This window comes from Aquila chrysaetos, chromosome 4, assembly GCF_900496995.4.
Source record: "Aquila chrysaetos chrysaetos chromosome 4, bAquChr1.4, whole genome shotgun sequence".
NCBI lineage: Eukaryota > Metazoa > Chordata > Aves > Accipitriformes > Accipitridae > Aquila > Aquila chrysaetos.
The window spans coordinates 3,938,367-4,082,039 of record NC_044007.1 but is presented as its reverse complement, the minus strand read 5'-3'; the positions used below and the strand labels follow the sequence as shown (position 1 = coordinate 4,082,039).

The window sequence follows — 143,673 nt, the reverse complement described above, 5'->3', positions numbered from 1 at the left end:
TTTGCGCCACGGCTTAAGTGATGGGGACACGACAGGAGAGAACCCACCACCCTGTGCATTGAGTTTGGAAGCTATAAATAAGAGCACCCCACACTTTGGGGGACCCAGTGCTGACCCTGCACCCCGGCAAAGCTGGGTGCCTCAAAGCCCCGCCACGGTCCCCGAGCTTCCCAGCACCCCTGCCTTGGCTGCAGCGAGCCCCCAGCGAGCCCCAGCTGCAGCATCCCGGCTGGCATCAAGGCAACGGGGAGATGACGAAGTGGGAGAGGAAGCCATAAGAAAGGAACCGGTGCTGGGGAGAATTAGCTCAGCCCTTCCCGTGGCCACAGGGCCAGCACCAAGCTACAAGCCCCCTTCACCTCTCCCTGCTGTCACCGTCTTCCCCCGTAGAGGCCATTGCGCCGTTCCCACCTCCGTCCCCGCTGCTGCAGCCCTTATTTATAGGGAAGAGGTGGGAAAGGGTTTTTCTGGGGGTGCTCTGGCCCTCCTGCTCCCCGTCCCTTCTCAGCTGGCACAGCCCTGCCTGCGTTACTCCAAACCAAGCACCCTTCACCCCATCCCTCTCAGTGCAACGGGAGGGGAAAGGGAGGAGGAGGAGGAGGAGGATGAAGAACCGTCACGTGAGCTCATTGCCGGCTAACACCGAGAGTCAAAGGGCAGCGCTGCCTTCCCTCCTCGGGGCTGCAGCTGGAGAGAGCAACCTTTTTCGGGGGTTCGGCAAGACGACGGTGCCGTGGGTGCTGGAACACGGTGGTGGTGCTCCACGTCCCCCCACCCCAGCCCTGGCAGTGGGGTGGCGCGTGGGGTGTGCGGGGCTGGGCGAGGAGGTGAGGGGGTGGGATGTGTGCGAGTGCCCGGGTGTCTGTGTGCACGGATTTTGGCAAGAGGTCGTTGAGGTTACATGATGCAGCATTTGTTCTTGTGGTTATGAGGGTCCTTAAATCGGAGTCTCTGCTTTGGTCGGTATTTTTCCAAGTACGTCAGCTGCTTGCTGTTGATGGCTCCTCTGCGCTTCCTGCGGGGACAGAGGAGGGTCGGCACAGTCAGTGGTGTGGCAGGAGAAGACCCCCCCCCTCCCCGCACCCCGAACCCAGCCCTGTCAGGGTGCTGAACCCCCCTGCCTGGAACAGAAAGGGATTTTGGGGGCTGCGGCCGTGTGCATCCTCCAGGGATGGAGATGAGCACCGACCCCAGCAGCTTTTCTCGCTCGTCTGCCCTGGGAGTCTCAGGACACGGAGAGCTGGGGAAGAAACACGTGGGCAGCTGGCAGAAGCAGGGTGCCTGCCAAAAGCCCCCCAGGGATGCTCCCAGCTGCTGCCCCAGCCTCCTGCAGCCCTGATGCAAAGTCACAGGGTGCTCGATGCCAGCACCTCCCTTTTCCTCTCCCAAAGGAGAGAAAAAGCAACCCCGGCACCCTGAAAAAACTCTGGGACGGCCCAGATCTCTCCGTTCCCTCGGAGAGGGGCTGCTTTCTCCCCCGACACCAAAAACGCCACTCGACTTACTGTCGGATGAACTGGATGGCGTCTTCGTACTTCATCCCACTCTCGATCAAGGCCAGCGCGACGAGGACGGGAGCGCTGAAAGGGAACGGCAGTGGCGGTCACTCCCCAGCCGTGTGGCCCAGAGGCTGTCATCCCGTCCTGGGGCGGAGGGGACACACCGCAGGGCTGTAATGGTAGCGTTGTGGGCAATCATCGCCACCGCTGGCTTTTAGTTTGTAATTTCTTGCCATTTGGCTGCAAGTGCTGCCTGAAAGAATGGCTGATTTTAGGGGTAAAACCCTCAGGACAGGGCTGGCAGCTGTTTGCTGCTCTTCTAATGAGCACGAGGATTTTGGAGGCAAATCTATCGTAAAAGTGGATGTAAATACACACGCAAAACCTGACCTGCAGTGGGGGGGGAGCAGCAAAACACAGCAGCTCGTGAAACGCGATGGCTCCCAGTTGTAGTGGGAAGCATACTGCGATATTTCCAAGACGAGCTCTTAGCAAAAGCAAAATCACCGCAGGGCACTGGCAGGACAGCACCGAGCAACCCGGGTCCCCCCCGGTGCCCAGGATTTGGCTGTGAGAAGTGCAAGGAGGAGCTCAGGCAGCAGCCCCCCCGCCCCGTCTATTCCCGCTAAGGTCTCCACCACATGCAAAAAACCCTGCTGTAAGGTGGAAGGAGGAGAGCTGGCACGGTCTTCCCTCTTTCCCCTTCATGGGTGGGGGGACAGGCTCTGACTTACCGCCCCAGGCCGGCCACGCAGTGCACGGCCACGCAGCAGCCGGGGTCTTCGCAGAACTTGGTCTTCAGCAAGTTGAGCCAATCTTCCACTATCTTGCTGGGAGGAGGCGCTCCGTCATCGAACGGCCAATCCTGCAAGGTGGGGGCAAGGTCAGGGGAAGAGAGAAATACTGTCAGACCCCGGGGAAAAAAACTCAGGGGATTGCTTTTTACTCAGGGCGATGGCGTTTGGGATCTCGGCAGCGGGGATGCGGATGCACGTGCCGGGAACTGGGCTCACAGTGCAGCTCCGCGGGGAACGTAGCAGGTTTTGCGGCACCGTCTGGCACGCAGGAATCCCCTGGCTGCTTCGGCTCAGGGTTTGCAGTCATACGAGTCTAGGTCTGGGGTCCTCCCATCTTCTACGGACAGGTTCAGCCTTCAGGAGCATCTACAGGACCTGCGACACGGTCCCCGTGTCCTGCCTCTGCAGAACCAGGGTGGCCGTCGCCTGCCTCCTCCCCATTCGGATGACTGCACCGAGCTTCGGGGAGCTGCAAGTCCCATCCTTCCCCCTGCCAGCTCCTGTCTAAATCCAGCATTTGGAAGCGCAAAGCCACTTTGTAGGAAGTTTGAGCCAAGGTGTCTTGGACATGGTTGAAATCTCAGGGCCTGCTGCGGTGCCGAAATTCAGCTTGCTGCAACACATGGAGGGGAAGGTGAACGCACAAGCCCCAAAAGGATGCTCTGGGCACCCCTTCCACAGCCCTAGGGAGAGCCGAAGGGCTCCATCCTTCCAGAGGGACACCCCTCCAAATGGGGCCATTTAAATAGCATCCTTCAGGAAAGGCTCTTCAGGGGGGAAAAAAAAAGTGCCCATCTTCTTCTGAGCTTCATCCTTGAGCTGCACGGACTCAACATTGAGGCTCAATGGTGAAGTGGGGAAAACAGGTGCTGCATTAAACATCCTCCGTCCCTGGGCTCTGCTATGGGGGAAAAGTGTCCCCCCCCCCGCTTGCCTGTGACTGCTCCAGCATTTTGGGGAAGGGACGGTCTCTCCCCAGCCAGTCGAGGCTGCATGTCTCTCCCCAAAAGTGGAATTCTCTCCCAAAATGGATTTGGCAGGAGGAACGTGGCCACTGGCCAAACGGCAGTGGGAGAAGGGGGCAGGCAGGTGAGCAATGCTCGGAGGTGATGTGGCACATTGATCCCCGGTGAGTGGGAAGCATGGGGCTGTAATCCTCATGTTTGGGGAGTGAGTCACTAAGCTGCTGCGCTGGAGTCATCCTTGGCGTAAGACGGCAAAAGAAGCCGCTGAGCTGAGCTTCCCTTCAGTGTATGAACAGGTAATGTGATTTCAGTTGGGCTTTGCTAGGAAAGGAGCGTGTTGGGCTTCGGGATATCCTAATGCTTGAGCCAGCCCACCCTGCACAGCCTACACCGCTTCAGCCATGAGTGCAGGTCACCAGGCTCACACTGGGGAAGACACACCATATCAAAAAATCACTGAATCATAGAACAGTTTGGGGTGGAAGAGACCTTCAGATATCATCTAGTCCATCTCCCCAGCCATGGGCAGGGACTTCTGTCACTAGATCCTGTTGCTCAGAGCCCTGTCCAACCTGACTGGGAACACTTCCAATGGTGGGGCATCCACAACTTCTCTGGGCAACCTGTTCCGGTGTCTCACCACCTTCATCATAAAAAATTTCTTCCTTACATCCAATTTAAACCTACCTTCTTTCAGTTTAAAACCGTTGCCCCTTGTCCTATTGCAACAGACCCTGGTAAAAAGTCTTTATCTTTCTTATAAGCCTCCTTTCTATACCGAAAGGCTGCAATAAGGTCTCCTTGGAACCTTCTCATCTCCAGGCTGAACAACCCCGACTCTCTCAGCCTTTCTCCACAGCAGACCTGTTCCAACCCTCTGAACATTTCTGTGGCCCTCCTCTGGACCTGCTCCAACAGGTCGGTGGCTTTCTTATGCTGGGGTCCCCACAGCTGGACACAGTACTCCAGGTGGGATCTCATCAGAGTGGAGCAGAGGGGAAGAATCACCTCCCTTGACCTCCTGGTCACTCTTCTTTTGATGCAGCCCAAGAGATGATTGGCTTTCTGGGCTGCAAACGAACATTGCCAGCTCATGTCCAGTCTTCCATCCACCAGTGCCCCCCAGTCCTTCTCTGCAGGGCTGCTGGTCTCAATCCACTCATTGCCCAGCCTCTATCCACATTTGGGATTGCCCCGACCCAGGTGCAGGACCTTGCCCTTGTTGAACTTCGTGAGGTTTGCAGGGGCCCACTCCCCAAGCCTCTCGAGGTCCCTCTGGATGGCATCCCTTCCCTCGAGCGTATCAACGGCACCACTCAGCTTGGTGTCACCTGCAAACTTGATGAGGGTGCACTCAACCCCACTACCAACATCACTGATGAAGATATTAAACAGTATTGGCATATCCAATACCGTATATCCATCCTGCACCATTAACCTTCCTACAGTGAAACCTGCACAGCACTGGTTCTCCGGCAGGATTTCTGCTCCATCTCCAACCTGCTGGAAGAGCTGCCAAGCAGACGTCCATGGCACAACTTGGGAACTGCCGTCAGCTCTAGAGATTGCTCGGGATCCCCTGTGGCACACAGAGGAGCTGAAAGCAGAGGAGGTGTCCGAAACGCCTGGGGAGCGTGTCCGGGACAGGACAACTGTACGTACGGGCACCGTGGCTGCAGACGCTGGCACCCAGGCACACCGCACCGGAGTCAGACCTCAACTAGCTTGTGCCTATTCCCCAAAGAAAGGGATTAGGATATATAGGTATAGTCTATACATAGATATATTTGATATAGGTGTATTTAGAGATATCTCTGTACCTGCATAGATATATCTATCCATAGATACATAGGACACAGATATCTCTCCATATGATATACCTTACATAGTTTCTATACAGTTATACAAACTTATATATAGAAGCTATACAGTTTCTATACAGTGTCATATAGCTTCTGTATCTAGGATATTGATATCTCCCTACGTAAAACAAATCCTAGATATAGATATCTCTCTATATAAGATAGGTAGAGAGGTATGTACATCCTAGATATATAAACTCAGACTGGAGGACTCCAGTCAGAAACAGGGTAAAAGGCAGAATTTGGTGTGTAAGCGAGCAGATATGATATCCTAGATACAGATTCTATATGTGGCATACAGCTATCTTCCTCTATAGAATAAGATATATCCTACAGAGACATAGCATCTCTATCCAGTGAGATCTGCATCTGGAGAATCTGTATCCAGAGACATAGGATCTATTATCTACCTATATCCCACAGGATCTAGGATACAGCTACTCTCTCTATAGGGTATACATTATACAGAGAGAGCTACACAGAGAGGACCACCCCAGGAGGCACGAGGCACTTCCAAACCCTTTCCTAAATAACAAGCAGAGCTTCACTTTCCAGCTGGAGCTGAACTCCCTGGCAGGGCAATCGCGCCTGACATCATCTCCAACTACTTATCAGCCAAGATGCAGCCCAGGCAGCTGCCTGCTCTGCCTCCTTGCCTTTTCCTTCTTGCTGCCTGCTCCCTTTCATCCCCCAGAGCTGCACCAGCCGGCTGCTGGAAGAGCAAAAAACCCGCACCCCCAGTTAAGATAACGCCGGGGGTAAAGGGAACCATGCGCGTCTTCCACGTGGGATCAGGCGCTCCCATCCCCTGGATGCTTTAAAGCCCGAGCGACAGGCAGGGAAGGCAGCTGCCGACTCAACCGTATGAGTCACAGTTTCGGGTGCGTGGGCAGCACTTTCTTTTTTTAAAGCACCAGCCCCATCTCAGCTCGGGGAGCGGGGAGCTCGCCCGCCTCACCCGGAGGATGAAGTTGGGCTTCAAACCCCGCTCCCAGGCAAGTGTGATGCCACTTCGGTCTATCTGAAACGCAGAGGTTTTAGCAGACCCGAGGGCTGGGGGTATTTAAGCGCGGGGGGGTGGAGGGGGGCAGCCCCCCTGGTGCCCATCCTGCTGCCCACCTACCATGACAGTGATGCCATCCTTCTCCAGGGGGGTCTTGTCATAGGTCACTTCGCACACTCGCACAACCGTGGTGGCACCGTATTTCTTCAGGTCCTGGAAAGGCAAGGAGAAGGAGGAGTCTGAAAAAGCCCTGCCAGTTGCAGCCCAGTTAACCCCAACACGTCTGAGCCCTGCTATGACCACATGGACCACTACGGACCCTAAACCAGTGCCGTGCCCCATCTCTGGACCCTCGAGCAAACCCCCTGTGGTCCATCCAGCCTGGGAAGCACAAGGAAACATGAAATCCCAGGGCACCAAGCCGTGCGGCCACGGTAGGATTTTTACCCAGCACGTTCATGACTCCTCGGAGTCACGAGCGACGACGGGGCTGTTTATTTTTAAGCCCTGACGGCCACACCAGCAGGGAATTTACACCCCAGGCAAAAAAACAACCCCAACATGGGCGCAAGTCCCCCAAAGGAGAAATTATTTGTGCCCAGCAAAGTCACAACTCCCGCTGCAGAAATGCATAGGCTGGGGGCGGGGGGGGTCGTAGCACACCCCGCCGACCGCGCTCGCGTCTTGCAGATTGCTCAGGGGCTCCTTCTTGACCTCCTTGCCGTATCCCATCATCATTCCAACGCGCTGCAGGCTTGGGCGTGGGACTTGGGCTGTTTCCAGCGTGGCTTATCACCCGCCGCAAGGATTGCTCCCGGATTACGTGCCAGCGTACCGGCCTCGCCGGGCACCGTGTGAGATCATCCCCTTCAATGATTTATCATCTCCTTCGTTCCCCATGTGCGCTTGCCAGACCGCGGCAAACCCCCGCACGCTCAGCAGCTTGGCCAAAAACCTAAGAGGCTGGAGGAAAAGGGGAATTTTTCCCCGTTCCCACTGGTGCCATCCCCATCGCCTTGTGCACAGCGTGCAGGGTATGGGGTGGCTGTCCCCATATCGCAACCACCTTCCTGCGGCGTTCCGAGCCGGTAGCGCTCACGTGTTTTTTTTTTTTTCAGGTGTGCATTGGGGGGGGGTTTCCTCGAGCTCGGAGGATGCCTCTGGTGCCAGCACATCAGACCTCAATGCGGTTTAAGTCTAAGGCAAAAACTCTTCACCAGGCTCACGTGCAAGCCCAGGTCCCCCCCACGAGTGCAGTAACATCCCAAAATGACTCCTCGTCAGCAGAAGCTGCTTGTGCCAGCTCGACTGAACCTGCAGGACATGGTGTTTCCCCCAGGCATTGATAAAAGAGCAAGTCGAAGCCTTTCGTCCCGGACCGCAGACATGCATCCATTAATCCCCCCGCTAACTCCCAGCTGCTCCCAGGCAGGGCACTGTCGCTGGCTCACGCAACACCGAGCCCTCCAGCATCTTGGGCACTGCCCAAAACACTCTGGGCATTGGAAAGACGCTGGGATATTTGGGATGAAAAGTCCTTATTGAGGTGCTGGGAGACGCAGGGGAGGTTGCGTGCGTCCGTGTGCATCACTGCAAAGCCCCTTGACGTGATGTGCCGGTGGAGCTGGCAGGGGATGCAACAGGAACGGGGAAACTCTGCTCCACCTCCACCGTGCTCAGACATCACGCCTGGGGTCCTCCAAAACATCCAACCCCAAAAAGCTGGCGGGGATTGGACCCACCGCCCTGGGATGCCACTGGGGGCTGTGGTACCAAAGGGGATGTGCTGCTGCCTCATCCTACACAGGACCGATCCCTGTTGCATCTCAATATTGGCTTTCAGCCCCAAAACGTGCAGCTGGACCCTGGTCCCCAACTTCCAGCCTCCCCTCCTTACCTCCAAGAAGGTGCTGAGCGTGGCATTGGTAGGGTTGTGGGTGATCAGGAACCTCATGTTTTTGTAGCAGACCTCCACCGGCGCAGGGCGGTTCATCCGGGCCATGGTGGGATGGAAGGAGGGTGAGGCGGTGCTGACGGCAGTGGGGGAAAAACCCAAGAAAAGCGTGGCGTGGAGGGGAGAAAAAAAAAACCAACCGCCCCTCTGCGCTTAAAAAATAAAAATAAAACAGGATCGAGAACTCAATATACAGACGTTGTGCAAATAATCCCAGCTCCTGGGAGCGCGCCGGCTTCCTCGACACACTGCAAGCCCCCCGGGGTAAAAAGCCAGATGGGAAAAAATAATATTAATGATAATAATAATAATAATAATAATTAAAAAAAAAAAAAAATTATCCCTTTGCTGTAGTGTCGGTGTCCTCGGCGTGTGCGCGACGGCGAGCGGCTGCCGCCTCCGGTGCCGCGCGCTCCCCGGCGCTCTAGAAAGGCCTCTGCATATGGGGGGGGGGGGCGGGAGGGGGACCCCCGTCACGTTACCCCATCGGGGTATGTGGAGTACTTGGGGGCGGCACGGGGGGCCGGGAGCCTACGGGGCGGTGTCGGCGGCGTCCGGCAGCGGTCCCTCGCTGGGGCGATCCATGCACGGGAGCCTTGAATGGTTGAGTCGGAGGGTCGGGATGCCGGGCGAGACGAGGAGAGGCGGCCGGGCGCTGCTTTATGGGGCGGGCTGACGGGGTCCGCGGGGCTCAGAGCTGCTCCTCAGCACCTCCATAAATCCCAGCAGAGAGCGAGGCTGGAGGGGAAGGAAAGGGAAAGGCGGGGGTGAGGGTCCTCCTCCCCCAGGCTGGCTCCCGTACGCGCATCCCCCTGACCACGCTCGTCGTTTGCGGGAGGCCGTAGATGAGAAAGCCGGGTGGCATTTCAAGAAATAACTGGAATATCACCTGAAAAGCTGAAATGGCACCGGAAAGCTAGGGGGACAACTCTCGTTTCCCCGCAAAAGGGAAAACCCACAAGGCAGGGAAGGGGCTTGCTCTCACGCCACCCGCCGTCAGCACCCGGCTGGCGTTTTCGAGCACCCGCGCCATGCAAACTGACCCCCCCGGCACCCATCCTGTCCCCCCAGGACCTCACCTTTGAGCCCCCGAAACGCACAGCGAATATTTCTGCCCCACATACGGCGCTCTGCCCGAAACCAGCCACCGCCGCCCCTAATCAGCCACATGCTCCTGGTGCTGCTCGAGCGGCTAATGTCCACCAAATGCACCTCTAATGCTCTTAAGGCAAACTAAGCCGCCCGCAAATGAGCTTTCTTGGGGAGGAGGGGGGTCGCAGCTGCGCCGTTCCGCCAGCGCTAGTGATGGACGCGTCTGCCCGCTCGCACATCTGCATCCCCACCGCTGCCAGCGCGTCGCTCCCCATAAAGTCCGCCGGCCTCGCAACCTGCGGCGCCTTCGCCTTCGAGGATGGCAATGGGAAAAATTAAAACCAATCCCCGCCTTGGAAATGCCAAAACCCAAGAGAGGATCGGCCCAGCGGGGAAGCGAGGGTGCTGCCAGCCCTGCTCGGAGCAAAGGGAAACCTGGCGCTTCCCCGGGTTGTCACCCACCAGACTCTTGTTTTGAAGCTGGTCCCTTCCCTGGGTCAGCGGCTGCTTAGCGCCACGTGGCTGGAGCCTCAAAATAGACCATAAGCACATAAGTAACCCGAGCCAGGCCAGTATGCACCCACTCGCCTCTTCCCCTAATGCCCCAGCGCCAAGAAACTTTCCCCTCCGGGTTGTTTTATCCTGATGCGACAAGACGAAGTGGGAGCAGGGAGGTGCACTGAGCACCGACCAGCTCATCACACCACCTGGGTGCTGTCGCCGGGATCCTCCGTGCCTCAGCATCATTTACAACCCGCTCGCTGCCTCCTGCTTCACCGGTGGTCCCCAGGAATGAAAAAAAAAAAAAAAAAACAAATAGCAAAAGGAAAAGGCGGCAAGGGGAAGCACGTTGCTCTCCTAAACGTGCCCAGCTTGGCTGCTAAAATAGTGGACTTTGCTGCTGGCAGGGCACTAATTTATTATTGGCAGCACGTGCGAGCCCTGGCACTGTCCCGGCGCATCTCCGTGCCCATGGGTTTGTAGCTGGGATTTTGGAAAGGAGCTTAGAGGGGGCTAGGAGCTGGGAAAGGGCCAAAACTCAAAGGGATATCAGCACTGAGCCATCCCCAGCTCCTCTGCCGACCCTCGTATGTCCCCATCCTCCTTAATTGCCCCAAACCCCCTTGTCAATCATGTCCCATCACTCCTGACTCATTTTTTTTTTTGCCCACAAAAAGATCAGGGAAGATGGGACAGAACCAGCGGTGTGGTTTGCGATGGTGACTCGTGGCTCAGCAGCGTCGAGCCGTGGGCTCCTTTAGTTGGGGTGTGTTATTTTGGGGTTTTTTTTTTTGAAGGATGCTGAAGAACAGTAATAATCCGCCCTCCGAGGATGCTCCGTGAAGTTCAAACCCTGCCTGGGCTGCAGGGGATGAGTGGGACATCCTGGGGGGGGGATTTTCCAGTCTCCATTGAGAAAATCAGATTTTAGCAGCTGATGGAGGCTGGAAGCTCAGCTGAAGGATGGGAGCAAGGCGAGAGCTGCCTCCCAGGAGCTTTTTGGGTCTGATTCAGAGCAGCTCAGGCCCCAGGTCATGTTGACCCCCCCCAAGGGCAGCTCACCCTCCCCAGCTGGACCACAGCAGCCGGGATCTTTGCTCAAAGCTTGCAATGCTCCTGCCAGATGAGATGGGAAACCTCCTCTCCCCCTGGGCTCGATATGCTTTTCCCATCCATCTCTTTGCTTGCGGGGTCTCCTCCCCCCCCGAGATGAGCTTACCATGGCCGGGTAAGAAATGGTATTTCTGGAAGGTAATTTTGGGCTGGTTTTGGCTATGTGGCTCCTAGAGGTCCAGCTGCTGAGCTGCAGGCCAGCATGGCCACGAAAAGAGCCAGCAACCCAGCGAGTGAATGTTTTCCAAGAAAAACACGCTGGCAACCCCCTCAGCAAGCTTCTTCCTTCCTTCTCCATTTGCTTCAAGGAAAAAGAAGAGGTTAAAACCCTCCAAAGGGATGGGAGGCAGAAGGGACGGGTAGCCACAGATGCTTGCTCAAAGGGAAGAGCTGCTGGAACGCAGGTATTGCCCCAAATCATCCCCTTGCAAACCCAATTTCTCTGAAGCAAAGGACCCAGGGATCTTCTGCTTTTAACACCTTCAGCTCTTGGCTCTTTCAGCTTCCAACACATTTAATGACATCTTGCCTTCTGCCCCCTGGGGCTCGATGCACCAGCACGAGAGATGCTTGCACCGCACAAGGAAAAGCAGCAAAACCCAACTTTTTCCCTACCCCAAACAACCTTACGTCCCGTTTTAACCGGCTGCGGGGTCATGTTAATACAAACCATGCCCCGGATTAAACCCCCCCGCTGAGCAACGCTGTGGGACTGGGAGCTGCTGTGAGCCCCAACGCCAGCATCGCACGCCAGGAGCGGTAGCTTGCTCCCCATCGTCATCCAACACATGGTTCGTGCTCCATCGGCACTCTGGATCCCATATAATTTTTTATTGGCTTGGGTGTGCTTGCTGCCAGTAACGGAGGTTCACTGGGAACCGCTTGTATACGAGAACAGCGAGTGCTCCTTTCCCACAAGGTCTCCTCTCCAGTGGAAGCGTTTCAAGTATTTTGGCAATTGCATGTCCCGGCAATTCAGCCCCAAAGTCTCTAAATCCCTAATGGCTATTCAATTACAAATCATCCCCAGTGCTACAGGCTGCGATGCTGATCACCATATTAAGCGTGGCAGAATAATGTGGAAAAGGGTTTTTCAGCTAATATTAATAACCTGCCAAGTGAATAAATATCCTTCTGACTTGAGCACTATGGGTGATCTAGATGAAGCACGTGAGGACACAGTAAGCAAGACCTGGATGAGGATGCTCAGCAGCGCAGCACTGGCCTTTCAGGCTCAAACCCATCAGGGTGAAGCTCAATGAAGGAAATTCAACACGGATAATCGGAGGAGCCAGGTACCCAGCTGCCACCATCCCCCTGCTGTGCCCAAGGCCAGGGGGGGACGGGGACCACCTCCCCACAATGTACCCATCACTGCCACCCCAACATCTGCAAGCTCATCTCAAAGCTTCGCCGGCAACACTTGCCTTTGAATTTCCACAAGTATTAATGCGACGTGGTGGCCTTCTTCCTTGCAAAGCCCCCAAAAAGACACACGTACCGCGCGAGCCGCAACGACGCTTTGTGCCATGATTGTGGAAGCTTCTGGTTCTTCCACACGAAGTTTTGCACCCAAGAGCCCAGCGAGGATCCAGGGCGAATGCACCCCACTGTGGCAAGAGAGCAATGGGGGATGCTGCTCTGGAGGATGGGGACCACCGAGCCATCACGTCCCTCTCCTAATTATTCCTTTGCAGCGTGGCAGCTCCATTCCGCCTATCTCGGCCTCGTCCCAGCCATCCAGGCACAGAGCCTGCAACAGCAGGGATGAGGCTGCTCTTCCTCCTGGCACCTTGATGCAAAATAAAGGCCAGGTCTTCTTCGCTGCCGTTAATGAAAGGGCTTGGCTGGAGCCGTGACCTGACGGCTTTGCCGCTGGTACTCGGGCTAGCGGGATGCAGCCGGGGAAGTCAGGTTCTCCTGAACACAGCAACTCCCCAAGCAAAGGAAAAGGAAACTTTGCAGAGCCAAACAGTCGCTCCACGTGGGCTTTAGCAGCGGGACTTGGAACAAAGGCTCTTTCTCACCCAAACAATCTGTATCTTACCCGTGTATAAATATAGCTATCTCCCGAGTGAGCACATCTCACGTTCAAAGTTCACCTTCAGAAAAATCTAATAAAACACCCATCTGTGTTACATTTGCTCGACCTCTCTCCTGCTTTCAACCCATGTAGCAAGACACCGACCAGCCCTTTCCCCTTATGGCTGATCAATTCCTACTCTCCCCCACTTCCAATCCTAGCTCCGCAACCAGCATTTCCATCACCCTGAAAATGGAATGCAAGTTTCTGAGCAGTCCCAGTTATTACCACGTAGCAGTTCTGCACACATCTGCCACGTGTGACCACAGTAAGCAGGTCTACGAGGCTTGGTTGCACACACGAGGAGACCCACCAGCTCCACCACCACTGCCACCAGCACCAGCAGCTCCACCACTGTCACCACCACCACCACCAGTAGCAACCACCACTGTCACCACTGCCACCACTACCACCAGCACCACCACCACCACCACTGTCACCACCACCACCACCACCAGTAGCACTACCACTGTCACCACTGCCACCACCACCAGCAGCACCAGCAGCACCACCACTGTCACCACCACCACCACCAGTAGCACCACCACTGTCACCACCACCACCAGCACCAGCAGCACCACCACTACCACCACCACCACCACCAGTAGCACCACCGTCACCACTGCCACCACCACCGTCACCACTGCCACCACCACCACCAGCACCAGCAGCACCACCACTACCACCACCACCACCACCAGTAGCACCACCGTCACCACTGCCACCACCACCGTCACCACTGCCACCACCACCACCAGCACCAGCAGCTCCACCACTGTCACCACCACCACCACCAGTAGCAACCACCACTGTCACCACTGCCACCACTGCCACCAGCACCACCATTGCCACCAGCACCACCACTGTCACCACCGCCACCACTACCACCAGCACCACCACTGCCACCAACGTGAGCAGCCCCACCACCGCCACCATTGCCACCAGCACCACCACCAGCACCACCGCCAGGAAGGATAGATCCCAGGACACAGACAGCCACAGTGCTGTCCCCAGCCTACGACCGCAGCCGGGACCCAGCCAGAGGAAAGCCAACGTGCTGAGATTTCCTCTGGCCGCATCCGCGCGGAAGGAAACAGGGAAGATCCGGGAGGAGAGCAACGGAAACAAAACACCCCGCAGGAGCCGGCATCGGAGGGCAGAGGTATAAGCGACCACTGGCACGTTCTGCTCCAGGTGCAGAACTGGAAAGAGCCGATGGGGATGTCCTGGAAAAGCCATGCCGGGTACCGTGGGGAGGCAGCGGCGGCTGCGGGGTATCTGCTGCTGGGAGCGGAGCAGTGCCTGGCACCATCTGCCTGGGAAGCATCATGGGGTTTTTCCTCCAAGGGGTTATTGTTTTGTTTGTTTCTTTCGCCGCAGGGCATGTTTCCTGAGCAAAACAGCAAGGAGGATTAAAATTGCACGGGTGCAGAGGGAGAGGGACGGGGAGCTCTCGGCAGCCCACCAAAACACACCTGCAAGATAAACTAGGTCATGCATCTTCCTCCACATCCTTTTTGGCATGCGGTAAACGCGGACTAACATGTAAATTTGCAGAAAAGAGCCGTATGGCCTCTGATTTTATAGCTCCTGTCAGATTTAAAGGAGTTTGGTGGTATTTAGGCAGCGGGGAAAGACGCCGGCATGATGTCGGTATGGAGATTCGCAAGCAGGAGGCACTTAGGAGACTGGGAAAGAGGGAGGAATGGGGAAGATGAGACAGTGAGCCAGCCAGCCAGATAAAAAGAAGAGCACAGTCTTCCCAGCACTGTGCAAGCTGGGAATGCACCGGAGGCCCTGGTAACATAATTGACCCCTTTTTATCTTTTATTTGCACCTTTTTTCTTTGAAGAGAGGCTGAGGCAGTGTGGAAAGAGCCTAAATCAGCCCTTTGGAAGTTGTTTTTCCCCCTCGCCTGCTTTGGTGCTGGTCCACAACCCTGATGGGACACGGACCCCGTGCTGATGTAAGGATGCCTGTGATGGCCACTGGTGCTGGGCTTGCCTCTCCTGTCCGCTGCTCGTGGGGCAATGCCCCGGAGGAAACACAAGATGCTCCAGGCACCCCTTGAACAGCCCTTTAGCTGCAATTCCATGTTTTCTCCCCACACGCAACCCCCAAGCAGCTCGAATTTGAGGCGTATGAACGGATGGCATTTTTTAACCTAAGTCCTTCTTGCACAGTAAGAGATTCAGCCACCAGAAGCAGCTCATAAAAACCACAAAAAGGTACCAAATGTTCAGCACTGGGGGGATAAGGACCCTTCCCCAGCCAAAAGCAGTCCCCTGCCCATCCCTCCCATCCTGTCCCCGGCAGCGGACGACTCACAGGCAGCCCGCGGCGGCCCCGCTCGCAGCAAAATCCTGGTTTTATGATCCGGGATATCCCCTCCGCCGCCTTCCCCCAGCAGCCACGAGGAGCTCGCAGCCGCGGTGCCGACGTCAGAGGCTTTTCCTGGCTTGGATTTGAAGGGAAAGGAGGAAAAAAATAAAAAAGGGGGCGGAAGAGAGGCCAGCTCCACGGGGAAAAGTAATAGCAGGCTTTGGGCTGGCTGCCTCCCAAATCTGTAGAGGGTGCGCCCCAGAGGGGTTTTTTTGGGGGGGTGAAAGGCTCGGCTGGTCCCCACGCTCCAGTGCCCGATGCAGAGGGAAGTCAGGCACCCCAAATACTGGGGGACAGCTCCCCCCCCATCCTTCAGGAATTTCTTTTGGCCAGAGGAGTCAGGAAAATAAAGCAGTTCTGCATCTGATGGGGCATTTCCAGGCTTCCTGCCTTGCCCAAGAGCATCCTTGGAAACAAAAAAATCCCAAAGCAGCATCCTCGCCCCAAAACACAAATAGGGGGGCAAAGCCGACCCCAGTGGTCCCCCCCGACAACTGCCACCGCCACGTGCTTCTCCCACCCCGAATCTTTGGCACGGCTGAACATCTGCTCATCTTTTCTTGTGGTTTCTCGCAGCGTTTTGAGCAAATTTAATACTCGCGGCAGGTGTCTGAACGGCAAAATGCTGGTGGGGTGCGATGCCTCTTATGGGGGAAGCACCAGGAGCGTGGGCAACGGCAGCTCCCTGGGAAGGGCACGGGGGGGGGGGTCTGTTGTGACGTCCCTTTCGAAGTACAGCTTAAGCCTGTGCCAGGGAGGCTATTTTTGGGAGAGGTGCAGCCTGCGTTTAGTTTTTCCACTGCCTTCCCCAGCACTGATGTTTTGGCCTCTGTTCTTCGACTGTCTCGTTTTCCGCCGGACCTGAACTTTGCTATTTCGCATGTCCCCACTCAGTGGTGGCATCCCGATGTGAAGATGTCCCTATGCCGCCCAGTCCTACCTCCTCGTCAAGCCAACAGCAGCCCTGACCAAAGGGCACCGGCAGCCTTCTCTGCGTCATCGGTGTGTCTTGCACAACTCCCAACGCCGACCCGCCGCGGTGGCTTTGATGGACGTTTGTTGACGAAGAAGGGGGCTCCAGGGGCCTCAGTCTACCCAACGGGTGGATTTTGACCTGCAGATAGTGTTGAAAGTACACCCTGCTCCATGACACGCTGGGGATGGCAGCACAGGAGAGAAGAAAACGTGCTCTGCCTGTGATGAGCTCCATGGAAAAGTCTTCTCTGGTGGCATCAAGCTATAGCCAGCATTGAGCAGAGAAGCCAAGCTCTGGAGAAAGGCAGCTCTTCAAGTCAATGGCACCAGGTTGAGATGGGGTTTGTGGGTCCTTGAGCTTCCTCGACCATCCACACCCTGTGCTCTCAGGGACTGTCCTCCCAAACCATCTCACCCTTGCTCCCCAGTATTGGGTCTACACATTTCACTCCACGGGGACAGAGCCACACATATCGTGACAGGCTGCTGGCGGGCGGCAACACCACCAGCCCTCTCCCTTGTAGTGGGCACCGAAGCACTTTTGAAGGCAGCCACCAGCCCATGAGGACAGTGCTGCATGGAAAACTCTGGGATGGTTCCTCCTTGTCCTCACCAGCGCTGACCACTGTCATCCCCCAGCAGAAACCACCCCTTGCAACAGCTCTTCCAGGGCTTCCCCTGGAAAAAGCCCTTCCCCTTTCCAGCAGGATGGGACAGAGACGCTGCATGCAGGTTATAAGTGCTCCCCCAGGGCTACTAATAATATGGAGAGACACTGGGGGAAACATGATGAGTGTCAGCCAGGATAATTAAAAGCCACGGAGCAAGCGAAGGGAGATGGGAAGATGCCCTGCTCCTGTGTGGGATGCTGCAAGGTACGACGGTGCCCAGGCATGCTGCAGACCCCCGGCATGCCAAGCTCCTGGCTCACCCCACCAAGCCCACACCCTGCAGAGAAGGTTTTCCCTGCAATCCCCTTCCAGAAACCTCCTTAGCTCCAGCAAAAAGTCATGGCAGAGCCCCCCGGTCACTGCGGGACCATTGCTCTCCAAAGGCAACACGTCGGCAAAGCTCTGGGGATAAAAGCGGGTACCTCCGAGCTACCGGTTTTGGATGCACGGCTGTGGGCATGGCCTGATCCTGTACCCTCTCCTACCCCCTGCACCTGGCCACCGCCAGGAACAGGGACAAAACCCTTTGGTCTGAGCCGCCGCCGCTCTTGCGCAAAAAAACCCAGCGTCAAGGGACACTGTGGTGGCAGGTGCCAAGAGGTGTCCCCTGCCTGCAAGAGCTTGCAGAGCAAATAAAGGTGGTTTTTCTTTCAAAGAAATGATCAAAGGGGACGAAATGCCAAAAGTTGCAGCTGTTCTTGCTGGCGGGACATCGGTGTCTCTGCTTGCTGTGCAGAGCCTGCCCGTTGCCGAGCCCAGGTGTGTAAAGCTTTGCCCCTCATCCTCAGCCCAATTTACACCCCGTCAACATGGGAGATGGAGGAACAAACTGGAAGGAGGAGGAGACGGGAAGACTGAGCATCACTTTGGAGGAAGAAGGTTAAGCCAGTGCAGAGACTTTTTACCATGGCCTGTAGTAACAGGACAAGGGGCAATGGTTTTAAACTAAGCAGGCAAATTTAGATTGGACATAAGGAAGAAATTCTTTACGATGAAGGTGATGAAACACTGGAAGAGATTGCCCAAGGAAGTTGTGGCTGCCCCATCCCTGGAAGTGTTCAAGGTCAGGTTGGACGGGGCTTTGGGCAACCTGATCTAGTGGAAGGTGTCCCTGCCCATGGTCCCTTCCATCCCAAACCATTCTCTGATTCTATGACAGCCCGGTGGCCAGGTGACCTGAGGCTCTCCATGCCAGCATCCTCCCAGCTCACCTCTTCAACAAGCGGGTCCCAAACTGGATTCAAGATTTTCCAAGGGATTAAAAATCCTTGCTGGAATAGGACTCCCTGAGCTTTAGGAAAATGTGCTGAAAACCCCTTCTGCAAGGGGACCAGACTCCTACAGCACTGCAGCTCAGGACATGGTCTTGGGCTGTAAAAATGGGCTCCCCCATTATAATCTAGTTGGTCTCCCTCCAGGCTGTGAACCAGAAGTGGAAAGCAGGCTACCGGCACTCCAGACGAGCACATTTTAAATCACATCCTCACTTGCAATGCAGTGGTGCTCTGGCATGCCAAGGCTGCTCCCGGCCGCTGTTTGAGGCAAAACAGCCTAAAAAAGGAATTGATGGCAAACTATAGAGATCCCGGTGCTTCTTGTCACTTAAATAACTGTCCTTCGATACATAAGATGAACAGAGTCATCTAATCATATTCCTGTCATTCACAGGAAGGATTTCCAGCAGTGGCTTTATAAAAGCCAGCAAGCACCCTGGCATCTCAGAAAGAGAAATTGCAATGATCCGCATGACCAAAAAGCCTGCTCCAAACAGATGTCAGAGCCACAATGGGATGCTGCTACTCACTCCTCTCCCCATCCCAGCAGGGAAAGCAAGGAGAAGGTCGTGCAGCTGCGATGGACCGTGCCCAGGTGATTTTGGAAAGCACTTTGGAAGGAGAAGGACCATGTCCTCAGGGGAATGGCAGGAAGAGGAGGAAACCCATCCTGCCTACAGTGCTGCTGTGCAACATTGTGTGAACACCGCAACAAGCGGGGATGCCACGTCCCATGGAACGGTGCACCCAGGAAAAGCAAATTCGACCACAGGACATTGCAACCTCAAAGCACCTTTCCAGACTGTTACTGCTCTTGGGACAACATGGAGGTGAAGTGGTCGTCGCACAGCGCTTTTCAGGCTGGAGGACCCCGCAGTCGGCAACGCCACACTGCTTCTCCCCGAAACACCGAAAGGTTTGCAAGAGAGTGTTTGACTGCTGAAGAAATGCCCAAGAATGCTTACTCATGAGCACGCTTTGGCTTTGACTTTCTTTCATTGGGCTATTTGCATAAAACTGGTGCTGCCTTTAGGGAAATGCAAATTCCCTGCAGAAGGGGAAGCGTTTGAACGTGCTGGCTGCTCAGACGCGCCGGGCAGGGAAGCAACACTTTTATCACCTGAAAATTAAATAAAGGCTGAGATGTGAAGCCTCCCTACCCTGCTCAGCAGGAAAACTTCCTCAGCTCCTATGGCCGGATCCAGCAGGGACAGGACAGGCAGGACGCGGTGTTTCATCTGTGTTCTGCACATCCTCCCTGGCCCCAGGGGTAAGCTTTAATAGCCTGGAGACACGCAAGCTGCTCGGCTCTGCTAGGCTCCTGGATGGTTTCAGAGGCATTTTGACACCCCGGTGTGGGTGGCATTTCCCGGCCACCCTTGCTGCGCTGGAGCAGGCTCTAATCAAGCTGAAAGCAAACGAGCTTCCCTGGGTAAATTAAGCTGCAACCCCAAATCCATTATTATGATGAAGCCAGGGAGCCTCGTTCCAACCCAGCGATGCTCCAACCATCTCAACAGAGGCTCCCGGAGACCGAGCTGCCGCGCTGGGCTCCGAAAAGCTTCACCACGGGGCATCGCAGACGCTGGCGAGAGTACGGGGCAGCAAGCCTTCGACTTTGTCAGCTGCATGGGCCACGAGCAAAATAGGACGGCGCCTAAAACCCAGGCTGCCCCACCACCAGCCCTTCTCCCCTCTGCCCCCACCGCGCTTACTGGGCATCGCCGATCCCTGCCCTGGGCTCCTCGCTCAGCAGCACCAGCGCACGTACGGGCTCTGTCGGGGAGCCATGGGACCTACCCTGGGTGTTCCCCGTCTGCCAGAAACAGAAGTCATCAGGAGCAGCTCGGCCACCCGGGTTGAAGACTTACTTTGAGATCCGGCCACGGTGGTCCCTGCCCCTCTGCTCCCAGGGGCACACAAGATGGTTTCAGCCTGAGGAGGAAGGCAGACAGCCATACTGCCTGCCAACCGGTGCACCCCGGGAGGGTTTTTCTCCATCTCTTTTTCATGCTGCTTCCTAAAGAGCCAGGCTGCAGCAAACAGAAAACGCCAACGTTGAGGAAAATCTACGGAGACCTTGCAGAAGTGCAGAAACACCTAGCGCTGACTTAGGGATCGATCAATTCCCCCTTTATAAGCTCCTGTGGTATGGAGAAGCAGCCAAATGAGGGCATTCCTATTAATATACCTGGCTCCATGCTGAAATCCATACTATTTTAATTATCTTAGCAGATAAACAATACTATGGACTCTATATAGCATAGAGTACTCGCAGCAGCCAGCACAAAGGATGTTCTGCTGTTTCACAAATCATTTAAATTTGGCATCGCGCGTGACAACCAACAGCAAAACCAACCCAGGGACAGGCTGTCCCACTGCGGTCCAGCCCATGGGAGCAGAGAGATGAGGGCCACCAAAGATGTCCCCTCCAGCCACAGGGCATGGGGCTCATCCGCTCCAGTGCAAAATCAGCCACCACCCAGCTTGGCTCAGCCCTGCTGGCACGAGGGCATTGAGACGTCGACAGCCGCCTTGGTGAAGGCACCCAGGAGCTGATCTTGCCTTGGGAGAATTATATTAAAAAAAAAAAAAAAGAGTTTATTTTCAGTTTGGTCCATTCCCAGCCCATCTCCTTGCAAAGAGGCAGCTGTACTGGCATGGCACCGTGGCCAGCATGGGGACTGGGACAGGTAGCCAAGGGCTACTAAATGACCGCTGTTATTAAACACCGAGGCATGGTGTAAAACCCTGCTGCACGTTCCCAGGTGGGAATTTCCCTGGTATTTTCTCTTATCAGCTGGACAATAAAACACTCCCCACGCCGTTTCCAGATCGATACTATAAGTGTCGTTCGTCAAACAGATGGAGCACATCCTCCCCGCTGTCATTAGCACACCCTGGACGGGTATTTACTAGAAACACAGCAGAAGGACTTCCCTCGAGCGCTACTCGTGTGCTGCATTTGTTCCACCCGATGGTGGCACCTGCAGGACTTCGGGGACCTCGCCAAGACGCTTCCCTGCAGGGTCTGGAAACACCTACCGACCTCTCCCATGAAGCTGGACCCACAGCCTCCCTGGCTGAGCCTCCATGACCCTGCAGGACCACGGTGACCTGCTTTTGGATGGATGCACCCATGAAGCCTTCACCTAACTCAACTGCAGAGGGGCACCTGCCCCAAATCTGCTCCCAGGAGACCGGCGCAGCGCACGAGTCTTGCACAGGGGTAGGAATAGGAGATTTTGGTTAATGCCAAGGGATTAACTCTGAGCAAACCCACTTCGCTGGCACAACCGCAGGCAGGAGCTGGGCAGGAGCATTGTCACGGGCACTGCTGCCTCCAAACCTGGTCACAGGGTCACCAAGTCCTCATCAGCAGCACGCCCCGGCCATCCTCCCGGCTTGCAGCCACAGCCCCAAGGACGAAGACGATTCCCAGCAGCTGGGACCACGGGTGCATCCCTTTGATGCCAGGGCGCTGATAAAACCCCAGTCCTTGACCCGTCCACTTCAATAAAAAAAACAAGAGCTCAGTGAAATCTCTGCTAACTTTAGCAGATGCCAATTTTAGCAGCTCGCAGGAGGAACTGCTTCCCAGCTGTGTGCATGACGCCTCTTCTGCGTTTTTATCCCTAGCAGAGCTTGAGGCATGTATTCTGATTTTCTTAATGCCTGAAGATGGTTTTGGGGAATATACAGCCATTTTTGAAGTAACAGAGAAAAGAAATCAGTAGTTTAAAGGGAAACAGAGGAAAAAAAGCCTTATGCTGGAACAGCATCTGCAAAAACCCCCGCAGTACTAAGATTTGCTGACAAAAACTGCACCCACATGTGGAACATCCCTATTCTAACCCCCACCCCAAAGCTGTGCCATGAAATAGCAAAGCCAGGCCATGGGCTACCCCATTGCCCTCACTTGTCCATAGTTCACTGCCAGCCTGGGCTTGTTATCTCAGGGGGAAAGGAGTAAGTTTACGTGGCTGTCCCGTGCAAAAGCTTTTTGCACATTTGCCATCATTCAGATAGGCTTAAAATGTGGTATTTTTTTCAACTTTCATTTTTGGAAGTGATTTATCATGCCCCTACATCTTAGCAAAGAGTAGTAAAGGGATGGAGGATGCTCAAGAGCAGCTCTGGGATCCACAGCAAGATTATCTTCATGCCAAATTAAACCAGCTTTTTAAAATACAGGATTTTGAATCAAACTTTTAGTTTCCAAATTACTCCTTTTTCAATGAGTTCATTTTCAGGAAGCTGTCCCATACACTCGCCTCGAATGATGTTTGTCTCTGGCTTGTGTCCATTAAACCAGATAATTGGGAGTTTATAAGTTCATAACTTGAACTGAAGTCAGAAAGTTTCGTCTTTCATTTTCCAGAGCTGATTCACAGCCAGCCTGGCCCAAAATGTGGGCTTGCTTCAAGTTCACTGTCATTTCAGAGTTCATTTGCAGTTTAAAGCGATGCTCCGCTCCTGCCTGACATCTCCTGTGCTCTCGTCCCAGCTCAGTGCTGGTGCGTACTGGCACAGCTTGTATCTGCACTCCCCAATGCCTGTGTGGATCCACCTTATTGACCTTCATCAAGAGAAATGCCCCTGGATTTGCTTCTTTGCTAGAAATTCAGAGGGGTGTCAAGCAAAGATTTTGGTCCTGGGGCGAGATATTGTGGGCTGCCCCGTGCCCGAGCGATCATCCTTGATGCTGAGTTCAGGCAGAGAGCAGGCAGCAGAGCCAGAGCACACCACCTTGGACTTTCATTTTTATCTCTAAGGCAGACATTTGAGCTTTTCCAAATTGAGCTTTTTCCTTCTATGCTACACCAATACAAGAATTTGAGCTTCCTTATTTCACTGAACCTGGCTGTATTTCTGGTCTGCAAAGTCAACAAGAAGAGCAGCCAGCTTTTTGGCTCCCTTGGAAACTTTGCAGTCCAAGAAAATCAGACGATACATTTGAATACACTCAAGCTTGTTCGTCAACAGTCTGATTTCTTAGGGACCTGACCCTGCGTTCAGGCTGACCGATGCTGCACCGACAGCAATATTTTTGGGTCCTGTGTGAAATACTCCTGCAATGTCCCTGCTGCCAAGTCTTGCAAAAGTTCCCAGGCTGAGGGGCTGCCACTGGATGTGAGGAAGGAGCATCCATCACAGGGTTCATGTGAGTTGCTGAAACATCTCAGGTCACCAGGGAAGGGTCAGAAGTGGGGAGAGACATGCACCACGTTAAATACAACTCAATAAAAGCACCACAATATGTACAGGCAAGCGCCTGACATTTCACATCAACTGTCACAGAAGGGCTGAGGTTGGAAGGAACCACCTCCAACCTCCCCAACCAGTGAAGCATCTCCATGGGCATCTCACCATTGATGCCTTGGCACCTTCATGGACATCCTGCAGATGAGACGGTCACCGCACTCACCCGTCCCCAAAATGCCTTAATGGACAGACAAGATTTCTGGTCCTGGCTACTTGGATTGTGCTCCTCTCAGGAAATTTAGCATCTAAAGTACATGTCTAGCATTAAAGGATATAATTTCCTCTCTCTTTGCCCTGTCTAAGGTCACTGAAGGACACGGAATCACACATTGGGCATCCCATCCCATTCTGGAGACACAGATCTCCCCTCCCAGATGCCCCGTCTCAGCTCCAAGCAGCACCAAACTCTTCCCTTGGGGTCTTTCATGCGACAGGAAAAGCACCCTTCAGCCCCAAACCGTCACCATCACCCCAAATCCTCCAAGGAGGTTTGTCCGCGAAGCCTGTCCGAGGCACGGCACCCGGTCGTGGCCCGGGGACGAGGCATCTGACCGAGCCCACAAGGTGGAAAGTTCAAGTGGCTGCTGTTTATTTGGCTTTGCAGAGAGCAGTCGCCCAGCCTGAACGTAGGCCAAGCACCTTCCCATCGCAGGAAGCGCCGCGGGAGTCTTTAAATAACCACCAGCGGTCAGGGCTTTGGTTTACAACTTTGCTGGATGGAAAACCATCCCTCACACCCTGTCTGCTTCAGCTCTTTCCTGGGTATAAATGGCATCTGCCCACCCCCCTACCTCCTAGGTCTTCGTGTTCGTACCCACCAGGCCCACGTGCTTCATGGAAGCTTGTTAGAAGAAGAAAAACATCCCCGAGCATAGGCATAAAAACACATACGGCTTTTTGTCCCTTGTGCAAGATGAATTGCATGTCCTACAGTCAAAGCTTCACTTTGCTTTCGTGTAAATTAGCGGCTCCGTGGGGGTCTCCTCACGCTCCCCATCCTGCCGTTAAGGTCCATATGTAACATCTCATCATACTTCAACATCAACCTGCAGCCTTTCAGCACCACCATAAGGTGCTCCTCACCCTCCTGCCGCTGGGCTGGTGCGTTGCCAGTTCATATGGTTAAAACCAAGAATAAGGAATAAAATCCTTCCCCCAGGGGAAGCAGAAAATGCCAAGATCCCCCCTCAAAAGGCTTTCTCATGGATTTCCATGGGGGACTTGAAGCCAGAAACCTTGTCAAGAACCTGGACTGAATGGGTCACCCAGCAAATCCTGCTTTACCGATGGAAAGTTCCCAAACCCTGTTTGCTGGGAAGCCTGGCTAGTTTGGGATTTTGGCAATGCAGGCTTGCCAGGACTCTGGGGGATAGAAATGAGGTTTTTTTACCTATAGCTGTCATTAACAGATTAACCTAAAATGACGGCTGGCAAGAGGAAGCTCCATAAACAAGCAAAATAGCTTTTTACAGTTGGAAAACAAGACCTTGCCCTGACCTCCTCTTGGGCAGATTCACTGGCGCACAGCAAACCAGTATTTTATTTTAAACTGCACTTGTAAAAAGTAAAAAAAAGCTGCTTCCTTGACACTTAAGTCAGGTAAGGACACAGCAGGCTATTCTGCCTTATAAATAAGCCTGCTCTTGTATACACATGTGTTTTAAAATAAGCTTATGAAATGTAAACACACAGGCTTTTACAAAAAATAATTCAGCCTCACTGAAACCATTTAATCAGGGCTGAGCCAGGCTTCCTTCGCTGCTTCAGAGATCTGCACAGGGGATGCTAACTTAGACCCCCAAAATGCCTTAGAGACAGATATAACACCCTCACAAACAAGCAATTCCATTTTCAATTTTTGCAGTCCTCCTGCCCCTTGAAGGGGCATCTAAAGAAATGCAGAAAGGAGCAAAATCCACTATTTTTCCTAAGGACCATCCCTGGACCCGCATTTCTGCCTTGGTTTCAAAGCATGAGGTTATAGGAAGGAGAGCTTAGGTTGGGAAGGATTTCTTCCAACCCATGTGTATTGTGAGCAATTTCCATGCTGCCTATCTTCTTTGCACTGTTGAGATGGATAATTTTTCTATTTGTCCCTGTCCTCTATGCCCCAGAGAGTAGACAACCACCAGGAAATCTGGGCTGTAAAAATAAAACACAGTCTTGGCTTCGGAGGAGCAGGTGCAAGGGGAGGAACTATTTTTAACCTTTATTCTGCAAGAGGGGAATGCCGGGACCCCTCTGAATAGGGCTTGCCTGAGTTTAGGAGATTTATCTGGAGGCGGTGGAGGGGCCTGACTGGTGTTTAATCCTGGTGCTGGGTACTCGGGGCCAGCGGAACGGACATCAAAGCATTCCTGCATCTGCTGGGGAAATGGGAGAGGCGGCTCTGTCTCCTCCCTGCGCGGCTGCTGGGGCGACAGGCGGCACGGACCTGATGCTTGTGGCTCTCCATGACCCAAGAAAGCTGTTGAGATGTCTGAGCAAATTCCTGGGGCTGGATCTTCCTGCTTGATTTGTTGGGTTTCCATCCTGCTGCAAGCACAAGCCAGGTAAACCATGAGAGGAGCTGGGGATGCTCAATGGGAAATAATATGACCTCAATGGAGACCCATCGCTGCCACCAGCCAGAGAAGGTGTGGGTGACTTTCTTCCACGCCAGCTAGACCCAGACAAGCACCCTGGCACTTGCCATGTCTATGGAGCAAACCAACTTCTGGAGGTATCTCCCCATCCCTTACTCTAACTATGGTGGGAGCACTGGGCAGTCACCTCCCTAATTTAAGAGGTATGGTAGGATAACTGCCAGCCTTGGTGTGCATACGTTAATTGCACTGGAAATGGGTTATTGTAACCTGCTTCTGCCGAGACCGTTCTTATGCCCTAGGACCTTTCCAATCACCCCTCGGCACCATGGTGTTAACCAAAGTCCTAGCCATGAGGATGGAGGACAGCAACCTTGAAGAACCAGGGTTTGGTAGGATCCGACTGGCTGAAGGAGACAGGCACAAGGAGCACACCCCAATAATGGAGATGGTGGAGCACTGCATGGGTAGTTTCACTTCAAGTTTGACTGAATATTGGTTTGGGGGGATACTGCAAGGCAAATACTCTAATTTGAATAAAAGCTAGAAAATCGGTTTGCACTGAGGGCAGCTTAAAGTCTTCTGCCATTTGTTGGGGACTCTTTGCTCCCCTGTGGCAGGAACACACTGGTAAATGCAATGGTCTGGCCATCAGAGAACAACCACCCAGGAGTCAAACAGCAGCTCTATAAGTCCCAGGGAAGATTCAGGAAGGACCAGCTTCCTTGACGGAGGAGGCAAAAAGAAAATTTGAAGCATTTGCCCACCATGAGAAGAATACCAAGTGCTGATGAGCCAGGGAAGCTGCAAGATGAGCTCCCAGCAAGCTCACAAGACCAGTGGCTGGTGTCCCTGTGTCCATCCCGGGATCCGTGGTAGAAGCTTTTCCTACTGCAGATAGAGGATGGTTCAAACCTCTCGTGAGTGGGTTCTGTAGCAATCCAAGAGTTAACATCTGGCCTCTGAGATGAAGAGCATGTGAAGGATTTAGCAGGATCTGACATCTGATAAAGGGTGGCTAAGGTAACTTTGTCAAAGGCTGGCATTCAAGACTTCCCCATCCAAGGAGCCAAATGGCCCCAGGCAGGCTGCCCCAGGGGACTTCTGGGTATACGGCATGATCTCCAACCTCATTAAAGCACAGAAGACCACAGAATCCAGCTCCTGACCTTCTCTGGAGCAGAAAATGACAAAACATTTCCTGTTATTTATAGCAGCTGGAGAGTCTGACGGGAAAACCCCACTTGTGAAACATGGGCCGCTTGCCACGGTTGCTCTGCAGAGAATGGTCAAGCTGCTCCGAACTCCTGCCCGATGGACTGCTCTACCCCTGCAGCCACATCACCCCGGGCAAGATTGTGCCGAAAGGCTGTGCAAGAGGAAGAGGCGTATATATCTTGCTCCCGTTGGCTCTCCCAGGTCACATTCGCACGGCACAACGTGAATTAGGCAAGGCTGAGCATCCCAGGACAGGGTGCTTCACCTGTGGAGCTACAGGAACCTGGCAGCCCTTGAGGAGCACCTTTCACCCGTATGAGGCTCCACCTAAATGTGGCTGACCTTACCTTGGAGGTGATTGTCAGTTTTTTAGGGAAACTGAGGAGAGGGCATAGACCTTTTGCCCGCCTCCACTAGATGCTACCCACCTCCTCAAAGCATGGCCGGACATGCGCTGGCACGTTTCTTTGCTGGCAGCCAAATTTCCACCACCCTGGCATGCACCAAAGGTGCTTTCCAGCGTGCTTAGTCACGCAGGTGCAGGAAACCTCGCAGCCCAAGGCAAGCTCCTCCTGCAATGGGATGGGCTTTGCTGCAGGCTCATTGCGTGAGAGCCTCCCAGCACCGGCCCCACTCAAGACGAACGTTTGCTGTCACGCTGTCAAGGATTCCTATAGCTTCTGGCTTGGGCCGGTGCCAGCGTGGGTTTTCTGCTCAATTCCAGGCCGAGGGAAGCAAGCTGTTCCTCACGTGCTGCCGTGAGATGCTGTGAACGAACTTGCCAGTCGTGATAGCAGCGGCCAGCTCCGGAGCTTGCTGGGCTCGGCTGCCACGATGGTGGCTCTTCTCTGGTTGAAATGGTGTGATGGCACCCCGGGCCATGTACCAACCACTGCCCTTGCCACAGTCTAAAATAAGCCGCTGGGCTGGGGGAATGGCAGGGCAACGGTGAGCATCTCCCACGCCAACGCAGCGGTCAGCAGCTGCTGGGATTTAGGACCACACTGGGAGCAGCATAGGTCACACTCCTGAACTTCACCTTCACCATGAAGCTGTTGCTCCTGCCCAGGCAATGATATGGCAGGATTCAGCTTGAGAGCAGAAACCTGAATTTAGGGACCCAGGAGGCTCATTATAGTCATCATAGAATCACAGAATGGTTTGGGTTGGAAGGGACCTTTAAAGGTCATCTAGTCCAACCCCCTGCAATGAGCATGGATGTCTTCAACTACGTCAACAGAGACCATTTCAGCTTGCTCTAAAGGAGTCACCTGGTGCCTGGCTTCTTGGTGGGCACCTCCCATCCTTCTCTGCTGCAGCTCCACTGTCGGTGAATCCCCACGCTCCCGTGGCCACTGTGGGAGACTGAGAACCCTACAGACGTCATCCTCAGCAGCAAAATCCCAAAACAGAGCCGTGGCCAAGACCCTAAGTGCATCTCTGAAGAGCGCAGCCAGATCTTCTCCCAGGGAGATCTCAGCCCTTGTGATGGACAAGCTCCTTCTAAATATCCCCAGGAGGTTTGCCTGCAACTCCAATTAATAACACCGTATTTTGTCAACAAAGTCGGGTCAGGAGCAATTCATAGATTTCACGATGGTTAACCTTTTTCCACCAAACAAGCCCAGGGGTATTTTGACTCCCTGCCCTTGAGAAGTTTATTTGTGTAGGACCCGTCCACTTACCAAGCTTCTGGCAATGAAAAGACATGCAAGGAGCATAACCGCTTTCTAATAGCTGGGGAAAGACTTTATGGTTGTGGCCGGGGCTCCCCGGCACTGAGCTAGGAAAGCAGAGCACCTGCCAAAGCCACCTGAGAGAGTCCAAGAGGCTTGTAATTAGCCTGGGAGAGAAACGAGGGCGAGTGCAACAGCCCAGTCATCACCCCCAGAGGCAACGAGACCTTCTGCGGAGAACTTGTAGGTGTTCTTCTTGCTGGAGGCAAAACGTGCGGACCAGGGTTGTGGAGCTCCGAAAGAAGACCCAACAGAGACGACACATCAGAGAAAGCCATCCCCACTTTCAGCCTTTTCCATGTCCCATCACCCAGGAGGAGATGACCCAACACCAAACCGGTTCAAGCTTCCCCAGTGCCCTCCACTGCCCAGGACACATCTCACCATCTGATGCTCCCAGCATTTTGAAACAACAGGAGATGCAAAGAGTGGGATCAAGAAAACGGACTACCTTATCCTTTGCCTGGCAAGGATTTCACACCTTTCAGAAGCAGAAGGACCAAGGAGAAAGATTTCTCCACCTTCCTCCCGAGATGTGTGGGATGCATCCTTCACCCCAGGACCACGGGCAGATGTTTCCCCTCCGGGTAGCCCAGAAACCTTCACCGTGATTTGAAAGGGTTGGCCAAAAGCTATTCGACCAAGACTCCCGTGCTGCCTGGGCTCTCCTGGCGAATGATTTACAGATGCTGCAACTGGCTGGCGTGCTCTTCACCCAGACAGAACAAGCATCTGGCAGGCCCATTATTTAAGAGGCATGACTGCTTTGCGTGGAGGGTGTGTCCTGGAGAGCCTGGAGATTTATTGTCCAGATATAAAGTGACTGAGCTCTGTCCCAGGAGTACCGCGAGGGAAAAGCAAAGAGTTTCTTCATAAAAGAGCCTACTTATCACAATTGCAATTATTTGCACACGAACGGGAGGCCAGGAGGGCAAAGGCACCCCAGGGTGACACGGGGCTGGCTCCAGCGGGCGCTGCCAGCTAGAGGAGGGTGTCTGGTGCGGTGGAGGAATGGCTGTCCCGGTCAGGGACAGAGAAAGCTGTGCCTTTTAACAGCAGTTGGGATATTTTCTCCAGTACATTCCTCTCCCTCCAGTAATCTTGTGGGAGCCTGGAAAGATGGGTTGTGAAACCCAAGTCCTCCCTGTCGGCAGCTCTGTGGGGATGCCAGCAGCCAGAGCAGCCTTGCATAGGGGCAGGACCAGTGTCCATCACATTGCAAACGCCAAGACACCGATAATTAAACTGGGTGGCGAGGAGAAAGCCTTTCCCACCATACAACTCCTCCCTGGCCTGGCTTGTCCCTGCAGCAGGGTGGACTCAGGCAGAGCTTCTCAGACTGGGGCAAAGGATTCAGCACGCTCAGCATGATGCAATATTTACCTCTCCTTGAGATTTGGGTGAGGGCATGCATTTGCATCACTTGGGGCTGTATTTGCTCAGGGATAGAAAGTGAAATCCTCTGGGTTTCTGAGTAAATCCCAGTTCAGAGCAGTAGCTGGAAGAAAAGCCCGGTGGGATGCACTGGCTCCCGGGTGGCTCCTCCAAGCCAAGCAGGACCTTGCGTGGTGCCTGACATCTCCATCCATCCCACCGACGGGCAGGACATCAGGTTGCATCTGGCAGCGGTTCGCAAGGACGCCGATTACAGCCACGCGCCGGGCTGAGCCGTGCACGCCTGCCGGCGGTGTGCGGCCGCATGATGTGCCTTCGCCCGCTTCTGGTTTCAATTAAAGCTGCTGATAATTTTAGCACGAAAACCCTGAACCAAGCGCATCCCACAGCAGGCTTGCTAACGCTGGCCAGATGTGTTGCTCCTGGCAGGTGCCGTGGTGGCCACAAAGCAGGTGGCTTTGCAGGGGGAAACTAAGAAAAGAAAAAGTTATGGGTCATTGCCATCAAACCAAGTCTTCCGGGCTCAGGAAAACTGAACCGAGCCGGTCCTGGATGCTTTGGGGACTGGGCTTGGGTGAGGCCCTGGGGCTGTAATGGTTTTATTTAGGGTGTGCAATAACCTTTGGCTCCTATTGTATTTGTGTTTGCCAGAAAGACAGTTGGTCTGGCTGGATTAAAGCCGGCGGTAATTACATGCCAATGCCTCCTCTGTAGCGAGGAGAGGCAAAACGGAAAAAGAAAACCGCATGCATGTCCCCCTGCTCGCCACTTCGTTTGGAGATGGCCCCTTGCCCTCCTGCGAGCAGAAATCCGGCTCGTGCCCAGCATTAGCGCTTTGGAAAATTATTGACAACGCAGTGTGAAAAGGAGGAGAGATGTGGAAATCGCTCCTGGTGTCAAAATGCATTTCGTAAGCAACCAGCCATATCCTCTGAAGGACACCCTCTGCCTTGCCCGGCCATCAACCCGGTGAGCAGCCTTCCCCGCTTCCCCAAATGAACGCGCAAAATTCAAAACAGATGCTCCAAAACGCCTGGCCGAAGACGTTCCCTTTCATCTGGTAATTGCTGCTTCCGAGGAAGAAGATCTTAAGTGGTCCTCAAACACTCTTAAATGATCCAGACACCTATTTTTGTCCTTTTTGGGCTTCAGAGCATCTTTGGCTTTGGCATCCGAGCCACCCTGCCGCTCCTCATCCCCTCTCCCCAGCAGTTAATGGTTGGCCTCAGTCTCCTTGCCAGCATTTGCACCCCTGGGGCTGGTTTACAGCCACCCACTTGCCACCAGCCGCGTGCAATCCCACTGCGAGGGTGCCGCGACACCGCTGAGATGGGCACCGCTGCTCCCCCAGCACTAGCCAGGCACGGCGCAGGAAAGCCAGCCTGGGGGGGGGGGGGGGGCAAAAATGAGGTGCAAAAGGCAAAACTAAGACGTTATTTGCAGTAATGGCAGTGGTAACACCTCCATCTAAAACTGCAGCAGGAGGAAATCCCACCCCCGCCAGCTGCTACGGCTATGGCCCCCCCTTTTGACTTACGCAAGCCTGAATTTAATTGAGGTACATTTGCACCAAGGATTTCCTCTTGTCCTCTTCAGTCACTGCATTTCTAGCTTTGACAAATAAACAGCCAGTCCTCAAACCTCGGGCTCTTTATTGCTTGCGGTTCCTTCCCCCTCGTTTCTAAGAAATGAATAACAGGAGCAGAAGGTTGCAAAACACACGCTGACCACCCCTGGCTTTAAATACAGCAAGAAATCAAATAAACGGGGAGAGAGGAACAAGGGAGATTGACTGCAGGGAGAAAATGCCCAGCTGCACCCACCATAAGTGCTGGAAGCCATGGATGCTGATTTAGGTGGCGAGAAAACACCATGCAGAAAGCAAAACCAGCGATACCACCGATGAGCAAGGATGCAACGCACTCCCGCGCTGGAGCTGCGGCTGTGAAGGAGCCCACGGGCTGCTCAGAAAAGATTCAGGGTGGAAAGTTAATGCCCGACGTGATGTACTAAATAACCATGGCCTGGAGAAGAGAAGCTCAGGGTCAAAAATCACTTAACATGGAAAGATGCGATGGGGTCTGCTGGTTTCCTCCCAGGAATCTGACGCCAATCCTCAGTGCTGGATTAGCATCGCTCTCCCTGACAGCAGAGACGAGCATTAGGGAGAATTGTGTTATACCAGCCGAGCAGCTTTGCTGGAAACTGTGGGAGATGAGAATAATCCTGCTAATAAACCGCAGAGCCCAGCTCCTCCTCGATGATGCCAATTTACACGTCGTTTAATGAGGGCGCGGCACGATGGAAGGACACTGCAGGGGAATATAAAATCCTGCCTCAAATGGACACACAGTGATGCAGTTTAGATTAGGCAGGATGAAAAAAAAAAAAAACAAACCAGAAATAGGTTCTTAACTAAAGGAAAACTTGGACAAAGTAAGGAGCTGGTGAATGATGGCACCTGGAGCATCTTTCTTTCCATCAAAGGTACCAGCTGAGCTCTGCCTGCCAAGGAGAAGGCAGGGGTCCAAATTGGGACGGGCAAACCAGCGTCTCGGCATCACCAGGAATAAGCACAGAGCTTCCAAAGTGCAAAAAGGCAACAACGTGCAAGGAAAACCCACGGCAAAGATGTGGCAGGGAAAAGTACAGGTCGGGGAAATGAGATGCCAAGGTGAGAAGTTACCACCCCTGCAGGGAAAGCAAACACCTCGCAGCTCTTCCTATATCTGAGCAGGCTCCCAGCCATCGCCCCGAGTGCAGAGTTTTGCAAGGTCTCGTGCACAAAGCCTCAAGCCCCCTTGGTAGGGTTTTAATCAAAATTTATTGCATCCTGGATGGTCCAACACACCCAAAGGGGGACCGGTGGTAAGGAGCCGCGTGCGTATTTTGCTCTGATGAACGTAAGTGTTGTAAATCCACTTCAGCCTTTGAGCAAAGTGCCTGGCACAGCCGTGCACAGGAAACTTCTGCTTCAGAAGACCAGGGCTGAGATTAGCACGAGATTAGCACGACCGGGAGCACGAGCGGTCGTGCCGCTACCTAAGGTTGCCAACCGAAAGGAGAGGGGAAGGGTATGACTGAAGGCTGCGTTAGGAAAAAAAAAAAAAATCTCATCCTCCACCAAAATGGCTTTTGCATTGCAAAAGAGGAGCACGCTAATAATATCAGAGGAGGGCTTTGAATCAGAGAGCCTTTGTCAGCAGGGAGGATGGCCGGGGTGTCCTTCTGCAGGTTGGGACCATCCGTGGTGAGGATTTCCTCCGTCAGCGGGAGGACGAGGGGCACACGCGAGTCGCTGGGGCTGTCTCCACCGCAGCGATGGGGAAACCTCGACGCCCTTATGCCTCCTCCATCCCTTCTCAACCAGGAGCACTGGACTTATTTAGGTTGGCAGACCCACGGCGCTTGGGACAGCTCACCAGAGGATAAATACCAGAGCAGGGAAACGAGCCATCGGAGCTAAAAGCCAGTGTGGGTACAAGAACAAGGCCAAACGGGTACGAGTCATCCACAAATAAATTTAAGCTGGAAACGAGAGCAGTTTGTATCCGTGCGAGCGGCAAGGCTCCGGCAGCGGCTTTCCCGGAGGACTTGCCGGGGTCAAACGGCTCATTAGTTTTAAGAAGGAAGCCGGCAGGGGGTTTGCATCGCGGCTGCCTGTAACGGCGGCGGGGGGGACACCGGCCTCCAGACCGGCCAAAAATCAGTGGTGGCCCTGGGGCCGGCTTTGATGGGATGTGGGTCTTCCATCTCAGCCCGCATCCTGCCCGGCAGCTGTACCTGCGCTGGTAGGGTACGGAGGGATGCAAACTGCATCCGTTTGCTCTTGGAGAGAGGGAAGCTGCATGGGGAGAAAAATAAAAAGGCACGGCTCTGTTTTTCCAGCTGACGGGAGTTTAAATGCCGGCTGGGATTTGGGCTCAGGGCCCTCCGTGAAACTCGGCTTGGCTTGTCTTAAGACAGTGGTTCTACTCCCTAAGCACCCTACGAGTATTTCAGTAATAGCAGGGGGAATCAGACCTACTTGTCAAGCATGTTGCTATTTGTGCAAATGCTGTGTACCGGAGGGAAGCTTGAAGAACAAGTCCCCTTTTTATAGCGCGTTGTATGCTGGCAGCGAGCCTGCAAATTAGAAGGAATTCAGAGAAGAGCAACAACAACAACAAAAAAGCCTAAGGGGCTGGAGGGATTAGTTTTGGAGGAAAAAAAAAAAAAAGAGAGAGAACTAAGTGTGTGGTCCAGTGGATGCGACTTTGGGCTGAGACTGCACCCACTGCTGTCCCATCCCCGGCAAACCTCCCTGTGCAACTTGCACGTTTCCCTACCTGTCCTTAAGAAGCCAGATGGGTTTTCTCCCACCTCAGGAGACGGCTCCGCCATGTGCACGCAGAAAAAAAAATATTATAAAAAATTACATACGTGATAGAAAGTTAATTAAGTAGCTGCCAGAGCAAACGGCAGCCCGCAAACAAAATCGCTTTGAGCTGGGAGCGGCTGAGCCACGGCAATGAAGGGTGCATGGGGAGGAAACCCCCGCTGCAATGGGGTTTCTAGGGTGGTTTTACCCCAAACCGGCTCAGTTCATCCCCAACCCCTTTGAACACGCACGCAGAAGCGCAAGATCCCTGCCTGGATGCGGCCCTGCTATCAGCATCCCTATTGTTTCAGGATACAGAGAGGGGCAGGAGGTGACCTGGATCATCGGTTTAATCACCAGCCTTCAGCCTGGCTGTGCTTGCACTGGTCGCAGGGCCCCAGAGAAGGGACTTTGGCAGGAGCCCAGCACTGTCCCTGCAGGAAAAACCTTGGCTGTCCCCAGCTTGGGGTACCCGGCCTCATGGGGACATCCCCGTGACCAGCAGGTTGGACCCCCCAGGGATGCATCACCCCGGGGAACACCAGCACAGGGACATCCAGAGCCTTTCAGGGTGTGGAAGTAGGGACGAGATGAATTTTCCTGTTTGTTGACCAAAAACCCCTGTTTTTCTGCCTGCCACACAAGCAAGCACGGAGCTGTAATTTGCCGCTGAGGGGGTGAAGGAGAGGAGGGGACGCAGAAGCTGGGACAAGCCTTCTCTTACATGTCCCCTAATGCCACCTTAAAAAATAATGAACCGGGGGCAGCGGAGGTTACTGGTTTGGTATGAGAATTTTCATGAGCATGAGAAAAAAAAAAAAAAAAAAAAAAAAAAAAAAAGACCACATTGCTCCAAAGTATTTTGTTTTTTGTTTTTTTTTTTTTTTTAAAAGCAAGCTTCAGGGGCTCTGGGAGAGCAAGGCTCGCTGCAAAGTTTGTTTTCTGTTGTGCCCACGTTACCAAGCAAAGCCGGCCGAGGAATGCGCGGCGAGGGGCACCCGGTCGGGCTGCACCCCTGGGTAAGCGCTGGCGGCCAGGTACGACAGGACGGCACGGTGACAGTTGCCAAGCCTGGGCATTGCCTGCAGCCCAGGACCCCGCTCAGCAACCCGTCTTCCCAGTTTAATGCAAGCTTTGCTTTGAGCGGTGCTCCGTTTCTGACCGTCGTGTTGCAAACGCAGCTAGTAAATAAACATAATATATACATTAAGAAAGTGTTTTCTAGAAGTTGGGACAACCACGGCAATTCCCCCAGCGCCTTTCCCCAGCGTGCCAGGGTGCAGTGCGGTAGCCGGCAGCTCCCAAACCCTTCCCCGGAAAAGTTCAAACCCTCAAATACTTGGAATTGCTCTTTGAGGGAATTTATTTTAAAGCTGCTTTAACGGCAGCTGGGAATTACCAGGGAGGCCCTTTGCTCTGCAATTTCCCAGCTGCTGACCCCGTTCGCATGAAGGGGGCCCCGGGCGGTCGCCCAACTCGGGAACGTGTGCCGAGCCGCCACCACCCAGGGTTGCACCCGAATTTCCCCTCACCCCGGGTTGCAGGAGCAGCACGGAGAGGGCTGTTGTGCATGGCAGAAGCAAGAAAAATTAACTCCCACACCCAGCAACGAGGGCGTGAGCTTGCTCAGCTCGGATGCGGTGGGGTTATTTAAGACCCCGTTCCCATGAGGGCTGAAAATTGCACCCAACCGCGTCGCTTCTTTCCTGGTGCAGGAGCAGAGCAGAGAAGCTGCGACCCTCCAAAAAACCAAGCCAACGTCCCAACGTGCTGGTGGCACGTTGCTTTTTAAGAAGCGTTTTGTTCTTAAGGAAAAAATAAAAAGGGGGGTTATTGAGCAAAATCACCGGTGGAAGTCTGCAGCTGAGCGCTGGCAGGACTGCGAGCGACAGGTCTTTCTTGAAGACTGGAAGATGGACAGGGTACTTCAGGACATGGTTTAGTGGGCATGGTTAATGGTTGGACTCGATGATCTTGAAGGTCTTTTCCAACCTAAATGATTCTATGATTCTATGCCACCACTGGAGCTATGGTTGTTCCTCTTGCAAAACCTCCGTGTCCCCCTGCCCACCCTGTTGCCCTGAGAAGGTTATGGAGCCCTTCTCCACTCCACACCTACATGGGGACATCTTGGTCAACCTGGCCGGGATTTCTGACTCAAACCCGAGATGAGGTGGTAGCCCTGGAAGATGCGGGCAGGTGGGATGGATCTGGTGGCACGTAGAGGCAGCCCCACGCCCAACTGCTGCTGGATGCGAACCCACCTGCGCCGCGCGGCAGCCACCGAGTCACCCGGAGCAAAGGAGGCCCCCAAAACCACAGGCATGGGTTGGGCTGATAGGCATCAGCCCCCCGCGTCGCCCGTGGCCCCGCGCCAGCTTTCTTCTCCCTGCTGTCATGCTCGACAGACACTTGTGGAAAAACACAGCAGAAAGGAGAGGGTTTGAGTGGCAGGTTGGAGAAGGAGGCGGGGAAGAAAACAACTTGGCAAGGAGGGAAGGGCTGAAGGACACAGGCATTTCCATTTCGGTGCAAAACTCCCAAGGGTGCCGCTCAGAGCGTTTATTGACCAACTCGCCCGCTCTTGACAAGCTGGCCTTGCAAACTGTGGCAGGGAGGGACGCTATTTCTGGTCAAGGCGCGTACAACGGCAACGCTTTATTAACTCTATAATCAACCGGTGACATGCACGGGACTCAAAACACACAGTCAACAACCTTCCTGGCGAGGGCTCTGGCTCTGCAGGCACCGCACCTGCGTTGTCACCCCAACCTTACCACAAAAAAGCCATCAAGTGGCCTCGTGCAATGCTTCAGGGGATGAAAAAAACAAAAAAGGGGAAAAAAAAAAAAGGGAAAAAAAAAGTCAAAGTCCAGCCAGGCAGGTACAATCTGCTTAAAAAAAATCAAGGGGTGCGCCCTTGACTCCGGCAATGCAGCAGATATAGAGGATTGAGTTGCTTCTCTCAGTATCAAAAGGGAAAATAATCATTGTCATAATAAAATTTAAAAATTAGGTGCAGCCAGGCCAGGTTCATTAAGGGTGAAAGGCAATGGTTTGACTCCAAACCCAGCTGTTCTCCCCAGCGTGAAATCTTGCATCGATACAATCTTCCCCAGCACAAGTCTATGCGGGAACTTGTCATCCCCCCCCTTCCTTGCAACATGATAACACACCACATCGCCCCCAGGTCTCAAGTTAAACATCTTATTAACTGCACTGACGTAAAAGAGGAAATCTCCGAGAACTATCGCAGAGATGAGAGGGAACACATTTACCATCCATCAGCTACGATACCGCTGCAGAGATCTGCACGTAAAAAAGCATTCAGCCCCTCCTTTCCCCCTCTCCTCTAATCGCTCATTGTCATGGGAAACTAAACCTGACATCCAAACAGCCCAGATACAAGAGACTCGCAGTAAAAATATTTTTAAGATTAAAAAAAAAACAACAAAAAAACTTGCCTTCCAGGAAACCATTTGGATACAGACCCTGCGCAGCTGCAGCCACCCTCCGTGTCGTATTCATCCCTCCTGCTTTGGCTTGGAAATCAGGCAGGGTGGGGAAGAGAAAGGGGAAAAAAAAAAAAAAAAAAAAAAAGAAAAAAAGGGGGAAAAAAAGAAGCGATACTGCAGCTGATGAGCCGCGAGAGGCTGTTGGCAAAGTGGTCCAGCAATCATCTGAAATTCAGACGGTCACGTGAGGAGCCTGTCTGCAGCTCCCGCGCAGCGAAGGCTCAGCGCTTCGCCGAACTGCACACGCAGCAATTCGCCGCCCCGAGATCTCCCTCCCGGCTCTCGCCCGTTTTCCACCCAGTGCCCCAGCCCAAACCCCCCCCGCCAGGTTTTTCGCACCGCAAGGCGACCCAAGGCTTCACGCCGAAGCCGCTCCGACCGCAAAAGTGGATTTCCGCCACGCCGAGAGCGCAGGGCGCGCTGAAAAGCATCGCTAAGCTGCAAACCCACCCTCCTTTTTAGGTTTTCCACCTAAATCCCAGCCCGGCAGGCAGCGGCGTCTTCTCCCCGGTGGCCGTGACCCCACTGCATCGTGTGGGGCTGATGGGGGGGTCCCATCAGCGCGGCGGAGTGCCCAGAAGAACATTCCGTACCTGCTCCCGGGGCCAGCCTGTCCCTGGGCAACCCCGGGCATGCCCAAAACCAGCCCCCAAAACTCCCCGGGCAGTCGCGGTTGCATCAGAGAACAGCCGGGTGAGCCCAGACACCTCCGGGGCGAGGTGGCAGCTGGCTTTTTTCCTTATTTATTTGATTTTTTTTTTTTTTTTTTTTTGCTTTAATTTTCACCCGGGACGTTGCTTCGCACCCAAGGGATGCTTTCAGGTTCCTTCTTCCCCCGTCCTGCATCGCCACGTGGTGCAGCAGCTCCTGGGGACCCATCGGGACCAAGCGATCAACAAAGGTCCCTCTGCGCGGAGCCAGCCTCACCATCCCACCCCCCTAAAATCTTCAGGACAATGAAAATGAATTTTTTTTCCCCCCCTGCTCGCACCCATTCTTCACGTAACTTAGCAAGAGGAATTAAGAGACTTAATGCTCTACGCTGCCTCGCCTTCACCGCCCGGACGGAGATGCGTTGCGTTGCGCTAAAGTCAGGCAGATACAGTGGGACTAAAAAAAGAGCGTGTGTTGGTTTTTTTCTTTTTTTTTTTTTTTTGAAGCCGGATTGCCTTTCACGGCGACTATATTTATAGGTAGAGCTGTTGAAATTTTAAGGGCTCCTTGCCACAGGAATCTGGTGGCGTCTCATGTTCACGAAGTGGCGTAACATGGCAAAAATGAACATTTAACTGACTGATGGGTGCTGCTTCCCGCCCTTAATTTTGGATAAAATCAGAGGGAAAAAAGAAAAGCTGTGAAATATGCGGGCGAGCTGTGTACAGCCCTGCCACGTGCCGCAATCCATATTTTCCAGGTTCAGAGCGCAGCAAACACGGGACCGGCACTTTCCTTTTCTGTCAATGACAAAAAAAACCCCAAAACTTTCGTGGGTGTTTATTTTTGCTTTCAGTTTGGTTATCAGTGGCACACACAAAGCCTCCTCTGCACTTTGTTTTATGGTTGAAAAACCCCAGCGGGGTTCAGCTCCGGAGTGGTAAAACTCGCTCTCCTCGTCCGAAGCCGCCCGGGAACGCCATCCGCCAACACGCCGCGGCACACGATGCCCAGAAACCACGCAGTCTCAGCCCAAAAGTTTGCAATTTTCTTACACAACAGCACGCTATGCTGCTAAAACCCTATTTTATTTTAATTTATGCTATAAAAGCACGTTACGTCACGTCCAAAGACGCTACCACCCTGCTGAGCACGTCTGGATGCTAAACTTTTATTTCCCTATGGCAACGCGCGCTTATTTAAGACAAAACCCAAACCATAATTAAAGTTATTGATAGGAGCCAATGTTTACTGTTTGCTATTTTAATATCAAGTGCTGTTGGCTTTCAAGCCACTGATTTCCATCGCTTGCAGGGGATGATTAAGCTGGAAACGTGCCTAAATGCCGGGGTTTTTTTGACGTTTCTACGGGCACTTCGGCTGTCAAATCAAAGAAATGCACTTAAGAGGCCGATCCCAGTGGCTGCTTCTCATCGGGGACCGCCTTGACTGGAAGCCGGCGAGTGATTTTTGAGCTATCAAGACACACATAAAAATAAAACTAAAATAGCTGTAACGAAAGCTTTTTGCTTCTGCAAGCAGCCCTCTCCGTAAGCAGAGCCAACGGGGTGAAGGCTCATGGGGCTCCGGTAACGCGACTATTTTCAGCGTCGTGAAAGTTAACAGAAGTATCGCTTTCCCAAAGGAATGAATTTCAGGTTGGAGCACTTACCAAAGGTTAAAAGTCTCTTCCTTCACTTGCCCACGTGTCATATTTGGCGGCCGCTACTAGCATCTGACATCCCCAAAAAGCGGCTGTGTTGGGGACTGTGCTGCAACAGCCCCTGCTAGCCGGCTCCTGGATGGTTAACTCTGAAGCCTAGTGACAACACACTACTAAGTTCCTGGATGTATACAAATATTGGTGCAGAATATCGGTGGGTGTACAAAGCCCCCAGCTTTAAATCCACCTGCAGCATTTTCAACATACGCTATTAGCATCAATATGACCAAAAAATTAGCAATCATCGTAACAGTGGCATTTAAATCCAGCTCACAACAGGGGAGGGAAGTTCAGGATATTTCGTATACGAACGAGTCACCAGCTCCACTTATCCACACTACTCTTTTGCCGCTGCCATCAATAAATACACGACTTCACTAAGGATCTGTTTTCTTGCCGATTCTCCTTTAGCGAGAAGGATGCATGTAAAACCAACCCAGCGGTTCCAGGCGCTCAGTCACCCCATTTACGTTTCAGCTCCTTTGAGCAGCAAGAAGAAGCCGTAACCGAATTAACTGGAAATTGGCAGCAGCGCAAACTTGCCAGATTCCAGCTAATTGCTCGGATTAGTAACTCCAGTCGCCCGCAAAATCCACCTTACCTACGGCAGAGAAAGGCGTCGCGTGGGGTGTCCTCCTGCTACGCGACCCACCCGCTCGTGCAACGGGGCCCACCGGCCTCCCAAACCCCCCGAGCCACGGCCAGGCCAGCGAAAGGCTCGTTAGCCTAATGGAAACACGCTCGAATACGGCCCGGGGAGAGGCCGCGACCGCCGCGGCGAGCGCAGCCCCGCGTATTTGACGCCGTTTCCTCGCCGAGAGGTGGGAAACGTCCACCGGGATGGCAAGACCGGACGGCGCGGAGTATGCGCTTCCCTCCCCCGCACCCACCCACCCACCCACCCACCCGTGGGCCCCTTGGAACACCGAAACTCTGGCCTCCGGAGGATGGTGAAGCCCCTCGGAACCCTGAAAGCCTTCGTGTCGATTCGCACCCCGGCATCCCACCCGAGGCGAGGCGTGCGCCCCGCCGGGGTCCTCTGCTGCCGGGGAAGCCGCCCCCGGTCACGGCGTGCAGCTCCGCGCACCATCCCCACCGGTGTCTGCGTGCGCGCGTGGGCTGACCGCAGCGTGCAACACCGTGCACGGCCCCCCCGCCGGGCTTACTGCGTGCTGCAACGCCCTGCGTGACCCCCCCCCCACGCTGCTACCAGGGTGGGTGGGTGCACGGGGGCAATGCCCTGCTTGAGCTCCACTGCCGTTACCGGGATCACAGCACCGTGCGAGGCTCTGCGTGGATATATCTCGCCCCCCCCCCCCCCAACCTTACTGCTACCGGCATTATTGAACCAGCCACCACGCTCACGGGTGGTCCCGTGTGTCCCCCCCGCGTGTCCCCCCTCCTTGCAGCTTATCGCACCGTGTAGCCCCACGCACGGCCCCCCCCCCCGAACCCCCCCACGCTCTTCCGGGAACGTTGCATCGCGCGGCGCCCACCCCCGCCGCGATCGCGATTCTCCCCCCCCCCCCGCCACGCACCGCGATCGCCCCGCGTGTGGCCTCCCCCGCACGCCGCGATCGCCCTCCCCTCGCCGGGGGGGGGGGGGGTCGTCGGCGTGGGGGGGGGGGGGATCGCGATCGCCTCACGCCCGGCTTCCCCCACGCGATGCGGCGCCGGCCCCACGGCCGGCAGCACACGCTCGTTTCCCCCCCCCCCCCCCGCCCCGTTCCCCGCCGCCCCGGCCGCATTGTTACGCGGGCAGCCACACGTGCCGCCGCCTCCCTGCCCCCCCCCCCCCCCTCCGCCCCGTCCCACGCAACTGACCTGCTCGCCGGCTCCGGCCGTGCCGCCCCACTCCGTTCCGCTCCGCTCGGCTCCGCTCCACGCCGCCCACCCGGCCCCGTTCGCCTCCCCGCGTCCGCACATGCAGCCGCCGCCGCCGCCGCCGGCCCGCGTCCCCCCCCCCCCCCCCGCCCGCCCGCCCCGGCCCCGGCCCCGGCCCCGCCCCCGCCAGGCCCCGCCCCCGCGTCACGTGGCGCCCCGGGGGGAAGCCAATGGGGAGGAATCTGCCCAGCGGGGAAGGGAGGGGAGAGAGAGTAAAGGGATGGCGAAAGGGGGCGGGGGCTAGGGAAGGGGCGTGGTTAAAGAAGGGTGGGGGGGTGGGCGGGGCTAGGTGAGGGGGAGCGGTGAGGCGCGGGGCGGTGAGGTGAGCGCGCAGGGGATGGGGAGAGTGTGACGGGAGGAGGAAAAAGATGAAGAAAAGGAGGAAAAAGATGAAGGAGGCAAGGAGGAGGACGATGAGGAAAGACAAAGAGGAACGCGAGGAGGCAGGGGCAGGCTTGGCGCGGCGGTGTCACCCCCTTCCTCACAGGCAGCACAGGCCTGGTGGAGGCCCGTCAGGGCCAGGCTGGGCGCGGGGAGGAGGCCGCCCGTTCCTGAAGCGCCTCAAAAGACGTATTTAACATCTCGCCGTTACTGGTGCTGGGTACGTGCGAGGCACGGCGGTGTCGCCCAGCGGGTCGCCGTGCCCGGGGACTGGTGCGATTCAGGAGCTGCCGTCGTTCGGCCTTCCCGGCCGAGGGCCTCGCCGGAGGTTGTCGACCTTCCCGGCTATAAATCCCTGCCTAGATCTGTGGTGTGAAGAACAGCCATAAATTCAAAGGAATAGGAAGGGAGCACCTGACGTCAGCGCGCGTTGTCTTGTTTCATTCATTTCTGATTTATTGAGGACTCTAAGCGGAAGTCACCGCAGAGTCGGTCAGGGGCTTCGCAGACATTAAAGGAGTAGTAGGATAGGGCTTTTTGTGGTGACAGACAGGCATGGAGGGATGAGGTGATTCCTCGGGAGTCATACACAAATACGTGGAGATGAAGGGACAGCAGCTGAATATCGGGAGATCCTCAGACGTGTTTTCATTTCAGGGATGTTTTTTCCTCTTCCCAGAAAGGCACTAAACCGGTACCCTCTAAACCAGAACTGCCTGACAGTGCTTTATGTTTCTGAGAACATGCTTTGTTAAAAGGACCGGGAGGCCTCCTCATGGTTAAGGGCAGACCTGTCAAGATCTGCAAGAAGTCCTCCAGCAGAACTTGAGAAAGGCTGGTTTGGCATACTGAGTGTTTCCAACAGAAAAAAAAAATAAAGAAAGAGGAAAGAAAAGATTCGGGGTTTCTTAATGCATCATACAAAGAGAATCAGTAAAGGGAATAAGTCAGTTACCGAGGTTTCTTAATGCAGTGAATCTTATGCAACTGCAGTGTATATCTTTAAATATATAAACCGGATCCTTTGCTAAAACTTTTGCATCTGTTGATCAATTTCAAAGGATATTAGAGACATTAAATTTCTGCAATTTTGGAAGCAGGCAGCTGGATAAAAGGGATATCCATCGGCATGCCTAGCTCTCCCCTTCCCCTCCCCCCTCTTGAGGGAGAGGCATAGCATAAACTTAACCTTGGTTAGACATCAGCAAATTCACACCTTGCAATAGGCGTCTGCTGAAAACAGAAAGAAAACTGTTACTTCCCTTGCTATTGACATTTAGATTTTGCTGTTTGACTCCCTGCTACTTTTTCTAAGTGAGAAAATTATCTGTTATTCACATCAACATTTTTAATGAAATACTCAGAGCGTGACTTTCGGTGGTGCTAGAATCAGTCTGGCAAAGCTTAGCAAAAGCTCTGGAGGGCAGAAGTCCTCCTGCTATTGCTGGTGATGGTAGGACCGACTGAGAAACCCGCCCGCGAATGCTTTCTTTAAAAGCAAAAAATTGAAAACTGAAACAAACAAAAAATCCAGCACAAAGAAAAACAACTTTGCAGCTGCTCTAGTTCGTTGGGTATTTTTGGTCAAATCCTGTCTTGTTAAAACAGCATGACCCCTTTTCCTTCCATGGGGATTCCCAGGCATGATGGGGAGCTGCATTTGGCTCTGAGGGAATACGTTTGTTTTTCTGTATCCTTTACTGTTTGTGAATATGATAGACCCGCCTTTCTTTCAGATGCAGCAAATGCCAGTAATCTGTTTTTATTTAGTTGAGAACCTGAGAGTGGTGGTTGGCAAGCTGTTCTTTGCTTACCATTTGAAATGTCACATGGCAAATTCTAGCGCTCAAGCACAATCTCAGCTTGACAGCTCTGGCAAAAGAAAAAGGGGCAACAGCATGAGCCTCCACCACATGGCCTCAGAAGTGCTGTCAAACCCAGCTTGATCCCTCTTGCATGGGTGAGGCTGAAGGCTTGCTGCGCCTGAGAGCGTAGCTTCTCGGCTGAGGGTGTAAATTCATACCAGTTTTGCTGCTGCTCTTTGGTAGGGGAGCTTTTGTCCATTGTAAGCTGGAGGGAGAATGGAGGCATTAAAAATTGATATGCGATGCAACTGAGGAACACCTTCAGGTCTCCTGGCGAGTCTGAATCCATCTTCAGTCAAGCCCTGCCTCACTTCTCTGTATTTTAGATAAACAGCCAGAGAGAAATGTTTCCACAATCGGGTCACTGCCTTAAGAGGATCAAATAAGCTTCATGTTAGCTGTAATTTCCTGAATTTGAATGGATTTTCAGCACAAATATCAACACTCTCCTGTGCATGTTAGCATCCTTGAGCGTGTTTTTCAGCGTAATGCAGTGAAAAGCAATGTGGAAGGATTGTAACCCCTGTGCAGATATTAATCCCAGAGGGCTGTATTTGCCTTAGTGTTAGTGGAAAGCCTGGCCATATTTTAATGTGTGCTTGTCAAAGTGCTTGTATTACAGCTAGGACACTTTCCTGGATCAAGCCCATGCAGCCTCCATGTTTGCAGAAAAGGATGGAAATGCAATCCATACACCTGCTTTGTCTGAGTTTCTGTAATCTTTTTTTCCATGGTCCTTCCCTACCCCTTCTGTCATTTCCATTTCAGCCGAATGCAGCTTTCTTCAAGCCGGGACACCATTAACACTGAACTGATGGAAAAAATTACTCTCCTTCTCGCCACCTGCAGACAACACTTCTCACAGCTGCTGTGTTAGAGAGGGAAGCAGCAGAAAAGTGATAATTCTGGGCTGGAAAGGTTGCAGGGGGAACTACTCCTCCTCCAGGGTAGGAAGTGAAACATGGATGCTTGATATGTTGGTGTTAATGTTTCAGCACTGATGCCTCCTTCACATACACTGTTTAAACTCAACAAGCCCTCCACTGAGTTTCTCAGCCACTGGAGCTTGTGTTTTGACTCCCTACACCTCTTCTTTTGGTGAAGCAGTTATCACATCATGTTCCTCTGGGACTTCAACATCTGGATGAGGTTTCCAGTCACAAGTCCTGACACAGACATCATGTTCACCTGCACTACAAGCAACCTGGGTTTCTCCAGCTTGCAGAGGTCCCAGAAGGTGCTGTGCATTGGCTAGTGAATACTTTCTCTTTCTGGGAGAGATAAGAAAGTAAAAATAAAAAAAAAAAAGAGAGAGAGAAAACCTATGCAATAATTCTGGTTCATATTTTATTTTATTTTATTTCTTAAGTTAGCTTTTCCTCCAGGAGAGGCTCAAAATGGAGCACTTACCTCTTCAAGAAGAGTCATTTAGTAGCTGGACCAGCACTTGGAATTCACTTGAAGGCACTGACTAATTCAGCACATGAGCGAAACTGAAATTCACTCATACGTGGTAACGCCTTTCTTTTTCCCACACTCATCAAAACCTTGTTTGCCTACTTCACAGATTCCCCAGGTATTAATAGCCAGCAAAGGCTTCAGAACAGAAGGAGCTGGGCCCAGAGACTAAGAGGTTGCATTGACATGTAAGAGAGTTGGGGGAGGCTGCAAAGGGATCACTACCGGGCTGCAGATAGCCTGGCTTCTTGCAGCTGCCCTCCTACACAGCTGAAGCTCAGTCCTGCTTTCTCAGGCACATGGCATAGTCCAGGGCTTTCGTCTGGGCTGAGAACGTGGTTAAATCCTTGCAGGCACCACAACATGGAATGGCATTTTAACCACATCAGGGAAGGCAGGATGGGTCTCCTAGGGCAGGGCTTCTTCACATGCGGTCCCTGCACTACTGGTGGTCCCTAGCATGCCTGAAGGTGGTCTGCAAAATGATTGCAATTAAAAAAACAAAACCATACACATTGCATTCCCACGCCTGCAAGCCAGCAATCAGAAAGGAGTTGAAGTAACAGATAACAGTAACAGTAGCAGATAAAGATTTTGAGTTTTAGGTCCCAGTGACGGTTCTTGCAGTGATGCTATGGTCCTCAAGTTTTGTCCTTTTTTATGAAAGACGGTGAGTTGTTCATTGGGTTTAAGGAAGTTGGTGAGGGGCGGCTGGTTGCCCCGCTTATCTGGCACTGGAAACGTGGGCTGGTACATGCTGCAAGAACCTTGCTCTCTGCCAGAAGTTACCTGCAGCCAACCCCACATACCTATTCAAAGAGCCTTCGTTTTCCTCATTAAAGGACATACTTGCATAATCTTACTTGTATGATAAGGAGCAGTGCCTACTTTCTATCTCACACCCAGGCCTCCAGACTTAGCCAGGCCTAAGGAAAGGATTATTCCGTGTAACCAGCTCTACCTGGGAGTGTAGACACTTCCTAAGGACATGATACTATCAGTGGGGGGGGGGCAGGGTGTGCCTCAGGCGTGCAGCAAAGACAAGCACTGCGACTGACAGGCCGGCAATTGGAAAAGGGTGAGAAACACGGAACTCGGAAATGTCTCTGTGCCTCAGAGGAGTTTCCTCCTTGGACCTGTGAGAAAAAAACAAACCAGTACTTCATTCCTTTTGGTTGGGGTGACTTTGCTGTTTACTCTGGGAAGGATTTTCAAAAGGTGCTGCTGAAAACCAACAGAGAGAAGGGAGCTTGGCCACCTTCATCTTAACATTGATAATGAAGTGTCTAGATTACCAGCTGAACCTCAAATAACTTGACCCAGCACCATTCAAAACTAGCAGAGTCCTGAAGCTGTACATGGGGTAGATGTCTGGCCCCAGCCCTGATTTGTTCTCCAAGATCCATAGGATCTCACTTGGCTAGGCATGCATTCATCCCTGTGTGGATGCTCTTAGTATAGATGAAATCATCTTGGTGGGGTCTAGCTTAGACCACTTTGGTGGAACCTAGAACTTTGATAAAAAACCAAGCACCTGGAGCGGGATCTGGCCTTTCCAAGGAGGTTTGGTTGCGTTCAGTGATGGATGTGAAGGAAACTCGTGGTTCCTGGGATGGCAGAGGGAGGGGGTGAATCAGTTTGCCATTTGGAGTGTGGGAGGTAACAGGGCTGTTTTTCCCTTGCAGAAGTGCTTCTGGCAATCCACCACAGGTCTGCACTGTTCCAGGAGACAATAGCAACTGGTCTTTAAGCTTAAACTGGAGAGGTTCCTACTTTCAGTCCTCATGGGCCCTGGTTTAATACTGGTGGTGGCAGCAAGGTGAGCAAGCCTTCTGCTAGTTTCCTTTCCATTTCACAGAAAGTGGAGGCAGGCAAAAGTTAAGTGGCTTTCCCAAGGTCATGTAGGAAATTAGTAGGGCAGGAGGTTGGTCATTAGGACATCCTTTCTTCAGAATATAACAAGAGATGGACCAGAGGTGCAGAGAAAGTACGGGACTTGCCCAAGGTTGCGGGATCTTCCCACCTCCTGAGGCACTTGCCCTGGCAGCAAGATTGTCACATACTTCTGTGTCTCCATTGCAAGAGATGAATGGGAAGGGGTGTGGGGGGGGAAACAAGCCGGTTGCTATTAATTCAGTTGAGCTTGACTGGACATGCACAAGCAATCTGGAGAAGGAAATAGTTCTAGTTCTGTCTGGTTCAGCAGAAACTCCACCCACTGAAGCTTTCCGGCAGGAAATCAAGTTACAAACATTACATGATCTGAGCAAATTCTCATACACTGATCCCACCCTGGGGACCAGACACTTTTGCGAGCTGCTTATTGAGGCTGTAGTTTTAGATACCTTAACCCTTTCAGGAGTGTCACTCTAAGGGCATCACAGCTGCTTGTGCTGGTCAGGCTGCAGAGATCACAAGCGAGAAGAAAATGGTTTTACAACGGTTGGGGTCATTCTTCATCAATAAAGAGGTCCTGAAAGCTGTCTTTATGTGGAGGAGAGAAGGGGAGGGCTGCGGAGTCTTTCTTCTACTGGCTTTTCCTACTGAAAAATTGAGATCTGTTGACAATATGTTTCCTGGAACACCCTAAAGATGACCAAAAAACGTGTGGTTTCTGGCACCAGCCTGACTGTGCAAGTGAAACCTCTCAATGGAGAAAGGAACCAAATTATACTTGGACTGTTTCAGACCCATTGTTTTTTATTAGCAGAAATGCCTGAAAAACAATAGGAGAAAATCTGCCATCATAAAAATTCAGACACCTACTGCTTCAGCTAAGGGTTAAGATAAATTGTAATCCGCGTGTTTAAATGATATAATGAAACTGAAGGAAATAAACCTTGATGCTTGCTAATAGCCCTAAGATTTAAAATGAAAAATCATAGGGAGGAAGGGAGCTTTTCTTTTCACAGAATAGGAAGCAAAAAGGACCACAGCTCATATTTTTCTCTTTATCCAATTACCAGTAATGTAGACGAATGTCTGACACTAAGAAAAGAGGAAAGGTGGAAGCTGCCTGCAGTGACAGCAAGGCTGTTTTTCACATGACAGCTCTTTCTGGGGACTTGCAGCCCCTCAGCACACTGCTCGAGAGTGGGAAGGTGGGGATGGCCCCTGCTAGCAGTGCTTCCCGCCAGAGCATGCGGTGTGCCATGTCTCAAGTTTCCTTTTTGTTCATCTAAGAAGCAGAGCATCTCCTGATGAAGGTCACAGCTTTGATCCCCACAGCTTGCTCTTGTGTTTGTGGATGGCCATTATTAGTAACAGGCTAGTGCATGCACTACTCCGTGCCTGCCCTTGTCTGACTGCAAGGGACCAGGGGCAGGATAACAAAAGAAAGTATAAATAGAGTCTTTTTAAAAGCCTGTTAAATAGAAATAGACTTCTAGGGAGGAGAGAGAAAGAATGAGGCGTGTTACCATAGTAACTGCCAATGGTTTATTTAAGAAGGGCAAAGAAACAAACACCACAAAAAGGCGAAGTCAAGAGGAGTTGAAGATTGCTGAAGGAATCTGTCAGGATACGGACACAGAGGGGCCAGGTAAGAGCAGTAAGCTTCTACTAAAGCTGTGCTGAAAAAATTCATCCCGCTTTACCTCTTGCAAAGTGGTCTGGAAAATGTTACTATGAAATTTGCATTTCCAGTTAGGGAAACTGTGTTTCCAGCTTTTTAGGGGGTGGAGGGTGGGGAAATGCATGGGAACAAATGTCGGATTGGTGAAATCATCAGGAGCAAAGGGCCATGTTACCTCTTCCCAGCCTGAACCCTCTTAGTGCAAAGCCCAACTCATGCTTTTGGTCATCCTGATGTTAGAGGAATAGTGGAGGACATTCCCCCGTGTTGACATTGGAGGAATATTTTTTTATTATTATTTCTGTAGGTCCAGAACCAAGTTCAGCCTTGACATAGGTACATCTGAGAAGTAGGCACTACTGTGATTTTGATCCTGCTCCTCCAACTGGACCAAATATTTTGAAGACTTTGCTTCTCTAAGTAGCTCTTGCATTTCTGTCTTCAAAGTCAGGTCGCTGCAGCAGGCAGAAGCATTCAGGCTTCCTTACTTCTTCCTCCAAGCTCCCACTCCTTAAAGGAAGATCAAAGTAAGCTTTAATTGTAGGATCAGGGACATTTTGGGCTGAAAGAGATCATCTGCAGCAGAAATAAGTGGCAAAGCCATGCGGTTTGCAAGGCAATCTTGCAGAGTTCCTGGAAATGACTAAGAGATCAATTGGTCAAACAGATCAGGGCTCATGTCCTCTTTGTGTGTGTTGTAAGTGCAGGGCGAGGAGCAGGGCTGCAAACTCCAGCTCAGAGCAACTTGACCTTGCAGAGGGCCAAGAGCAGAGAGGTCTGAGGGCTGGCTGGAGTAGGTCGGACTGGCTTTAGTGGTCGGATGCGGTGCTGAGCAAGAATGGCTGCACTGCTCTGGCCCCTGGGAGTATGAGCTGCTCCCAGTCTGGGCAGAGCTCGCCCGTGTCTGAGTCAGCCACGCAGCTGGGAAGCTCCGGCTCCGTTTCTGACCTTTCCATAGCACAGTGCTGTGGAACCTCGGGTCACTTCACTCTACTGGATCTGCTTTTCCCACCTGTAGAGGCAAAGACCGTGTTTCTGGTTTTGTGCCCTGCCTCAGAGGCGTGTAGCCTGTAAACTGTCCGGGAGTGGGAATATCTTCCTGTTTGTTGGTACAGCGCTAATCAAAGCGGGAACCTGATCAAGAGTGGGCTTTCAGGGGCTCCCACAATGTCAGCTATTAAAAATGGGACCCGAATGTCCTTTTCTGTGTGCATCAGCAACATGGGAATCATCTTTATTGTTCCTTTTCCCCCTACATGAAAGCTCTCACGGGGTCAGGAGCAAATACCAAAGACTGAAAATGCTGGCAACTGTGGTGGACAACGGTGCTGTCTGCCTTCCCTTACCCCATCTGCTATCTTGCTTTCTCCTCAAATGTTTTTTCTCAGGTTATGTATTTCGTAGGTAAAATGGCTGATCGTAAAGATTTGCATTCATTCTCCCTGTGCCCAGGAGGCTGCATTCTGCCTGAAGACCACCTTGTGCTAAATGCTACATATTCACAGGACAGAAAGATGCTTTCTTCCCCGAAGAGCTCTTAACACAAGAAAAGAAACAGCAGATAGAAAAGCAGGTGTGATGGTACCCGGAAACAGTGCAATAGGACTGTTCCACTCTCGACCTTAAAAGCTCAAAGACCAGAAGCAACTCGAAAGTCCCTGCGGTTGGGGTGTCTTTTTCTGTTTTGTTTTTAATCTTTAGTTTCTAAATCAGTGTAAGGATTTCCCAGTTCCTGACTCATAATTTTGAAAACCTCAGGGCTGGTGCTACTGGAAGAGTTCAAACGGCAGAGAAGCCACAAAGAGAGCACAAGCTTCCCTGTGAGCAGAGCTAAGAATTGCAAAAAATGTTAGTTTCTTCTAAAAACTGTACCTGTAACTTTATCAGGGAAAGGGAAACATTTGCAAAAGTCTCCTGCCTCTCGGCAGTGGAGGGCAGACACCGTGGCCTTTCCCATCCTATTTGGCTTTGTGATACAATGTAAAGCAATACTGTGTATTCACACAGCAGAGCAGGAGAATTTCTATTGGGTTTCTATTAAGAGGCTCCTTCCTCTCACTGAGAGGGAGGCAGATCTTTGTAAAACTCTGGAGTATGAGCTGAAAGCCCTATTTCTCCTTAGAGTAATCCAAAAGATTGTCCCCGATTTCCTTTTCCAATACCTCTTTGCTCAATGGGTACATTGCAGGGGCAGTACCACAGCTCCTCCACATTACTGATCCTGCCCTGGATGAAATTTGATGCACAGCTTGAAAGGCTGATGCCTCTGTGAGCCATGAACACAGACATGTTTGCCGGGGATGGAAATGATTTCTTCCAAAAAGGGCCCTAGGTTACCTAACTCAGGCCAATTTTTGTGCAAAACCAAACCTATGGGTGGCATATTTATTTTTAGGTTTTGAGCTAAATTCTCTTCATTTTCTCCCCCAGAGCAAGAGACGAATCAGAACCCGACTGCTCCACTTTCTACGTTTCCCTGACCCTATGGAGAGTTATCCCATATGCCCACCCATGCATGAGGAATTCAGGGTGAGCATTTTCGGAAGGTTTCACACAGCCTTTGATGTCTCCTAGCCTGGGAAATTGGTCCTCCTCCTGCTTCCCAGCTTGGAAGGTCTCACTGTGGTATCTGCAAGAGATAACGCTCCCTTTCGCTGTCTGCACTCCGGGCCAGTCTGACTGTTTGCCTCTCTGCTGCTGGACTGCAGAAGGGATATTTCCCTCCAGATATTGCAGAAGGGCCCTTTTGGAGAGGCTGTCCCGCCTGCAGAGCTGGGCAGTCCGTGCAGCTCCTCTCCTCTCTTCTCACAGAGATTGAGTTATGCCAGGCTTTGACCTAAGTGAAACTGCTGACGGTCACAGGGATTTGACTAATCTCCTTAGGTCGCTGTGAAATTTGTGATTCCTTTTAGGGGATAGAATTTTTTTATGATTTTTTTTTCCCTTCAGGCTAACTTGCAATGTAAAAATAAACTGAAGCCCACGGTGAGAGATTAATTTCCTCCCGAACTCAGGAAGGGCAGTCAGTCAACACAAGAGCCTCCTGGCCCATCCCAGGAGGACGCTGCTCCTGGATTCATTCCTGGAGACAGCTGCTGTCCGACCTTGCCATAAGACTTCCTTCCCCAGTGCTCTCCTCCTGGCCCTGCCGTAGCCCCATGGGGTCTGAGTGCAGCCCATGGGCACAGTCCAAGACATTTCCTTCCCTCCTGGCTCTGCTCTGCCTCAGAGCCCTTTGCTAGCAATACTTCTGAAATGATAAAGTGCTAATTTCTAGTCATATTTGACCTGTCTCCTAATGAAGGGGGAAACCCCATCTCCCCAGGTACCCAACCTCCAGAGTAATTTTGCCTCTGTTCTCAAGGCTCAGAGAGCCCCTTTGCAGCCTGGCCCTGTAGCCTCCTCCCAGGGTAATTGTGTCCTTTCTGTGCAGAAAACCCCACTCCTGTGGTTGTCCCCATCACTCCTGCTGCCAGCATGCTCCTGCCCTTTCCAGAACACGGGAGGGTTTGCACCATGCCCGTGATACATCTCCTAGTTGACAAGCATTATCCCACCTTTCCTGGCTCTCTGATCCTTCCTGACCCAAATGATGTTTAAGGGCAGATTCATTATACCTTACAAACTCCTCAAACACCCTGAAAAGAATTGCAGTTCGGCATTGTGCTCTCACACCTGAAACACTGCAGAAGCGCTAGACCCACCTTCTATGTGGAGGTTTGTACGTGGGTCTTTGTGGCAAAAAAACCTCTGCAGACCTCTTGGTGCATATGGTTGCTGCACAATGCTAGTATTAGTGAAATAATTAAGAACTGGTTACTTGCAGAAATGCCAGAGCCCGGCTCATTTTTGCTGTGCTCCAGGGGTTCCTGTTTCTAGACATTCCCATGAATTAAGCTGAGCAAGCTGGCAGGGGAGAAACGGTCTCTGAATGTTGGCATGAAAAACCCCACCACAAATTCAGCTGTCATTGTCCTTCTGCTTTGAAAGTTTTAAGCCCTTCAATTAGGGAGAAATGACAATACCCAGAGTGGGATTCCTTTACTCTTATTTTGGCATGTAAAATTGAGATGTCTGACTTCAGATGAACTAGTCACTGTCGGCTCCCTTTATTGCCGATGCAGAGAAATAGGAAGAACCAGAGCATGATTCAATCCACAATAGTATCCAAGAGAGGTCAAATGAATCATAGACTGTAAAAGAAGCTGAAGCTGTACGGCCAGACATCAGATTCTACGTTTTAGATATCTAAATTTAAGTGAGATGAATTCCACTCCTGTGACTCAGGTGGTCAATCGCTCAATGCAATGACAAGCTGACCATGCTGAGTAATGTGGCTCTGATTTCATGACTTACATTCGCCACTGCCTCTTTTTCCTGCCTGTGTAAAGGTGCAGAACTGCCCTGTTATTTCATTTCTTAGCCCTCAGTGGCAGGACTAGCCACTGGTAGCATCTAGCTGGCCACTAGAGCATGTGCTTGTCTTCTGGAGGAGCAATCATGTGGCCTTACCTTGTGATTCCAGGTTGCTGTATTTTCTCTCCTCTGAGACAAGAGATCTTTGAATTAATAAAAGTGCTAATGGGTAAAGTTGCAGGCGAAGTCTAAAGAGCTCAAGACTGCAATGCTGAGAGGTCAAGAACAGGCTGAGGGCTCTTGCTGGCTGGGGAAGCTGGGAAGAGAGCCTGGGATAAAGGCAAGGAGGGGAATGCAGTGGAGATGAACATGTGAACATGAGTCATTTCAAAGATGAAAAGCACCTATACACAAGATAACATGAGAAAACCCTGGAGTCGTGGACAATGGGGCTGAAAGGTGGACTTGGAGGCACCATTCAATCTACCCTGACACAGGAGGTCATATCTAAGTTTCTAATGCCAATCAATGAAAGAGAGAAGTGATTTTGCTAGAAGGGCGTAGGGACTCTCCTGCTTGTTTCCTGATGCCTTGGATCTGTGTCCAGTGGTTCACATGGTTTATTGTGCAATGAGCAACGTTGCCTCCCTATGAGTTGCAATGCTGGGGATTTTATTCACACAGTGCATTACTAGAAGTTCTTTTAAAATTTTCCCTAGAATTCCCTGGCTAGGTTATCCCTAGAAATCACCAGCTGGGAAGCAGGATTAACAAGCAGTCAGGTCCTCCTTCTCTGAACCTCAAGGGCATGTCATTGATGCCACGCTGCTCTAGAACCCTGCTTCCCCAGTGGGAATCTGTTTCTCATTCCCTGTGATATGTGGCAATCCTCTGCATTTGAGATCTGAAATAGATGTGCCAGACTGTGACAGGGAAAAGTGCCTTGGGCAGGGCAGATTGGAGAGAGCTGGCAGGGACCACAGTTCCAGGATGGCTCTTGGGTGCGTCTCTACCTCTCTTGCTCCTTCTGACAGGGAGAGGACGACACGCCTCAGGGCTGTGCTTCTCTCTCTGAGCTAAGGACATGGAGAAGCTACGCACATGCCTCTTGGGATGCAGTTCCAGCTATACAGTTAACATCAGCGTACAGAGCAGGCACATGATGGTGCTTGCTGTGGAGGAAAGGACAACAGAACCTGGCTAGATGTTGGTAGTAGTAGGTAGCACTGTCCAGGAAGGGAAGATGGCTTTGCAACCAGTACTAACCCTGACTGACAGGCTCAAATTCAGATGTAACCTGCTCGGTGAGTAGCCTCTGGTGGGATGGAGATCCCTTGGTGCTAAGCAGTATGCAGATGCAGCCAGGTTTTCAGTTTGGCAGAGAGGCAATTGGAATTGGCCTCTCTAGTCACTGAGTCCTCTCCTGGCTAGTGCCGGCACTGTCTGCGGGTCTTTGCCCATGGTCTGGTCTTGCCTAGAAGTCGTATAGCCAAGTAAGTGCAGTCATTTGCCTTAAGTCCTCAGTGCTGAGAGACACAGCCTGTTGGGCTAGGAGGCTGCTACACCCATCTGCTATTTTGAGGTCCTTAAAAAACACAAAAGGCTTGCTTCTTTCACAAAGCCTAAGAGACCTTGAATACTTTAAATCATACTAGCTATTAGTACAGCAATAATTAAATAATGATGAATGCTCCAGAGGGATGCGCTCAGTAGCTCTGCAACCTTGCTGCCAGAAATTGTCCCCTCCTTTCTGCTCATAAGCCTGGTGTTGCTCCAATTAACCTTTGAACTTCTGAATAGATACTCATAATCCCAAAGAGATTTCCATGACAATGTGGTGGAGACTTATGGGAAAGAGCACTGCCTTAAACTGCAAGCTGGTTGGGATGGGAAAAACTCCTTTCCATTTCCGCATTCTTTGTAGCTTTGAGATACTGAATGTTTCATCTAAACATACGTTAGGTGGTGCCTGTGGTGATGCCTGAACTTTATCCTGAAATACTGTGATATGTGGCAATCACAGAGAGGAGGGGTGAGAGGAGCATTATTCATCCCTACATGCCATACCTACTCATGTGGGCACACCTTGTTTTGTCAGTAGGTGCTGAAGGCACGTAGCAGTGAAGAAATTTGGATCCTGGAGGAATGGGTCAACCTTGCCTGAAGTGCTGATGGTTTGTGGTACTCTACACTATCAGTTTAACTTCATTCACCTGACATGCCCTCTGTTCTCAGGGTGGTGAGATGCTAAGTGCATGGAGAAGTCAAGCCCTTTTACCACACCTCGTGGTTGGCAGCAAAAGGACCAAGGCTCTCTGGAGGTTTGGGCTCTGTGTCCAAGTGCTCCACTGTGGGCAAGGTGATGTGTCTTTAAAAGGCATGGAGATCCTGGTCCAAATGTTCTTGTCTCACACCAGTAAAATTTGAGTGGCTATTGCTGGGATTGCTTTGCTGTCTAAAGGAAAGCAGGATCTGGCCCACAGGGAAGGCTGAGATAACCATCTCCACCTGAAAGTGTCAGCCCAGTCAGAGGAGTTAAGCTGGCAGGAGAATCGCCTTGAACGGAGGCAGTGAGTCGCACGTAGAGATTTGGAGCAGTTCAGACCATGCTCTTGTGTGTTTGTGTCTCCCCTCAGTTCCCACGCCTCTGCACTTCCTTGTTTAGCCCAGGCCCGGAAGCAAAACTGCTGAAATGCAAGGAGGAAAGTTATTCTCATGGTGTTTCCAGCCCAAACAGAACCAGGAGGGAGAAAGGAAATCTCACGAGAAAGCTTGACAGATTTCCAGCCCGGCCCCACTCAGGGCCATGGAGCTTCTGGTGTTTCATCTGAGCCTCTGGGTCCGGGGCTCTCACCACATTTCCATGCGCCTGGAAGTCCTGCAGCACCAGAGCAACAGCAATACTGGTGTTCAGGACCTTTCTGCAGTCCCATGGATCTTGGCTTTACGCTGCTCCAGCCCAGATTCAGTGAGGAGCAATGTATTTGCTGCTTGTTCCCACCATGGACGAGGATGGTGAGGCTGTGGGTGACTTCTGCAAGCCAGAGATGTTTCTGATGGAGATGAAGCTCCTCCTTTCTTCGCACTCAGGCAGGGTATTCAGGAGATAACCAGAGACTTTGAGCTGGAAAGCAAGCTCAAAGTCCAGTGCTCTGCGCTGGAACAGGCAATGGCACCAGACTTCTAGGTATCTTCTCAGGTAGCTCCACATTTCCCCATGTGAGACATTTGGTCCATCAGGGAAAGAGGTTGGATGGGGGGACTGTCCTGGAGCAGCTCTTTTGAGTGCAGAGTCCTAGAAGTTGGCACCGCCGCAGTCTCTCCCGTCTTGCTGATGCTCCATCAACCGTGCATCGCAGATGAGGCCTCCCAACTGTGTGGGAGCAGAGGGTGTCAGGATAAGATGGGTGCTGTGCCCAGGCACTGTCAAACATCATGCTAGGATGTGGTAAGAGCAAGAAGCACCTGCTGGTCCTTGGATGGTGCCTGATGATGCCAGGACGGTCAGCTCTGGGTGTTGCTATCTCACCGAGTGCAACCCAAATCTCTGTTCTTGCTCAGACCTTCTAGATGCCTGGTCCTGTTTGTCTTGATTCCCTTCTCAGCAGCAGTCTGTGCTGGTTAATTGCAGACTATGTTAAAACAAAAAGTGTTTCCTCATGTATTTGGCTTTAAATTTGTCACCCCTTACTGCCACTGAATGATGGTAATTAGGAGTTTGCTGCGTCCCCAGCTTTTATTCTGCAGTGCAGCCAATGCAGCAGCAATTAATCCCCCAGCAAACACAGAGGAGGTGAATACAGCAGCGCTTGGGGACAGAGATAATCTTGGGATAATTTATAATTGCAAAGACATGCTCAGAGCGGGAGAGACCTCCGGGAGTCGCTTTGCTTTTTGTTTCAGAGGGACGGCTGACTGACAGAGGGCTGGCGTTGGCTGGCTTATTTGTCCTGTTGTTTGCATTGGACCACTTCCATTTTCTGGCACAAAAGGACTGGCTTTGGGATGAATTTTATCTCACTTCAGGAGAGCTGAGCAGCCTGAAGCAGCTCTCAGCTGAGCAGTGGGAGAAATGCAAGCTCTGATTCCTCCCTGCTGTAACTGTGAGCAGCTTGCCCCAAAGCGGTAGAGAAAAAAAAAAGAAAACCGCAACAGGGAGGCTGGGATTCATGCTTGCTATCTTACAGATCCCTAAAGAAGCTCCAGGAGTGATCCTTTGCCTTTTCTTTGGTTGTATAAGGACCCTAGGGATCTGGCTTTTAATGTAGGTGCTTCAGTCAAGTGTGTTTGAAATTCCCCTGAGGCTACCTTAGCACAGGTCTCAGTCACATCAGCAGGTACAAAGCAGCTTGCACACATAAACCCTGCGGGTTGCTGCTGGAGGGAGAGAGGAGCACCCTCAGCTCATTCTTCATTGCAGTTGCATTTTCTCCCCGCTCCTCAGCCCAGCCTTTGTGGGAATGGTGGCCCTCCCAGGAGGACGGGGGTATGGGCTTGGTCAAGAAGCGCTGGAGAAATCCTGGGTTCCCATTTCTCCAAAGAGATGAACACAAGTTGTTTCAAATGTGGTTAGAGCACTATAACCTATTGCCACTGCTTTTTCCCTCCTGGGGGCTGACCTTGCAAGGAACGATGGAAGTTTCTTTGGGTTAGAAAGGAGACTTCTGGCAGTCCTCATCCAACTTTCATTAACCACCTCGAGAACTGCTTTTTGTGTATCACACCTCTGGGTTAGTTGGGTGCTAACCACTGGGACTGGCTGATCCTGGGAGAGCAGACAGCCTCCGTTGGAATCCACTCAGGTTCAGCCTTGTTCTTTACTCTTCTTTAATTTTTAATTGTTGGGCAGGAGGGGAGGTTTTTCCAAGAGAATCTTAGCGAGGAACAAACCAGGAGGATGCTTTGCTGCCAATCCATCACTGCTGAGAGCCCCAAGCCTGCCCAGGCAGCGGCACCCACAGTCGCTGTGGGCTGATCGACGGTCCTGAGCATGAGAGCAGGATTTGGCTCGTGTGTTTTCACTTTGAAACTTGGAAGGACCTTAGTCATATGTGAATCCATTTCACAGGTGCTCCCTGGAAGAGATAAGCATCACTGGCTATTTTTTAGCCCAGGGATGGAGGCGTTTAGGCTCGACAATGTTATAAGCTGGAGCCAAAGCTATTTAGACCTGTAGTGAAGCTGGTGATGTGTCACTTGTGTGCTTAAAGTCAAGTGTTATCTTAAGGTCTGATGGATTAGGGTTAGGAATGACACCCCAATGCTCACTGAAGGCAGTAGGAATATTGAGCAGGTATGTTTTGGAGAGTTTTTTTTTCCCTAGTGACTTGTAACAGGGCTGTTTCATGCTGAGGATCAGGTATGATGAGACAGAGTCCCATTAAGATGGGGTGTACGGTGTCTGTACAGTAAAATGGGATTAACAGAGCCACCAGGGGAAATGTGGTAGGAAACATCTAGTCTTACAAAGAACAAGCAAAGGACAGGCAATCAAATGACCATTTTACAAGCAGGATAGGTACCAAGGAGATGGGTAGCAGTCATTAGGGACTGGTCAAGAAGAAACTTTCAGATCAATCAAATTCTCTTTGCAAAAGTCTTTCTGGAAAGGGGAGATGCAGTAGCTGCCATGTGCCTTGGCTCCAGCAAGGCTTTCATCACTGATCTTCTCCTAAAACAGCTAAAGCACATGACTCAGATGCTTGTTAATGTGGCTTCCAAGATGGGAAGGCGATGGTGAGCATGGGTTGGAAGGGTGGATGAATGAATACAGAGGAGGGTTATTTGATCTGCAGGACATACAGAGTCAGGAAGGACTGCGAATGGCACTGGAGGATGAAATTGGGATGAAGGGTGGCCTCAACTTGGTGGAGGAACAGCCTTTCAAAAGTAGGATGAGATTCAGTTGGGAGACGCGTGGGGTGGAATAAGGCAGGAACATCCAGCTGCACAAATACAGAAGGGGAACAACCGGTTTGGGCAATGGGTTACCAGGGAATGTGAGTCAGGAAATCCACCCGCTTCTGGAGACAGCAAAGAGCATACTGGGAGGCATAAACAAGCATATAGCCTAGCCTGAAACTCAAAGTTTAGTACTCAGAAGTGGGTCAATATATTTCTGGATCTAAGTCTAAAACAGTGTGATAGAAAGACCTGGGAAATCTGACCAAGGCGGAAGAGTTTAAAGAACTGGGTTTTTTAGCTTAAAGAGGAGAAGCGCAATCTCCCTGGGTCATCACAATGGGTTTTGTGATGTAAAAGGCTGCTGTAAACCAAAAAGAAATATCAATACTGTCTGTTGAATTTCTATTAAAAATGTATGTTGAATTCTCCTGAGTTTAAATATAGCTCAGTTAATAGAAGAGGACATTCTTCTGGGAATTGGAATCATACACACTTAATTAATGATAATGAACACTGCAGGTTATGAGAGCCTGTGCAAAGATTTTGACTGCAAGGTGTTCCAGCAACACTTAACTCAGTATGGACATCTGCGATTTGATAAAGCAATTGCCAACCAGGGGTGGAGAGAAGTACTAATTATATAGACTACAATAACTTCTATTCCTGCCTGTGTTCAATATGATAGTCATTGTCAGCTGAAACCTCTTGGGAACTTTGCTCTTTTCTTTTACTGAACCTAGCTGTTTAATGGCTATTAAAACAGAGCTATATTATTCATTCTGAAATAGCGTGTCCAGTAAATGAACTTATATTTTTCTTTAGGTCTTAAATTCAGTCTGTTATGCGTTAATTTGCAGTTCTGAATGGCTTGAGCAATATGAGGCAATGTTTCAATAGGTGGGTTGTTTTTCTGCCTGTCTGTGCCCCTACAGATGTGAATAGATAAATCAGGGTGTGGTGTGTCTGTTCTCATTGAACAAGTGAAATGGTGAGGACATGGAAGAGCCGTACTGAGTACTTCTCTGCTGAATGGTGAGTAGTGCTTCTCTTTAGATACTTCACGAGTGCATGGTCTTCACCAAGGATGCAACCAAGGCCAACCACAGCAGCAAGTGCAAGGCCTTGCACTCTGAGATAAAGAAATATTCTTGGCTGTTGTAAGGCTGTTGTGCCTAATGAAATGAAATTCTTACTGTGTTGTGGACCTGCTGCCCAAATCCTGCTCAGGTGGTGTCAGCAGAGGAGACCCCCACGGTGCCCAGTCTTGAAGAGCTCTTTGCCATTCCAGGATATGTCATAGGGGTGTCCAACACCTTCTGATCAAGGAGGAGCATCTTCAAGCTGTTGCCCAAGCCTTTGATAGCCTCACTGGGCAAGTGGCATCTTGGGACTGGGAGTGGTGGCAATGGCAGCAGATTCCTCAGGTGCTTGGGCTGCTCTGCTGCCAGCCCTTCAGACATGCAGGAAAACTGCACAAGATGACAGCCCTCGGATGTATAAATAGGAATGCAGCTGATGAATGGTGTTTAGAAATCAGCGCAGATCAATTTTAAGTCAACTAAGTATCAGCTTTCTGCACTGTGAGCTGTTGGGTCATATAAGAGTCTGTCCTCAGTTTCCAGAGCCAGAAGCTCTGGTGTCCACTGTGGTGTGCTTTAACACTAGACGTGTGCAGAAGAGCAACTTCTTTCCCAGGTGCTCTCCTCTCCCTTTGCTGGTGGACTTCACCCGCTGAGCTATTCTGAGATAAAGCAGCAAGGGGAGATGGCTCCAGCCCCTCCTGCATCTCCAATGCCCCAGCAAAACAGCGGTGCTGTGCTCTGGCTTTTGTTTGCCGGTGGCGGCGGAGACGAGTTGACAGAGCCTTGGCCTCATCTGTCTCCTCCTCCTCCTCCCGTTCTTCATCCCCAGGAGCTGGGACTTCCTGTGGTTTGGCAGGAGCTCTTGTAAACATGTTCCCCAAACTGCCTCACCCCGCCTGCCACTGCTGCACGCCCTTGCAAGAGAGGAAACACCGCAGCCGGGAATGTGGAAGGGGATTTCCACGGGCTTTAATGAGGTTGGCCTCCCTCACCCATCCGCGGGGCCGGAGGATGCTGGGATTCCTCCTGCCGGCCCCAGTCAGCCCTGGGAGAGATCCTGCCCCACTTGGTGTAGAGCTGGGACAGAATTCAAGCAATACCAGGGGTGGTTCCCAGCGTGGGGCCGCTCCACTGGCTCCATCCCAGCTTTGCAGCCTGGTGGCCACTCTCCAAGGACTTTGCTTCCCCTCCTTTTGCAAGGGAGCGGGAGGGCGAAAGCAGCCCGTGGAGGAAAGGTCGTGTGAAGGAAGCCTTCAGCCAGGGAAGCATGTTGGGGTGGTGGTGCAGAGCACTCTGGTCACCTTACAAAATGGGGGTGGTCCAGGTACCTCTATGTCATCTCTGGCTGTGGTCCCTTCTGAGGACCCGTTCCCTGGCCATGCATATGGGGCACAGGATGCTTAAAATCCATACATCTGTATGCTCTTCTTGCTGAATTAGGGGTGCATCCCAGTGGGGATCCATCTCCGAACCCTTCCACCCTCCCAAAGGGTGCCCAGGCATGAGCAGTACTAGTTGGCACAGGTCATGGACTGTGCGCAGAATTAAACAGCTGCATCTTGGACCATATCATGAGTCCTGGCTCTGCTGGGTTATAGTCAAATACCTACCCTTGTCCCGCAAGGCCATGGGTGCGTGGATACCGTTCTCCTATTCCACCTCTTCCAGGCTGAGGTATTAGATCCCAGGCTGCAGGCATTTCTCCTGGCACTGAGAGCATCTCCAGGTGCCTGGACAATGTGACCTCCTGAGATCCCCTCAACTTGAATCACAAGTCCTCAGGTGTGGGGGGGGAATGGGCTGTACATGACTGTCCCACGTGGGGACGAGGAGAGGGGGACAGGCAGTAAATGCAGTGCGTGGGTGACATCTAATGTCATATTGGGGTAACACAGGCTGGTTTTTCCAAGCTTAATCCTGCTAATTGTACGGGCTTTGGAGTGAGTAGGAGAATTAGTAGCCCATCTGGCTCTAAAGGGGCACCTTCTTACTGGGGAAAAGAAGGATCTTTTTCTTCTAGGAAGCAAGAGATGGTTCACAGCATTTCACTCTCAGCTTCATGTCACGGAGCTGCGACCCCATCATCCTGCTCAGCTTCATGTCACGGAGCACGGATCTCTCCCATCATCCTGCTCTGGACACAGCTGGTCTGTTCTGCACTGCTACCATTCCTGTGAGACCTGCCCCAAATTCTCCTGCCGGGGGACTGTCACCCTTCCTCGGTGGTATTTGAACCCCTCGGTTATGCTGAGGCTGCCTCCTCCTTCCCACCTCTTCCACATCTTCACGCCTGCCAGCCCTTGCCCCACATCTGTAGATGTAATTAGCTCATCAGGGCTAATTTTTCACTGGCAGAAGAGAAGAGACCTTACCAACTTGTTTATTAGGGAGGGTGAGTTTGAATGGCTCTTCCATCTCCAAAACATTCTGGGGAGGTGAGGAGTGACTTCAAAGGCTTTACTTAAAATTTTGATCTATAAATTACTTTGCACTTGGAAAGCTCAGGTTGTATTTCGAAAGAAAGTGTTTTTAAAGTATTGTAAGGGAAATGTCAAGATTGAGGACATTTTGCTTGATTAGATCCACTTTTCAAACATTACTATTTGACTTTTTGCCTTCCTTTGTGAGAGGGTATGTGCATGAATGCATGTATATACACATATATAAGTATTTAATTTAAAAAACTCTTGCAAGACAGGAAAGAGCTGTGAAAGAGGATCCTTCACACTGTCTCTTCCCAGGACTGCGGGAACAGCTCCTTGTCTTTACTGCTACCACCTTGGAAGATGTCCAAGCCAAGGACTATTCCAGTCTCCCTGCTTTGCTGGGTCTTCACAAATAGACACTAGTCAGCAAGACTGTTTCTCTCCAATTGTGTAATTGGGGAATGCAATTAGATTTGAGCTGTGGTTCCTAGCCTGCGCTTAGCCTGAACTTGGCCGTTTCTCTTTCAAACCTGAAAGAAAGCCTTTTATCGGTCTGCAGGCTATGGTGATGAAGAATGCTGCCTCTGCCCGCCTCTGGCGCATCCTCCAGGAAAGGCCCTGCAGAGGGTGAACCTCTGCAGATTGCAAACATCAGCATGTTCCTGGACCCCGCTGTAATTTCTGGTTGAACTGGCACAGATCTATTGACCTGGCAGCCTCTCCTGATGTAAAAACTGAGAATGACAGAGAAGCTGTTGTTCTCTCAGGTAGATAAATGTTTACTTGGGCACATTGTAGTTTGGATCTTCTATTTTGAAACACCTCTCTGCTTGTGAAAGTCCTGTCTGCCACCAGAATTCCTTTCTCCATGGCTGAATTTAGTAATGTTCGTGTCTCTGATCCTTCCCTAATCATTCCTGGTTGTTAGCCAGGGCCTGATTTTTGGCCGGAAGGTACATGGCCCATCTTGGCTCTTGTTCCTTAGGTTAAGTCCTTCCTTCTCCTTCCCTCCATCCCAAACCAGGTGGTTTCCCACATCCTGCCAGCACCAGCCTGGACCAGTGATGAACCCATCCCCAGTTCCCTGCTCCCAGGGCATGGCTCCAGGTGCTGCACTGGAGCCACCGTGGTGGCCCTGCTCCTGCTGGTGTGACAACATTAGACCTGCAGGGCAAATCAAAGGGTGGATAGAGATGTACAGCTCAGCCCAGGCACTTTATCAGCCCAGAATAAGGGGAATAACATTTTTTTTTCTTTTCCCCAGAATGCCATGCTGAGTGGAGGCTGGAGCCTTCACTTTCCCGGAGGCTGTTGGAGAGTTAAATTAATTTGTTAGTGTTTATATTTTCAGAAACTGCTGCAGCACCTTGGGGAGCCACTTACAGCCCCATCGGTGGCTCATTGATGCAGTGGCTCGTTGAGCCCAGGAAAACAAGCACCATTAGGACCAAAGCAAACCCCGACTGTTCCTCTCCTGCATAATGATAGTAATTAGCGCTTGCTGGCACTTTGCAAGCATTAGTTAATTATTCCTCAGAGCTTCCTCTGGGAGGAGAGTTGCTATTTTTGGTGTGTTTTACACCCAGGGATACTGAGGCAGCAGATTTGAGGTTGTTGCAGAAGAGACGGAGATGGGGACAGAGGCCAGAGCTGTGACTACAGTCCCGAACATGCCCACTGCTTCTCCCTTTGTCCCAAGTCCACTGAAGCACATTCGACTTGCACGATTTAATCACATATTTCCTAGTGCTGGAAGGCTTGTTTGGATTGGAAACAGCTTTTTTTTTTTTTTTTTCTCAAAATGAGGCATTTGCCTTAACCCACCATACAAACCATTTTTTTTTCACCTCCAAACTGGCCATTTTTGGAAAATGAAAATCAAGGATATTTTTGGCTTTCCCGTTGCTGCTCTCTTATTCTGCCTTTTCAAGGCAAAACTGAAGAAATTGAGGAAAGGATACAACTAAAAATGTCCAAATGCACACACAAAAAAAGGGGGGCTAAAAATGCTTCATGTGCAGAAAGTCATTGGGACAAACCCCCTGTTCTCTCAAAGCCTGTAGACCGAAATCAGCTATAAAACTGCTTAATTCTTCCCTGATGGTTTTTAAGCAGCTCCAATATTTTGCAAGGCAAGTTTTTTTTTCAAGCCGATCATTTATTGCTCCTTATCTGAGTTTATTCACTGGGGTTTTACTGTCCCATAAAGTCCCTTAGTTGCTGGAGAGGACAGATGTTTGGTAGATTTCTCTAGGCAAGTGAAGGAAATACATATATGCCCGCTTTGTAAAGATGCCAGTCACAACACTGTTGTTGTGTAATTTTACTGTTAGTTTTGCAATATATGAGGTTTTTCTGACACAGCCATCTCCTAGGACTCTCTAACACATGATATTCTCAGGCTTCATGATCAAAAAGTAAATTCTAGCTGAGAAATGCAAGCTGGAAACGCAACAGAAAGCCAAGGGTAAGACACCAAGGTTGTTGCTGCTGCTGCTGTTATTATTATTCATAAATGTCAAATTCTCTTGTGGGTTTTCAAGCAGGGCATGTGAGTTTTAAGGCCTGACTCAGGATTTTTCAGTGTCTGGAGATGACTGCAGTGCCCCTGAGTGCCAGTCACCATGGTGGGAGCAGTCAGCACAGCCTAGCACAGGTTCTAGTTTCCATCAGTTCATTTCTTGCTTGGCCCATAGGCTGGTACATATGACATTGCTGATCATTAATAAAACATAAATCCTAGGGTTCATATAGTCAGCTGCAAAATTTCCACTGACCTGGGCTTGTTTACCAAACAGGCGGCCTTAAATAGGGCTGCTACTTATTTCCAAAAGTGTAAAAGTTTTTCCTTAAAATTAGTTTTTCAGTTAATTAACAGGCTATGGCATTTTGCTGAAATTATTATACATGCAACATCCCCCTCAGGCAAATATACTTAGGATTCAGTGTAGATATCTGTCTATCTGCTCTGTCCTTTCTGTGGTCTTCGTATCGCTGGTGCGTAAGTATCTGCCAAAATCCTTGAAACAGCTGCCTCCTCCAGAAAAATCAAGGCCAAGCAGGGCGCTGATTGTTTTATTTTCTTTGCAGATGACCCATCTCTTTTCAGTGTGCTGCAAAAAGCCCTCAGACCTGAACGTCTTCACAGTACATCCCCAAATTGTGATCTCAGTCCTGAATTCTCTGCTTTGGCCTCATGGGGGGCTGTGAGGGTCCTGTTAGCGCTGATAAGATCCTGGGGGAAGACAAGGAATGTGCAGAGCCCTCCAGCTGGAGAGCAGGCACATCCCTGGCATCTCAAGGAATGGTGCTTCTCCTGCCTTGAAAACATCCTATTTCCTCTGCTCCTTTCCCCTCCCTTCCCATTGAAGTTTCTGGCTGGAGTTGGGGTTATTTTCCCGGTCCATCCCAGGCGCTTTGGTATCTGCCCATCCAGAGCTCGGCTGGGAAGAGGTCACAGCTCACGGCTGTGATGGGAGAGCTCCCATCTGCCTCCATCCTCAGCCCTCAGTCCCCACCACCACCTCACCGTTCTGGAATACCAGCGGTCCTTCCTGGACACTCCTCCCTCTGTGTCTTCCCAAATTTCCAACACTTGCTGCAGAGCAGTTGTAAGATATCTTTGCTCTCCTCGTCCCTTGTTATCCACCCGTTAGCTGGAGCTCTTACCCCAGCTCTCCTTGTCACGATATCGTGTGACAGTGTTCGCCTACCACCTGCCCTGCACTCACCTGCCTGCCCTTTGCTCGTTGCTGATGCCACCAGTTAGGAGCACGGACCTGATGGGGACAGTCGCTCTTCGTCTGCCGAGCAGGGTGAGTTCAGACTGCCTGGGCCTGGCCAGGAGGGTCAGCAAGAGCTGCTGCTGCGATGCTCTGCAATAGATGAACACCTGGGAAGACCTGTCGTCTGAATCTTTTCCTTCTCCCAGGGCTGAGCCACAGGGCTGATGTAGGAAAAAAACACTTTTCTGCCCTAAATGGTTCCTGTTTTGTGGGAGAGCAGAGGTTATAAGTATCCAGGCTGTCACTATCTATGTAGATGAGTATGACTTTCTATAAGAAATTTAGCCATTTGAGGGCTTGTGTAGAAGCTAAGTGGCATTCAGACCTTTTGCACTCTGACGGTCTTTACCTCTGCCCACTAACACTAGGAAGCTCCCAGACTAGACTGGTCTTTCCAAGGACGAAGTTATGGTCCAAGAAACTGCATTTCTCCCAGGAAATCACCCCTAGAAACTGTTTTAACCTTGCAGAAGCTACTTGCAGCTCCGTAAGGGAGGAGAAGAGCACCCTCTTTCTGGGCTTCTTACCATTTGCTGCTTTCCTTAGCTCTGTAACGAGACTGGTGCTGTTTGCACACCTTTGTGGAGTGCCATGGGGGGCCAGCAACGCTTCCCACCAGGGCTATCACTTGTACAGGCATACGCGAACAGAAAATGCTAAACCCAAGCCCCTGCAGCCCTGAATGTTTGCAAATAAATTTGAGAGGAAACCAAAACCAAAGGCAGCTGGTGCTTGTCTAAAGCCACGGAAATAATTTCACGAGGAGCGTGCCTCGCACCCCAGCTGTGCCTCCCTTTACATTATAAACCAGCTTAGACCTTTCCTGAGAGCCCAAGTGGTTCCTGCAAGGTGCAGCTGAGAGGATGAAGAGGTGGGGTACGAAAAGACAGGACGAGCTGCTGAAATGGGACAGCAGCTCCGAGCAGACCTCTTGCAAAGAGACCATGCTTCCAGATTTGAAGCAACACCTGGGCAAGAGCTGCTGGTCGATGTTGGCAGGAGACGCTTCTGCTGTTATCCCTGGCTCGGAGCAGGAGGTGACTTGGAGCATCTGAATCTCATGACAGGGACTGAAAAAGTCATTGTTTCTCACAGAGATGTTCAACCACACGCCAGTTGGTGGCCACCAGGGTTGGTAGAGTTGGGGCACAACACTGCTCAGAAGCTACTTCGGCCCGTTTCTTGGCCTGTGGTCCTTTGAACAGATCTGGGATTGAACTTCTCATTGAGAAGAGAATTTGAACTGTTATCTGAGGGATGGCAGCCGGCTCTCCACCCCTCTCCAATGCACAAAGGTCCCATTAAAGGAGCTGTGTTGGAGGGAGGAATGAATCGGTATGATGCAGTTATCTGCTTATCAGGTTTCTTTAAGCTCATTTCCTTCCAGCCTATAAGTAGAGAGAGGTTAAATTGCTATCTGAAATGTTATTTTGCAGTGTTATTCTGCAATTTAGTCTTTGGTTTTTTTTCTCCTTCACTGTCATAATTACATTCCTATTTTGACTGCTTCATGTTTATAGATTGTTTTAATCATGTTGACTTGCTAGTTTATGGGTTTGAGCTCTTCTTTGTTCTTCTTTTTGAGAATAAGAACTACAATAACTGCTTTTCTTACTGCAAAAGGAGCCTGTCTATATCTCTGTTTTGATGGAATGGCCTTTATTGCTTTTATTTATTTTTTTACACCTATTTGGCTGTAGAGATAATCCTCAGACACAATCTATCCAATTCTTCCTCCAGTATTTCCTAGTTTTTATCAATAGGTTTCTCACCAGCTGCTGAATGTAAATCAGAATTCCCTGGGGCATTTTTTTTATTATCTCCAAGAAATTAGAGCCAGCCCCTTGATATGGAAATACAGGTATCTTGTTAAAGATAAAGACACCTCTCAAAGGAATAATTTTGTTATTTATTTTAGGTGGAAAATGAGACAGGGTAGCAAGCCAGGTAGTGTGTGTAGGACAGTCAGGTTTTTGGCTACAATCTGAGGATGCCAGTGCTTAACTTCCAGGCTCATTTATGCATTGCCCTAGTGAATCTGCAAGCTGCTTTTTGTCTCCACACCCCTGTTTCGGAGGTGGAATGGTGGGTGTTTTCAGGTTGCTGCTGGAGACCTGTGCAGCAGGCAGACCAAGGCTGTGTTTGCATGCAGGTGAACTGCGGTCCAGGGTTATTCTCAGAGCAGGTTCAGGGATTCAGCATTTCCAGCTAAGATGTTTTGGAAGGGGGACAAACTTTCACAGGCAGGCCCTGGATCCGTGCCCAGAAACGGGGCCGGGTGGACGTCAGCAGTTTTGGTTCAGGGAGGAAGGTCGTGTGAAACTGCATCTCGGATCTGCCTGCCCTTGCACTCGCTCTCGTTTGCGGCCGAACCCAAAGACCTGGAGCGAAGGGCAGAGTTTCGCCCGCGCAGTGCCTGGGATTTACATCCTCTGCCGGGAGCCTGCTCCTGCGGGGAGACCTGCTGATTGACGGGGTGTATGACCACTTTATCCCCACAGAGTACAGGTTGACCTGTTCTTAGGGGACATCCTTTGATGTGTACCTCTCCGATGCGTGGGGGCTCTCAGGCTGGTCCTACACATCCCTCTCCTTCCCCGGGAAGGTCTCTGCCCCTCCAGTTTCACAACACTGTGTGTGTGGATGAGTGCCTGCCAGGTTGATTCCTGTTTTCACCTGTTTCCCAGAGCCTGTTTTCTTAACCAGTATGTTTCACTGCTAACCCAGCAGCCGCAGGCTCCTTTTGCTCCTTTATAGGGTGTTGGTTATGGTGCACAGTGCTTAAGGGATGGAGAAAGGCACAGCAGCCGCAAGATGGATGCAATGGGTAGCAAACAGGGGATGCTTGCTGAGGGTGCTCTGTGGTTGCAAGGCTTGTTGGAGATGTTCAAGAGGAGAGACATGGAAAGTATGCAGACATCCACCATCCCTGGGTGAGTTCTGGATACCTAGCAATGCAGAGCCCTGCCTTTCTCTGAGATGAAGGTGGGAAGCTGAAAAAAAGCATCTCTTTCCACCATGATCGCTATTTTTCTGTTTTATTAACTCACTACCCCCAGTTTATTGCCCAGTAAAAGGGAGCGTGCTCTCCTTTTCCTCCTTTAATTAGCCAAATTAGTTTTATTTGCCAAATAAACCTTTGCAATGATTACATAAACTATCTTTGATATAGATTTCCACCCCCAGTAGTTGATCTATGATCCAATAAAAAATACACAAACCTTTACTCAACATGAAAGGGAAAGGCATATGATTTTTCTTTAAATAAGTCATGGAAGAATTTCTCCCTTATGCATCTACCTAATGTACTAGTCTTGTCTGTTCAGGCAACATATAACAGAGGGAATATGAATAAGGCATCTGGTATTGTTATTTTTGCTGTGTAAGGGAAGAAGTTCGGCATGTTGTTTTGGAGATGAAGAGGGAGAGGCATCCAGATCAACCCCACAAAATGTGAGGTTGATCTGACTATAATGCAGGCACATCCATCTCTCCCTGGGTTGTTTTTCTTGCCGTTGCAGTCAGCGGAGCTTGGGTAAGTCTGGGCTGGAAGAATGGAGATATCTAGCTGTGGGAGCTGGACCTCAGACCCTGGAGATACAGGCTGTCCTCCCAGTGCAGAACAGTGGGGAGTCAGCCCCAGGGGGTTTGATGGGTGACCCCCACCCCATTGCTTGACACGAGTCAGCCACAGCCCAAGAGGCTGCAGGCACTGTGGTTGCTCTTCTTGGAGCAGGGGATTTGAGTGTGTGAGGACTGTTGTGCCTTTTTTAGCTTCCCAGCTCTCTCCTCAGTCTGAACTTCTTCTAAATGGGCCACCGATCTGCTCATAGGAGATGGTAGAGGGAACATTACTTATGTCCATGGTTTGGGAACCCTGTGGTTTCTAGCACGGTACCACATTTCCACTGAGACTGTATGATGCATTAATATTGCAGAGGATGGACTGTAGTAATAATATGGTGATAAAAAGCTTTATCCAAACTTCCCTAGTGCACCCTAGTAAACTTTCAGTTTTAGGGATTCTTCTGCCATACCATATCTATGCTCTCCTGATCCTGGGAGTGGGTGCCTCAAAGTTGTTGTCGTGGTTTAACCCCAGCCAGCAACTAAGCACCACGCAGCCGCTCACTCACTCCCCCCCCACCCAGTGGGATGGGGGAGAAAATCGGGAAAAAGAAGCAAAACCCACGGGTGGAGATAAGAACAGTTTAATAGAACAGAAAAGAAGAAACGGATAACGATGATGATAACACTAATAAAATGACAACAGCAATAATGAAAGGATTGGAATGTACAAATGATGCGCAGTGCAGTTGCTCACCACCCGCCGACCGGCACCCAGCTAGTCCCCGAGCGGCGATTCCCCGCCCCCACTTCCCAGTTCCTATACTAGATGGGACGTCATATGGTATGGAATACCCTGTCGGTCAGTTTGGGTCAGCTGCCCTGCCTGTGTCCTGTGCCAACTTGTTGTGCCCCTCCAGCTTTCTCGCTGGCTGGGCATGAGAAGCTGAAAAATCCTTGACATTAGTCTAAGTCACTACTAGCAGCAACTGAAAACATCGGTGTTATCAACATTCTTCTCATACTGAACTCAAAACATAGCACCATACCAGCTACTAGGAAGACAGTTAACTCTATCCCAGCTGAAACTAGGACAGTAGTCTTTGAAACAGCAGAACAGAGCTACCTGTGTAGGTAGGTAGAGGTACTGAACCTGTGTGGTGGCACACAATAAAAGTAAACTCAGCTGTGCTATAACGGGGCAGAGGAGGACTAAGACCACGCAGGATGGCACTGCTCAAAGACCTTGTGCTGGCCATGTGTCCAGTCCAACCATGGCTGGGAGGGGGTAAGCTGGAAGAAGGGAGACCCTGGTAGGTGGGATGGTACATGTTGCTCCAGGTTAGTAGAGAAACTGCTCCTTCAAAAAGTTCTGAAAGGGGTTAAAACAGCAGCAACCAAAATAAGGCATTTCCCAGCAGTGATGGAGGTGAGGGGACTGGAAATAACAACACAAGTTGCTGTTGTGTAGTCAAGCACCAATCTTTCATCAGAGAAGGACAGAACTAGAGACTTAGAGGTAGAAGTCCAAGATTCATCTCTGACTTCCCCCAACCCACACCTACATCTGTGGAAACGGCTGTGGGACAGCTATTGCAGCATGGCAGAAACAGAGGGACATGGTGAATGAGAACCCAAAAACTGCTGTATGGGTCCCATCCAATGGCCATCTAACCCCAACGCCCGAGCCCACACATAGGAAAATTTGTCTGCAGAGTCTCATCGCCTGGTTACACCCACTGAGCTTTCAGAAACTGCCAGCTTGGAAGGGAGGACATGGAGGGGAGAGGGACGCACTGGCTGTCTACATCCCTGTCTCCACTTCTTCTCCTGTGCCCTGTCTTTTGGGTGACGGGCTGATGTACGGTGCAGCAGATCGCGTGGCTGTGACTCTCTGGCATTGAGCAAGGAGAGATGAAGCCTGAAGGGACGGGCAGGGGGACTGGAGTCTTTCTTTCCTTGTTAAGTCCCTGCTGTTCCACCCTGGAGTGTAAGGGACACTTTGGCTCCCAGGAGCATCCTAGTGGCCAGGGACAATGAGCAACCACACAGCTGCAGCAGAAAGGAGCTTTTGGGTCCAGCAAGCCTAGCTCTGCAGGGAAGAAAATACTATCTTAATGTGGAGTAGGTCCGTACTGCCTCATGGGAATAAGAGATCGAAGTTCATCCAGGGATCAAAACGTTGCAGAGCCTCATAACTCCAGTGTACTCACCAGGGGTCAGAGGGAATACCTGGTAACTCTTGTCCTGCCCAGGTCCTTTCTGAGACATGCTGGTATGCTCCAACTGGAGGAGCCTATCAAATAGGAATTCACTAACCTGCACCCAGAGGTCTTGCTGCTCCTCTATTAACTCTTCCTGGCTCTGACTCATGAGTAACTTAATGATCTCTTTGTGTATTTAATTGCAAGTTTTCTCTCCATAATTTGCTGGACCTCCTATAGTGTAGTCCATGGCTGTGACTTGTATGAGCCTCAGTGCAGAGACGATGACTTAGATGGGGAGGAAGGCTTTAGTATCAAATTACCCTGAATGTGGTTGCGGTTGGAGAGAAGTAGCTCCTGCCTCTCCTCACACCCCAGTGTGCACCCAAAGCTCTTTAGATAAAAGGAATCCTATTGCATGTGTTGTGGTAGGTGAGATTTAAAGAACAGACTTTGCTCACAGGCCTTTGCATACTGGCAAAAGTGCTCCAGCGTTGAAGCAATGAATTGCCATCCATAAAAGCGCAATCTTCAGAGGTGACCTCCATACCCCTGGCACTGGCCCACATTAATCTGCTTAAACATGACATTTTCACTTCGCTTTATGGGGTCCTGGTAAGTTGTTTACTGGAGGAGATGGGGACCAGAGAGGGGAGAGAGAAGAAAGGGGGATTTAGATTTGCTGAAGAGACGCTTTTTTTGCAAATTTGAAAGTTCAGGTCTCTGGGCTCTGTCCCCTCTTTGAGCCATTATAATGAAAGACTCTTAACTGCTTTTGTTCTTTTTGCTTGGAAATTTAGTATATACCATAAGCTTCTGGGCCACAAAAGATGCACAGGCACTCAGAGAAACTGCCAGCCATGAACCCCTGGAGCTCCAGCTCCTGCCCCTCTGAGCTCTCAGCAGTCCCTTTCCTTGCCACAATTTCCCTCTGTATATGATGGAGATAATAATTCTTTTCTGATCATTTTTCCCCGGTCATTAAGGTGGATTTTGGCATCACCCCAGCTATTGAATTGGTAATTTTTCACTTATAAGACAAAATGATTTCCAGAGGAAGGGGTTAATTCATGAGCTAGCACGCTAGAAAGATTTCTTGCTGCCAGGAACTGTCTTATCCCGGGACAGAGAAATTCAACTATACTGGGCCTTTGATTTCAAGCTGGTTTTTTTCATGCCCATCAGCCAGCACTCCCTCAAGTTCACCTTAACCTCCAGCATAACGCGCAGATGGGTCTGGAAATGACCTGTTTTTTAGGTCACTGATGCCCATTTGACGCTGACTCTGCAAATCACGTGTTCTTACTTTCTGAGATAAGAGAGGAACACAGTTTTTATGCTCTGACTTGTCCCCCGCCGTGTTATGAGGCCATGCTCGGTATCCTGGGCTGCTCTGTGAAGCAAGCGAGAGCAATTACTTCAGCCATATGCTGGAGACCTGCTCACCCTTCTGAATCTCAGAGGTGGTTTGCAAACCCTTCACCACGAGGGTCCTGACTCTCCACCGCTGTCTTGCTCTGCAGTTATTTCTGCCATGCCAGAGCTCTGAATGCTGTCACAGGATCAGAAGGGTAGTGTTTTAAGCATATTTTTTTGCTGGTGAAAATATAGTAGAGGATTTGTTTTAATTTGTAAATGAAGGTACACTGGTTCTTTGGGTAATAATTTTGCTTAAATTCTAGAGTCAAGGTTGAAAGAGGAAATGGTATATCGACTGACAATCCAGTTTATTGCCATTTCTTTGTGAAATAACTCATGAATAACTACATTTTTCTCTACAAGAATCAGATCAGCCTCATCTGCTGTGTGATCAGTTCCTCAAAACCTTCACAAAAGTCCCTTTCCATAGTTCTTAAACAGTGTGAGTAGTGTTTAATGCAGGCTTTTACGTATTTTTCAGCCCAGTTGACCCAAAACTGTACATGGGATTGCAGTACAGAGGTTAAAACCACTCCTTAGTCCTGCTTACTTCTTCATGCACCTAAGGATTTATTTAACTGTGGAAGATTGCTGTGATCTCAAAATCCTTTGCAGAGACTCTGCTTTCCCGAGCACAGCTCCCCTGCTATAGGGATGGCCCAAATCCCTGTGTCCTTGTCCTCCCTGTAGGAGTTATTTTGGAAAAAAATCAAATATACCAAAAATATATCCTTGGCCTTCCCAAAGCTAAATAGATGAATTGATGGAGAGGGAGGGCAGGAAAGGAGAGGAGCACCCGCCGCTCTTTACCACTGCCTACCCCAGTTTGTGACCCCCGAGCGCAGCTGACCGCTGCACCCGAGGACCCCTTGATGGTCACGCAGGAGGAGGAGGTGTGATGCCACCACAGTGTGTGTGACCCAGGCGTGGATGCAGGGCTGCGTGCAGCATTGGGGGGCATCTCGTGTTGAGCACGTCCAGTTTGGGAGGGACCTGCTCTTTGGGAAGGTGATGGTGGTCTCCAGAAGAGCTCATCAGGGTAGGTTTTGCTTAGTTAGATCTGCTGATGCCACCTCTGCTGGCAGAAAATTCAATGAGTGATGCAGAGTTGCCACAGAGGGTCTGACCTGAAGAAACCGGCACAAACAGCAGCACTGCACCACTCTCTTATACTCAAGGGACAATTAATAAGACAACCGTTGTAGAAAGTGTTCCCGGTAATTGTGCATGAGGTGTGGAGTATGACACAGTTTAATCACCCTGCTCCTGATGGGTACTACGTGTGGTATTGTCACAGAGAGAAGATAATTATTACTCTAGGAAGAAATTATGTTTAATAGTTCTTATAACATTCAGGAGTTTTACAAATGTGTTTTTAGGCAGCTGTAGCAGACACAAGGAGCTTGAGGCCAGACACCTGCTAAGTCAGGTACAAATGCAGTACTGATGGTAGGAAATAGGAAGGAAATGACCATGAGGAGGAGGTAAGCAAGGCTGGAAAACGCTGATTTTTAAATGATCTAGAAACCTTCATATCACACGTCTTTCCTTCTCACCAAAGGGCAGGGGCTAGGAAGGATGTAAAAGACAGTTTCAAAACTTATACTTGACACTCAAATTGCTTTAGACAGTGTAAGCAACAGAGAATCCATGGATGGAGATTCCACCTCACTTAGGAGAGGAGAAGAGACAGAAGCTATCTGAGATACTGCTACAGCTAAGGAAGATCTTTGTTCTGCAAAACTATAACAAAATCTGACATCATAGTTTCCTGGAACTCTAGTCCAGTGATGCAAGTCTATCTTCAAATAAATATATTATTTCCTGCTTTAACCTTATCAAGTGATCAAGCTAGTTCATATTTTATGCCATATCTAAGGGTGTGGGAGTTCTTCGAACAGGGGTATTGGTGCCTTATTGATTCTCTGATAAGTGAGAGAGATACCACATTGCTTTGTGGTATCTAAAGGGTACCGAGATGAGTGTCCACGTGAGCTCTGTAGCAGGATTTGAAATGTAATGTCAGAGAAAGAAATGTCTTTTGATAACTTGTAACAGTTAAGCAAACTCCATTTATTCATTGAAGTAGTGAGGCTCGTGTCTAACTGTCAATGCTACCAGTTTGTCAAAAGTTTCTAGGTTTATGGGTGTCACACTCTTTTCCAGATGTTCAGACATTCAGGATGAGGCATGATCTACACTACAGCACGTCCCACCAAACATCAGTGTCACTGGCATCCCTTCAATCCTTTGTAGGTCAGCAGCTCGCTGCCATGATGACCTCTTGGGATACCTCAGGGAAAACTCCCCACGCTTTTGCTCCAGAAGAACCGATTCTCTGTCCATGCTGTGTTAACATGTAGGTATGTGAAGTCTATGAGGCACAGTTAAGGAGTCCCATTTCTGTCCCATGAAGGGTAGTGGTGCTTCTCCACGTCTCCAGCATTCAATTATGTACCTACAACATTATTCAGAACATGCAGTACTCTTCAAAATGCAATGTTAGAGTCCTGCTTAATAATTTCTGGAAGATTCATTTTTGGAGGGTTATACAAACTCTATTTAAATTAGAAATCACATCCACTTTTCATGCCTGAGGATTCATAATAAGAACAACGAAAGCTCCCAGGCACAAATAAGGGCGCGAGTGAATTTCTCATCATGAAATTACCACTGAGGTTATTATTGACTAGCTTTTGTTTTTCCTGATCATTAATGTTGTTCTGCTTCTCTGGACGGCTTATTGGCAAGGAGCGCAGTTAGCATCTTATGCAGCAAACACATGTGAGAGGCAATATAAATGTAAAATGAGTTAAGTGAGATGCTATTATTTAATACGACTTGCAAGCTTAAAATGTCAGGTAGGAATTTTACTCAGAGAAAAGAAACAATAACTGACCCAAAAGGATGGATTTGTTTACCAACTGCATTATACCTCATGAGATCATTTATATCAACACTGAGTATGATTCCTTTTTGGAAGCATTTTATGCTATTTTTTCGCTAGTGCAAATGACAGCACAAAGGTAGGATTAGTTTGCCAAACACAGATGCTCAGTGCTATCTGAGATGCCTGATGGCATCCAAAAATCTCTATGGGCCAGGTAGAAATAGCACAGGACTTATGAGTGACCGACCCCTTCCTGGATCGATAGCCTAAAGGCGTCTACATTAGAGTGAATCATTCTCTGTGATCAGCTGGTACTGTTCAGCAGTGGAAGGACTTGTTTTTTACGGGCTTCTAGTGCCATTTGACATAGCCCGTGGTACCCGAACTGTTTGCATGGGGTTGGTAGAGAGAACAGAGGCCATACAGGACAGCTGTGCCTGGCTGAAGCTGTAGCTGGAGCCAGATAGGATTGCTTAGGGTGTCTAAAACAGCACTAGAGACCTCTGTTGAAGCAACTGAGTGCTGCTCATAGCGTCCGTTGGTTTTAATGGGAGCTCAGACACTAGCACACAGGTACACGCCAACACCTACATGTGGATATCCTAAATCCGAGTGCTACCTGTGATGTCGGGTGACTGGGAAGGCTTTAGGTTTCCTTTTATTCCAGGCTGGTTTTGATAGAGCCTGATCCAAAACCATATGCAATCATCAAGGGTCTGCTCACACGGCTAGTTCAGCATGCGTGTGGGTCCAACCTCGATCAAGCACTGTTCACATTCCTTACGTGAATGCTGAAATACAAATGGTCTGACATGGGTTGAGGAGTATGTGAGGTCCAAGTGCCTGTTCATGCAGCATGGACAGATGAAGCACGGACAAAGTGCAGTCTGTGGGAAGGTATCTGAGCTTGGCTTTCTGTAGTCACGATGTGTCTACTTTGAGTCTGGGCTACAGTCAGTCTAACCACCTCCAGTGTAGACTTGGCCAGATCATGTTCATGATCAGACCTGCTCTTCATCTTGCAGTTTGTATAGACTCCTCTGGATCTTGGTATCCGGGCTGTAAACAGGCCTAAACTGCTCCCAGTTCCATCATCGGGTAAATCTGCAGCAGAACTGGAGTTTGTAAGTGGGACTGGATGGGAGGCTGGGGGGAGAAAGCTTTTTTCATGAAACAAACAGGTGAAACTTCCAGGCTTTAGCTGCCCACTAGTTTAAGTATTAGGTGATAACTGTAGCTAAAACGCATCACCATTAAGGAAAGTCTCATTAATCATTTGTCCTGCCACTGCTTAGCATATATGCTATCTATCCATACCCAGGACAGATTGGTGTTACACAATTTGGCCACAATTCACCGTGATTTGATAAGAAAGAGGAAAGCATATTCATCTCAGCAACAATGAGATGTAAATTAGAGGAATTCTCCTCTTTCACCCCACTCACAGACACCTGAGTGTTTTCCCCCAATTACTTGCAACTAGCAGCTTATTCAATTAAAAAGCAGAGCTGAAAATAAACCCCTTCTCTTCTCCTTAAGCTCTCTCTTGGTTCCTTCTGTGTTACAAGAGATGTGAAGACCTTTCTCCTTACAACAGCCTTCTGGATCAGCATTATTAACTTCATTTTATAGAGGCAGATCTGAAGGACACAGAGAGATCAAGCAACTTTCTCAGAGCTGTAGAGGGAATAGGAGGTGGTACAAAGACCTCAACCTGCTTCTCAGAGGGATGGCATTGCATGTCAAATCAGCAGAAGGATTTTTGCTTCCTTTATAATTTGCAAAGTGATGATAACAAGCTTCTCTGCATGGACGATTGGAAATTCCTGGAGGTGGCAGTGGCAGAAACAGAGATTTCCTGTGTTTCTTCTTGATTGAAAGGAAAAACCAATGTCAGTGGTATAGGCTCTATAGTGATGTTGTGCTAAGCTGTTCCAGTGCTGTCCTACCCACTTAGTACATATATCATTTAGTACATATATCTGATCGTAGTTGCATCTCGGGATCGAGCTAGCGGTCCGCTGCGAGGTAAGCTACTGCCTGTCCCGTCCCCTGCCTCTCAGCACCCCCTCGATGCTCTTAGCTGAGTGTCCTACAGGGCCCGAAGCGTTTACTTTGAGAAAATTAGAGTGTTCAAAGCAGGCCGGCCGCCGGCATACTGCAGCTAGGAATAATGGAATAGGACTGCTCCAGTTCTATTTTGTTGGTCTTCAGAAACAGAGCCATAATTAAGAGGGATGGCCGGGGGCATTCGTATTGTGCCGCTAGAGGTGAAATTCTTGGACCGGTGCAAGACAGTCTAGAGTGAAAGCATTTGCCAAGAATGTTTTCATTAATCAAGAATGAAAGTTGGAGTTTCAAAGACGATCATGGGCGACCCAGATGGGACTTGAACCCACAATCCCCAACTACAGAGGCTGATGCCTTACCCATTAGGCCGCATCAGGGGCAGAGTTTCATTGTTCATTGAGCGTGCAATAGCCAGGAACGCAGTGCAAACGATAGCAACATGCTTGTCTAGCCATGTCTAACCCTGTCTGACTATACCCCCAAAAAATCCACATAGTTGTTTCTTTGATGTGCCAGTGCTTTGTAAACCCCTGAGCTACTTGCTGTGCCCTGTGGTTGAAAGAAGTTCAAAAACCTGGCACAGAGCACTCTGCCCTTTACTCTTGCATGGTGGGTGTCTAAGTAAGTCCCCTGAGTACGCCTCATCTCTTCCCGAAAAAGGCACAGCTGGAAGGAGACTCCAGACTTAGGGTGCACACTGTCGTTTAAGGGTAGAAGCCTTCCTGCTCCTACCTGCAGCATACCAGACACTCCGTATGGCCGTGAGTTGAAAAATGTGGATATTTCACACATATCTGGAGAGCTGGAACCGCTCCAGGGATGGTCCGTGGGCAGGACAGGACACAAGAGAGTGACATCAGGGTGGTGTTGGCTGGGCTACATCACGGAGTCCCAGCACCCACCTGGAGAGGTTGGGTTGTGCATCCTCTCTGCTGAACTCCTGCAGTGACCAAGGGGTCAGATACCCTAGGAGGTCCTGGCAGTTCGGCGCTGCTGCAGGGCCAGGGACATAACACGAGAGCCGTTTCTGGATTGCATGGGGAGCAAATAAAGTCCGGCAGCCGCAGGCTGGCTGTGCCTCTTCTAACAATGCCTGCATACAGCTATTGTCTGCAAGGGCATACACCAGCAAATCTCTTTTTCTATTTGCGGCTCCCTGGGTTCATGCCATGTGTTTGAATGTCACTTTCCCAGAGTAGGTTAACAAATATGAAAAGCTAAATGCCCTTCTGCTTGCAGAACGGGAGGAAAAGCGTACCAGCTTCTCCTTCCCTCTTCCTCGATATTCAGTGCAAGAACAGATGTGGATATAGTGTATAATTCCATGGGAATGCAGCTGTAATTTCACGTGAACTAATACCCACTTGTTATACCAGCTACTAGAGGGGAGAAAGAATCCTTCTAGCTGATTTTAGCAGACACCTGGCTTCTCCATTTTCGTTTGTTTTCCTGGTAGCAAGATCCCTTACAACTTTTGTGTGTGCAATTAAAGATGAAAAGAGCATCTAGAATTTTTTGGCATGAGCTGGGTGGATGGATGCAGAAGAGCTATGGCAAGGCAGGATGTTCTTGGAGCTGGAGTTTTTCTTGGATGTCAGCCCAGGATTTTTTGGAATGGGAGCCAGTTTTACTGAAAGGTTCACGAACTCTCGAGGACTGGGCCCACATTTCCTCTGTCAAAGCTCCACACAGCTCTACTGGGACAGACTGGAGCATAGCATAGCTGTAACCATTCCAGGACAAATTTTGGCCCTGCAGAATTCAGTTTTGCTATATTTGGCCATCATTTCTGCAGGTGAGATAGGACGTCAGCACACTGGGCAAAGGGGCTGCAGTGCTGGGTTGTAACTGGGAACTGCATGCTTTACGGTGGGACTTTATTGAATAGGAATAATACGCTCAACATAGAGAACTTACAAGGTCTGGGGTTTTCATCATATTATCTCCTGTGTTTTCTCAACCATTTACTGCCATTCTTTGATCCCTTTCCCTATTCCCTGATTGGTTATGCCCACTACTCCTCCACGGTGATCAGGACTTGTCTCCTCTAGAGCAGACCAATTGCTTCCACACTGTGTTGGGCTCTGCACTGTGGAGGATGCAAAGCCAGCTGGGACCCTGTCTGAACACACTGTAAGGCAGGGAGAGCTGAACCTGGTGAAATCTCATCTACGTTGCTCACTGAGCAAGGGTTTTAGAGTAAAAACTACCCATGGCAACCTGGGGATTGTTTTGGAGAAGACTGACTGGTTCATTGCAGAATAGTCTGGGATCGGACTCGTGTTTACGCATCTGAGGATGATCAGGGACTAGGGCCCTGGCGGTGACTGGGAAGATAAGTTATATGATGGTAGGGACATATCCAGTGAGACCTGAGTCCAAAGGTCTCTGCATAGCACTCTTGACAGTCATATGTCTGCTCTAGGGCTGACTTGAAAAGGTGAGGAGCCATACTGTATACAAACCAAATCTCCTTTCTTCACTTGCCTTCTGGCTGAAAGCACATCGCTTTTCAGTGAGTATTGTCTGCATTATGGTGTCCTCCCCACATTTCCAGTTCTAGTTGCAATTCCCAGTGTACAGCTACATTACCTGTCACCCTTCAGGTTTAACCTGAAAGCCAACATCCATTGCACAGAAGCACTCAAGCCTCTGGATGGGTTGCATTTGGCTGGGGAAGAAGCAAGGACCATCCCAGGGATCCTACCACAAGCTGATGTCCCATCACCAATATCCTTTGAGATCTTCATGGAGATGCCCCTGGTGGCCAGGAACAGAGGAATTACCAGGCAGGGTCAGCTAGTTGTCTTTGACGGTAGCCCATAGCACATACCTTGAGATGCTACAGGTAGTCCTGCCATCATGGGATAATCTGCCAGCGAAGAGGTGCTCCTCCCGACCTCTAGTAGTTGAAGGTTACCATGTGCCCTTAAGCATGAACATTTCTCAGCCTTGACAAAGCTCTAGAGACTCGGCTTTAAATCATAAATAACAGAAGTCTGGATTTTCTTGTTTCTCATGGAGAATGGGGTTCCAAAAACGCCTGAGGCATTCTGGTATATTGGCAGATCTGTAGCATGTTCAATTGCAGGTGAATCAGTAATGGGTATAGTTGTACAAGCTTTGTGAGGTTTGGACATCACAGCCAAAAGTCTTGTACCAATCAGACTCATATTACCACTTCTCTGGATATATTTATTCTTGGATTTCTAAGGTATTTTTTCCCATGCTCTGTTAATTGCCAAATGGAGGAAATTAAGTTACACCATTCCGGGGAATAATAACCTCACTGCTTGATTTCCATCATATGTAATATACTTTATAATTTAGGCACATGCTGAAGTTCTTTGCCAAATTATAGCTTTTCTGAGCACAGAAAGTGCAGTTTTCTGCACTTTTTGCTGTAATATGCCTCCTTGCTGGTAATACTGCTTTGACAAATGCGCCTTTCTGCTTTCACTGATTTGATTGATTTTACGCTCAAATTCTAACTGTGTTGGAAGAAATTACTCATTCTGGTAATAATTTTGATAAGCTTATCAAGGAATTTTCTTCCAATAGAGTTACATTTTTAGGCAACTCTAAAAGATTTATTGTCCGAAGTTCCCTGGACCCCCACCTTACTCGAGGGCAGTGGAATTTAAATAATAATTTATACTGCATGTGGATGTAGTTGCTGTAGAGCTGGCAGTAAATATCAATCTTGCTATCCCAGACTTCTTTTCTTTCTTGGGAATAAAGAGATTTTTCTTAAGTACATTATACCTTTCCCATGTTAACTCTGTGTTAATCATGTAAGCCATTATATTTTGAACACATGACTTAATGCCTTGCTAGGCTTGTGTTTAAATGAAAGAGCCATTTATCAAAAACCGTGCCTTTGGGAGAGATAGCTTTTTCATTTAAATTAGGATTATCCTATTGTTTGACAGATCCCATTAAGACCATCTACTGAATCCAATCAAAGACCTTCATAACAATGTGAAATGGTAATAATAAGGCAAGATTCTGTTTTCCTGACTCAGCCAAGGGGATATAATTAAGTGAACATCAAAACTTATTTTAAGAGTGCTGTCTAATAATGTGGCCTATTTTGCTTTTACAGGCTCAGTTGATTCCATTCTCCTGTGGCTCAACATTTCAGTGTAAATGTTAGTATCTGAATTTGAAACAAAACTGTTTTTTGTCAGTAGTTTTCCCAGCCATTTTTGCACTTTCTGCCTGATGTCAGCTTTGGTGTTTGGTTTTCTGTTGGTTTTTTTTGTTTGTTTCCAGGGAGTTCCTTTAGCACTAGAAACTCCAGATATTGACATCATCATAAGGGACTGTGTTCTTGGGAAAGATTGGGAATTTTGGTTGTCCAGAGAAGTCAGTCTTTCCCTGGTTGCAGCCTGGTGGCAGGCTCTATAATGTCCTCTCCACAAGACTGACTGCTCCAGCTCACCTGCAGCACATCCCGGAGCACTGAGCATGTGGGTAACCTGTCCACCATCACTGGCTTGGATATATCCCTCCTCTTACTATATATTCCTCCACTTACGCTTTGAAGAGAGCTTTCAGCCAACTCTTACCATGTGTTTATTTTCATCCTGTATTGCCTGGTGTCATTCTTTCGCGCTCAATCGACTCTTCTATCAAAAGCCAATAAATACTGCATTAGATGACATGTCAAGGTCATCTTCTTTCAGCTTTTTTCTCCATGTCTTTTTTCATCTTCACATTCGTGCCCTTGTCTATGTTTGTGCAGCATCTAGAGTAACACCCTGGCCTTAGTCTTTCCTCTCTGCTTGTGTAGAACAAGCATCACCTGATGGCTGTGTTAGCAAGGAATTGTATTCTGTGTAGGATAGCAACCTTTCCTTGTTTGATCTTCTTAATGGAAGTTGGATATACACCTTCAGTGTTACTAGTTATTAGTTTAGTTGGTCTTTTTGCAGAGTGAGAAGATGTAGATATTTTCATTGACTGTTTAGTCAAGTCAGCCTTTCCAAAAATTTAAACTAATAGGATATACTGCTGAAGGAGAATGCATTTTAATAAAATAATTTAATTCCATCTTTTCCTGTCAGTGGTATCTTGCTTGGCATTTCTACCATGGCTGCAAAAAGAAAAAAGTTATGAATCATACAAGGAAATTGTGAATGTAAATCACATATTGCAATGTATAAATTTTTGCCAATCTGTTTTCAGGTGGGGAAAACAGTTTGGTGTCTAAAACAAGCTATGGTTTCGGTAATGCGTACAATAGCAGTGTCAATCAAGAGCACTGGAGGAAGAGGAGAAGATGACTCAGTTGCCCGCGTTACCATGTGATGTCCTAGCGCCCGTGCAAGGAGTGAGTTAGAGGAAACCATTTGCCTTCCCTTCAGGGACAAAGTGAGTGAATCTACTAAAACCAGCCCCAATCTCCTCTTACCTCTGATAGTTTTTAACGGGAGGCAATGGTTCCATTCCTGATGCTTTGGCAGTGGTGTAGCAGTTCATGCCCTTGGTGCCGGGTTTCTATTTCAGCCCTAAGAAGGTTTTTGCTCTGCAGCGCGGCAAGGTCATGAATCAACAAATCAGTAGAAGCACCATGAAATCACTTCAGTCACGTCTGAAATGGAGACTAAACCCCACTTTGGTAGGCAATAACACTTCTGAAACAGGTACATTGGCAGCTAGGTGCTTCCCGGGCACAGGATCTGCGTGAAGGGGGTGGTAGTACTGCCCTTTGCCATTTTAGGTGCTTGCAGTCCCCAAATTTGCTGCTGCTGTTGCTCAGGGAGCGGAGAACATCGTGGGGGGGCCGGTTGGGAGCTCTGAAGTGTGAGGCTTCACCGCAGTGGTGGCTGCAATGCTGGCAGCACGTCTCTGTCCTCCTCCCCACCGCCCCATCCTGAGCTCCCGTGAATTAAGGAAAAAGAGCAAGATGGGCGAAAAGGGGAGAGAAACATCTTCACTGCTCTGAGGGCAAACACGGGCATTGGAAAATGCCCCCCCCCCAACAGTGCTTCAGCTAGGGTCAAGCTGTAGAAGCATTTCATTACTGCTTCTTCTGCAGAGCATTCGCTCCATGGTTGTTTTTTTTTTTTTGGTTTTTTTTTTTTTTTTTTCCCAGAGCAGGTACTTGGGAAGTGTTAATCCCGGTTTCCACTAATAACCTGTACCTGCTTGCTGCCTCTGCCACTTTTTGCTCCCATCAGGGAGGCTCTGCTCTGGCAAGATCTGTCATACATATGAGGGAGCCTATAATTTGCAGGGGGGGGTCTGCAGTCCCCGGCCTGAAAGGGTTGAGAGGTTTTCTAGCTGAGCAGGAGAGGGCAGCAAAACATAGAGATTGAAGAGAGAAGGCGATTCCCCTTGCAGAGCTCGCAGGAATTCGTTTTAACAGTTTCGGGAAGCGTGCACTGGTATGGAGTGGGATTTGGGGTTGTCCAGTGCTGCATGTGGGGATGTTACTGGGGACCAAGCAAAGTCGCTGGGGTGGGCAGTTTGCTATAGGTCACACTCACAGCAGTCCTGTGGAGAGAGGTGGTTTGCACCAGGCTGAAGAGGACGGTCAAAGTTGTGGAAACCTTGACACCCTGCACAGAATATGTAAGAGCCAACTGCCTCAGAAAACAGCAATATTTTAAATGAGAATTGTGAATACGGGGCCTTGGAGAAGGAGGTACCTCTCTCTTGCCCCATGACATGCAGCCAAAAGCTTCCAAACTGCTGATAAAGGGGAGAAGATAAGGGTGAAAGTTTCAACAAAAACCCACCAAGATCTTGGCGACAGTGGGAACAAACACAGTCCATATAACAATTGGTGTGGAACAAATAAGGAGTGTTGAGGAATGCAGTTACTGTGGCAACCTCGTAACAATAGGTAACAGCAGTACAGAGGTGGAAATAAAAGTGAGAACAAGGAAAACATCTAGAAATATGAATATGTTAGTCAAAATCCGGAGTAATAAAAACCTTGTCGGAGCATTAAAACTGAAGCTATGCAACAGCATCATTATGCTGCTGGTGTTTTATTTGGCAGAAGTATGGCCAGAGACAATTGCTCCTGAATAAAACAGCAGAGTTTTCATGCATGGTGTGTAGGAAGAATATTAAGAGTTAAGTGGGGAGAAATGGTTATAAATCTGAAAGCACAGGGAAGATCAAGATGGATACCAGAGCATCCTAAAATCACACCCCAGAGCATTAGAAAGCACCAACTGGGTTACGCAGAATAAGAGGGGGTTTTATTGCCCTGGGACAGAGGTAGAAATTAAGAAGAGGATTCCCAGGGCTGTGTTCACATAGGATATAGCATGGGGGACAGTGTTATACGCAGACCTGGCTTTGAGCTTAGTATGTTAGTCGTTAGACTTCCAGGTGGAGACTTAGGCTGCCTCTCCCGGCTGCCAGGAATCAGATACCGAAGACAAACCTTCAGCAAAGATCCCGTTCCCGCTACACTGGCTGTACAGATCTTCTCTAGCTCTGATTACTGAGATTTGTTTGGACCAAAAGCTCACATGAGCTAACACTCTGGGGGTAAGACTGGTGGAGGAACGCTGCCACCACCCACTAACCCTCTGAGGAGGCTGTTCAGAACCAGGCTGCTCAACCCTCTGGAGATATTCCTAGATTGCCTGCACACTCTTGCAAGGATTAACATGAAAATTAACCTGTTTGCTGCCATGGTTTTCCATCACATCGAACTAGGAGTCAAAAACTGCCTTCTGTGGACACCGTAGAGAAATAGTACCTGATTTTCTCAGCAAGGAAGCCAGATGACTTATTCCAGTGCAAGGGGAAGGTTGTACAATGAGGCCCTGTAAATCAGCAGGAAAAAGGGCAGCCATGGCCAGGCAGTGGGCAAATTAATTGTCCTGGCAGCTTAATGTGATTAGACACCATTAGTGTAGCACTTTAGTTTTGATGGTAAATAAATGTTCCCTTCTGTGGGAAAAGCTGCCATTTTGAAAGTTGCTTTTGCAGCAAAATGAAACTTTAGTGAGATGAAAAAAAAAAAGCCATCAGAAACATCAGTGATTGTACAAACATTATGTTGTGAAGTAATCAATACTATTCAGAGAAAATATGAAATATACTCATTTTCTTTCATCTCAGCATATTTTCAGATGGCCCAAGGAACTGTTACTATAATAGGCAAATATATAAACACAGTATTGAAAGGATCGTAATATAAAATTAGGGTGAAATAAAACAGAGTAAGAAAGTCAAAACAAAACCTCTCAGCTTTACTTAAACAAAACTTTTCAACATCAGAGTGAAATGAGTAAGTCAAAACAATCCCTGTTTCTCCAATTCTCCCATCAGATATTTCACCGAAATCAACATGTTTCAGCACAATGTCTCCGTTTCCATGAAATATTGTTTACAGGTGGAAAATTGTTGTGTGACAAATGTTCCCAACTTGGTCTAAAGAAGTAACACCCGACGAGTAGCATCCTTGTTTCCTTGTGGCCAACAGAACTGGACAACTTTGGTAAGGGAGTCAGGGCAGCTTTCCCTGACTCTTGGGGTCAAGGACCTTTGTGAACAGCCTTTCCATCACTTAGCAGCGAAGATGAGGAGACACCAAAGGTATTCTCTGATTTATCAGGTTTGGTGGAGTCTCTCCTTGTCTGATTTATGTCAGCTCAATTCAGCTGCAACCCTGGGCTGAAGTTTCCAGCGTGTAATGTTTTCTTTTTCTTTTTATTTTGGTTTTGGAATCAGCACCACCAGAATTCATTCAAAGAAGGAACGTGTTTAGTAAAGCTGGGAGTTTCTGCTGTGGTTGATATTGTTTTCCTGACACACTCATTTGAAATTCAGCTAACATACTCTTCTGCAGCATTTGCAAGCAGGGAGGGAAGGACTGCCATTTCTGCAACAGTAATATGTAAGTGCTATCATTATTAATAACAATCTATATTTCAATACTGCTTGGAGGCCTCAAATAAGATTAGTGGCTCATTATGTTAAGCTATATGTAAATACACAGGCACAGAGTGTTTTGTAAAGTAGCCCTGATCTAGACCAACAAGACGAAATAAGGGAGAGCAAGAGGAATTTTTATGACTTTGAATTTATAGAAGAGGAAAAATTTAGATTAGGTATGATTATGAATAAAACTGGCCAAAAGAGACAACTAGATTTTGTCTCTTTCAGGCCACAGTGATCAGCTGTCTTGTGAGACTTTGGTATTTTATAGAGGGTTTCAAGAATATTACCTTAGGATAATGTTACCCCCCCCACCCCAACCTTACCACTGAAAGCGACTAGAAAACAAGCTATTCATTGAGACATGTTATTCATACGAACTTCCTACTGAAATGGTTAGATGTTGTCTCAGGAGACAAATTTCCAGGGTACCATTCCCTCTGGATATCTCTAAGGTGGAATCACAGAAGTCTGCTGACTTTTATGAAATAGCAAAAGAAAAATTGTTAATACAGCAAACAAAGAAGGACCAGTGTTCAGTGTCTTTTTTTTTTTTTTTTAACCCTAGCACAAAATTATCCAGAAAAACTTGTGTGCATTCTCCTCCAACCATAGCCAATATGAGCCAAAACAGCCCGAACTGTTTGAAATTTCTGTAAGGAGTAGTCCCATCAGTTAAATTCTTGCAAGTCCAGCCTGTGGCATAGTCAGAGTCTCTACACGTTTTGTGTGTGCAGCACAAAATACTGCAAAAAACCATCCAGAAAACAAAACCAAACCCACCCTCACATTCCCACCTGTTCAACTCATGTTCTGACCCTGCATGCATTGAGAGGTTCAATTTAAACATTGACTTTCTGGAGCAAGATTTGTGTCCATGGGTGCCTGGGAATTTCTATATCAAATCCTTTATTGCATTCTTGTCATCTCTCTTCAGCTTTCCCTCCACTTAGGGAGAAGGAGTGTTCCAGCATCTCTGCAAGGAGGAAGAGATAGGCACCAGTTACTTTATAAGTCTTTTCTACATTCATATTTGGAACGTAGTTTTATCTTGACCAAAATAACAACATCACCACCAACCAATTCTCCTCTACCCCCATGCTCCCCCAACAGCAAAAAGCGCAAACTGAGATGGCCAATTCTTAACTATTTTTCCACTCTGTTAAGATTGCATAAATCTCAGGTTTAAAGCTCAAGGCAAGCAGAGCCCTGAGACATGCAGGAGACAGATGGAGGTGAGTGTGAAGAGACTGGCTGCTGGAAATGGGGTTCGCATGTGTCAAGGCAGTGTTGCATAGATCCACCCTCCCTTTGGCAGACTCCCTTCTGCTATTGAAGGCTGCACGCCTGCCTCCAGCTCATGGAAGACCCTCTGGCTGCACTTATCTGACTTACTGAGCTCTACCAGGTGCCTTGACAGCCAGACCCCTTCCTTTCCAGGGTTTGCAAACATGTGGCGGAACTGATAATTACATCCCCTCTGTAGTCTTCCATAAGGGGTGGGTGTGAGCAGTTGCTTATTAGTTTTGACAGTGTCTTAGAGTAATTTCTATGCCGTCTATGGGATTAAAGACTACTCAAGGCTTCTTAGCAAGAGGCAGAACTGATCAGGGGCTGGAGGTGAGCTGCTCCTGCTATGGGAGAAGAGGAGCAAGAAGAGCACAACACAATGGGATGGAAATTTGGGATGGAAAGCTCTGGAGAGCTGGACCTCCTGCCCCACCACCACAGCGAGCTAGTGGGATCTATCCTGGGGAACTGCCAAATCCCTGAGCCCTCTCTCAGTGGTAGCAGATACCCTGTTTTCCACAGCAAAAGAGGCAGCAGAGCTGTGGCAATGTCACAGGCGGTGTGTGGGACACGCACCCTTGTTTGGCTGTGGTGAAGGAGGGGAGGTGGAGAAGAAAAACAGGGGCTTGGAAAGCGGAGGAGGACAAAGTTTCCACAACCCCTATTACTCCTCTTTCCTTTGATAAGCTCTCAAAAGCCATGTTTTTGGTGTGTACCCAGAAAATGAAAACACATCGTTCACATCTTCCAAAGACATAGTTTAAAACATTCAAAACTTTTGAGCTGTCAAGGGGTGATGGATGCTTACAGGAAAAAGGAATCAAGCTATGGCAGATTAAGTTGTTCGTCCTGGACCCATGATGAAGGCAAACATTCTTGAACTGTTTATAAACTGATGTTTCTGCAAAGCAACCAAAAGGCAGGGTGCAGGTAAGTCAGTTAACTTCCTTTTATTTTTGCAAAAGCAAGAAAATCTCTTGCTAAAAACCCAGCAAAATCCAGTTTCCAGTTCTGATGCTTTTTCTCCAATAAATGAGTGCTGATATTTTGTTTTTTTGCTGGGCTTGGGGGATCAGTGCAGAAAGCAACATTAATTTAACTAACTGGGACAAAATAACAAGTTTATTCCTTAACAAACAAAACAAAATATTCAAGCTTATGGCTAGTAGCAATGGTTCAAGAGGGCTTGAATCCTGGTATAGTCTCTGGAGACAAAATTTTTCTGAAGAAACAAAAAATAGCAACAGGCAAGAATTTCCTCTCTACAGAGAAACAACACTCAATCAGTTTTAGTAGATAAAATGTTTTCTTAACTCCTATGGCATTTCACAATTGATGAACGTTTCCAAAATAGAGATAGTTAAAATATTATCTCTTTCCCACAAGTCTCTTTGGCTTATATTCTGGCTTTGTCACAGTTGTGACCCAGGCAGTTTAAATTTATAATCTCACCTCTCCACCATCTATGCTGAGATGACTAATTAACGTGGCTGCCATGTGTAATTGCAGTAACGGATATCTCGTACCCTCACATTGTGTTTTGATGTATTTTGCTATCATTTTGAACCAGGGATCCAAAAGAAGACAGATATTGTTGTGTTAGTCAATGTTTTCGTTCAGCTGAAGAACAGGCATAAATGATCTCAGGGTATCTTAGCTCTGTCTGTTAATTAAAACCACAGGAATGAAGCAGGATACTTTTCTATCAGGTTGCCTCTTCAAAATAATTTGTGATTATTAAAGACCAGATGATGGCTCTACAAGTAGGAAGATGGTCAGAAAAGAGATGACCAGAAACTTGCTCTATTTTTCCCTTAACTTGTCTTCAAGGAAATGGACACAAAACCAGGGTTTGCTCTCGGTATTTCTCTGAAGTAATAACTCCAAAGTTATCATACAGAGAAAAGTTACAAAATGCACTTTGGCGTTAAAACTCAGGCACCGATGCCTGGAGAATCAAGTTTCCCCCAAGAACCTGTTTTCAGCTATGTCAAACACAGAGCTTTTCCCAAATCCATGGCAACTACAGTCACCAAAAGCAGGACTCTTCACCAGCAATACATTGTGTCCAAGAACCCACTGGCACAAGGACTTCATCTTAGGTTCCCAGCAAGAGACGTTGTGCCTTGCCTGCCTTATTTCATATATTATACTTCAGATTATTTCCAATTCTTTTGGAAATGCTGAACTTGTGGGAAAAAAAAAGTGATAGAGATGCCCAAAAGAAAAAGAAATCCTCCACATCTAAATGGCAGAGACTTTTTTTCTCAACTAGGAGAGAGGGAAGTTTGGCAGGGACCCCAGACATCAGTCTGAGCGTTGAGTTGCTGATGGGAAAAACCATGTAGACCAATGATGTGCGCCTACCTGAAGATAATCTGGCAGTCCAGGGGAAATATGGATATTTATTAAAAAAAAAGGAGAAAGGGGAAAAAATGAAGCATTCAGCCAACTGAATGCTATGAAAGCATTTAATCTGACAGTCCTGGAGATGTTGCATGTCTTTCAATAGTATAAGATTCCACCACAACATTTTACAAATTTATCTCCATACTTTCCAGAGGGGATGCTGGATCTTTATTGACTGTGGACTGTTTTTGCCCAGTGCTGAAGGAAAGACAGCCAGGTCAAGAGGTAAAAGGTCTGGCTTTGTGAGAAAAACAGACATCCGTGGGAAACAAGCTTTTGTGCTGTAAAGCTATTATGCAATAGCAAGCTCATGTCTGCTGCCATTACTCATGGAGGAAGTCCTTAATGCGTAAGCCCTGTTACTTTACACACTTTTAAATTTATCTTGCTGTCAGACTGACCACCAGCAGTACTTCACCAGTGCTTTCAATGACTGGTCCTCACCTGAACCCTATCGGCTATAGCACTCTGTTACTGGAGACACTCTGCAGAGTGCCTGCCTTACTTCTCCAGACTCCTCTTTTCCATCTTTTCCATGCTGACCACAGCCTCTACAAGCTTGGGTTAGCCATCGGACTCGATGATCCTTGTAGGTCTCCTCCAACTTGAGATATTCTATGATTCTGTGATCTAAGGTGCCTTCAGACTTAAAGACTAAAGCTGCATTCTCTTTCCTTTCTATCCTCTCTTCCTCCCCGAGTGGGTCTTAGGCTTGTCTTCAAGCAGGTGGGGTCAGGATTCAGTGGTAGCAACTCACAACTATCTAAATATGGTCATACTGGAGAAGAATAAAGGATGGGAGCTTCTGACAAATGAAGACAGGCTGAGTGAGCTGGGACTGTTCAGCCTGGAGAAGAGAAGGCTCAGGGGAATCTTACCCATGTGCATAAATACTTGATGTGGGGAGATAAAGAAGACAAAGCCAGATGCTTCTCAGAGGTGTCCAGTGTCAGGACAAGACACAACAGGCAGAAACTGAAATACAGGAAATTACACTTAAACATAAGGATTTTTTTTTTTTTTTTGTGAGGGTGGTCAACCAGTGGAACAGGGTGCCCAGAGAGGTTGTATGTCTCCCTCCTTGGAGATATTCAAAAGTCAGCTAAGCAAACTGCTCTAGCTGACCCTGTTTTGATCAGAGGGTTGGAGTAGGCAATTTCCCTGCTAATCTCAACAATTCTGTGATCTTCCCATAAACACATCCCAAATTATTTTAAAGCAGAGACTCTTTATACCTGAAGATTAAAGCAGGTAAATGAAAAGAGGGAGACTGTTAAAACTAAGTTTTCATCTAATCCTCTTTAATTTCTAAAAGCTTTATTTATTCTCTTTTTCTTGCTTAGTCAGACATTAAATGGGTTAGGACCATGGTAATATAACAATACTCTTGATATTCCCTTGTGTACTGAAAATACAAGGTGCTTCATTTTCAGAGATAAATGATCTAAGGGCTTTTCCCTCAGTAAATCCATGGCAGCTTCAACCTTTCAGCCCCTGCAGCACTCTTCTGGAGTCACAGCTAAATCAGTACCACTGTGTGTAAGCACGGGCACTGCCTAACAGGCCAGACTTTAGTTTGGAAGAGACCTGAAAAAGATTTTGAAGTCTTTTCACAAATGTTGGCATGTCAACAATGATTTCTGGTCAAATTCCAGTATGACTCTGTCCAAAACCAAACAAGCAAATAAACAAACAAAAACTCCATAGTTGGGTGGTATCCTTCCTTCCTTGTCTTCAAGCCTGTATATGCATATTCTTATATAAGTGTCTATGCATATTCCTATATAAGTGTCCAAAAAGCTAACACTTCTCTTTGTTTGGAGGTGATTGTATTCTAGTGAGTGATTTAATTTAAAAATAGGTAAAATTTAAGAACTCGACCCAGGTTTTCTGTTTCTGTATCTGTTGTTAATAATCCTTTCATTCATCATCACCATGTTGTGGCAACACACTGAGGGTGAAGGACTGTTGTTCACAGTCTGCTCCTCTTCCTTTGCATGCTTTTGGTAACCTGAATTAATTTATCTGTGATGACAGTATTTTTCATGGATAAATTTGGAGTGTAAGTCTCTTCCCATCACTGTTGGTAAATGTACTGCCATTGCTGGACATGAATTGCATCATACAACTACTTTCAGGGAATTCTAGAGTCAATAACCATCCATCATCCTGGCAAAGTCTCAGTCCTTACATCTCTGTTAACTACAGCTGTTGCAGCTCTGCAGTAGAAAAATGGGCTTGCTGAGGAAGTCCAATTCATTTTTCTAAGGACTTTAAAGATGATGATAAAAGTCTAAAAGCAGAACCAGCATTTGTGATACCAGGAATGAGCAGAAAGCACTGGTAGGAGTTGGTCTCATCAGATTTTTTCAGAGGGAAGGCGGGATGCTATCAATCCAAATGGGCCAGAGATTCTGCTAGAACTTTATAATTAGTATCAAGCACAGCTCCTGGAAGCTGCTTCATTGGGTGGTGAATATGTCACTGTGACAATGGAATCTCACAGTCCTCCCTCCACTTGGAGGAGAAGAGGAGCTACAGTGGGGTGGTCACTGAGAATCCTGTTCCCTCTTGCAGGAGATGAGGATCCACAACGGTTTCAAGCTGCTCGAGCAAGAAACCAGTGGTCTGACTTGGGCTTATTTTCTGGCTATTCATAAAGTAGGTCTAGTTGCCATGGAAAGTGATGAACTGGTGAAATGAGGGACTGATTATGTCTTTGCACAGAACACAGAACAGTGAGGAGCAAACACCTTTCCTGTGTCCTGTCCTTCCACTGATATCCACTGCTTCCCATAGGACTGGTATGCTAGAGGCAGTCATCCAGCAAGCACATTAGTTTCTTGGATTTTCTGTTATTAAACATATGGGGTATGTCAACAGTGACTAGGGTCCTATCTTCAAGTAGAGAAGTTCCTAAAATCAGCGTAGTCACCAAAGCAGATGATGGGAAGGTATGTCAGAGAAGAACCATTTTCTCTATGACTTGTCCTTATAGTCCTCTTTAACTACTCTGTGCTTGCCATACCCTGGGGTAGGATGCCAGAAGCTCTGATCTTGGCCTGTAGAGATGTTTTTGAGTCCTTCCAAGGCTGTAGACAAACGGCCAAGAAGTACTGTGAAGCTAATGTGAAGGGTTTGTGTTGTGTGTGACTGGCATCTCTACCCCTCCTGCTTCCAAGAGGGACTGGGACTTTATCTCCTCCAACATCACCTCTCTTCTGATAGGAATCCCTCTAAAAATCCCCCCAAAACACAAAGCGATTTGAAAGTTCACAGTCTCTGGAGCAATGGCAACGAACAGTCAGTAAGTTGAAAACTTGCTCATATGATATTCATCTAGTATCTAGTCTTCGATGAATTTGAAATATAGCATGGTGTGTTCAACATTTTATTAAATATTAACCATGCCTAACATGAACATCAGCCATTGGCAGAAATCTTTTCTTAACAAATTATTCCCCACTTTAAATTCCAACAGAAATGGAAAGATTTGGAGCTGAGAGAGACATTTCCTTTTATGAAAATGCTGTTACTGGCAGTCCTTAAAGGTGGGATCAAGGGATTTAATAAATGTAATTTACTTTTTATTACTGCTCAGAACTGGAGCTACTTTGGAGTGAAATGGGTATGTGCTGTGGGAAAGTGCTACCATCAATCTCTCCCCATCAAATGAATCTGCCCCAGAGAGGTATTTTAGAGCAGTGTTTTGAAATGGGAAGGGTAAATCTAGGCAGTGGTTTGCAGGAACAGTAAGTGTCTGTACCTCTTTGCTTCTTTATTTCAGTCAATCACATCTGATTCATATGTCTCAGAAACAGTTGTCCAGCCAAATTGTCTGGGAACCATTCTCTCTGATATCTTCCTAAAGAAAATTGATTAATTAACACATTTATTGAGTGTTGCTCCTATGCTGCAATAGGTCTTTGTTGTGCAGAGGGAAGATAGGCCCTGTTCCAAGTCATTCCTTCAAAGCACCATCTGTAAATTTTAACTGTGTTAGCTAAAGGCTGCAATTCTCATGCAGTCAATAGTAGCTTTCTCCTTGTTCATTCTCTACTAAAAGGTAATTTTTGCTGTTTGTAAAACATAAGATCATCCAGAAAATCACAGTTACTAAACTGAACACCCAGGGAAGAGGTGTCTCAAAGGAAATTCAGGTTACCAAAGCCAGCGTCAGGATTTTTCCTGCAGTGGGGCAGGATACAGCTTGAAACAGCCCTCTGTCTGACAGGCAGCAATGAGGCTCTGGGAACCAAGAAATACAGCACGGCCGAGAAAATATTGAACTTGTAAGGAGAAGCGGTGGAGAAAATGCTGAGAAAAACACACCAGCTACTCAGATTGCTGATCTGTGTCATTTGCGACAACCTGAGGAAGGTTTGGGTGTGGGGTTTTTTTTTCCCATTCAGCAAACTGCTTATGAGTCTGCTCTACTTGCAGGTTGCCTACCAGCACCCTGCAAGCGGCACGCTGGATGGACATCTCCCCGTCAGTATCTCGCAGCCTCTGGGCTCCTCCGCTCCAGTGCCGATGGCTGGGCAACGTGGCAGCCAGAAAACCAGGTTTCCATCCTCCTTTGGGGAAGCAAGAAACGCTGAGGTTTCATTATGGGTTGCAACTGGTCCCCATTTTGGGATATTTGAGTCTCCCATGGTATTGCATTAGGCCTTCTTAGATTTTCACTTAAAACAGACCGGGAGTGGTCCAGTAAAGTCACTGGGTGCAGCAGTTGGTCCAGCTGTAATAGAAAGCTGGGGCAAAAAAGGGGTAAGAGTATTCAACCTAGATCCTTCCACTTTGTCCTGGTTTCAACTGGGATAGAGTTAATTTTCTTCTTAGAGGCTGGTACAGTGTGTTTAGTGTGATCTAGTATGATCACTAGTGTGATCTAGTAGGATAACAATGTTGATAACACACTGATGTTTTAGTTGTTGCTAAGTAGCGCTTATCCTAAGTTAAGGATTTTTCAGTTTCCCATGCTCTGCCAGCAAGCAGGTGTACAAGAAGCTGGGAGGGAGCATGGCCAGGACAGCTGACCCAAACTAGCCAAAGGGATATTCCATACCATAGAATGTCATGCCTAGTATATAAACTGGGGGAGTTGGCCAGGAGGGGTGGATCGCTGCTCGGGCATTGGTCAGTGGGGGGTGAGCAATTGCATCATGCATCACTTTCTTTTCTGGGGTTTTATTTGTCTCTTTTTTTTAAAAAATTATATTGCTTTTCATTATTATTGTTATTATTGTATTTTATTTTTCTTTAGTTATTAAACCGTTCTCATCTCAACCCATGAGTTTTACTTTTTTCTGATTCTCCTCCCCATCCCACCAGGAAGGGGAAGGAATGAGCGAGCGGCTGCGTGGTGCTTAGTTGCTGGCTGGGGTTAAACCACAACAAACTTCCAAATGTTTCCCAACATCTTCTCACAAACTTAATACTTTTAGTGCCAAAAACCTAGGGAATGATGACATTCTTCAGGAGGAAAGCAGGAGAGATCAAGGACATTTCCATTGTCTTGGTTCCTTGCCATAGCCTGGAGTACCTGGGCTGTAAATTCCTGTATGATCCTAGGAGGTAAAGAGTGATTCCATTTCCCTGCGGCATTCTGAAGATCATATCTTGGGTAAATATATCTGAACAGGAAGAGAAAGGGAAAGTAATTCCTTGAATATCAATGGCAGTTTTACCCCAATTCATAAGGATGCTTTAGGAAATACCTCCAAAGCTTTCTTTGCTTGAAGTGGGACTTCTCCCTTTGTCTATCCAGCAAACAGATTCTTAGGCCATCTCTCCCTGAGATGCTGAAATGAAGCACTGGTCTCTTGACAGTGAGAAAATCCAGAGTGGGAAAAGACTGACAGAAGAATGAACCGGAGGGGATAACGTGACACCGGCAGCATTTGTCCCTTTCTGCGCTGCAGCTTGACTATATCCTGCTGATCTTTGATTTTTTCCTTAAAGGAAAAACATAGTCCTGCCTGTAGAAGTCTTGTTAAAAGCCTCCAGATTGACACTGATGCCATATAATGAATTTTATTTTAAGCAAAACCTTGTGCGGATTCACTTATTTGTAAAGCTCAGACAGGGTGTGATGGATTAGTGCTCTGAAAGTAAGATCCACTGAAGAATAAACAGATACAAAGGCTCAGGTGCGGAGAAAGCTGTCTTAGGTGGATACTCTGCATGGTTTTATAATCTCGTTCAGATTGCTGCTTAATGATTTATCACCACTCTTTTTACAAAGGATATCCAACTGATTAAGGGGCTCAAGCAGTGGAGATTTTTCCTCCATCCCATCAAAATAAGCTCCAATAGTTAATTGTCCTCTGTTAAAATAAGCATCTCATTTCCATTTCAAACTTTGCGGACTTTCAGATCAAATCTAGTATCTAGATCTTTGTGATTAAGAAACTTTCTCCAGCAGAAAGCTTCTGACAGGGCAAGAGGTTGCAGATAATCATAAAGTCTGTTTTTCTGGAAAAAAAAAAAAAAAAAAAAGAATCTAAGTCTCGTCACCTGTCTTGTCTCAGGTGGCTGCACTAATGGCAGAAAGGATTGCAAAAGGTTGTATCGCAGCTGCAAACTGGAAGTTAGCTGGGCAATAATGGAAAATGAATGGGGTGATGCCAATTTAACTGAGATGAGAATGTGGTCTTTGGGCTTCGTGTCACCAACATACAGACAAGTAGTTTGGTGACATGGCTTTCCCCTTTGTGCAGTAAGTTTGGAAAATGAACAGGTTTCCTATTTTGAAAACTTTTACTTGTATAGGCACAGAATATAACACGATAAGCTCCAGATTTGTCTCTCTGTAATGGCATAAAAATAGGGTGTACATGCAAAGATGTTTAACAGTATGCCTTAGGAAATGGGAATCCATCCCTTTCTAAAAAGAGCTAGAGAGACAACTTTGTACCGAGCAAAGCAACTAATAAGCAATGAAATCTCTCTTGCCCTAAACGCTGCTGCAATTCTACAGCTGAGCAATTGGAGAGCTCATAGGTTGTCAAAAAGAATATTCAGCAGTTTTACCATCTTTGCGCCTCATTCCTAATATATTCATTGCTGCCTTTCAAATAACGACATGTTCTGATTACCCTTGTAGGCAGCGTACCTTGTACAAGGAAGGGATGGCACCACCTCAGAGCTAAGCTGCTTGGCTGTGTAGCAATGAGCTCGTGAAAGCTGAATCCAATGAATGGCTTCCTTCAGATGGCTCAGAATCAGGCAGGAATGTAATTGAACAAGAGTAATAATGTACTTATTGATCCCTTCAAGGTCTCCCATTTCCTTGAAGGCGAAGGAAGTAATGAGCCTTGAGGGGCAATAATGCACCTGCAGTATTGAAATAATGGAGCTCCCAGCTCTGAAGTGTTTGATACCTGCTACCTCTGGAAATCTGCTCCTCCCTTTGGCATGGAATAACAGCAAGAGAGAAAAGCTCGGCTGCAGGTAATCAAAGATTAGCACTTGCAGCCCCTGTGTGCAAAGGCATGTGAGTTTATGGTCTAAGCACTTGATCAATGGCAGGAGGTGGGCGCAACGAATTGTGGGCAGGAATATCATGAGGTCAGAGTAAGACAGTTACAGTAGTGTGAAAAATCAGTGACGATGGCATCTGGGGTGCAAAAGCCGTGTACAAAATGCTGCAGCTGATTTGAAGTGATTGCACTTTGAAATGAAAACTGATTCCAGACACTTCATTTGTTTCCTGGCTGCTCCTAGTTATAGAGTTCGTTAATATAACCATCACCATACATTGTGACACTTGGCTTTTATTTAGCACCTTTGGTCAAATGATGCTTGATATTTGATGAACAGTGAAGAAAGACAGCCGTTCTCTTTCCCTTACAGATATAGTTACAGAAAAAGCACCTTTGCTTCTCAGCTGTGTGCTTATGACTTCTCAAATGGTTGCTCCTAGATTTGATTTCATGTTACAGACAGTGACGATAAATGGAGGATTTCCTAAAGACCAGAGAAGGGATAAGACGAAGTAGAAATGGCACTGGCTTACCGCCCCATGGTTTTTAAAAAGCCTCCTGTAAAACAGCATCATCTAGCACATCACCATGATCTGTATGTCTAATCCCTGTCACCTTAGCTGGAAAGTTTACTGTGCTAGGGATTATCTTTTTCTCTTGGGTTTCTCCAGTGTCTAGCCTCTTGTCTCAGAGCAATGAGTTGCTCATAAGAAAGGTAATTTCCTATATTCTGCTTGTACCCAATGTGATACCATCTGAACATCCTTCGTATGAAATTAAAGCAGTAGTCAATCCTTCAGGACTGCATGAATTTCTTCTGCGTAAACCTCAAATAGAGAGAAATTCTCCACCCTTCCCCTGGGATAAGATTTGGATAATAGCAGGCAGGCTGCAGTGCTACTGAATTGGGATTATATCTCTTTCTTACCTGATCTAGTGATTGACCAAGTCTTAAACATGGATAGGGATGTCACACAGCTATTGCAAAGTGGTTGCTTGGCTACTGACTTGAAGTTACTGGGTCGGTCACAGCCCATCATCTGCACTCGGGGTACCTGTCACCCAGGGGGGCTCTGTGCCCTGTGTTGTCATCTGTCCTAGTCATATAAATCATGAGATTTATCCAATCCTGCGCTATAAGAATGGGAAACTGAGAATGACAAACCAGCTAGAGTCTTCTAAGCCATGACCTACACTTCCTTCTGCTTTATGAGACTAACTAAACTACTTGAGGTCACAGCATTTTGAAGTGGTAATGCTTCCTTAGTTAAAAATAAGGACTCTTCAGGAAACTGAAAAAAGACACATAGTTTCCCCAACAGTGATTAGTTTTTGAGGTTTTGGTTGTTTGGGTTTTTTTCTTCTTTTTTTTTTTAAATTTTGTTTTGTTTTGGTTTTTTTTTTCCTCTTGCCTGATATTGACATTTCAATTTATGCTAATTTATACCACTTGAAAAGCCCAAATAAATCACTCGGGCGGAACTGAAGAGAGGGTGAGTGTAAGGAAATTAAAATTATAAAGTTGATGTCTGTGCTAAGATAGCACTTGAGACACAAAGCATTTGCAATCACTGTAGCATGCATCTAGTCTGTATGATACTTAATTAGTTTTTCAACAAGTGGTATGGATTCCTTTGAAAATTTGTGGACCTTTGTTTACTGCCAACCAGCCTCCTCATGTCCACACAATAAATAATCATAGAGCTGGGGCCATCTGGAAACCTGAAAACAGGATATTTTTTCAAGTCTTGATAAAGAAGGATTTTTAAAAAAAAAAAAAAAACAACCAAGAAGGTATCAAAACTTTCTCCCTTTTCCCCAGTATTCCAAATAGAAAGAACTGTGGGAAATGTCTTCAGATGGCTGGTTTGATCCATTGACTTTTCTTTTCTATGGTACCAATAAAAAGTTTGCATCAATGGGCAGAAAGGCTGAAGGGAGTGATTTCTAGATTGTTGCCCATGAGACCACAATAAATGTTCTGAAGTTGGATCTGAACAAGAAGAGAGCATGGGCAATCAATTCGAAAGCAGTCACAGTCCCTGGAGCCAAAACTCTTGAGAATAACTAGTTTGAGATATTGATAACGAGACACAAAGAACAGAGATACAGAACTGATCAAGTCCAGGCTGGCAGGTGCTCATCCAAAAATTGTTCCACAATGTGGTAATCCAATGGTTAGAGGAGATTGGGTTGAATGTCTATTGCCAAAATTTCCTTACTACAAATGCTAATTCAAACATTGAAACGGGTTGCCTGGAAAGGCTGTAGAGTTTCCATCCTTGGAGATACTAAGAAAATTGATAGGACAAGGCCCTGAGCAATCAGATCTAATCTCAAAGCCCTTTTTTGAGCAGGGGTTTGGGCAAGAGGATTTCTTGAGGTCCTCTTGGTCTTTAATTTTGTTATGATTCTGGCAGCTGTGTGCACATTTCTTAAAGGAGGATGCACTGCAGAAGGTGCAGGGAAGGACAGCAAGGATGACAAAAAATTTTGCTACATAGAAGAAAGCTTTCGTAGTCAACCATGACCTATTCTTGTCCCAAATTTCTTCAGAAATCGTTCCTAAACACAAAACTCTCACACCATAATGAGCAATACCCATGTAGTTGTTTGTATCTAGTGTGCTTGTACAGATACCTGCATACGTAAGGATATATAAAACATAAGGATCAGCAGGAGACGCACGTCACACTGGAAGATGTACGTAGTTGTGAAAGATGAAGGAGTTGCCCTTTGCTGACGCAACAAGTTTTTATTTAGTCAGTCAAGTGCCGGAGGTAACACATGCCGAGAGGCATTTGCCTCTTTAAATGCTTGTTTTAATTAAGAGGAATAGCAAGACTGTCACCTGAATAGGAAAGAGATAAACCAGAGCTGGAGAGGAAAGCTAAATGTGTTTAAATGGCTGGGAGAGCCTGGCTCTGAGGACAGTGGTCTACAAGGATGTATCCTCCACAGTGAGGGATATGGAAGGAAGGAATCTTTGTCAAGCTAACACAGAAGTCTACAGTAAATCAGGTGAATAAAGGGACAGAGGGAGAGATCTCAGTGTTTGCAGATTAAAAAAATATTTTTCTTTCATTTCTTCACATAGGTTTTTTATGAACATTTTGAATTTCTCGCTACAGGTCAGTGAGAATGCCAGAAGTCTGGGTGGAGTAAACCAGCAGTGGCTAAATTAAAAGGGGGAAAAAATCCATCAAAAGCCATTAAATGTAAAGATCACAGCTCTGTCAGAGGAAGTCCTTAATGCTAGAAAATTATCACTGTGTGCTGGCCCTGAGCCAAATAACCATTCTCAAATTATACTAGGTCTTGCTCAACACTTCTGTTCCCCTTAGCGTTTAATACATGGTTTAATATATGGGTCTAGAGCTGACGTGCTGTGAAAGACATTACTCATTTCAGACCATTTTCAGGCAGTCACACTGCAGCCAGCACAACTCTGGAAAAATTCCCCAGAAAATCCCCGAGATGAGAGGTGATGACAGCACTCTTGTTCCAGCACAAACAATGGATTTTCAGTAGAAATTGCCAACTGAGGAGCTATGTCCGGGAAGAGCCAAGGAGTCTGATTACATGAATGTAGTTGCTCCCCTTATACATCTATGTATTGGGAAGGCGGTACCCCAATGCCTTAGAGGAGCTGGTTGTTAGACAGCTGCAGAAGGAACCTGAACTTTTAATCCCAAAGGAGCTGGACTGAAATCATCCTACTGGCCAAACTGGAGCTGTATAGCAAGTCTCCTCTCTTGTTGAGTCAGGGGAATCACTGTGATGCCTTTCAACAATATTTCAGCACAAAACCTAACCCCTTTACATGGCGATTAATCTCACATGCCAGATCTGAGCATACTTGAAAGCCTTTAGAAGAGACAACACAACCACAGAGGTTGCACTGAGGTCAAAGCCTGCTGCTGTGGAAATGAAATATTTGCATAACCTTTTCTTTCAAGAATTTATGTGATGCGCAAATGCATTCATTCAGGCTGCTTCCTCAGTGCTTTGCTGAAGCTGCCAGGCAGGGGAGAAACAATGCGGTGTATTTCTGGGAAACATGATTATCAGCCCTAAATAAGCGTATGGTAGGGCTATGATAGGGAGTACACGGCACAGTTGCCCCAGGGAGAAAGCGGCTAGATGTAACCATCCCTCCCCAGACCTGTGTTCCTGTGATAGGGCATGGGGACGTTTTGCCTTGGTCAGTCAGTTCAATAGCTTGGTCTTTCTGGACGCCCTGGGCAGAAAAGATTTGTACATCAGTAATATGCAGGGTTTTTCTCTCTCCTTGTGGCTGCAAATGGAGGGGGGTGGCTGGGGAAGAGTGATAGTGGGTGCTGCCCACTTGTGGTGCATCTTCAACGATAAATGAATCTCCTGCAATACAACCGCTGCCCCTGCTCACCAGGCCAAAGTCCGACTCAAGAAGTTGCTCTATAATTAAACTCAGGGCTAGGAAGCCTTTGCTTTGGGTTCAGAACTTGCAGCTACTGTATTTGTACTGAAAATGTGTATGAAATCAGCTTTGCTGGGCTTACTTTTGTCCCATCTTCAAGCAGGACTAACTCCCTGGCAATCTCTCAGCTAACTCCTCCTGAAGAGTATGAGTTGAGTTTGTTGACTGTGATGTCAGGTTACACCAGCAGATAATCTGGCCCAGGGTAAGGCTGAGCCCCACTATTACCGTGGGGTTAATGATTAACATTTTTGCATTGCAAAAATGATTAACATTTTTGCATTGCTCATAGGAAATGTGTGGCTATATGATTTCACTGAAATTTGAAACGTGGTTGTGGTGGGTTGACCTTGGCTGGATGCCAGGTGCCCACCAAGCCACTATATCACTCTCCCTCCTCAGCTGAACAGGGGAAGAAAAAAAAATAATGAAAGGCTTGTGAGTTGAGATAAGGACAGGGAGATCACTCAGCAGTTACCATCATGGGCGAAACAGGCTCAACTCGGGGAAATTAATTTAATTTATTGCCAATCAAATCAGAGTAGGGTAATGAGAAATAAAAACGAAATCTTAAAACACCTTCCCCCCACCCCTCCCTTCTTCCCAGGCACAGCTTCACTCCTGATTTCTCTCCCTCCTCCCCGCAGCGGCACAGTGGGACAGGGAATGGGGGTTGGGGTCAGTTCCACGCACGTTGTCTCTGCTGCTCCTTCCTCCTCAGGAGGAGGACTCCTCACTTGTCCCCTGCTCCAGCGTGGGCTCCTCTCTCCACGGGGCCACAGGTCCTGCCAGGAGCCTGCTCCAGCATGGGCTTCCCACGGGGTCACAGCCTCCTTTGGGCATCCCCCTGCTCCGGCGTGGGGTCCTCCACGGGCTGCAGGTGGAGATCTGCTCCCCCGTGGACCTCCCTGGGCTGCAGGGGGACAGCCTGCCTCACCGTGGTCTTCCCCACGGGCTGCAGGGGAATCTCTGCTCCGGCGCCTGGAGCATCTCCTCCCCTCCTTCTGCACTGACCTGGGGGTCTGCAGGGCTGGTTCTCTTATATATCTCACTCCTCTCTCCAGCTGCTGCTGTGCAGTTTTTTTTTTCTCCTTCTTAAATCTGTTCTCCCAGAGGTGCTACCACCATCACTGATGGGCTCAGTGTTGGCCAGTGGTGGGTCTGTCTTGGAGCCGGCTGGCATTGGCTCTGTCGGACATGGGGGAAGCTTCTGGCATCTTCTCACAGAAGCCACCCCTGTAGCCCCTGCGCTACCAAAACCTTGCCACGCAAACTGAACATATTGGTATAGCACCTCTTGGGATAAGGGTGTTGCCCTGGTATAAGAAGGGTTCAAGGAAGAAAATGCCTGGACTGTTTCTTTCTCAAACAACTTGTTTGACTGCACTGCTAGTGTCTGCTTAGCAGCTTTTTCTCACCTTCCTTGCTCTCCTCCCACACTTTGACTTCTCTGGATCTCTTCCCAATGTATATGCCTATCTATCAGGATGAAATTAGACCTCTGCAAAGCAGAATCTGCCAAATCATTTTGTGCCCTAAGCCATGAAAAGTTGTCTACATCTAGCACTTACTGCCGAGAGCCTGAGTGAGTTCTGAATTTTAGGGAAGCATGAGGTGTAGTTTCAAATATGTAGCTAAAAAGATTAGTGTTCACAGTGATGGGAAGAACAGCAAACCTTCATGGCCCTGCGTGTCATGGAACAAGGAGGTAATTGGGGTTTTCATTTTGCTCTATGCTTTTCTTTTCCACAAATGAGAAACTAGCTTGTTGGTTCCTGAGATTTGCAGCCTGCTGCTGAGGCTTTTGTGATGGTTATTCCCATTTTAATCTGTCTCTTGGGCATGAGTATTAAAAGTACTGATGCACTGAAGGCCTGTATCGTGGGTTCAGTCTTTAGCTGACACAGCCAGTGGGGCCAAAGCTTTCACTGGAGGTTGTGATGAAGCAAGCTAGCTATTTGGTGGAAAAATCATGAGAGCCAGAGCTCATCTATTCTTGTTTTCTGAGCTACGTAGTGTTTTGCCTAAGGTATCCAAAAAGTTTTCCTCTGACTTGCCCTTTTTGCATTTTTCTTTTGTTTAGTGTCTCCAGGTTTCCCACCTGAAGGCAGATTTCCCACTGTCTGGCTGGGATCTCTCATTTAAATCCAATCTCTGTCATTCAAATCCCAGTCCCCTTTGGCCTTCTGGGGTTATTAAATGTTTTGGTTTATTTTTTAAACTAGACGCGTACAATCTGAAATGCAAAAAAGCAGATGGATTGCACATGGCTGCCATACTATACTTTGTGTGGCTGTCTTCCTGGTGTGACTGACCTTCTGATAACTTTCTGCCACTCAGAAAGACAAATGTTGCTGACGTTCCTGCTCTCAGGCTACTCTTTTTTTTTTTTCCTTCTAAACTTCCCGTTTTACTTCCCCAAAGTTTTCTTTCAATCTGCTGTCTGTAGCTGGAGAAAGCTGCCAATCGTATCTGCCCCGACAGTGACTATCAGTTGATGCAAGTGTGCATTTATTGTTTCCTCCTTGTTAAAAAACAAAAAAACCTACCTTTTCATTGTCTTTAATATGCTCTTATACTCTCAGAAAAAAAATATCGTTTCTTACTGATTTCATCCAACAAAACGCACAGTGGTTAGTTTGTATTTATTTATTTTTACTTCCTGGAATTTTCAAAGCAGTGAAATCATCTCTGTCATATTTACTCTTCTGTTTGTGCATGAGAATCAATAGTTATTTTGCCTTAAATGTATCAGAAACATTCCTGTGTGTGAGATAATCTTATTCCTGCCTGGTATTATATGGAATGAATACACCTCCTAAAGAAATACTTTCTATAGAGAGTTTGCTTTGAGATGTGCCCTTTGTAGAAATGCAGTCTTAGAATTAGAAATTTGGGAAGACTACAAGGAATCCCACCATGGGCAAAGAAAAGATAAACGTTCAACCCTTGGCATGTGTAAAAGTTGTGTGCATAATATTGCTTCGAAAACTACCAGAAATAGTAGTTGGCTGTTACTGGATAGTCTCATAAGATGGGTCTGAGGGTCAAGAGGGAGTTTCTATGCAGGTAATGTGCCTGGAAGGTCAAATTCATGGTTCCCCATGCAAGTGCTAAGCCAGTCAAGCTAACAAGAATGAAGAAGGATAAAATATGAGGCTGTGTTGGTTTAGTGCCTGATCAACATGGAAACTAGAGTTGTGTGAGCAGGATCTTGAGCACATAGGACACAGGCCATACACTCCTGTTTTGCCAGCATTTAAGACTATTATGCTTGGGGTGGAACGTCGCTTGCTCTGGAAAAACCTCCATTTATTTAGTTGTTGAGAGAGTCTGAGATGTTTGGGCAAAGTTTTTGCTCTGAAGTTTCTATATCACAAGCTATGGACCTGTTGAAGACTGCAAGATCACCTTTGAATTATGATCAGAGGGAAAGAGTGTCTGTGAACATACATGCTAAAAAAAATAAATGGATGAGAGCAAAAAGAGTTCAGTTCAGATAGACAGCTTTGCCACAGCATATGCTTTCTTGTTTGCGCTTCCTTTGTTGAAGAGGACACTACTGATAGTATTTGCTTAACAGGTGAATGCACATTGCTTTCTACTTTAGGCAGACTGAAGGATCTGCTGAACCAGTCAGGAGGCTGTAGAGAGAGCTGCTCACATCTCCTAGGATGACATAGTCCATCAGAAATGGGCTGAAGTGCCACCTTCAAGTGTGAGGCAGCAGTGAAGGCCCAAGGAAGAGGCAGGTCCTCAGATGCAGCGAACTGGTGATTTATGCTGGCGGAGGCTCTGCTCATATTTTGTGGCTGTTGCCTGAAGAGCAGTGGTCACTCGCAGTGTCTGGCAAACTTCAAAAGAGTCCTGAGCATTGGGGTGAATGCTGCTTGGCAAACCCAGTTCATTTTAGAGCACATTCAGCTCTACAGCTTTGATATGAAAGGAGCTGGGGAGAGGTCACCCTGGGCTCCTTCTCTTCCTGCAAGAAAAACAAGAAACAACAGGGGATAAAAGAACAAGGGAGAAAAACCAAAGCTCCATCTAACAAAGCAGGATTTCACCCAGTTTGTTGGGTTGCCTCTGTTTGATGAGCCAGCGAGACACATCTGAATGGGTCTTGCAGCTTTTTTCTTTGGAACACAGCTTCATGATTTTCCCTTTTGAAGCCTCTGCACCACTTCCCATCTGTTTGCTTACTCATGGAGGGAAAATATATTCATTATTTGCTTCTCTCTCTGAAATCATGTTTGTGGACTTGATTTCTTGTCTTTGAAACTTCCCTTTACGTCCTGTAGAGCTCCAGACTCCTTTATTAATATACATTTCACTTCTTTTTCAGAAGCTTGATCAAAAGTTAAACACTGGTCAGAAATGTATACTATGTCTAATTTATTAGATGAACATAGCCATCTAAACCCCTGAAATTCCTACTAATGCACATCCCAGTCTTGCAGAAACTTGTGTGTGAGTCATCCCACTGAACTGTAGTTAGTGCAAATGCTCTCTACATGGTGTTAGGCAGATGTGTATATCTAAATGCATGCAAAGAAGCCAACAAAACGCAGAGCTGGTTAAGGAAGAAAGTGCCAATGGACTTGTTTTACTGTAAACTGCTCCTGCTCCCTAGCTTGAAAATCACTTGACTGGTTAGAATTCTCCTTCCTGACTCACCAGGCTTCATGGTAACTTCTCTTTTATGAGAGAGTTTATCTCTCTATCTTTTATGAGAGATAACTTCTTTCATTAAAATTATAGCAGTAGTGCAAAGCCCATCTTCACACATCAGAGAAGGCCAGAGCAGGACAGTATCGATCAGTTCGGGAGAAACCTCTGCCTTGATAAAGAAATCAAGACTGAGGATTTTTGTCAACAAAGTCAGTATTCCCCTTCCCTTGGTATTTTTCTTGTACTGCCCTCAGGCACTGCAGTCCTCCAGCAAAGGCTGAAGCCCTGGACTGAGCTTGGCAGAGTCATTAACCCTTGCCCAAGCAGGATTTTTTTGTTTGCATGTTGGAATTCCATGTCCTAAAGCTCTAGTTAATTCATATAAGCAACTGCTCTTGATGAAGAAGTTATACTTTGCAAATCCCAGAGCCTTCCGCATGAAGAAGTCAATAATTTAATTCCAGCCACTGCAATGAAGCAGAGGCAGTGTACTAAAATCTATGTTCCCGCCTGGGCTCAAAACCCTGTAGAAGCCATAAGCTCAGCCTGGCTAGAGTTCATTTGGAAAATTAAAATTTCAATGAAAATATACGCAGAAAGCCAAAAAAAGTCAGATTTTATTTCTCTCTGGAAAGCAAGTGATGTCTTGCCTTAGTAACTAGCCAAAACCAAAGCCTGTAATTTGCAAACAGCCCTTATCCTAAGTTGTTTTTACTCTGCTTGCTTATACAGTACGAAGTGCATGGAAGGCAAACACTGGATATCTGTGGGAGGAGCTGTTGGTCAGAGCATGGGCAGTCTCGCCCAGAGCTACAGCAGAAGCAAGGTTGGGGTACTGAAGCCAAGGTGAGAACATGGCAAAGGGATGGTATGCAGCAGTCTGAAGGGCAAGGCAGGAGCCAGCCTCAGGGCTCCATGGAGAGTCAGGACAGGGAGTTGGAGGTGCTGAGAGCAGGAACTAGGGATGGGACTGAGCAGCCCAGAAGAAGAAATAATAATTGGGGCCACCGAAGAGATGTGGTAGTCCAACAGCGAACATGGTTGAAAGAGCAGAAGGTGGATGCAAGGACAATGCTTGGATCTAGACAGGGAAAGGCTAAAGGGGCTAAAAGCATAACTCCGGACCAAAGTGTTTGGAGTTTTAGTTTTATGCTACCTATGATTTTTTTAGGAATCATTGCCTCGGTCTCCTGTTGCCAATAGCACAGACCTACACACTTTGCTTGGGTGGGCACAACTCCAGAAGAAAGCAGAGGAGGGTGTGGGCAGAAAACTGTCCCAGGATGAGAAGTGTGCATACAGTGAGCTGGCGGGACAGTTAAACTCAATTCAGGTGCTGTACATGGAGAATAACATATATGCCCTAGTTGCAAACATCCTGTAGCCATAGTGTCACTGCGTATATAGTAAGATTGCCACACAGAAATGTGGTCCTGCAATATGTGGTTAAGTCCTAGCATCTTTCTCAAGTGATGGGATGATGGGAAACCATAGAAATACCCAGGTAAGCTGACACAGTTTGGAGGCATATCATCAATAGTCGTCACCAGAAGGAACCAAAGCTGCAGTGCTTCAGGCTGTCATTCCTGCTGGTTCCTCTTTGACTTTAGTGGTGCAGTCTAAGTCTATGGAGGAAGAAGATCTAGTGGTTTTTTTTTTCTTTTCTTGATTTTCTCTGTGAAATACCACTAGGCTATAACAATCATCCTAAAATAAATTCAGCTGGGTCTAAAGTCTAGTTTCTATGGCAATGTTTTATGGGTAAATAAGGGTCACAGTCCATTCTTTGGTCTGAAGGACACATAGCAAGTTGGCATGTGTATGATTAAACCCTCTTACCTAAAATGGGCGATTCGTTCTGCCCTTTGGGAGCAGTCCCTGGCCTGTGCTTCTCCTCAAATGATATTTAGACATTGTCTGGGGAAGAGCTACTTAGAAGGGGACATAATTGCTTCAAGTCAAGATGAAAGTGGCCCAGCCAGTGGCAAATGAGTGCCCAAGCCTGTGTCCTTCTTACCTTCCCAGTGTAGACCACTCTGTATGGCCAAAGAGCTAGATGCAGAACAAGGACGAGTCTATAGTCAGAGCTTGCCAGGAAGATTTTAAACATGTTGTCGAGCTTGTGACAACCTCTGTGACCTCTGCGGCTGATATTTGATCTGCATGTCATGTACTGTCTCTCCTCGCTCTTGTCTCGTTTAATAAATATTCTGAGCGTGGACCTGCATGTGTGATCTTACTGCAGCCAGCAGATACCTGGCAGGGTCTCACCTCCCTCTCCCTGCTACAGGGAAAGCAGCACAGAGCCCTGAAATGTGAGGCAGATTAAAAATAACCATTGTTTCTGCACATAAAAGTGCATCTTTCAGAGCCTTGTGACTTCCCAGTGCCCTGCCTGGATGGCTGCTCTGCTGAAGCAGCTCTTGGATTGAGATGGAAAAGGCACAAATAATGGCTCAGGTCACGCACACAATTCATCATCATCCTATTAATCAGGGTGGCTGCTTGCCCCCCATCCCCTCTCAACAGACACGTCCCTGACTGAGTTTCAGGATCTCAGAGATCTATTAAAGAGCCATTTTTAGAAAACAAAAAGCCATGCCCAGCAATGCTGCCTGAAAAGGAGTATTTGCTGCTGTGGTGATGTTTGCCATCAGAACAAACAATTTCTTACAAGCCTGCAGGAACGTGCTGCAAGACCAGGATGGTAATGATCAAATTATCGTGCTTGAATGGGTAGCTGGGTGTGTATTACACCTCCCTTCTGGCAAAAGAAACGTGTCAATGGCATTTGGTCAATCCTAGCACATATATTGCCTGAAGACATGGTTGTCTAAGGAAGAAGTGGGGGGGAAAGCCTGTGGGCAAGCAAAGCCTGAACAGTTTGTAAACTGTTAAATGAGATGCCCTAAGCCAACCTGTAAATGTTGCACTTGTTCCCTTTACACAAGATGCCTTAGGACAACAGATTCTAAGACAAAGATAGTCCAAGTTATTGGAAGTCATTTTGTATCATAGAGCTGTTTTGGACTGAGCTTATGCTCTTTCCTAAGAAAAGACATCTTCTTTAGATAGATTTTATTCTTTGACAGGGGTACAAGAGATTTCTTAGGTGCTCATTACACCTCAGAACAAAAATAGCATTTTATGAAGCAAACAAAGCTTTAAAAGCATCTTCTTGAGAGTACGTGTTGGCACTGGCAACTAGGAAAAAAAGTGTAAGCTAGGAGAGAAAAAACAAGCCAGACTTTGAAGTAGCAGAAGATAAGACATCCTGTTTGTTTTGTAGATTTATTTAGCTTACTCTTCCCTTCCCAAATCATGTCTCCTTGCTTTCACACTTTCCTGCCATCTCCCAGACCTGAGCCTGGGAACCTGAGGTTCTTGGTGGGGGGCCTGAGGCAGGAGGGACTAAGGCATTACTGGGACTAACTTGGATCTACTGTCATAGTCCCTGGAGCCTTTGAGTGATTGAAATGATGCTGGAAGCTGAATATGGGGTCAATATTGGAAAGGGGGGTCTGAGGGACTGGCGCGACACTGATGTTAAAGGTAGGGGGCTGGGATGATATTGGTGGGAAGAGGTGGGACATACTGAAAGACCAAAAGGTGTCTGTTGGAGTGAAGGGTTGTGTGTTTGTGTGTGCACTGAAGGGAGGAGGGGATGTTGTTTACATGAAGGATGTAACAGGTCCTGGGCTAACAGAAGGACATAAGAAAGGCTGTTTTGGCTGTGTAGCCTAGTGTCCTGTTTCTGACGATGGTCCAGTATGATACCAGGTATAAGAACAAGGTAGGCATATATTTCCCTGAATTACTCTTCTGGCATCCAACCACTTGGCGTTCAGAGATTTCCTGACCTGGAGGTGGTTTCTGTGTATTTTGTAAAATCAACAGCTCCCTTGGCCTGAACGTGCCCATGAATACTTGTCACTTTTCAGCACCTACAACATCCTGTGATGAAGAGCTCCCCAGCTTCATGATGAACCTCCTTGGTTTTGTTTTGAACTTGCTCCATGGGTTGATTTGAAGCCCCTGTCCTATTCTTACTCTTTTTCTCTGTCTTACCATCTCCACTGGAGAATAAAGTGCAACAGCGGGAGAAGCATCTGATGGGACTAAGGAAGGGTGTGTTCTTCCACCAAATCACAACAGAAGGGCATGCCCAGCCAAACCTTGTCACTATTGCTTTCTTCTCTAGTGACCTTGGGGAAGCCAGGAGGGATGAAGGGGTAGAGGGATAGAGGAATGAAGGGATAGAAAGATGAAGGCGTGGAAGTATGTATGGATGGAACAAGCCCAGAGCCCACTCTCTGCCCACAGCTCCCACCTGTGTGCTCTAGCCATCAGCGAGGCCCACAGATAACAGCTCCCTCCAGGAGCTACAATTTTAAAATGATTTAAATTTCTGGTAACACATTCAATGGAAACAGGGCAGATGGCAATGCTGCTGATGGTCTTTATGAAAGGGTCCAGTTCCTGCTGGACCCTGACCTGACGAGGGCCAGCCAACACTAGTATCAGTGTCCTCAGGATTCTTTTGTCAAATAATGAAAGCATATGCATTTTGGTTTTTCCCCCTCTTTGTTTTTTTTTCCCCTGTCATTGTATTATTCCGACCACATCCCTCTCCAGCTGCACATTAGCATTCTTCCTCTCTACAAATCCTCCTCCCTCATTTCCTGCCCACACTGCTCCCTTTCCTCACTCTTCCACAGAGCTGCTTATCATCACACAGTGAAACAGGAGCGACTGGGTGGACACTGGTGTGGAGTCATGGTTCACCACTACAACATAGGTACTAGCAGGACACTGGCAACAAGAAGGGCAGATTTCTCCGTGCTGACTCTCTTTGCTGTGTAGCAGAGCTACCATTCTGCCGCGGCCATTTCCAAAGTGGTATTGCCTCATTTTCCTTTACCTGGCAGCAGAAGCAGTGGCCAAGGTGTGTTGACTTGGGAACTTGACAGCTCTGTGGATGGTTCATCAGAGATAACCCTTTACTGGGATGTCCAATATTACAGGAATTTCCACCTGCAGTATCTGTTATGGTGCTTTCCTTATGGCTCTGGAGTGCTTACTGCCACCCATACATTTACCTGATAGGACACTACCTATATCTTGATATAAAGACCTCTAAAGAGTATGGTAGGTCACTGGAAAAGACATAAAGCCAACACGTTCACAGCAAGTGATAAGCTGGTCCCTAATTGCAGAGGTGCTGGTGGTGGAGCAAGAGTGTTGGTGAGGGTTTTCCTATTTGCAGCCTTCCCCAGCAGATGCGGCTGTAAGATCACCCTGAGATCTGCAACTTGTTGTGCATCCTGGATGCGGTTTAAATTGAGAAATTGGAAGCGATCTGTAGTGAAAGGAAAATAATTTGTTTTTCTCCCTTCGTTTGCAGCACATTTTCTCTCTAAATTAGCTGGCATGATAGTTCAGTCACTGAGAAAGGAGAAGAAAAAAGAGGCCTGGGAATCCATCTCATTGTGTTTCATACAGGGCTGAGTTTCAGCTAATAATGCTTTCGTGTGTGGCAGAAGGGAATCTGCTCTGTGAGTGAAACAGTGCTCAGGCACTTGCATGCAGTGAGCTGAAGAAGCATGTCACTCTCTGGATTTATGATGAGGGTGCACCCTTCACACATCAGTTCTGACCTCTTCTGGGAGGCAGTCAAACAAACCGCCCTGCAATAAGAGAAAGGGTTTTACTTGCCAGGGAATGCCTTTAAGATGAGATGCAAGCAGCCTTCTGGGATGCCTATCTCAGTGCATGCCTGTGAGCAAATTCTGTCACCATCAACCTTTTTGAAGTTAAGATCTGATCTTAGGGATCTTTTTGTAATGCCGCACTATTCAACAGAAGAGATACCAACAATTAGATGATGAAATTCTACCCATTTGCTGCACCTGATTCACTTAGATTTGTATATATGGTAGGTATGAGAATAACTAGGCTTCTTTGGCTCTGCATTGACTGGGAAAATCTAAAGAAATGCATGAGCACTCCCTTCTCCACTGACACTGCCTTTCACTCAATACTTTTAAAAATAAAACCCAGACCTGAACATTGCTTGAGGCTAGTGCGTCCTTTTAAAATGGAGCTCATGAATATTTTTTATGTGCAACCCTTAACAGAACATGCTGGTACTTGAAGTTTTGGAAATCCAGTATGGGACAAATTTCTGCCCAAGAATGGGCTCTGTAGTAGGCACCGCTATTTTGGAATATAGGAAGACTTCCATGTAGAAAAAAGAGAGACAGTTGCGGGAAAGTTTTGTTAGACCTGCGGTAGTGATGGCTCTGTAGTTGAGACCGGAGGGCTTAGAGACTCCTTCAGTTGTTTGAGCTTGTCACTTTTGGACATGTTATTGACTCTCAGTTCCTCATCCATGATATGGGACAGTTGGACTGAAACAGATGCAAGATTTTGGGTTAGCCAGTTTTATTAACCAGCTTGGACTAGATGATTGTTGTAGGTCCCTTCTAAGCGAAATAGTCTATGCTATTCTATTCTAGCTGATAGCAGCTTCAGGAGGCAAAAAATGGTTTCTCTCTCTCTCACACACTTTCCTCCAAGATCTGTTAACCTCCTAGTTGTTAAGTTCAAGACACATCCTGGCTATAAGTCTTAGCACAGATTTATTAGTAAATGTCACTAAGAACAAAAGCACAGGGAGAATAAATACAGTAAGATTTGGAAAGGACATTCCTGGGCCCTTCATCACGTCTTGCAATATAGGATGTAGGACAAAGCGCTTCTACATAGTGGTCACAGCAGAAAACTCAGGGGAATGTCAGAACTGTGAAGCAGCCAAGCCAGAAGAGGGGACCATAGGGTTCGTAGGGCTCTTTCCAGAGCAAAATAAATGTTGCAGGACTTACAGAAAATCTGCTGTTATCGTGCTGTACCTCATTCACAGAGGTGTTTTCCCAGTGATGATTCCAGCAGCAGGACTTGGACCAGTAAGGCCTCCCTGTAGGAAACTGGGCTAGATTGAGTTCTCCTGTAAGCTGTAAACTCTTCCACCCAGTGTAACTCTCCAACAGTGAGCTGCCGGCTCTTCGTGTTGGTTTAGATCAAGGGAAATTGTGTTGCCCTGTTGTGTATGGGGTAGAATTCATATGACTGCATGTAGACCTCTAAAATTTTGACATCTATGTAAAGGCATGTCTCTTATAAGTTTTTTCAGTCCGTGGGAACTAGCTAGTAGATAAAGTAGGAACATGATTGTGTCAGCCTAAAGTAGTTGTCCATGTTTGTTACTCCAATGTCTGGTGTCATTGCTTAGCTTGCCACTTGGGCTGTCTCAAGGGTAATCCTCAGTGGCCTGTGATTGTAAATGCTCTGGGATATTTTGGTTAGTCTCCAACTGCACTCAGCCTGCTGGAAGGGTGCTGGCATCCCAGAAGTCCTTTGTCCTATCTGCCAGCCTCTGATGACTCGGGTAGTCTATTGTATCTCTTGTTGCACGAGATGCATAAGTGTAGGCAAATGAATCTTTCCCAGCATGAGCACTGTGGATGCAGATATCCATATTGTAGGCACTTACATTTGACGCTATTACATTTACAACAGTTAATGCAACACCAAATACCTGTGATCTAACATGTGATCTTTGACTCAGAGAAGAATAAGACTGGCCTATTGATTTATTAACCATGTCAATATATCTACATCTTTTAGCAAGTCAGTTGATATCACAGGTGTATTGAGTTTGTATGGTGGGGTTTTGGTAATGGGGGAGAGGCCACAGGGGTGGCTCCTGTGAGAAGCTGCTAGAAACTCCCTGGCTTCCAGCTGGACCCGCTGCTGGCCAAGGCTGATCCAATCAGCGATGGTGGCAGTGCTTCTGGGATAACATATTTAAGAAGGGGAAACCTGCAGGAGAGGAGGGGAGTGGGATGGGAGAGAAACATTTATGGAGGCACCAAGGTCAGTGAAGAAGGAGGGGGAGGAGGTGCAGCCCACGGAGGTGAACGGTGGAGCAGATGCCCACCTGCAGCCCACGGAGGAACCCACGCCAGAGCAGGGGGAGGCCTCCCAAGATGGCCATGACTCCATGGGAAAGCCCAGGCTGGAGCAGTCTGTGCCTGAAGGACTGCAGCCTGTGGAAGGGACCCAGGCTGGAGCAGTTCATGAAGAACTGCAGCCCGTGGGAAGGACTCATGTTGAAGAATTTCATGGAGAACTGTCTCCTGTGGAGGGCACCCCATGGTGGAGCAGAGGATGAGTGAGGAGTCCTCCCCTGAGAAGGAAGGAGCGGCAGAGACAAGGTGGGATGACCTGAACCCAGCCCCCATTCCCCGTCCTCCTGCGCTGCTGGGAGGGAGGAGGTGGAGAAAACTGGGAGTGGACTTGAGCCGGGAAGAAGGGATGGGTGGGGGGAAGGTGTTCTCAGGTTTGGTTTTACTTCCTATTATCTTGTTTTGACTTGATTAGTAACAAATTAAATTGATTTTGTCTTTTCCTCAAGTTGAGTCTGTTTTTTGGCCGGTGACCATAACTGGTAAGTGATCCCTCTCTGTCCTTGTGTCGACCCACAAGCCTTTTATTATATTTTCTCCTCCCCATCCCACCGGGGGGGGGGAGGAGTGAGTGTGTGGCCTTGCGGTGCTTTGTTGCTGTCTGGGCTTAAACCACGACAACAGGATACAGAGGAATATTGAAGCTGCCTCCTTGTTCCATGGAAAGGTTAATAAACAGAGCTGTCACCTTATAGGTATTCATTTAACCTATTTTTGAAAGCTCTTTTAGTGAGGGTTTACACCTTTCCCTGGGTGAGCTTCTCCAGGGCCTAGCTGCTTGGATAAACAGCTTGCAAAAATCTATGCTCTTATTTCCATGAGCTTACTTAGGGCAAGAAATGTCAAGGCTTGATTTACCTGAGGCAATCGCCAATGTAAAGCATAAGTTTGACAATTATTGTTGAAGAAGCAGCAGATGGGAGGACATTTCTGTTACCTGACCTTACTTCCAGCTCAGAGGACAGCTGTCACCTGTGACAGTCATGGCTCTCTAGCAGCACTCAGTTTCTTGCCTCTGCTAAATGGACTCTATTTACTCTTCTGTTCATAACAGTGGTTAGCTGGAGAATGTCCAATTTTATGAGTAACAGCTGTTACTTTAAAAGTGACAGGCTCTATTCATCTAAAACAACCTCCGATCTGAGCTGTACAACCAACCAAATGGACCTATCCCACAGCAACTCTGTTGCTACAAATATGTGATGCATTAAGACTCTGAGAAAGGCAGAAAGCATTTGCAGATCGTCAGGAAAATAAAACAGCTTAGGTGAGTAGGATCTGAAGTACTGGCTGTATCTAGGCAGCTCTTTTGGCATCAAATTTTCCCGTTGGGTATCAGCTTGGTCCTTAAGAGAATCAAAAAAGTAGACAGTGGGCTTGTGTTATCTTCCCGATGTTGTTACCTTTTCTTCTATGACTTTAAGGAAATCACAATGGGACCAATTTTCATTGTGTTCGTATTTTAAATAATTTGCTAAAATGGCCATCCTGGAGGTTCCATCAGGAAGTGGAGTTACCACAGCAAAGTGAGGTCACCCTTCACTGGCTATGCAGTTATCGACTCACGGGACCTTCTTTTGGCCTATTGCAAGTGAGGAGAATTGTGTCAGCATGAACTTCCTTCATTTTTTGTCAGTGAATGACCTATAGCTTGTGGAGCTGCAGTAACTCTAACCTGTGTCTCATTGCTTTGCTTTTCTGGTAGTGTTGCATTCAGTGATGACAACACTTTGCATTTCTGTAGTTCCTTTTTCCCATGGACTTCATTAAGCTTAAAAAATGAATGAACATCGCTTCACCTCACTCCTAATTAGACATTTTTTCCCATTTTCAGGTTTCCAGGGCCAAAAAGTCTGTTTTTATGCAATACATTTGCTTTCCTTTGCAGGATGCCATGGATGAAAGTCACAGAGACTGTTACTTGTTTCTGTGGCAAGAGTTCAGGGGAGTCTGGAAGCTGTGAGCCTACAGAGAGCTAATAGACACAAAACAGCTTGCAAAACAGAGCTCCTGCTTAGATTTAGCAGCTTCAAAGTCCGGGCGAAGTCTACGATGCACAAGGCATTGAGGATAGACAGGGGAGAGCCCAAATTATCAGTCTGAGCCTAGCTACATGCAGACAAGGAGACAAGAAAGGGGACCAGTTGTGATAACATGTAGAGAAAATCTGTCCTGACTTCCATTTGAGATTTGATGAGGATGGACAGGGAGATGCCTGGCATACTTCTAGGCCACCAGCTAATTTTCTCTCTGAGACACAACCTTGTGCTGATACCTGTGTTGTGCTTTCCTGTCTGTACAGCAGCAGTCCTTCCTGGGCCATGAAGTCCCGCTTGGCCGAGGAAATCACAGAGTATAAATGACTTGCCACCTCTCCCAGGCTGTTCTCCAGAGGGAAGTGCCAGAGCTGAGTTCAGACGGTTGACCTGTGCTTGTGTTTGCTGAGATTTCAAATCTCTCCGGGCTCCTGCAGGTGTTCCAGCTCTCACAAATTCAGCAATTTTTGCATTCCTGGAAGTATGTAAACTAACACTGCAAGGTTATTTCAATTGACTTCCAGCTCCCTGGAAATCTGAGAGGCAGAGATTTTGCTCAGGCCTGACCTTGACTTTCCTAGGCACTTCCCACAAACAGACTTACCCGTGTTATTGCTCTGTCCAGAGAAAGATTATGGGATCTTCTGCTGCCAGGACTTCCTCAGGCTGTTTCCCCACATGGTGACCTCCTTCTGACGCCCCAACACAGCCTGGAATAACAGGGTTAATCCATGTGCTTGTATTTGCGTACGTGAATTTGTGCATGCACGGAGATCAGAACCCCATCCTCCCCCTAATAAATGATTCAGGGATCTTTTTGTTTAGATACAGGTTCATTTAAAGAAAATAACATGGACAATAGAGGCAAGCACTCGGAAAGATGTCCTTTCCACTCCTTCATCCTTCTTTGCCTCCCTGTCTAGTCCCTATCTCTAGGGTCCTACCAGCATTGCCTTTACTGTTATACATGCATTTGGTCATTTTACATCTTCCCTCCCCTTTATAGGGTTTTCTTCTGCTTGCTGTGGTACAGTACTATTCCTCATACTCTGCTTCTCAAGGGATCCATTAGTGTTTCATTCTCCCTCCTGGACCACTAAGTGCTAGTCACATATAAGATGTCTTCACTTTTCTACCTATTAACTCTCAAAGAAACTGCAGGTAGTGATGGTGGTAAAAAGCCTGGACTTCTGACAGCTCTTGAAGACAAAAATAAATAAAAGCAACTTACTTAATCAATTGGTGGCATTTACAACAAAATTCAGAAAATGTAGAGCGCACCAAAAAGCAGGCACTTTTAATCCCTAAATTTTGTTGAAAGGCTGCAAAAATGTCTGAGAATTGTAAAAGTGTTTTTGGCTTGTGGATAGCCTCTCAAGTCACTGCAATTTCCTGATGCTATAATAATAAAATCCAGAAAGACTGCTCAGCCCAGCTTTTCAGATCAAATTGATTGACAGGAAAACTAATTCCATGGAAACCACAAAATCTGCCCCATTTTCTTCTTCTAAGACCCTCATGCATGACTGAGTCTCATTTACCTCTGCACAATTTAGCATAATTGCATCTCTCTAATTAAAGTAGAACTTTTTTTCTGGCAAAGATGGTTAGAAAGATGAGATTGAATGCCTTCTGGAAACTGCACAGGGCCTTAGCCTCTGCACTATAGAAAAATACAACCTTCATTCTCCTGATTCCTTCACTGTTTCAAACTCTTTCATTTCCATGTGGGGTAGAAAAGGGACATAGTTCCTATCTGGTACTGATTTTCATTCTCTGAACTCAGCTCCTCCTCAGACACAGGCACTTGATTCAAATCAATATCAGAACCTATGGAGAAAACCAAGAATATTTCTGACAGGTGTACTGATTAAGGAAAGGAGAGGGAAATTTGGGGTCAGGCAAGGGGAGATGTTGATTCTTTAGTAAACACATGGTAAGATATTTTCAGTGACAAGAGTAATTGAAATGCACAGTGCAACAGACTCAGCACGCACAATGAGATGTCTCTTGTTTTTCCTGTCATCTTGGGAAACGGTGAAGTTCCTGTGGCAGTTTTGGTTTGTGAAGTAGGCGCTGACAAAAATCAATATTTTTTGCTAATCTGTATGTTTTGAGTGCTATATAAGTAATTATGAAAGAAATCAATAACAGCTTCCCATCTTAGTCCCCAAACTCTGTGTGCTAGCCACAGGAAAGCATGCACCAGCATGGTGACAGCAGGAAGGACAGGGCAGGAGCAGATCTTTTGCACATTCTTGCTCTATTCCTACTCTCCTTGAGGCCTTGCAATTTTGGGAGAACTACAGAGATTTCTCCTGGAGTCCTGGTTGCCACCAGGGTCTAAGGCTCGTTACAGCCCCATGGGCAGAAACTCCACAGATGTTTGCTTTGTGAAGAAGATGGACCACTTCCCACTCTTGGGACTTTCTTTCCCTGTTGCGTTTCTTTTTCCCTGAGGAAAATGGCCACTGCCACAGAGGTTGGGCCGGTCCACAGCCCATCAAAGGTTTGTTGGAGACCAGGCTCCGAAGGCTAACCTGAGGTTTGATGAAGAGTGAGCAGAGCTCCCAGTTGAGATGCTCGTGCAGCAAGTTGTCCCCTCCACACATTCGGAGCTTTTGCTGTGCCTGCATCTCATTCCCAAGCTTTTGCTGCTATACTAAATCAGTCCTGGAAATTATGAATGCTAACGGCATAGTGGCCAAGAGCAAAGCTACCCAGCAGGAGGTGAGCTCTTCGGCCCTGTGTGATGAATTTGCATTGCTGCAGCACCAGGGATTCTCATGAAAGGATCAGGGCTCCATTTGGTGGGGATCTGTATAAATAAATAATAGAGCTCTCAGCCTCAGGGATAAGAAATGTGCAACAGTGTCTAAAACCAGTAAGAGAGGAGAAGGTGTGAGAGTAAAGGAGGAAAACTGCCTGCCAGGGACAAATAAAGCCATTTGTTCTGCTTAGCCTCAGCCAAATCCTTGTGCAAGTCTAGCAAGGCTTCATAAGCAGGTTAATCATACACAAACATGCCTTCATAAAAATGAACAGAATTTAACGATATTAATGAGCTGTTGTTTAAGATGGTTTAGTTTCTAAATAGACTATGTTAAAGGTGAAGTGGGATCTGTACAGACCACGACTGATAAGAAAGAAGAGTTTGAACACAGTATTGGCTTTTAATTTCAGGACCTGATTAACCACTTGAAATTGATTGCGCTCCTGGTTTTGAGTGTAAGCCTCTCAGATCAGGATCTAACCCAGTAAACCTGGCCAAAGGGACAGTCAAGTGACCTATAAAGCCCCTTCTTAATTACAGCGTAGCTTCTGGGGCAGGGAAGAGACAGCAGAAGAGCTACTGCTTGAAGAATATCAGTATGGGAGTCATAAATTAAAGTAATTTATAATATTTAACAATTTTAAAGTTTGATACTCTCACTCTGACTGTTATCTAAGCCATTCCCTGACACAAGAATTCCTCCATGTGCAGAAAATAACATGAAGAACATTATTTGTTCTGTTTAAAAAACCAAACGAAAACAAACCTGGTCTTTACACCTGAACTCTTACAAGGACAGCAGAGCAAAAATCTCATTTTACAGCCTGTGCGCAACATCTTTCCCTATATGAAAGTGACTCTGTGGCATCTTACCCACAAGTTCACGGTTATGGAAGACAAAGTTTGGATGACCTGAGGGCTAAATTACGGCCACCTGCCCAGGCTGTGGAGCTGGCAGTCGCCCTGCTCAGGCGACTTGTTGGATTTGAGCAATGCTCTCTACAGCAAATGGCGCCACAGAAAACATCCTCTGCTGTCTCCTGCAGTTCTGACATTGAGAAACTCCTTGCTCTGCTGGAAATCAGACACTCAAAAATCCTGTTGTGCAGCTTCAGCTTTTTTAATCGGTGTAGAGGAGCTGAAGAAGAGGGTGAGAATGCCGTAGAAATGCTGGGCTAGAAAAGATTTCTGGTCAAGCCATTTCCTTAAGAGGGTATTGACTTGGATTGAAACTGTGCCAGTCTAACCTTTCCTTAAATATCTCTGCTGATGGAAATTTTGCAGCTTCCCTGTTAATGTTTAAATAATTTCTGTCGGGTTTTGCTTTCTTTTCCTAATTGCTTTGTAAATTTAAATGCTTTAACACTTTTGCATTTCTCTCTCAAGCAATCCATTCCATTTTTTGTCTTCTTGAGTTTCTCTCTTTTGCCTGTACTGTTGCTTCTTCAGAAAGACCAGATTCTAGCCGTGGCTACGTGTGGACAACATGGTTATGTGATGTGATCTTCTTTAAGAGCCTTGTATGTTTATCTAAAGATAGAATCAGACTAAAAGACCTTTTTTTTTTTAAAAACAAAAATTTTTGCCAGGTCATTACATAGATGAAATTTCATCTTCTAATCAGAGACTGTCATATGCCTGTAGGTTTATGGTGTAAACCAATACCTGTGGGCCTTTTAAACATCAGACAATTAATTGCCTGTAAAACTTCTGTTTCAAAATCTGAGGTGTCTTGTGCTGCTAATGAATGGTAGAAGACATGTTGCATTTCTTTACTAGTGGAATCTCAGAGACCTGTTTGGGAATGCCACAGACTAGCAGAGTACTTGCATTGTACTTTGATACTCAGTGGGAATTTAAAAGCACACAGCAAGATATACTGGTATTTCTTTTTAGTTTCAAATAATCTCTTTCCTTCATGGTTGATTTCTCTCCAGAGCATAACAAAAGGACAGCCAATAGCCCAGGAGCCCTGTTAAAAAATTCTTAAGGGATGTTGGCATGAAATTCTGACTCTAGTGAATATCCCATGGTGGACATTTGAAAGGTAAGCATTGCTCAGATATTTATGTTTTGAATCAACCTTATCTTGCCTTCTCTCCTAGTGTCTGTAATGACTCATGGTACCATTAAGGTCACTTAGATTACACTTCTTGAATAGAGGCATGAAACACTGTATATCATGTCCCCAATTCTTTTCTTTGCAAACGAACAGTATTTTTTACCTGGCCCTTCCTTCCCATCAGTGTTAGATGCTGTCCAGATAAACTACCAACAGAATGTTCAGTGTGAATCCTTAAGGGCAGCAAATCCCATTGTTTGTTGTCAGAAGTGTCACATTATTCTTGTTTGCATCCCAGCAATGGGATTTTCCAGCTCGCTCTGACTGAAAGATATATCTGGTGAATCTATTCGTTAGCTACTTCTGGAAGAGGGATGTGGGCAACCACAGTATTCAGCAAAATGCAGTGGAACTCATATGTGAAGTGGCTGGCACGAGAAAAGCTGCCTCTCTGCTATGTCTTTTGGTCTCCTTGAGCCTCTTAGAAATCACTGCAAACGTAACAGGAGTGACAGACATCACCATTAGCATGTTAATATGCTTTGCACTTGATGCCAAGCCTTGATGTCAGTGCTGGAGAGCAATCACAAATTTGATGTGTGCTGATCCCCAGCATCTCAGAGGGATATTGCTGCTGAGCAGGGAGAAGTCACTGCATGCAGGAATGGGAAAACAGTCAGTTGGTGTCATTTCTTAAACACCTTCATCATGCTGGAGGATGGGAGAAAGCTGGGCTATCTCAACTCTTTTCATATGGCTGAGGTATTGTGCTGTGCCAAAAAAGCATTAGCAGGGCAGAGCTGTGGAAAGAGCTTTTGAGAAATGACATAAAAAGTTGTTTTGTGAGGCTCAGTGCTCTGGACAAGTTTAAATTGGATTTATTGCTTGACCAGAGAGCTGTTTGTGAGGTTGGGGTCTGTACATCCAGCACCTGAACTGTGATCCGACTTCTGCAAACAAATAGTTTCTCCAGGCCTTCACGGCTGACAAATACACCCTGTGATTGCGGTCCTTCTGAGTGCAGATCATGTACCAGGGTTAACTGAACCAAGTTCAGTTGCTAACGTGGTCTAATTTTTTTTCCCAGAAGTTTCTGAGTAAACAGCTATCTATCCTCTGTCTTGAAAATACAAACTCAGCAATGGACTTTGCCATGGGGGTGATAATTTTTAAAGCAGTGCTGTTTCTCTCTAGAGATATGTAGGAGTTCTCTTAGACCTCTGTTGTAATAGACGATAATTACCAGTGCCACTGCATCTTTATTTAACATAGTTGTGGCATAGACAGTGGCCTAGAAGATGCAGCTTCTCAGGCTTTCTGTGAAATATCTGGGAGTCATATAGTATGTCCCACATTTTCTATTTTGAAAATGGCTCAATTCTGCTAAGACTGATCTCTTCCATTGGTGGATATTCCAATATCTTCAATCAGTGGGTACTTGGGCTTCATCTTCTAGCTAGCAGCTGGTTTCCAGAAAAGTCACCTCTCATTTGCAATTCTTTGCCTTCCTGACGAGTGCAATGCCTCCTTATCAATGTCACAAGAAAACTTGTTCAAAGTCAAGTCCAGGCGTTGACACTCACATGGAATTAGTTTGTCAGATATCTACATTACCCTTGTGCCACATGCTTTCCTTTAAACCTGCAGATGTCTGGAGCAATTTTAAGTAGTAAAAGTACAATATTCTCCTGATTGTGAAGACCACTGCTTAAGCAATATAAAAGGTGATTTTTCCACCATTTGATCTTTCAGTGGGAAAACTAGGGGTATCGATAAAATCCAAATGAACTCCAGGTTAAGTTAATGCCAATACCAGTTTCTGACAAATGAACTGAGGACAGTTCCAGTTGTAATATAGTGCAGCCATGAAAACTTCTGCATTGATTTTCACAAACCCAACTCTAACCCACAAATCCACCAGCTCATCCTCAGTCACAGCTTCCACCTGCTCTTGGTTGGATGTCTTGCCTCAGTTCTGCTGAAGTCTGTGGGTTCTTGGGTGTTTGACCCTGCACTTCTCTTGACTTTGAACAAGTTTTCTTGTGACATTGATAGGGTTGAGGACCCAGAGGTGGGATTAATTTCACCTACCTTAGATGGTGCCTGCATTTCTATCAGTGTCAGAAACACCAAGCTCACCTTACAGGTACTGCAGAGGAACAGGCACTATCCGTCTGACTAATTTTTAACATTTTTCTTCACTTTCTGTTCAAAATGTAAGAAAGTTCAGGAAAACTTAAAAATAGAATTGTTTTCACATACTAATATTTCATAAGATGTTCAAGAAAGAAATTTAAAAATTGTTAGACAAAAGTTCATTTTACATTTTCAACAAAAGGCTAACTTTTAATGAAATAAAAAGTTATGAACTCTAATTATAACAATGAACTCTAATTATAACATTTCATATTTTCATCGATACTCAGACTGACTGCAAACGTAGGCACAATGAGGTCTCTTTTACTGACACATCCAGAAATAGTTTTATCTATAAAATTTCAGTGACGTGGACTAAAGAACAAGTTGTTCAATTCTTGGAAGAGTTTTTTACTTAAATGTTACACTTTTCTTTGACTGTAGAAAGGACATATAGTTGAACAAATGAATAAAAATAATAAAAAGAGACAATGTAGAGACCTGCAGAATAAATGGTATTCAGGTTGTGGAATTAATCTAAAACCTATATTATGCTATGATTATCTCAATGGCAATACCTCTGATCTGCTTATGATGTAAGTGTTAATATACAAGATGTGAGCAACTTGGCAAACCTGAAAAAAAAATCCCAAGTGCTGGTTCAGGCAGCATGGGGTGATAATACAGGGGGGCTGGTGTGGAGGTGCATGGTCCATGCAGCCCTGCTGGGACATCACCAAGAACAGCGCGTGCAGTGCTGACATCCCAGTGTCAGAAAGATGCTGCTGCAGTTTAATAAGGTGAAACACAAACAATCAAGGAAGTTGGATTTCTTGGATTTCAGAGAGATGCAGGGGAGAGCTAGTGTAGCTAATTGGATGTTCAGCCATTGACTAGGTGTGCATATTTTCTTTTTGAATGCAAATTCCTTCTGGGCATAAACTCCTAGCAGGAGAAGAATTAATGGAGGTACCTGGTGGTTTCTGCCTAAACTGTAGATAATTTGAACCTGGTGCTGTCTCTTTCCATTTTTTGTGCAGCACCTAGTATAGGGGGTTCACTACTAACCTGCAATTATTACTATTACTGAAACAGCATATAAAAATTATCCACTTCTCTCTAAGATCTGCAGAGACATTTTAATTTAAATAGTAGACGGCGAATCTTAAGTTACATCCTTTTAATATAAAAGTAGGTAAACTCCTAAAAGTGGCTGGGTGTAAACCTAAAAAAAGATTTGATCACAGTGAGCCACACCAAAATTTCTACTCAGTAAATATGCAAATCACAAAGCACTGCACCACTCTGTCTATTGAAACATGATATATTAGCTGAAAACTTACTGTTGGGTACTACAGGAAGGGGACTTAGCTTATGCTAACTTTTTAATGGTGAGTTTGCACATTTTGGGGGCAATATTTGAAACGGGGATGGGTGGTAAGTTTGTGTAATCAGCCACCTTATCTTTAACTTCTTATCCAATTTCCATTTTGAAAGTCTTTAATGGAGAAGTAAGGCATGTTTAATTGATTGCCATTAAAATCTTCAAAGGAATTGGCAAGATGAAAGTTGTTTCTAATTACTGCATTATGATGTAAGCTTAACGATACGCCACTTCTCCAAATTGATTTTATTAGAATTTAAGATGAGGAATTAATTGAGTTGCTGTATTGATCCATTTTATTTTTCCACCATTTAACATGTCCTCTGAAAAAAAAGCTATTGAGCTGTGGAATAGTAATGAGGAGTTAAGAAAGAAAGTCGAAGTGAAGATGAATTGGCCAATAAAAATAACTTATAAAAACCATAATGTGATGGCAGAATATAGTGGCAGAGACCAATTTATCTCTAGGTTAATTAGGGTAAATTAAGGTTAATTCTTTTGTTATTTAACTTTTATTTCTTTGTCTCGCTTCATCCTACCTGTTTGTACTAGAATAACTACTTGTTCTGGTAAAGCAATATTCTGCAAATCTCCTTCCAGTTCTGCTAAATTTTCCTTTGATGACCTCTTTAGAATTACCCCCAAAACCTAAAAAACCCCTCGATCCATATATTTAATTTTTCCTAAAAATCTTCTCAAGGGTATTTAAGATTGCTTTCTTGGTCTTATTCTCTTAGAACTGATTCCTGTTTTTTCCTTATTTGTCAGTAAAAGACAGCTGCTTTTAGAGCACGAGACACGTGCTCCATGCTCTCTCATGTATGTTCTCTCAGATATGGGCGCTGAAGATATCCTGATTGGGTTCATTTTAATCAGTTGCTGTTTGTCAACTAAACCGTAAAGTACCAGGCATGCGTATGCTTTTATTGTACAACAGCTGTACAACCACACGTGGACACATCGGCTCCAAGAGGGTGGTTTAATGGAACACATCTAGTTCTTCAATGAAGCGGGTGAGGCATGCCCATCAGATCTGTTACGGTGAAATAAGCAGCAAATTGGTCTTATAAATATAACCCATTAAACAATTTTAAACTGACAGTTGTTTCCTGTGTTGTACTGGGGAAGCTATTCATAACATCACAGAATGGATGAAATAAGAATGGGTCTGGAGATTATCTAGTACAACCCCTACTCAAGTAGGTCCAGCAAGAGCAGATTGCACAGGACTGTGTCCAGTTGGATTTCAAATATCTCCATGGATGGAGCCTGCATAACCTCTCAGGGAAACCTGTATGATCACCAGGGAAAAGATCATCTTTGTGTCCTGTGCTCGCAGAGCACAACAAACAACAGGGTCTCATTCTACGTTTAGAGCTAAGGGCATGGTTTCACCCCGTTCTTCTTCATAAATCCTGCAAACAGAGCTTTTCCTCTCATTTTTCTCTTAATTAAAACTTGTCAAATTTGAGTGAAATGTATTCTGAGGGTTCTCCAGAAGTTCATTGCTGTAGCTGATTTGAGGAGTGCTGTTTTGGCTTCGCTGCTTGTGTTGAGCAAATTAATTGTTGTATTTGAGATTTCAAAGTTCACACTGATGCTTTCTCTATCTTTCCTATTGATTATGCAAACTGGAATATTCTGTGTATACAAAGAGATTGCAATATAATTAAATACATGATTTATAATTGTATTTTAAGCTCTGATACAATTTAGGAGAAGCTGTGTCTATCTGAGCCTTGAAGCTGTAAATTCGAGGCTGAGTTCTGCTAATACTTAAAGCTGTAACACTGATCAGAAAGAAATGAGAATGGACATACTGGAGATGTTAATTATAACCATGCCTGGTTTATCCTTGGCATTTATATCTCTTCATCAACACTGCTATCTTTCCTTTGAAGACAGAAATCCCCAAATCAATGATGTTCTCATTCCCTATGCAGGGAGAAGAAAAATGGCAATGAAAATGTATTTTAATGGTCACCTCAATAAAAAAAATTATCAGCCTGAAGGAATATTCCTCTCTTCCACTGGAAAGACTCTTCAGCCAAGGGAGAATGATGCTGGCTTTCTAGCCAAGTGGGGCTCTGGGACATAATTTGTCTCTTTTGTCCCTAAATAATTTACACATGATGCAGAGCCAGTCTATTTGCAGCCATATAGCAGATACTTATCAAAGCTCTATCTAAGTAGCTCCTTTGTTAAAACCAGTAATAGCCTCTTGTGCTAAATAACCAGCTCTAGTGGTCATGACATCTCACACATTTACTAACGAGTGACATTAGCATGGATTAATTGACAAAGTGATTGCAGAAATGGAGTGCTGTATTCAGGAGGAACTTTAATGAGCTCCTAAAGGATCAAAGACTCTTTTGGAAGTTCAGATATTGCCCATTTCTGAAGTTCAAAGACTTGACCGAAGCTACTAGCATTTGGAACATTGTACTACAGGAGAAAGGAGTGTGTTCAGTAACAGTCCAACAAGGGAAATAAAAGTGAGCAACAAATATCTCAAAATCTGGCTTTTTTAAAATTCAGCTTTCAGTTAAGGCACCAGGTGTAAAGCCAAATAATCATGTTGAGTTTTAAATGAAATGTTAATTACAGAAATCCTCAGTGAAGAAACAGACCTAAGATGCAGCCAGGAAACACTCATTAAATAAGGAGTGATGGCTTGGTAGGGTAACTAGGTAAACTTAAAAAAGTTTTCTCAATGGTAAATATCAAATTCCTTTTTGTTTATATGTTGCAGAAATATGGTCTTTGCTCCCAAATGGCCAGATACCTGCCTCACCAAAGAGACACTGAACAGCTGCTGAATGAACACAAGTATTATTTGATTGCTTAAAACCAGAAGTAAAATTAAGAGCCATGAGTCTTTATAAACATAAAATGTAACTATTTCTCATTTACTTACCCGCTGGCTGAGGAAGAAAATGTGATGGAACACAAGAGGGCTTGATTAACGCCATCTAATTTGCAGTGCCAATGAGAAAGGGTCCAGCAGAAAAGCTAGGAGGGTTGGCGGAAAACTTTGAGGGTCTTGATTTTATTTTGTCCCTAAGCTCTTTGTAGTGGAGTAGTGACACCATGCAGTTGTTATGTCTCTTACATTGCCGTGCATGCGCACACACACACACGTGCATACGTATATTTGTATGAGTTGCTTCTAAAAAAACTCTGGAGGCCAGAACGGGAACTATTTCTCTTTGGAAGTGTAACTGCTTTCATGGGTTGTATAGTCAAACGGTGGAAATAAAACAGTATTTTATGAGTTCTTGAATAAATTGCTGCAATTTATTTCACCACTGAGCATTTGACCAAAGAATGTTGCTAAGTGCAAGCTAATGAATTCACCAGGGAATGAGAACAAAATAAGTATATTTTGTGAAGCATCAATTAAGGGCTGCAGTCTCTTTTTCTTTGTCTGTTTTCCTCTCTTTCCCACTTGTTTGTAGATCTTATCTCACTGCAGAGCAAATAAGGCTGCATCACTGCTCTTGAAACTGGTACATGCTTGGGTAATGGAGCAGAGCAAGGGGATTACGCCCCTCAGGAACACCACTCCTCACTGGTCTCCACTTGGATATTGAGGCGTTGACCACAACTCTCTGAGTGCAACCATCCAGTCAATCCCTTATCCACCATGTGGTCCATCTGTCAAATCCATGTCTCTCCAGTTTAGAGACAAGGCTGTTGTGCAGGACAGTGTCAAATGCTTTGCACAAGTCCAGGTAGATGATGTCCACTGCTCTTCCCTTAGCCATCAATGCTGTAACCCTGTCATAGAAGGCCATCAAATTTGTCAGGCATGATTTGCCCTTAGTGAAGCCATGCTAGCTGTCACCAATTCCTTATTTTCCATGTGCCCTAGCATAATTTCCAGGAGGATCCACTCCATGATCTTGCCAGGCACAGAGGTGAGACTGCCTGGCCTATAGTTCCCCGGGTCTTCCTTTTTTCCCTTTTTAAAAATGGGGGTTACATTTCTCCTTTTCCAGTCAGTGGGAACTACTCCAGCCTGCCACAACTTCTCAGATATGATGGATAGTGGGTTAGCCACTTCATGCGCCAGTTCCCTCAGGACCCACAGATGCACCTCATCAGGTCCCATGGACTTGTGCACCTTCAGGTTCCTTAGATGGTCTCGAACCTGATCTTCTCTTACAGTGGGCATTTCTTCATTCTCCCAGTCCCTGCTTTTGCCTTCTGTGACTTGAGCAGTGTGGCTGGAGCATGTGCCAGTGAAGGCTGAGGCAAAAAAGTCATTGAGTACCTCAGCCTTCTCCATATCCCAGGTAACCAGGCCTCCCGTTTCCTTCCAGAGAGGTCCCACATTTTCCCTAGTCTTCCTTTTATCACCAATGTACCTATAGAAGCTTTTCTTGTTTCCCTTGGTGTCCCTGGCCAGATTTAATTCTATCAGGGCTTTGGTTTTCCTAACCTGATCCCTGGCTGCTCAGACAGTTCCTCTGTATTCCTCCCAGGCTACCTGTCCTTGCTTCCACCCTCTGTAGGCTTCCTTTTTGTGTTTGAGTTTGTCCAGGAGCTCCTTGTTCATCCACAGAGGCCTCCTGGTGTTTTTGCCTGCCTTCCTCTTTGTTGGGCTGCATCACTCCTGAGCTTGGAGGAGGTGATCCTTGAATATCAAGCGGTTTTCTTGTGCCTGTCTTCCCTCCAGGGCTTTTATCCCATGGTCCTCCACCAAGCAGATCCCTGAAGAGGCTGAAGTCTGCTCTCCTGAAGTCCAGGGTAGCGAGCTTGCTGTGTGCCCTCCTTGCTGCTCTAAGGATTTTGAACTCCACCATTTCATGGTCACTGCAGCCAAGGCTGCCCTTGAGCTTCACATCCCCCACCAGCCTCTCCTTGTTGGTGAGAACAAGGTCCAGCATAGAACCTCTCCTTGTCAGCTCCTCCATCACTTGGAGAAGGAAGTTATCATCAACACCTTCCAGGAACATCCTGGATTGCATATACCCCACTGTGTTGTCCATCCAACAGATATTGGGGTGGTTGAAGTCCCCCATGAGGACCAGGGCCTGTGAACATGAGGCTGCTCCCATCTGTCTGTAGAGGGCCTCATCTGTTCAGTCTTCCTGTGTATTCCAATTCTTTTATTATTGTTATTATTATTGTCAATTTATTATTGTTATTATTATCATTTGTTTCTTCCTTTCTGTCCTATTAAACTGTTCTTATCTCAACGCGTGAGTTTTACTTTTTTTTTTTTTTCCATGATTCTTTCCCCCATCCCACTGGGTGGGGGGGAAGTGAGTGAGTACCTGCGTGGCGCTTAGTTGCCGGCTGGGGTTAAACCACGACACCTTCTCACCATCTCCCGCAGCCCAGCCACCCGCTGCAGGAGGTCCTCCACCTGGGCACAGCTTTTGCAGACAGCTCTGCTGCCTGTCCCTGCCCCAGGAGAAAGGTCCAGGTCCTTCGGCAGCTCCGTCTGGGTGGAGGCATCGGCCACCGCTGGGGTGGATGGTGCAGACCCCCCAGCCGGAGCTGCAGCCTTTGCCCTCAGACGAATGCCCACCGCTCCGCCTTGAGGGTCAGGTAGGACGAGTGCCCTTGGTCACAGAACGGTGCCCGGTTGCTGGCTCGTGTGGACTTCAAGCCTCTCAGCTCGGCCGGTGGAACGTCCCTCCTTCCAAGAGGTGCCCTCCCACGCGTCATGCCCTGTTTGTCCGTCCTGGTCGCCGCGCTTCTGGTCGCCGTGCTCCCGTGGGCTGCCCTTTGTGGGAGTGAGGGGTTTCCCCGGCTCAGGAACCCCCCCTTGCACATCGTGATCCCCTGCTCCGCTGCGGAACGTGCCCGCACCGGAGCCGATCCCCTTGGAAAGTCCAATGTCCTCTCTCCTGTCTTGCTCATTCCAGTTCATGCTTGGTCCTGGGTATCAATGGCATCTCCGCCATGGGAAGAAGTACCCAAGTAATTTCTAAACACTTTTGATGACCTCTTTCTGTCAACACCTCTCTAGAGAAAGCAGGAAGCATTGGGAATTCAGCACAAAACCAGCACAACAGCAATTACGACTTTTCTTCAGGGTGTTTGATATACCTATTATCTCATATGCATACATATTTAAATGTTACATGCTTCCTTTTAGGAATAGACTGCTAGTGGTTTGAAGCACCCATAAAACTGCTGGAAAGTGACAGTGCCAATTAATCTGTTGACTGATTTGTTGTTTAAATATTAACAGAATGTTAAGCAAATGTTGGCTGCTGCACTAAGATCCCTTCAGAGCGCCTTCCTCTGAAGTGCTGAGCGTTTCCAGACACTGAAATTGTCCTGGACACTGCAGGGTGGGAAGGGTATCATAAATTTTTAGTCCCTTTTCCCCACGGCTGCCAAAGACACCGTAAATATCGTCTACCCCTGTGAAAAAGAAAATATTTGTAAAAGCCTCATGCAGATTGTAAACCCCTTACAGCAATAACCGACTGAGTTGTGAGCTTGCGGAGGGTACAGCAGGGAAGGGCTTTGCCTCTGACTACTTCACCCAGGCAGTAGAATAAGAAATGAAGGCAGGGTGCTGAATTTATTGATCTGCTCAGTTGGTGACGTGGGGAATCTTGGAAAAGCCTCTGCAGAGGAAGGTGATTTTGATGCAAGAACAAGATGACCTTGTGTCGTATGACCTAGGAAGGTCATGTCCTGGTGAATTTGGCTTCCTCCGTGCTCATGGATGCTGTGGGTTGGAAGCAGAAGGTTGGTGGAAGCCAGGTCTAGCTCAGTCTTGTCCATAAACAAAGACATGGGGTACACAAAATGAACATTGATTTCTTTGCTTTTGATTTCCCTGGCCCAACACGTGTACATCAGAGAACACCTGGATTGCACAGCAACTTACAGACCATGTGAACCTGAGCATCAAATTGAGAGAGCATCAACATGACAGTAAAGATGCCTCCTGCTCTGCAGTTTCAGTCTGCTACTTTTCCCATTTCCTTTTTCCATCAAGCATATTTGTGGTTCTAAACAGTTCCTTGTTGTCATTTCATCCTTCTACCTCTTTTATTCCAACAGGTTTCATGTCTCAGAACCCATCCATCACACTTCAATTCAGTCTTGTATTGCTGCTGGAAGCTTCCCAATTTAATTTCTATTATTTTAACATGTTACATAGTAGTCTGAACATAATTTGTTGACTCTTTCTAGATGCACATATTTTTTATTTGATGAAGGTTCTGATAAATATTTCTTCAAAGATTTTAAAGTATCCTTACTGTAATCCTACTGCCCTTCAGTTATAATAATAACTCTTTCTTGACTTTTGCTTTGCTACAGGTTCACTCCTAAATGTTGGTCATTCATTTTAGTTGCACATTACAGTTCTCTCTATCCAACTTTAACTGAATATGGAAAAAAAAGGGAAAATTATTTCTTTTATGCTAATTGAAGGTAAAGACTCAGGAAAGCCAGGTTGATAGCACGGAGTCTGCTCTGGAATTTGTATTTTTCTGACTTTGTAAGGGTTTAGGGACAGAGGCTGTGAGCTCTCCCTGTCTGGAATGTTGTTTACAGGAATCAACATGGACAAAAGCTCAGTATTGCTCCGCAGTTCATTTCTTGTGCCTGCTCCTCTTTTCTGAGTGATATTTGAGCTGCAGCAAAACTTACCATTTTTTTTTTTTTTTTTCTTTCTTCCCAGTAAGAGGCACAGAGTGGCATCACTGCAGAAGAAGAGGTGACTTCAGCCTGAAATGAAGGCTGCCTGCAGTCACAGATGGCTCATGTCACAGTCAGGAGGGAGCATTCACGTCTCTTGGGTCCCCGTACCTTCCACTGTATAGACATTCCTCTTCATCTAAAAATTCCATTTGTTTTGCTTCTTTTAAAAGTGAATCATTGGATCTGGTTTTTGATTTGTAATTAAATGAAAAGGGAGTAGATAGGCAGAGAGAAAGGGTTCACTAAAACAAGAAAATGTATAGGTTTCAGTGGAATAAAAGCCAATTTGCCTCAAAAAAATTCCATAATAAGATATTGATTACATTTTTCTTATAAGATTACTATTGAGTCAGGGACAGCTTCAGTAAATAATACCAAAGATCAAAAATTCTCAAGCTTTAGTTTCACAGTAAAGGGTGATAATTACAGTCTGGAGTAGTTTAAACAGATTAATAACTTCTCTTAGAGAAATATAAACCATGGGGGTGACTTATGTTCTTCCCTGGGCAGACAAGATTTGGATATTAAAAAAAAAAATTAGGTGACATAAAACCTCATGTAATTTCCTTATTCTTTTATTTCCTTTATGTGTTTACCCATATTTTTATTTTATTATTTTCATTCGGTTTCTCTCTGATTTTCTGCTGCAAAGAGAAGGGTTATAACAGTGACAGTTTTGACAAGCCGCGCTCAAACACACTGTGGGTCTTTTGATGTCAAGGTGGAGGTCCTTGATGCCACTGATTATTTTGACTCACATCCTTTCAAGTTGTAGGGGAGCATGCAAACCTGATAAAGTGTCTGTGGGAACAAAATGCAAGGTAAAATCAAAAGGAGTATTTTCTCTATTAATGCATACGCATGGTTGGCAGGCTCCCATTTTTCCATGAATACTGTGCCTGGTTGGCTGTAAATGATTATTACAGGCTCCATACGCAGCTGTCTCATGCCATTTGAGATGCTTTTGTGTATCTCTCTTGGCCTCCAGGTGCTTCTGCAGAAGGGTTTGCATGATCAGTAGGTTTTCTGCCATAGCTGTCAGTCCTGTGCAGATGTCTCGCACACCAAAGCGTCTCAAGGCACTAGCTGCTTACGTTTACGCAGTCGAATTTCACCCCATGGCAAAAACTGCGAATAAAAAAAGTGAAGTTGTACAAGTTAATCACAAAGAGCCTGGGCTAGAGTGCAATGGTGAAAGTGAGGACACAGGCAACGCTTACTGGAGGTCATACCTTGCGCATCCAGGATGCTTCTGCTTAACTAACTTAGTGCAGAGGCAATTTGCAGGCTGCTACACCTCCAGGTACACCAGATAATCATGTGCTTTCTGCAAGGTGAATTGTAGCACATCAACAAGAAAGGAACAAACTAGCAAATGCAAAATAAGGATTCATAAAGGTGGATGCTATGTTTAAAGGGAGCAGTGGTCTTTGAACTGCTGGGAGTCAACACACAGCTGTCTGTTGCTGTCTAAGCAGCAATGCACCGTATTTCTATTTTCCTGAGTAATGAATACACAAATGGCAAGTCTATTACTGAGCTAGTTTTATGAGCCTGGAAAGGAGGAGAAGCAAACAATAGGAGGAAAGAAGCAACAGTAGCTGCACAGGGAAAAAAATCCCTATAGTCCTCACCACTGGTGTGGAGGAGGACTCAGCTGCCTACCTTGTCATCCCATCTGGGTGAAGATAGCTCTTGTCACCAAGTCCACAGCCACATGCCTTACAAAGCATACTTACCTTATGTGGCTCACTTCAAATTTCTGCCCTTAGTAATAAGTGCAATTAGTAGTATTGTTGCACAACTAGCACTGCCAGGGATATACATAGAGATAGGTGATGAAGGTTAATGTACCCACGTACCAAGTTCCGTGGGCTGGTGCGGGAGCATAATCATGGACTCAATGACAGATCAATATGATCATAGTTGAAGACCCTTTATTAGAGCATCAGACATCATTTTATACCTTGGTTACATCCGTACATGCGTTTAGCTGTTTTACTATTGGTTACACACATTATTCACACGTTGTCCACACGCCTAGTTACACTTAATGATTGGTTATATCAACACTGTACACTCACATAAACATAAGACATAATTGGTTATACTAACTAAAACATGCGAGACTTGTCTCAGTCTAATTGGTCAAGATAAACTGCCGAATTGAGGTTCTTTGTGCCAAGTTCCCTTTATCGTGGAATGCGCACCTGTGTTCTTCTAATTGGTATCTTTCTTATTTTTGTCTTCTTGTTTATTCTGTTCAAGGCCTTCTAAAGGCGTCTGGAATGCTCTTGTGACCGTTAGCTAAATATGTTCCCACAGGCTGGGTGCTTTTTCTCAGCGTCAGGTGAAAGTATCCATGTTGCCTGGCTTGCTATATGTAACAGAGTTTATAACCATGCACATATATTGAATGCAGTGGGGCTTCCTCTGCAAGAAATCTCTCGAGCTCAGTCTAAGGCTGCACTTGGTTTTGAGAGTTGGGATTTGAGAGCCTTGCTGTACATGCACTTAGCTGAGAAGGTACCCCTAATCTTTGGGCCATGGGTGGCAAGCGCAGAGCTTGCAAAATGTGTTAACAAGCATTGAAGTTCTTGTTATGATCTTGCTAAACTCTTTTTTGTACATTTAATAAAGTTGTTTTTTACCTCTCCTCTGAAATCTTCTCCTATGCCACCAGTACAGAATTCTCACTATTTGAAGGGAGAACTTGGCCAGCATTTCCTGTATCTTCGGTGGAAAAAGAGTGTTATATCATATATTAATAGCCTCATCCGGAAGGAATATCTTAAAAAACCAGCGAGATTGTTCCAGAAAAGGAAAAGAAAAATCAGGGTCAGTATTACTTTGGCGCTTTTTTTTTTAAATTTTCCAAGGCATTGCTCTTGAGCAGAGCCTTCCTCTTTCATCAGGCATGTCTTGCTTCCCCCTTCTTCTGCAGAAATACTAAAACCAGTCACATGAGTGTTACAGTGAAATATGGTTTTGAAATATTGTTTTCTCACCATGGAAATCTCCCATGTTTTTTTTTTCCGTATGTGTTTTTGCTGTTTTTGTAGTGCCAAGAGCAGTTAACAATTTTGAGGAAGGAATAATGAACCTTCTCTTTTGCAAAGAGGGAGTTGTGATCTGGGCCTTGGCTTTTGCCAATGCAGTAGACCTTAACGTGCTTTGCAGTCACTCCTGATAGTAGCAACCTATGGCTGGATAGTATCATGGCTGGAAACCAATGCCATTGGGCGAAAACAGGCTCTTTAGAACAGAAAGTTTTGGACTAATTAGAAGCTCTATAAGTCAAACAACAAAACCAAGTGAACCTTTATCCATACCAAACACCTGAAAAGGCAGTGTGTAATACAACTTGTAGCTAATCATCAAACAACGGCAAATACAGATGGTGATTTCCCTTCAGGAAAACAGAACAGACAGTGCAAATAATAGACTTTTTGAGCCAAAGCTACAGATAAATGTCAAGCAGGAAGCAGTTGGTTTAAGAACAAAACTTAGTTAATATTACGTCCTGAGAGCAGGAAGAAAAAACCCCATGATTTTCATTCTTGCTTTATCATGCAGCAACCAGAACATCTTAACTACGCTCATCTCAGAGGTTTTGGGAGATCTTCCTTTATAGGATTCGCAATGTGGGTTCCTTGTGCTGGGCCAGTGAAAGGAGGGTTTGCTGCCTGTGCCTGGCCCAGCGTGGCAATGAGACCTGGAAGGCTGCCCATTATTTTGCATTTTAGGATCTAAGACTGGAACTGCAGACTTTCTGGTGGGATACAACTTAACTGATAATGCTAGGACTTGAGTAAGGGAAGATGGCATGTCCTGGATAAAAATTAATGATCTAGTTTTCAAGCTAGAAGGACAGTACACAGCAGTGTCTGATGAACTTGTTCTGGCTCTTCTTGGTTGGTTTGGAGAATATTTCTCCAGACCCATCAGCTGTTCTAGAAATGGAATAAAGTGTAGCAGCCCAGACGCTGAGGAGCGAAGAGCTGTACTCTCATCCTAGCTAGCACCTTTACCCTTCTGAGTAACAGGGAAAGTACATGACCTTGCAGAGTGTGATGTAGTCTGAACATGGGAGAAAGCATCTAGATCCTGATCATAACTGAAACAAACACACCAAGAGATGTCAAGACACCCCATCTCATTTTGCCTGAGCTCTAAGCTGGCCAGACACAAGCAGCCTGTGTTCATAAAAATGTTGACATATCCTATCAGATATATTGTGGTGATAATGAAAATGGACGGCTTTTGGACGTGTTCAGCCTTCCTTCTGGTCACCTGCCCGTGCAGGCATAGTGACCTGTCTGCCCTTCCTGTTGTGATCATACCTACTGATTGCAAATGTCTGGAGTACCTGCTGAAAGACTTTCAAGGATCACCTCCTGCAAGGTTGAAGAACTGTCCATCCCCACACGCAGGAAGGCAAGCAAAGGTGGCAGGAGCACTGCACTTGACGAGGAGGAATAACTCCATGCACCAGCACGAGCTGCTGGCTGGCTGGCTGGAAAGCAGCTTTGCAAAGAAGGACCTGGGGGTCCTGGTGGATAACATGTTGTTGCACATGAGCCAGCAATGTGCCCTTGCTAAGAAGGCCAACATCTTATCAATGTGTATAAATACCCAATGTGGGGAAGTAAAGAAGATGGAGCCAAACTCTTCTCAGTCCAGTGACCAGGACAAGAGGCGATGGGCACAAATGGAAATACAGGAAATTCCTATAAAAATATGAAAAACCTTTATTTACAGGGAGGATGGTCAAACACTGGAGCTTGTTACCCAGAGAGCTTTTGGAGTCTTCATCCTTAAGACATTCAAGTGCAATGTCAGGACATGGTGCTGAGCACCCTCCTCTAGCTGACTCTGCTTTGAGCAGGTGGTTGGACTAGTCAATCATCTCCAGAGGACCCTGCTAACCTCAGCGACTCTGTCATACTATTAAGTCATTTATCTTCCAATGTCGCCTCCTCCTCCTTCATCTTTCTAATGAGGAGCCTAATCCCCTATCTCCTAGAGGGATGTGATGATGGGGAAGTAAGAGGCCTCTCTGAAGGCTGGATGTATGTAGGGATGCTGACTACAAATGTGATTTTCCTGTACTTCTGAGCACATCACCAATACTCACTGGGCTTGTTTTTGCTCTCACTTTCATTGGTATAATAACACTGGACTCTTTCTGTCAAAGCCAGCTGATCTGTACCACTCTGAGCTAAGACACAGTGACATTTATTAATTTCTTTCTATTTTCAGCTTGCTGCAGTGTGCAGTGGAGATTCTTAACTTCACCACCATAATTGTGGATCCCACCTTAATAACAACCCCATTTAATGCTTGATATGGTGTTCAAAGACCCTTGTAAGCATGGCATTATTTATTTAAAATGTGTTTTGATAGCAAAAGTTGAGTTTACTGAGCACTGAGTAGCAACAAGAATAGCATAAAAATGGTGATCGTCTTAATACTATACATTACCTCATCAGGATTAATGTTATTATGACAAAATCTGGACAAATTAATGGGAATTAGACTGCTGTGATTTGAAATGATTATCTTCATTTTTGGGCCGAGTAAAATCTCTGCACATGATAAAAGGTACCTGGCAATACATATACGAGCTCTGAATAAGTCAACTGCTGTTCTATTGAGAGTGATCCTGTATGGGTAGCAGATAAAGTAGATGATACTTCCAGTTTTGGGAACATGGAGTTCTCTGCTTGCTTGCATTTGTTTTCTCAGATTTTGCAGTCCTAGACATAATGTTATAACATGCCATCTGTTTTTGTTAGTTTGTTTTTATTTGCCTGTCTCTGGAGGAAGCATGAGCTGTCTTTGTTCAGCAATGTCCAAACCTCTCATGGCACTCTTCCTCCTTCCCTTCTTGCAAGTCAGATGGAAGACACAGCAGTGCAAAGGCTAACTGATCCTGGCCAGTCTGGCGTTCATATCAGTGACAAATTCACACAGCATACAGCCAGAGGGAACGATTGAAATTACTTCATTTAATTTGCGATAGAAGAGAAACCAGGGCTTTCTTGGAATTCTTTATTGTTTGAACAGTACCTTAAAATTTAAGGAAACCACTTAGCGCCTGCCCAGTAATGGAAAATCCACTGCAACTTTAGTAAGTTTTGTGCTTCACTACCCTTGCAATTAAAAGTCTTAACTTCATTTCCCTCTGAACTTGCCAACATTAATCTCCTAGCTATTTGATAGATACTCTTCCCTACCCATCCACTACTGTCAACTACTAGAAAGACACATAGGAAACCAAATGATCCTTCGGCTGCCTGGTACAACCATTTTAAAATTCTTACTCAATGTTCTGCTAAACTGAAAGCTCCTGTTATACAATATCTTTTCCCTTCATAGAAATTTATAGTCTCATTTTAGACTCTTTGACTTTCTTTTTGTTGAACTAAAGAGATCAAGCTCTTTTTGTTTTTCATGCAAAGGTTCATTTTGTATCACTATATCATATTGTGATCTTTGTACGATTTGCATAGCTCCTTCTTGTGCTAAGGACACGGGAACTAAACAAAGGGAAAATAATCTTAACATGTCATGCTAATATATTCTGATTTGCACAATCAGAGTTCTTATTAGCCTTTACAGCTACAGCATGGAGAAATATATTGCAGATAATTGCAAGTTAGACTAAACATCACTTTACTCCACAGGAAATTACTAACTTCAGTGGCACTATATGTAGCGTAAGAAAACTTCCTGTAAAACAATGGCAGCATCTTCTGGCTCAATACTTATGAATTATGGGGAAGGTCTTTAAACAGTCTTAGTGGAAGTCAATGCAATAGGTCAAAATTTTGCTGGCTGAAGAAATATTACCTTTGTTTTATGTTTGTATAGGCAACAATAGTATAAAAATGCTTCTGATGATTTTTGGTTTGTATCCTGTCAGATATGATGTAGGACAGTGCAGAAACTGCGATGGGAAGAGATGCTTGCCCCTTTTAACATGAAATTTCATAGTTCTTCTCTCAGCACATCTTTTTCTAACATTTATAGTGCTTGGACAAAGCTCAGGTTAGCTCTTGGAGGCCCTTCAATGTGTTTCAATCTCATTTAGGATGTGAGGTCTGTCTGGAAAATATTAAAGCTTCTCAGTCAACACAAACTGCAGTGAAATCATGGGTGGGCTCATGAGATTGCTGCTATTGTTGTTTTCATATTGCAGATGGCTCTGTTTTCCAAAATGCCCAGACAACTGCCATAGATAGCAGTAAGGTTTATTTCTGACTCCTTGCTCATAAAACTCCAACTTGTACCAGTGCAGAATTGCTTTACATGCTCCAGTCCGCTACGGTTCAACATTTACTGAAAAACCCACAATTCCTTTCACCAGCCTGGAGCATTAATACTATGCATGTGCCATTGGGAAGCAAGTGGGTTTAGTCTGTTGCATTATACCATCATTGAAAAAGCACAGGCTGACCATACTTGCTAATGTCTTCATAACTTCCCTCAGTTTCAATTTAGTACTTGTGAACAACCAGCTAACTGGATGTGGCCAACTCAAACCATTCGAACCAGTTTCCTAGTCTGTAGAGTCATCACAAGGTGAGAGTGATTTCTGATATGTGCTCCTGTGAACAAACCTCAGGCTCTTCTTGAGGGGCTCCATTTCAACCCTTGCATGGGGAGAGTGGGAGATGGGAAGGACGTCTCGTACAAAGTCCTTCTCTAAGTGTCCAGCTGACCGCCTGAAGAAGCAAAACAGGTCATTCGGAGGCTGGAAATACCTGATGTTTCAATGATAGAGGGAAGAGTAGTAGATGCTTGAAGATGGTCTGAGCACTACACACAGTGGGGAGTATTAGGTTTTGGCATGCACCCTGCTGCTACGGATGAAATGAAAACCATCTGCCTGGCTCATTTCCACCGCTTACCCCATCTTCACCGCATGACTCTTGGGCCCTTCTAGACTTTGGGCCATGACGATATTGCTGATTTGATAGGTACCTGGCTGAAACTAGCAGCCTCGGTCAAATTCATGGCAGGATAGGAGACTTTGCTCATCGTTATAGTGCCAATACTATGACTGGCTCTGTTAAAATGCTTACTTTGCCCAGCTTTGTTGATGAGCATCTGTATAGGGGTATGCATGCCTGTGAATCTAAGTGTTGAAGTAAAATTCACTCTAGAATATCCTCTTCACTCAGCAAAGCAGCGTGTCTCCCAGATACTCTGCAGCAGCACAGAAGGGTGCAAATGAGATTTGAATAGCTCACTTCTGAGTCAAACGATAATGAATACTTTTTGTAAATAAAAGGGTGTGAAAGGGTTTTTTTTTTGATAACACCAATAAATGCCAATATTTTTAAGAAGTTTGATTTCAGGAAAAGCTGAAGGATTTTTTTAGCATTTTTGAAATAAAACTTGTTCTGCCTTTTTTTTTTTTTTTTGTAACAGCAATTTTTGTTTAAAAGCTGAAAGATTAAATGACTAATGTCCCCCCAAGCCTTGACTGGTTAAAGCTGCAGAATACCCTCCTCATGATAACTCTCCTCAGCAATTTGAAGGGGGTCTATCCCTGCTACATGTTTCTGGTGCCTAATTGCAGGGTTTTGTTATTCTTCTAACAAACCACTTTGTGGTTTGTTAAGAGAATTCTCCCTTATTCCTGCACATTGGCAATATCAGGGTGAGATGAGTCTTTCAGTCTTTTCAGTGTCTGTGGTCTGATGAGCTGTGGTTTGTTCTTGTTGTACCCACAATTTCTTGGTGGTGTTATACCATTGTACCAAATATATGTCTTTATTTTCACTGCCAGTTAAAATAAAATACTCACAGCCCATTGTGACTCAGTCTTTTTGATTCTAACAACATAAGGGGCAA

The 143,673-nt window shown here is 47.3% G+C and overlaps 1 protein-coding gene and 2 long non-coding RNA genes across 4 annotated transcripts in view; 2 read left to right on the top strand and 1 right to left on the bottom strand.

Annotated features, from left to right (window-relative positions):
- Nucleotides 1–42,553, bottom strand: part of PTP4A3 (protein tyrosine phosphatase 4A3) — a 46,442-nt gene extending 3,889 nt beyond the window's left edge. The window contains exons 1-6 of one of the 2 annotated variants that reach the window (XM_030011948.2): nucleotides 42,447–42,553; nucleotides 8,024–8,818; nucleotides 6,247–6,339; nucleotides 2,234–2,364; nucleotides 1,506–1,580; nucleotides 1–1,015 (exon numbers count right to left, since the gene is read on the bottom strand). The exon at nucleotides 1–1,015 is cut by the window's left edge and continues 3,889 nt beyond it. In XM_030011948.2, coding sequence (XP_029867808.1) covers nucleotides 898–1,015; nucleotides 1,506–1,580; nucleotides 2,234–2,364; nucleotides 6,247–6,339; nucleotides 8,024–8,128 — 522 coding nt within the window. In that variant the 5' untranslated portion in view covers nucleotides 8,129–8,818; nucleotides 42,447–42,553 and the 3' untranslated portion in view covers nucleotides 1–897. Of the gene's footprint in view, nucleotides 1,016–1,505; nucleotides 1,581–2,233; nucleotides 2,365–6,246; nucleotides 6,340–8,023; nucleotides 8,819–9,159; nucleotides 9,302–42,446 lie in introns of those variants that run through there. The other variant, XM_030011947.2, reaches the window with a different exon arrangement.
- Nucleotides 42,554–49,482: 6,929 nt separating this feature from the next.
- Nucleotides 49,483–127,983, top strand: LOC115340824. The gene is made up of 3 exons (XR_003923195.1): nucleotides 49,483–49,751; nucleotides 123,484–123,593; nucleotides 127,897–127,983. It is a non-coding gene; the product is annotated as an uncharacterized LOC115340824 (long non-coding RNA).
- On the top strand, nucleotides 84,765–104,235 carry LOC115340823. Its single transcript, XR_003923194.1, has 3 exons — nucleotides 84,765–84,863; nucleotides 87,853–88,356; nucleotides 104,146–104,235. It is a non-coding gene; the product is annotated as an uncharacterized LOC115340823 (long non-coding RNA).
- Nucleotides 127,984–143,673: the final 15,690 nt, after the last annotated feature.